Source organism: Amphiura filiformis, chromosome 4 (assembly GCF_039555335.1).
Source record: "Amphiura filiformis chromosome 4, Afil_fr2py, whole genome shotgun sequence".
Classification (NCBI taxonomy): domain Eukaryota; kingdom Metazoa; phylum Echinodermata; class Ophiuroidea; order Amphilepidida; family Amphiuridae; genus Amphiura; species Amphiura filiformis.
In genome coordinates, this window is record NC_092631.1 from 68,139,412 (window position 1) to 68,270,598 (window position 131,187).

The 131,187-nt window shown below is 36.1% G+C and overlaps 3 protein-coding genes across 7 annotated transcripts in view; 2 read left to right on the forward strand and 1 right to left on the reverse strand.

Moving 5' to 3' along the window:
* LOC140151274 (solute carrier organic anion transporter family member 1A4-like) overlaps positions 1-21,352 on the reverse strand; it is a 26,705-nt gene extending 5,353 nt beyond the window's left edge. For both annotated transcript variants that reach the window (XM_072173554.1, XM_072173555.1), the window contains exons 1-8: positions 20,841-21,352; positions 16,767-17,190; positions 9,458-9,588; positions 4,915-5,128; positions 3,418-3,582; positions 1,440-1,831; positions 859-1,043; positions 215-279 (exon numbers count right to left, since the gene is read on the reverse strand). In XM_072173554.1, coding sequence (XP_072029655.1) covers positions 215-279; positions 859-1,043; positions 1,440-1,831; positions 3,418-3,582; positions 4,915-5,128; positions 9,458-9,588; positions 16,767-17,190; positions 20,841-21,125 — 1,861 coding nt within the window. In that variant the 5' untranslated portion in view covers positions 21,126-21,352. The remainder of the gene's footprint in view (positions 1-214; positions 280-858; positions 1,044-1,439; positions 1,832-3,417; positions 3,583-4,914; positions 5,129-9,457; positions 9,589-16,766; positions 17,191-20,840) is intronic.
* A 26,422-nt stretch (positions 21,353-47,774) lies between these two features.
* LOC140151273 (solute carrier organic anion transporter family member 2A1-like) lies at positions 47,775-113,424 on the forward strand. 3 transcript variants are annotated; one of them, XM_072173553.1, is made up of 12 exons: positions 47,775-48,238; positions 71,811-72,166; positions 75,421-75,819; positions 76,821-77,059; positions 84,484-84,601; positions 91,234-91,398; positions 93,464-93,710; positions 96,533-96,701; positions 100,559-100,752; positions 105,196-105,260; positions 105,901-106,106; positions 107,576-113,424. In XM_072173553.1, the coding sequence occupies exons 2-12, from the start codon at positions 71,866-71,868 to the stop codon at positions 107,675-107,677; spliced, it is 2,205 nt and encodes a 734-aa protein (XP_072029654.1). In that variant the 5' UTR covers positions 47,775-48,238; positions 71,811-71,865; the 3' UTR covers positions 107,678-113,424. The 3 variants fall into 3 exon arrangements, with proteins under 3 accessions (XP_072029654.1, XP_072029652.1, XP_072029653.1); XM_072173551.1 differs by lacking the exon at positions 100,559-100,752 and adding an exon at positions 104,172-104,386; XM_072173552.1 differs by lacking the exons at positions 47,775-48,238; positions 100,559-100,752 and adding exons at positions 60,431-60,502; positions 104,172-104,386.
* An 11,083-nt stretch (positions 113,425-124,507) lies between these two features.
* Positions 124,508-131,187, forward strand: part of LOC140151275 (solute carrier organic anion transporter family member 2A1-like) — a 22,837-nt gene continuing 16,157 nt past the window's right edge. For both annotated transcript variants that reach the window (XM_072173557.1, XM_072173556.1), the window contains exon 1: positions 124,508-126,072. In XM_072173557.1, coding sequence (XP_072029658.1) covers positions 125,451-126,072 — 622 coding nt within the window. In that variant the 5' untranslated portion in view covers positions 124,508-125,450. The remainder of the gene's footprint in view (positions 126,073-131,187) is intronic.

Consider the following 131,187-nt stretch of genomic DNA (forward strand, 5'->3'; position numbering starts at 1 on the left):
AGCGACATTGGCAACTGGAATTCCAGTTGTTTTCAGAAAGCAGACTTGGAAATCCAGACATTTCTTTTAATTGAAAATTTACTCCTCTATAGGGGGTGTGCACTTATTTTCTGGAATAGCCCAATGGGGAGGTTGAGGTTCCCCATAGATCCTTCAAAACCAAAAGGTTCTTTTTGGACATTTCTAAGTGTGTACATACAGAGTGTATACTTACCCAGTAATCTCATGACCACAGCATTCATTCCCAGTCCAATTGCCCTATCTTGTGGCTCCACACTCCTACAATGATACAAGATTAGATTGTCATACATTTTGTATTTATGCATGAAAAATATTGCTTTGGAAAATATTTGTATAAGTGCTGAATAATTCAATTGTTACCCCCCCCCCTCCCATCACCCTTTCAACATGTTCAACCAATTCAGGAAGCAACTATTCTAGATATTGTCAGCCCACATATTACTTTCAACAGGCATATAATGGGCTATTCCAGTTGAAGTCTTTACACCCCGTACGGAAGACATTTCATACCCCTTTATACATGTTATATCCTTTTTGTAAACGTAAACCCGACATTTAAACGTATTCTGTAAACATTTCGTGTTTGCTGGGAGCCTACTAATTCTAGACTTTGCAAGCTTGATGTGAGCAATTTGCTTCATAATCAGTGTCTACTCAATAAGGACACGGGACTTCCCTTCAGAGTATATAACCATGACAGCCGAAAACCGCGAAATACGGGTAACCGCCTAGTGTTAATAATTGGCCGTATATGTAGGGGTGGGTTGGAATTGCATGGGCTGGTGTTTTGGGCGGCAATATTTTAAATACTAGTATACATGTAATATTTCTACGTACCTGAGTGTTACCATATAGTTAGGATTTTGTGATAATGCCATGCAGAATCCGGCTATTGCATATATCAGTGCATATGGTATAACAGTAACGCACATCTCCAGACACTGCCCTAAAGTTGTACTGCCATATATAATATCTCCATTGTCTTCATGGGACGTTGGAATGCAGCTACAATTTGAAAATACCTGGACAAATTCGAGGTGGAATTAGTAATGAAACGAATCAAATTGAGGTTTTGGTGTGTCAATGTCCATAGCATATAGGAGTAGGCAGCATATATAAGCTAAAGTTAACATTATCGAGTTTACAGCCGTTGGTGGCGCTTTGGCTCGGCTAACTTTAATCAGGCCGGAATTAGCGAACCGGAAAGCTGAAAGCGAGGTCGATTGTATGAACTGAAAATTGAAAGCGAGGATGATTGTGTAGTCTGGCTTCGTTAATTCCGCCCTGATTGGAGTTAGCCTAGCCGAAAAGCCATCAACGGTGCAGGTCCAATGATAAGAAAACTCTATACAAACTGAATAATCAGAATCATTTACAAATATACCAAAAATAAGCAAAAGCAACATAGGCCTACTCACCGTATCATTAATAGCGGTATCGCACCCTGCAAAACACGGACTAACAAATGTGATGCCGTCATTGCCACAAACTGGATTAAAAATTCTCTCTGAGCATTGACATCTACTATTGCACTCATTAACTAAATTATATTCACCGCGGTGTCTAAATAAAGGTTTTCTATGTATAGGAACACCTGTAAGTGTTTCTACTGGATAAGACTTGGTTAAACCAGCAAAGTTACTGTTTGTGCATCCAAGAGAAAAGAGTATTGGTAGAAGCAGACATGAGACCAGCCCCATTGTACCGCTCATCATTGCACTCTTCTGTGGCGGAGTTGTAAGTTTCCATTTTTTGACGAGAAAGCCGCCGAGTAAAATTCCAAAAAGGGTGCCCGGTAAGCACATTGCAGCTGTAAAAAAAATGTATAGAAAAACAATTAAGTGATTTGCCAAACAACAATAACACACTTAGATTCAAGGAATCCGATAAGGCAGACTCTAACATCAAAATCAGAATGAAGGTTAGGACGCGTCCATTAGGGTATCGAATTCGGAAATCGTGGACTTTGGTGGGTTTTGTATTCAAGTATTCAATTGGTTATCATTTGGTGGCGTGTGTGGTGTGTTAAAGCTATGATAAAATATCTGATATTTTTCTTTAAATAATAATAATGTATGCCAAAAATTGTTACAAATCTAGAATAATCAGAGTGTTGGTTATTGAAAACGTTGGTTAGACAGTTGCAAAGAGTCGGTTACCTTAGACTGCCGCCCTCAGTCGTCAACTTTCTATGTCACTACAACTTCAAGCATAACACAAATAAATGCGCAGTGTAGATGACGATTGATTCAGTCTACATGCCTACATGACTCTACATCTATTAAAATCTAATGAATATTACATACGCTGGAGGAAAATGTACATTGTAAATAAATATATTTATCAATCATGCATGACTAACTTGAAACAGGAAAGACCAAAGCAGCAACTGCTCTTAAGAAGAATTAATTTTTTATGGAATGTACATTGAAACCTGCATTCACATAAATATATTCTAAAATTAGGTCCTACATTAATATAGTAAACATGGTGAAAGGCTGTCAGTTATAAAGGGAATGCAATACAGCCTGTTTCTGAATAAAGAAGCAATTATTGCACTTTTAAAATTAAGTCTTCAAGCCTCTGTTGACTGAAATGAGAATTTGAATTCAATATAAAGGAACAAGTAGGCCTACTAAATTCCATATGTTACTAATGTTACAATTAATGTGGTGCAGCTATTCTGCCAACAGGTGCTTGTGACAGTATAAAACTGTACAACACTTTATTGTGAATTACCATGTCTAGAAAATCAACATTATTTTTATCCGGTGTAAGCCTATGCTGTGCAGCCTGTGTAGGACCTAAAGAATATATACTTGCAATCTCATTTCCGATAAATTATTAATTATGATAATGGATGTTTGTTACCATGGGGACAGGAAAATAATTATAGTATCCATTGTAAGTGACATTTTGGCGAAGTTGATTAATTTGGACAATTGTTAAAATTTGACAATTTAAAGTTCATTCAGAAGCTAAATTGAATGTTGAATCGTAAGTGGCACTTACAAAAATCATGTTGATTTAATACAAGACTATTACTCAACAAAATAAGGTCTAAACAGGTGTAGTGTTGAGCTCAAGACCATAAATGATAGCTGATGGTCTTACCCGGATCTTACGCTAACTGCAAGGATTATGTATATAGGCCTACTTACGATACCTAATTTAACAATTATTCATATTTATTTATTATCATGAACTTTATTCGCAACAATTTTATACAGGAATCCATTTTCCGATTATTCCAATAAAATCATGCAATCTTTGGAAATGAACAGTTTGTAAAACAGAAAAAATGTAAAACCATACAATGGAATACTTCATTCCCTTTCTACTTACAGTGCTCTTTTTTAATACACACAATATTATTTCAATAAAACTGTGTTTTACCTAATATAAGAGATGCTGTCCACGTGGTCAGGGCAAATTGTGTCTCGAGATATTTGGCGCCAAAATAAAACTGGCCTAAACCGGCTATAACTAATCCGGTGGTTGACAATGTAATACTGATGAACGGTAGATTGGTGCCTATTCTCTTTAAAGCATTCAAGTAACCTGCAAGATAAGTTGTACAATAATGAAGCAATTACTTATAATGAATTTAATAAGATTGGCGAAAGGAAAAAGAGTGAAATTATACGGTATAGTTTTCTTGTTTCTGGACTACACTCTAATCTAGAATTAGGGCTTTCAATTTAATATTGCTGTGAAGTCAGGGGTGAAAAAGTAGCGACAATACAGTCGGATGCTATTAAATGATAAGTCACATTATCACGTTACATTAAAGCCATCAGATGAATGTGCTATCTACTGAAGATAGCACATAATGTAATATAATGTAATGTAATGATAAGTCACATTGATTACCCTAACCCTCCTCTACCACACTCATAACAATGCTTACATTTCAGTATGCTTTCCCTTCTTCAACACACACACTTTCGCACCATGATTTAAATGTAGAATAATCATTTTTATCATTCCATTTGCAATGTAAAATTATGGGAATTCCGCTTTCCGGAATCTCTTGTAGTATGGATTTAACAATATATCATTATGATGTTAATTTTGATGGTGATGGTGGTGATTGTAGTGGTGTTGGTTTCTGTTATGGTGTTGTTATTGGTACGTTGTTGTTGGTTGTAGAGCATGTTGGAGCATGGCAGTGGTGACGTTGGTAGAGATGGTGGTGTTGTGATGGTCAGTGATGTTGGTGGACGGTTATAGTTGTGATTGTGGGAGGCTTCTACGACGGGAGTTCATAACAATTAGTAAGTTTTTAGTGGGTTCGCCGTCGGACAAGTTTAGAACTGTCAAGCTTTGAATGAAACATGTAGGCCGCCCGTTGTATACAGGTGGCTCTGAAAAGAGCCGTTCACTGAAGACTGCATGCCCCTTGTCAACAGAGAACAAGCAGACCTCACCTATCTGCTATAAAACTTTTGGTGGCCCTGAAAAGAGCCGTTCACTGAAGACCTCTCCATATCAAACAGAGAAAAGTAAATCAGTGAACGGCTCTTTTCAGAGCTATCAGTAGGCAAGGGGCGGCCTACATGTCTCATTCTTAGGTACGTTGTCCTGTAGAAGTCAGAGCTACTCCTGACAAAAAGCAACAGTTCCAAACTTGTCCGAAGGTGAACCCGCTAAAAAAACCGTCCTAATTATAGGCCCTTTATAGTTGTGCTTGTGGTGATGAGAGATTTTCAGACTTTATGCTATTGTAGAAATATCCGAGGAAACGTATGGATTTCGGTAGTTTAAGGATTAAGTACGGTATTGAGGTATAATGTGGTGTAAAATGTGAACAAGTAAGGTAATCATTATTATATTATATGCCTCATACACATAAAAACCACATGTCTTCGTTTACGATAGTGTATAGCCTACCTAAAATAGCTTGACAAATTCGTTGGTCTAGTCTAGTGACGTTTCCTATTTTCGATGGTGATTCGTTACTGGTGCCGTCTGCATATGAAGGAACTTCTGCACACGCATCTGGACTTCGATGGTGGATCATTTCTCGTGGGAAAAGACACAATACTGGCGCCATCAGCATCATAAGAGGACCAAGAATGAAGAACCCTAGCCACCATGCGCCAACCTAATGGAGTAACAATAATAGTTTTCAAATTAAAAATCTTTTAATGAACATTATCAATTTATACAACTTTAAATATAGCACCTATTTGTTTTAGATACTCATCGATATAGTATCCGATCAATTTGATAATTAACTAAATGGCCTGAAAATAGGCATATATAAAATAATGTATACGTCTATTTTACTTTTAAATTAAAATCACATTATTCTGCTTGTCAGGTGAAACGTTGTTAAGGCTAATCGGAGCCTTCAGACCATATTTTTCGAGAAGGGCCTATTGCTTCAATAATACAGTTTATATATTTCTGCATTTAATAAATTGATCTTATAGGATATGAGTAAAGAAAGTCACTGGTTACATTTATATGTATTGTAGAGTTAAATAATAGGCCAAGATAAAAGTTTTCGTTATCTCCCTCCCCCCGAAAAAATCATGCACATAGGGGCCCATTCCAATGAGATTTGTGATCTCACCGTATTAAACCAGGCTTTCCTGATGGGCTTTAATTTTCCTCACAAACGCCGCTAGCTCAGGCACAGCTACGACTTGCCTTAAATCCTATTCGGTTAATTTGATGTAACTAGTAAGAAAAGTGATAATTCCGTGTTTTATCAATTTTTAGCTGCCCGCTTTCGCTTGGCGAGTACCCGCTACACTGAAAAAATATAGGGGTGTAAAATGACACTTTTCACGTGTATATTTTTTCTTGACACACTTAGCTACTGAAAATGACACCATGAAATAATGAAATTCAGTACCACATAACATTGGAGGTGTTATTTGACACCTTTAAAGTGTTTTGATAATAGTACCAAAATGCATTGACACCAGTGTGTTGTTAATTGACACGCCAGCAGTGTATTCAAGGGTGTCATTTGACACTCCTATTTACTCCAGTAGTAGAACATGTCACTTACACTCCAAGGGAGTATGTCACTACACCCCAAGGGAGTGTGCTTCTACAACATACTCTTCTGCAGTGTCAACAAGCTTGACACCTCTGGAGTGTTAATTTGAGCTTGCCGTGCTGTGCGCATGCGTATTTTGATTTTATAGCACTGATCGTCTGCGCAGCGAAGTGGTCGTGTGAAATCGAGAGTTCCGTCAAAAATGTGAGTATTATCATTAATTTCATGTTTTGGTATAATAAAAAAAGTACAATGACAAACATGGATATTATAGATTATACAGTATTCGTATAAATTCATGAAAACGTGTAAACTACGGCGTTATATTATACTTTTAGTCCCCATCAATTGCACGTATGCCCAGTAAGCTTATTCTACATGTAATGTTAATGTAGGCATACGACTCTCGAGTCACGACGGTCCATGTAGCAACAGTAGCATGCAGTCTGTTATTGTCTAATCACTCTGTTCTTGTCTGATTTTTTTCAGCATCATACAGTTGAGTGTGGTATCTACAACCCTACAGGATATCTGGCAATGTGTGATTTCACATATCAACCAACGTGACACTTTTACTTGGTCTCTCAACCCTTGGAAGGCGTCATTTTGACACCTTTCAAAATGGGTCCTGAGACGAGACCACAATGGTGTCAATTTAAAATGACACCTTTAGTTGGTCTCCCAACCCTTGGAAGGCGTCATTTTGACACCTTTCAAAATGGGTCCTGAGACGAGACCCCAATGGTGTCAATTTAAATTGACCCCCTAAAGGTGTCAATCATGACACCATTAAGGTGTCAAGATTACACCACATAATTGTCATAATGACACTCTTAAGGTGTCAAGATTACACCACATAGTTGTCAAAATGACACCATAGCATGCTCATGTGGGGACCCATATGCGACACCTCTAGTGGTGTAAAATGACACCTTTATTTTTTTCAGTGTAGTCCGAAGGACCGCTAGTCCGAAGGTTCGCTAGTCCGAAGGTTCGCTAGTCCGAACACGTATTTCAATGGAGGACGTGACGGTCGCTAGTCCGAATTTGCAAAAGGTTCGCTAGTCCGAAAAAAAGGTTCGCTAGTCCGAAGGTTCGCTAGTCCGAAGGTTCGCTAGTCCGAAGGTTCGCTAGTCCGAAGGTTCGCTAGTCCGAATTTATTAAAAGGTTCGCTAGTCCGAATTGTTAATCAGGTTCGCTAATCCGAATCAAAAAAAGGTGCTCTAGTCCGAATTTAAAATAAGGTCCGCTAGTCCGAATTTTATATAAGGTTCGCTAGTCCGAATGATAAATAAGACCCGCTAGTCCGAATTCTAAATAAGGTCCGCTAGTCCGAATTTTCTTTAAAGAACCTGATCAGCGCCACCATACACCGGTCTCAAAATGTATTGGAGGTGTTTGATCAAATATAGCGTGTTACCTGAGTAGGTGCACACAGGTTCACAACATTGTTCATGTTTTGCATTGTTTCTTTAAAAGTAATGATGGCAAGTACATAAAAGTATACATTTTCAGAAAGGAAACAATGCAAGTAACCCAATAAATTTCCAAATCGATGAAAACTGTATATTAATGTTCTAAAGACACAAAAAGTATACATGGTATAGATGCTGTTTTTCTAAAGTATTTGAATATTTAAAAAAAAAAAAATTACTGATGTAGGTTTTGCAGAATGAATGAAATTGCAATCAAATATACACCATCGCCTCAATGGTAATGGAAATAATTCAAAACAACAACGAGAGCTAGGCCTATTATAAATGTCTAAAATACAAACTTTTCTATTTATTTTATTTATTTTTATATCCTTCTTCCTTTAATTTTTTCTTTCTTTCTTTCTTTTTTCTTTCTTTCTTTCTTTCTTTCTTTCTTTCTTTCTTTCTTTCTTTCTTTCTTTCTTTCTTTCTTTCTTTCTTTCTTTCTTTCTTTCTTTCTTCATTTTTTCTTTCTTTCTTTCTTTCTTTAGCGGACCTGTATAATTCGGACTAGCGAACCCTAAATCAAATTCGAATTAGCGGACATGATTTTAAATTCGGACTAGCGAACCTTATATATAATTCGGACTAGCGAGCCTTATTTAAAATTCGGACTAGCGAACCTTGTTAAAAATTCGGACTAGCGGACCTTATTTAGAATTCGGAATAGAGAACCTTCGGACTAGCGGACCTTCGGACTAGCGAACCTTCGGACTAGCGAACCTTCGGACTGGCGGGCCTTCGGCCCGGGCCTTCGGACTAGCGGGCTGTAACCGTTCGCTTTCGTTTTCTTTGGAAATTCCTCCTTTTGTGTAGGAGCACCTTTTGAAGAATATGCCTTCATGTAGGTACAGTTCACTTTTATGGTGCTCATGTCACCTGATGGCGGAGGGAGTTTTTTTGTGACGAGTATAGTCCTCGCAGCTGATGATATTCTGTTCACTAAATATGGTCTCTCTGAGTCTCAAACGCATATACAACAATTATAACCACCTTTTCACAGACTATAATTTCATGAGATTCATTTGTTTTTGCAGTTGTTAATTTCTTTTATTGATTTATTTTGACATTATAATCCGATCTAAATACGTCACTCCATTTAAAAGCCTCCAACTGCGAATGAATAAATGGCGTGATCATGTTAAATGAAACGTGCGGCAAACCCATGGCTGGTGTCATCTGGTTCAAAGTGTACGTCAGTTTAATACGATTTTGAATAAATTTGACTTACGTTGTGCCTGAAAGCAGATGATGCCTACACATTGGTATGCAATTCAAATTTCACATCTACACTTAACATGGTTTGATACTTTTATAGCGTGAGGGAAGTGTGTTTTGCCATACAAATTGTGCACAAGACCGAACTTGGCGGGAAATAATGAACACTGTAAATGCTATTTGAAAATTACAAAGCAATCGCCAAAGCGATTTGCAATTGCCGCAAAAATTTAAAGTTTGAATTATATTAGCTATCATTAATTCCGATTTCATCCATTTGTACACAAGTGTGGTATCATCCCTGACCTACCAATTCCCCCCACACGTTCGTTTCAAACCCCATGGTCTTATTTCTTTTAGTTAATTGCGTTAACATTTTAACATTCCAAATAAGTAGGGACTTGATTTGTCAGATGCAAACTTTAAATATTATAAGACAATTATCTTAATATAATTATGCTTTGTTGCAAAACCCCTTACACCCACTTGCCCAATTTTGAGAACACATCAAAAAATCATCAAAAAAAGTACTGATATGGGGGTTTGCAACAAAAGCAGTTTTTGGTGGGATGCTTGGGTAGGATAAGCATCCCGCCAAAAACTGCTTTTGTTGAAAACCCCCTTATTTCAGTGGTTTTTTGATGATTTTTTTGTTATTCTCAAAATTGGGCAATTGGGTGCAAAGTAATTTTACAGCGATATTTAGCATTTTTTAGCAATCTCTTACCCATCCTGGATCAGACGGTGTAATATCAACAGCGTTGATATTGCGATCGAAGTTGACATGGTAGGAGAGTGTGAGAGCACTTAATAAGTAGCCAAATACAGGTCCAGTAGCAGCACACGCAAATAAAACGCCTGTAATAAGGACAGAACAACACAAACATTATCATTGTTGGCATATATAATATAGCCTATATAGGCATATCAGTATAAAATGATGTGATTTCTTCTGAAGTTTTAAATTAAATGTAGTTAATTTTCACGAGGTGTTATTATATATAAAAGCATTGAAACAAAACCAAATAAAAAAGGTGTAAAATATACCCAAATTGTTATATAAAAAAAGTCAATGCCCTAAAATTGCTTTTCCCTAGATATAGGGCCTATTTATCTAAAACACTCTTTCAAACCAAACATGTGAATAATTGCCACTTCGGAGAAACCAGAAGTATACTTGTTATTCAGAACGTTATTTTTGCATGGATGCCCAGGGCATGGAAAATCTACTTTAGCATGCTATTATTAGTGGAATGTCAAAAAGCAGGTATATCTTTTTCATTGTTTACGTGTGTGGGTGTGGAAGGGGAGGGGTGCTTGGATGTGGGGTGTGTACGTGGGGTGGCCGGTGTGGGGGTACGAAGGGGTGTGTTTAGATTTGATTTAAATATACACACGCATAATAATAGAGTCAATATCCAAAGATGGCATTTAACTCATTCTAGTATACGAGGCGCTATCAGCGGTTACGTTATACTCTTATTGCGGCATCAATATTGTTCAAGTTCAATGAATATACTCAATGTTGCCCTTGGGGAAACTTACGAGTACCAGTCAGTATCACAAGTATATGAATGAAATCAATAGATTCGTGTATGAAATCCAAGCAATTAAAAACACCAAGTTGCTATAATGCTTTGCATGCGGTCAACATAAAAGTCCAAGTTTTGAGATATTTTCTGAAAATATTAAGAGCTATCTAAAGAACCACTTGACCAACGGACTTGTTTGTACTCAATTTAGTGCATAACTGCATCTCATGCTGATCCCAGAGTAAGGTCATGAAATTGTACAATTCTGACATTTTTTAATTTAAAAAAAATTGGATTGTCGTCTGGTCGTCACACACGTCACCCGTCGTTAATGTAGTATATGGTTGCATTTATGCCGCGATTATTGCTGTGATTTTCATAAAATATACATAATAGCTGGTCAAATTTAGAATATAATTTTACTCAGATAAGCGGATTTTTGAGTAAACTTCAAACAATATGGAAGTGAATATTTATTTGATTTGTACTTGCAATTGTTTCTGGATCAGGGACTATTTTGTATATTTTCACTTTCAATAATTAATTTCCTGCTTGAAATTAATATTTTGTTTATTGTTTTCATTGTATAGTTTCATTTCAGTTTCAGTTTTGTTAACGAATCAAAATATTTACTGTGTAGGGCTATCGCTGAGTGTCCGTTTTCAATTATAATATGCACCGTGCATGATTTAATTTATCTTTAATTTGCTCTTGCATATAATCAGTAATTATTAACACTTTATAGGCCTACTACATGTACCCGAGGATTGAACCAACAGAATGGAAAATTTTTAAGGCCTACCATTATGGGAGATGGGCACACTATTCGAATGAAACTGACGACAGAGAAAAGTATATTGCTATTACTAGGCATGTCACAGTGGCTGCACAATACTTCTGCCACACTGTGCATGCAAGCATAACAGTAAATTGAAAAGCGCGCGCATGAAAGTTGTTCAATTTTGGCAAACATCCATGCCGAAAAATTAATTTCCTCATATGTGCTATTTATCACAATTGTTTGAATTTTTGATATATGGTGTGTGAAACCTTTCTGTGACTACCATCGGTTTAAAAAAAAAATAAATATTGCTTCGTTTAAGAGCTACTACCTGAAGATCCCTCATAAATCAATAAATATAGGCCTTTTGAAAAATCAAGATCTACCACCATTTAGCTGAAATACTAATCTTTCTAAGCATGTAAATTATTTCCGTCGACAACGAATGGCACACTTGAGGAAAACGATTTGAAACAAAACATTTTTTAAGTGAGTTTAAAGGGAGTAATATTCCAAACCACAATAGCTCTAAGCCATTGTGTGTGTCCAAGGCCGCACCATTTTTGTATACGCTGTAATATGGTAGAGGGGCTATTCCTTTTACCGTTTCTCTTCCCATGTTAATCCAGATAACAAAATGTTAATTTAAAGTCTCATTGCAAATGAATTTTTATTTTTACTTTTCGGATTTGGCTTTGAGCAATGGTGACACATACCATATTTACAGAAAAAATTAAAATTCAATTCCAGACACCGTCAAAATGTCAAAGTTTGTATTTTTTTGTATTATATTAAAATAATTAACTGCAGATTCTTTACTCAACATCATAACAGGTTCATACTTGACAAATTCATGATGAATGAAAAGACTTTCATTAAATAAAAAAAAAAAAAATTACTCATGCCTAATTTACATAATAATATCATGAATACATAATTAGCTGTAATAAGCTAATTTGCATAATTGATTACTTTTTGTGTATTTTTTTGTTATCAATTGAAAGAACTTTGTATACATATGTTTGTTGAAAAAACCGCACTCTGATATCACGTACGGTTTTCTTTTGGCATCAATTTTGCATATTAATTAGCTGAACTTAGTCATTTTTTTCAACTTTTATTTGTCTGCAGATTGGCCGGAATTGCTAAAATAGCATATTTGGTTAATTTATTATAATTATTCAATGATAGATTTTTAATTTTGTTTTCTTTGACGAAGTTGAAAAAGATATGCAATTAACCTGTGATACTTAGATTAACGTTGCTTTTTCAAGCAAGTGTCCAAATAAACCTTCAAAATCTCGAAATGTGCCAATTTTGTCATTATAGCAATTTGTGGCAGATTTGCATTCCATTTATGAGCATCTTAAAATTGAAACTACGTCACAATGCATTGACCGATTTCAATTCGGTTTTTTGATTTTTGATGCTTTAATAAAGGTCATTCATGTAGAAACATTAAATAACGTGTTTCTGCTGCCCTTATTTTTGAGGTGATATACCTACTATTACTGCCATTTATTACTTGTCAGAGCTATTTATTTTTAATTTATGGTATTATAATGAAGACCTTTCATTATTAAACAAAAATATACAGCTAAAATAAGTGGATTGCTATAGGAATGGCATGATAAAATAAACCCGGGAATAAACTATATGGATCGAATACTAGTCATAAAATGCATCATGCGAGCTCATGTGGATGCTTTGAATTTTATAGCATGTATATGCAATATTTATGGCTCCACTGGTCTATACGAAATATCTTGTCTAAAATACACTTATCATCATATCACTACCACCGCTACCACTACCACCACCACTACCACCATCACTATACCACCACCACCATCATACCACCATCACTACCACCACCATCACTACCACCACTATCACCACCACAACAACAACTTCACTACCACCACCTGCACCATCACCACCAACAACAACAACACTCTAGACTACCACCACTATCATCATCATCATCATCATCATCATCATCATAAACATCCCCATTATCATCAACATCATTATCGTCAACAACATTGACATCTTCATCACCAATCTTCAAACAACATCATTGTCGTTTGCAAATAAAGATATTCATCCTGCATGTGATGCCAGAAAATGGAAAGCCTTCCTTAGCGTAAAAACTGTATTCCGATTTCAGAAATATGTTGACTAAATATCGAGGAATTACTGTAAGCTGTACCATATGTGTACTGATAATATTTTCTTCTAAATTTAGTAGGCCTATATTAATTTAGAAAATACATTATATTTATAACATTTTTGTTTAATAATGGATTGGATTTAAAATACCGCTGCTAAATAATGCTGCTATTGGGAAAATTAGTCGTAAGTGTATAGTTATTGTTTGGAAATCGAGTTTAAAAATACATCTTGAATTGCTCATATTAGAATTCCTACGTGATGGACACTGTTTTATTTTGAAATTTATTATTGGTACTGTTTAACTAAGATGATCAGTTGATCAAGAAATTCAGGCAACACTGATTTCCATGCATTTATAATATGATAAGGCAAACAACAGCAGCAACAACAGCAGCAACAACATAGAGCAGCATCAGCAACAGCAAAAACAGAAACCAATCGATCGCCAAATCTCAAAATAGACATTGTTTCTTCATGGTTAATTAAAACAACAGCACTCCACGTACGCGTACGCACAGGTGTTTTGTGTGTTGAGAATCCATTGTGAAATATTGTCGGAGATTTAATTTGTCCAAAATGGCTCATAATTATTGCACCATGATTTGTAATTATATCTTTATCTCTTATTCTTAATCAAAATGTTTTGTTGTTTCTTTATTCCATTTCCCTGAGTCTAGAAATGTTCAAAGTTAACCCTATGAGAACTACCTGCCTATTGGTCAAAAAGAGGTTTTCATTATCAATTGGACCAATCAGCAACATTGTTAGAATAATTTCACCATACAAAAAATTGGGATGAATTATTTGCAAAGCTCCATTCTGATTAGTGATTAAAGTGAAGATATCACATAATTGACCAATCAGAGGCAATGTTAGATCGGCAGGTAGTGTTCAGGGGGTTAACTCATCCGCACTTGAAAATAACACGATATGGCCACAGGCCTAAAGCGTTGCCTTCAACGCTGTGTATCCAATATTTTTTTGTTCCACGTGACTGAAATTTATTTCCTTTGTTTTTCTTTTCTTTTACATCTAAGCTCCCTTCAGCATTATCATTCATCTCATTTATCATGAGCCGGTTCCGACAATAGGAGTCCTGGCAACCAATTTAACCAATTAGTCTAGCATTTGTATTCTTTCCTTTCATCATTATGTTTCTCATGTCAACACAAAACACCGGATTGATGGAAATAACATTTTGAGCGGGCATATACCTGTGCACTTTAATTTTAAGGAAGTGCGCATGTGTATTTTTACAGGGTGTCCCAAAAAGAACCACTGAACCAATACCAGGCTTGTTTGTACACATTTTCATGCATTTTTCATGCTGATTCCAAATTTATGGTCATGACAATTCAAGTTAAGATTTTTTTTAAAGTTTTTGAATTAAAACTGAAACTTGACGAGTCGACACCCGTTTGGAGTGAGTTAATTCGTCCCACTACCTTCAAATAATAATTGAAGCCTTCAATTATTGATATCATCATAATGTTTTCCATTTTATTGGTTGTTAATATTCACTAGCTTGTTATGAATTCAACATAATGCATTAGCGCAATGAGGCACAAGTCATTTGGCGCGCACAAACAATCTTCATTTCGACATTATTTTAATGCTTTTTATGCGGTAACTCCAATCAATACTGGCTGGAGGTCTCTTGAGATATGATTATTTTTTCATGTTGCTGAAAAATGTAATTACAAAAAAAAATTGCTAGATCTCAAAATTGATGGAATCGACCCGCCATTTTACTCGATGGCATCACCTGGGTTACCTGTAACAGTGGCTTGAGCGCAGGTGATACATGTCAGCTATTATATGAATTTTTTAAGCCAATTACAAATAATTGATATGGGTATAAAAAGAGTTTAATGCAAATGTCGGTTTAAAAGTTGCTTTCATCGAATTATTCCTGTTTTTAATGTTTATTTTATTTTGCAATTAATGTTATAAATTACTCAAACAAACACAAAGCGAAATGAATGTTTAAACAGAAATCAAACCAATGATGTCAAATCATCTTGATCACAAATATAGGTCAAAATGTATGTTCTCTCAAAATATTTTTATCGTAGCAGATGCTTTCGTGACGTCAATGATATTGAACACAACAAATGGACTGAATATGAAAGAATTTGAATTTACCATGTAATATTACAATGCACGATAAATGTTTATGATATATTATTATAATTGTCAATATTATGCTTGGCAAAACCAGTAAGTTTTTACTTACTAATATTTCGTCCGTCTCGTCGGAGGACTTCATCAGATGTGAGCATCTTATTATAATTATGTTTTAATGGCTCAAACGTGCAGTCAAATTCGTTCATAGAATTTCTAAATATTTTTATAAGATGTATAATGTATTTTCAGATGTGATAATAACAAAATAATATGAAATAAATCAAAATCCCTTTTTAAAGAGGGTGTGCAGGCATAGAGGGTACCTTTTAATTTAAATGTGTTGGATTTACATAGTTTGGGTAAACATTGTTTTTATTACTTAATAAATGAATGAATTGACTTTTATGTCCTTACGTTATTATGTCATTTTTTGTAACAAAATTAATCAAAATCGCATTTTAGAATTACCTATTTAGGCCCACCGATGGGTTCGTTTATAGGTTAGGTTATGTTCCCCAGTCATGTTACAGAATTATCGTAACCTATCCAAGAAAACTTTTTAGGTTACTAGAGACACCTGAGACGCCGTAAGACGATCAGGGTGATTCCAGGCTTTCAGTCTTAAACAGGCTCTCTACATAATAAAATAGGGGGGTTTCAGAGTTACATTTTGAGCAAAATTAATGTCAAAAAAGGTATTTGCCACAATTTTAATTCAGTCTTCTGAGAAAAAAATATCAAATGTTGCTTAAAATCTTCATAATTTAACAAATATTCAGAGAATTTGTTTGTTTTATGTATGAATTGTTGTTTTATACTTTTAATTAGTTAAATAGAAAAGAATTATTTTGACAATAATTTTAGGTGTGTTACAATTACAATTATTTAAGTCTCTCGTTGGAAATTAGAAAATTCTCTAAAAATGTTTTAAACAGATTTTTGAAAAAGTAGGACAAAGTACACTGATCAAAATGCATTTTGTTTGAAGCAAATCAGACTCATGGTTCATCATAATACATCCATATAGTTTCTTTGTATCATACTGTTTTAACAATAATCATACTGTTTTAACAATAATCAATATAGTTGATATACTTTGCAGCATTTTGCCTTGAAACTTAGTCAAAGTGTTTCCAATGTGATTTTTCCATATTTGCAAATAAATTTGCATAATTAAATGCTAATTAATTATACAAATATATGCAAATTAGAGGGTTGCTAGATTAGAACAAACACTTTGACCAAGTTTCAAATCAAAATTCTGCAAAATAAATGTTACTCTTGCTTTCTTGCCCTGCGGGGCCCTTCTATATTGGAACCATCTGGTCTCGGAATCCTAAGTCTTTAAAGTAAACAATTGCACGTCTTCTTTGGTGTTGCAGTTAATTTCTGGAATAGCCCATTACAAACTCTTCACTTACCTACGTAGACCGATACTTTGACTTTTCCGACACAATCATCGATATAGGTGATTAGTAATGGGATGACAGGTCCTGATCCGATCCCTGTTATTAATTCCCCTATAATCAGCAGCAACGCTTTCGATAAGATTGAACCTTTCTTATTTTCAAGCACACATTCTGTCGAATTCTGCAGATTGACCACACTCAGCGTTGCTCCGCATACAAGTGTTGATGAGTTGGTATCTGTTGTAGTGGTGGGCATATTGGAATCGGTGAAGAAATGAGGAAGGGCACAGATGAATTGGCCCATGCCTATGATGCCCACACCTAGGGCTATGCAACGTGGCCGGTGGGTTTTGTTGCCAATGTAACTAGTTACAACAGCTGTGAAGGCACCAATGTGGTTTATTACGGTTATGAAGGCAACCTCGGAACTTTTGAGCTGAAAATCAAAAGAAAAAAAGACAGAAATGTCGATATAATATTACTATTAGGAAGGAAATTACTTAGTTAGGGATGAAATCGAAACTCGACCGGTGGTTGACCGCTGGTTCCGTCCAGTTTCTGTTGTTCTAAACCAACCCTCTAATATTCAGTCAATATCACACTGAACCCACATTCGATATTCAGTCAATATCGCACTGAATATACGGTAAAAATAGCGCCCCTGTTGATACATAGAGTGGTTCCCGTACCATAGCTGAACTATGGGGTTCAGCTATTAAACGTTAATAAATCAATAGCTCAACTTCAGAACCACTACCGCTAAATGTGCCAACTAGTAGGCCTACAAAGACCACTAACCGCGAAATATGGATATCCAACAAGCTTACACTATAAATTAGCCCACGATAGAGGGCAGAGTCTGAAGAGACAGTCCGTCAAGCTTATGGTTACTCTTGCTTTCTTGCCCTGCGGGGCCCTTACATTGGGGTCCCACTTGGAGTGTTTAGTCGTCGTATTTGGAGTCGCCGGCCTCGGACCTGCCAGCCCTGCAGCCTAGATGTTTTTGTTGATACTGCGGCCCCGCAGGGCATGAAAGCAATGAGTAACCTAATGGTGAATGTTAAAACCTTGAGAAATCTTATTAAATACGACCTTGACATGTAATGTAACTTATAAAAATACTAGTTTTTATATTCTATGGTGTTAAATGTTTATTCACAACGTTGTATTAATACGTACTGAAGTCAATTAATAACAACAGAGGACAATATTTATGCCATATGTTCAGTGTGATATTGACTGAATATCGAATGTGGGTTCAGTGCGATATTGACTGAATATTAGAGAGACCAGGTTGTCTAAACAATGGAAACCGGACGGAACCGGAGGTCAACCGCCGGCCGAGTTTTGATTTCATCTCTTAAAACGATTGGAAAAATTACGATTGTTTAATTGAATCTAAAATTTGAAACCACAAGTTGTTCTTTTTGTTGTTGGGAAAATAAATTTAAAAAGCAATATAAATTACGTTCACGGATTTCTTTTCATTATTCTTATTATTATAAAAAAAACCACCGCATGACCCCTTAATATGCAAATTAGTCCCGGAAATTAGTCTGCTTTATTTCTGTTCAATTTGTCACTGTCTGGGACTGAGGCTACCCCCATCTCCTCCGTAGGTATTTAGATGTAACAAGATTTATACTTTACGAAAATACTACTATGATGATGGTTTGATTATAATCTATAGATCAGTCGACTTTCGACCTGTCATGTTTTCTATGTTTACTGTGTGTAAATTTCAAAGCAATCGCCTCACATGAATGAAAATCATGTTGTTTTGTGCTGATTTGCTTTAATTTCTGTCCATGACTCCGTGTCGATGCATAAACGACATGGGTTCATTCCATGCCAAAACTGACTGAGTGTATTTTTCACTTTTTGCGACAATTGTGCGCAAAATTGCTTGATTTTAGGCCTACCCCCCAAAAAAATCCTGACGAGGCCACTGAATGCTTTTAAAAAACACACCGTATAGTTATATAACGGGATTTACAGGTGGAACAAAAGACACCCCATCCCCACCCCCACCCCACACACCCCTACAAAACCCATAAAATTAAGGTTAAGGCTTACTTTTTCTTCCTCGGGGTTTCAATTGAATTGATGTTTAGAATTGCAATAAAATGGAAGAAAAAGAATATGTTCAGCAGTTCAGATTTTGTAAAAGAGGTTGGTATAGTTCAGTTGTCGTGCTAACAAGCTTACGTGTATTTCCCTTCTCCAATATTAGTTCAAATGTAGAGTAACAGATGCAATTACATGTCAGGCCGACATTTACTTTTTTTTTACATTAAAGGGCACTTCACTTTAAAATTCTTATAATGGTGAAATGAAATGGACGACAAAATTTTGGAACGCAAGCCTTGATTTTTTTAAATATTATTGTTATTATTAGTGAAATTCCTTCAATAATAACAAAAATATATCGTTAATAACAATTACAATTTTAATTATACTATATTATTTACATAGGCCCAATTCTTTAAAAAATTTTGTATAGGGAGCATTAGTTATATCACTGAATTCAAAGTGCTGCATGGATGGCCCATTCTTCAAGCGTTGCACACAGTACAGGCAAATAGGATTAAGCAATATTTCATATTAATGCATTATGTTTATATCAAGCGTGAACTCTAAGGCAAGTGTGTGCGTGTTTTATATGGGCTATATATATTAGAAAATATAATGCGAACACGAACTTATGAAAATACATGTAATATTATAAGAAATATAATGCAATGAAGCAATATTAATTAGCCCCGGGGGAGGCACTCGAATATGAAAGTGACGTACCTGTACCCACCAGCGTACGAAACTAGGGGTCTATCGGTGTAGAAATTTTCAGAAAAAAGGGGGACATTCGGTGTTGGCATGTCAAAAATGGGGTGATTTTGTACGGGAGCGGCCAAAATTTCACATCATTGACAATTAAAAATAGCTTTTTACCCAATTTTACAGTACAAAATAGACAAAACTCATTTATTTTGCTCGAAATGAGCGCGAAGCGCGCCGAAATGTCAATTTTGAGGACTAATTGTTCAAGAAAGGGGGTCATTCAGTGTAGGCTACAAAAAAAACGGGGTCCTGGTGTAAGATTTGCCAAAAATAACGGGGTCTTTTTCATGGGCACATGACGTATGTCAATATATGGGAGTGCCCCCCCCGGTAATTATCATGATAGTCAAATCACGTGATCAAAATTATAATGTTCTTTCAATTCAGAAGAGTATGAGAGAGATGAGAAAAAAAAACACACACGCAGACAATTAAAACAGTAGGCAATGTCATCAACATGATGGATGTATCTGATCTTTATGATAATGATATTTTGATTTATCTTTTGCAGTATGACTATGTCATTGTATGTTAGCGTGCATGTATACTTGGTGGTATGATAGTTTGCCCGGCTCCTGGATCGGCTTTCCCGTCGGCTTTTATGTAGGCCTATATACATATTATTTACGTTCACAAATATATTATTATCATTTTACTGATCAAGTTGCCTGCTAATACGCTTCAATAATACTTTACAGTTAACAACAGCAACAACAACAACAACAACTACAATCCAGGAAAAAATAGTTGGCACACTTGCCCTAAACAATGGAAATGCGTGCCTTATCAAAATTGGAGAGGCGAGTGAAACATGCATGCAATATATGTGAAGCACAGACTCGCCCCTATATCTCACCCTTCCCCACTCCCCATCTTTCAATGTTGGAGGGTCTCACGGACCTGTTGACAACATGGCTTGGTCCAACATTGAATTGGGGGAGCGGGGGAAGAGATATACCAAAAGACAAGAAAAGTGTGCCAACCTTTTTTCCTGGATTGTAGACATTAGCTGTGGTCACAGACCACGAAAGCTCACGAACACAGTCGTGTATATCATATGTGATTTGAACATCGAGCTATAGACACTGACTAAAATGAGTGCAAGTGGGGTGTGTTATCTGTGACAGAAAGGTTATTTTGAAGGTATTTGATGTCAGACCAGTAGTTACCCCTTAATGACCTTTGACCCTTCTGTGAGCACCCCATAGACACTGGGCAACATAAAGAAAGAGATGTCCTGAGTCTTACCTGGAAATCCTTTTCGATAGTACTCAACACACCTCCAACATATCCAGTGTGCGCGGCTACTTCTAACATCAAACAAGCACACACAAGACCAAAGAATGTATTCGGAGTGGCGAATCTTTGTAAACATGCTGGTCGCCATCCAAAGAGTCCACAATTAGTCTCTTCAGCCTCAGGGTCCGAAGTACGTCCATTGCGTGGAATGTTTGGATCTGTCCTTTTTAGTATGATGGGGTCTGGACCCCCTTCCTCCGAAAGTTTCTGCCACTGTACTGAGCTTCCCGCCATTTTGTCAACGTCAGATTCGGACTGCACTCAAAGTTTAAATACGTTTCTGAACAGGCAAATTACGAAGGAAGGAAACATATCTCTTGAAAAACAATGAATTAATTTACATAAGCACCTAGTGGGCCCTGTCATTATCATGTCATGGTCTCGGTGGAAGGTGTGTTTTTTTGTTGACGACACGTGAGGCTTCTAATCATCGTCTATCGGCTACCAACTCTGCATTTTAAATACCTGTATTTCACATCACACATACTAAACATGCGTTGTCTTGTGTTGCAGTGTCACTGTTCTGCCATCAGCCCGGCCATGACTTGTTTTATTTCGCAATCTTGAAATTGACATTTTCCTGTAAGGAATCGAAAGCGGAAACAAAAATTAAATACTAGTATAGACTGTCACATACTAAATCGATACATGGAATAATAAGTTATGTGATATTTTAGAGCAGACTGTATTTGTTGAGATCTATACCTTTATCTTTTTTATATATAATTAAGTAAAAATATTGCGCAGGATAACTGCTACACATTTATCTCTTACCCGATGATCCGAGCCCACGTGTTTACTTGGAATTGTATTCAAAGTTCCATTCCTTAGGAGCTTTTTGGATACAGGGCTATTCCGGATGACATCTATATACCCCTTATGGACAACATGACTTTACAATAACATATTCCACATAAGGGGTGTGAATTTTAACTGGGGCTAGTGCTACCTGAAGGCTGAATGGGTAACTCCATTTGAAATCTACATCCCCTGTGGTCCTGACCATCTTGCCTTCCATAGGGGGTGTATGGTTTTCAACTGGAATAGTCTAATGGTTAAAACTAACATTCACTATTGGACAGAACAGCGACCAAATAAAATTGAAATAAGTCAGCATCTTGTGAAACTCATATTATTCCCGTGTTCTTGGCCTGGGTTCTTGGTTCTTTATGAAGTGCATTTGAATACTTTTCCTTTCTTATACAATCCTAGAAAATCAAATAATATTCATAATCTGAAACTTTTGCAGCTCAAAATCGGATTTGAAAACCATTAGAACTTTTTACGAAGAGCAGTTTAAGGCAAAATAATAGAGGTATCGCAACAAACATAGCCTAAACAGCATGAATTATTATACTTATGTTCACACTCTAAATGTAGAATGGTGTTGACCATTTGTACGGTTGGAACATAAAAACAAGGATTATGCTACATTGCATCATAGATTTTAAATCTTTTGCTTTTCTTTTAAAATTCACCTCAGATAACATTGAATGTTCCCAATCGTATGTAGCGGTGAGAAAAAGCCAACAGTATTATAATGTTCTGTTCCCAAAACCCACACGAAGAAACCTGAGAGGATGCCATGCTTACATTCATCAGAACCATTGCACAGATCATGGGTGATAGTCGAGAAATACAAGTGCCAGTAGGCTTTTCTTCAAATTGAATGCTGACACACATTACGTTTGCATGTCGTGTATTCGCCCAGTGCAGTAAGCTTCCAAATCTAAAATATATCCTTTATTTTAATACAGCTCTCTGGCAAGTGCATGAACAAACATGTAATTGTAATAAATTATGTTTCAATAGATTTCAACGATGAAAGTTATAAATGCCATAGCAATCACACTTAAAACAGCCAAAGCTATCAAGACATATTATGCCAATGACATGGAATTTGCAGAAAGCTCAAAGTACTTTGTTTTTATTGTCATTCAATGTGACATCTGAATACATCTTAAAGGGGCACTTCTAAATAGAATTGAATCACACCTGTATCAAATAAACAAACTTTATTTATATGCCGAACACATACATGTAGAAACCATGACTTGGTATGTTGGAGACAAAAACCTGTGCCTCTCTGCTTACAGTTGTTGTAAGATAAAGTATGTCATTGTGAATCATATTTGTTTGTCATCTCATGTTTTGATAGTCTACCTCGAGTAGTAGCTCAGACAATTATTTTGATCGTATGTCACTGTATGTTGGATATTGTAAATTGATGCCTGCAAATGTGCTATATTAAGGGATCCAAAATGAGCGTTTATTGCGTTTCGACAGTATTTTTGTGGGACATGAGAGCACCTCAGACCTATCGAATTGCATTCTGAATACGAAGCATGTCTTTCTGATATCAAATAATTTTCATTTTTTAAAATCACAATATAATACAAATTTTATGACAAATTATAAAAATTTGATATTTTTCAAATTTTGATATATAACAGTCCTCGAAGTAAATTATATAAACCTAATGATATATTCTTAAAGTGTATGTAGCAGGGAGGAAAAGCCGACGGTCAATTGAAAATTTTGACCTTTCATATTGAAGATATGGATTTTTCCAGATCAGATAACATTGAATGTTCCCAATCGTATGTAGCGGTGAGAAAAAGCCAACAGTATTATAATGTTCCGTTCCCAAAACCCACACGAAGAAACCTGAGAGGATGCCATGCTTACAATTCATCAAAACCATTGCACAGATCATGGGTGATACTCGAGAAATACAAGTGCCAGTAGGCTTTTTTTTCCAAATTGAATGTTGACACACATTACGTTTGCATGTCGTGTATTCGCCCAGTGCAGAAAGCTTCTAAATCTAAAATATCTCTATGGCACGCGAGGCCGGACAAAAAACGGCGAGACTTAAAAAATGACGTCCAGTTTAAAAAATGACGCCGAGAATAAAAAATTAACGTCGAGAATGAAATGATAACGTCGAGAATGAAATAATAACGTCGAGTTTTAAAATACAACGTTGAGTTCAAAACGATGACGTTGAGATTGTAAAACCAACGCCGAGTTTGTAACGGGCCGAGTTTTTTTCGCGTCCAGATTTTTTTCGCGTCCAGATTTTTTCGCGCCGAGAAGCGCCCTCTATAGTTTCTGATTGGCCATGTTGACAGGCGCCAAATAGCTAGTCATTTTCAATATCTGCAATGGCGGAAGTAAAGAATGTATAGTGAGTGTGGCAAATCTTATGAGATTCAGAGGACAGACATTGAATCCGAGGTTAATTTCGACTAGGAAGAATGGTAGAAGAGCATTGTGTAATTAAGTCACGACCTTTCTAGCTGTATAGGCCTACTTACCGTGGTCACTTCAATGTACTGACTCTTATGTAGTGTGAAATTCAAATTGCATCACAGCATGATATAGGGGGAAGTGGGGCAAATTGGTCCACCTAATGTCCCATTTTGCCCCACCAGATTTTACTCGGCTATAATACTAATATCCGGCAACTTGCGACAAGTGACCACTACAAAACAAAATGTACATCGCCAAGAGTCTAGTAGACTTACGTTTCAAAAAAATTGGTGCCGGTCGGCTTCCGGCTTCATTATTTTATTAAGGTGTCTTTAAGGCGTCCCATTTTACCCCACTGCAAGATTTTTCTGTAACAGAGGCTGGGGTAAAATGGGACGCCATTGATTTACTATGGGACTTTATTTGTTGGGGCAAAATGGGACAGTTTGAGTCAGCACACAGTAAATCAATGGCGTCCCATTTTACCCCAATTTGGCATATTTCTAAAAGAAAGCTTTTCTTATAATTTTCGAAGAAAAGAGTTACAATTTTTGTCTTATTTCATTGAAAGGGTAGCTTAGAAGTTATTTTTTAATTTGAGAAACACTAATCCGGACCATTGATTCAGATATTGAGCCACAAGTCGTGACCTCTGCTTAGACAGGACAAAAAAATGGAATACTTATTTTGATGTGTTAAGCTTACGGCCCTCAGAAGTTCCTGTTTAATGAAGAATGGTACTTTTAAACGGTTTGAAATATAAATAGACATTATATCAAAGTTATTTTGTTGCAAAATTGGGCAAAATGTGACTATTTTAACGTATAAAAGTATTTCCGAAAATCACTGTCCCAAATTACCCTGTGTCCCAATTTGCCCCAAGTTACCCTACAGGGTGTCCCATAAAAAAACACCCTGGTGAATGAATTTGGACAAGTCGAGAAATAGGCATCGGAATTTTAAAAAAAAATGTAAAAAGCGGCGCGTAGCTCACTGTAACTGCATTATATCATCATGTATACGCAAATTATATTTGATTCGGTTGACTGGTTGCGAAGAAATGAGCGATTACATAATGCCCGCATCAATGCAATTTCCCCGGGGGGCACCCCCACTTTGGAAATGACGCGTATGTATGGCCGGTAAGACCCCCTTTTTCAGCACCGCTGTCACCCAAAGACCCCGTATTTTTTAATGATCACATGCTATGTCACCCAACATGCCCAAAGACCTCTTATTTTCCTTTCGATCTGTCACCCAATGACCCTTATATATCCATTTGAATAGCAACGACTCGTCTATCACTGATTTTGTTACTTATTTTAAAATAACAAAGCCATTTAGAACTAGAAATTCAATTTTCGAGGCTCCCACCCAAAGACCCTATTTTTAAAAAGGTCATTCTTACTCAATGCCCCCCATTTAGATCCAAATGGTCACCCAATGACCCCATATTTTGTACATTTTGCTCTCACCGAATGCCAACATGTATGCTCTCACCTAATGACCCATATTTTTGGCCCCCACACATGTGTAGGGCTTATGTTATCATGGTTATCATCCAAATGTACGTCTGTCTGGCTAGCTGGTTGTTTGGCTGATGGCTGGCTGTTTGGCTGGCTGTTTGTCCGGGCGGATTCTGCAATAACCGATCAACTTCAAACTCAGTTTGGTTTGGTTTTGGTTTGGTGATAGTATATGGTAGCCTGATGTGCTGTATAGTTTTGTGCCCCGGGTTTTGTGTCATATTGTTTGCATATTTATATTATTTGTATTTACAAACCTTTGTTATTTACACACCTTTGTGTGGTAGCGACCTTAATTACGAATCGCGTAATTCTAGTTTATATTTTGCTCTCACCAAATGCCCCTTACTGTGAAAGTGCCAACCCTACACATAATATCCATTTCATATTGAAGTGCCCCCCCCACCGGTGCAATTCGTTCCAAGTTTGATCAACAGGCGCTTTTTTCATACTGCTCACCCTTTCCTTATAAAGATCATGAAGATTGTGTATCTCATTAGTCAATTACAATTGTGTAATTTTACCCTATTTGGGCCCAAAAATGGTGCTAAAAAGGAAGATTCACAGGGGAATTATTACTTTTTTTTCTTCTGTTATGATTTTTATGGGGACGTCCCCCCTTGCAAGGGGAGGACGTGTCCCCCCCCCCCACTTTCCCCGCTTATGATTATAAGAAACTTAACATGGATTCCTGAAATTGGATAGCTATAACATTTTCAGCTTCAATTGTTTAAGCAATAGGCCCTATGTTAAACTTTTCAAGAAACCAAGAAGGACATGATTAAGTGATGAGATTGTAGTGTCTAAATGTTGATACTGTGCAATGTTTTCGCTTTAAGTTTTTGTTTAAACTTTTGCATTCATTATGCATTATCATGACAATATTTGAAGCAACATTTTGTCCGAGAAAACTTTGATTTCTGCAATTAGACGCTTCCCATCTTTTATTATTTATTTCTTCCCACCTTTCTGTTTATGCTGTGCAACATGTTAACTTTTTGAAATTCCAAAGAACGTATGTACTTTGCTTTGTATAATTAATGAAACATTTGATATTGGCAACCTTAATGATAATGATAAGTTTATATTCATTATGAGCAATGAGAATGATGCCATCACTGCTCTTGCTAATTTCATTAATTCTGCATTAAAAAACGTTCTTTAAACATGTTAAATAATGATAGTTAATTTCTTATGTTCTTAAATATGTTGTATTCTCTAATGTTCGATCCTGTATTTTCCAGCTTTGACCAGCTTTAAACTGGTCAAACTGCAGTCTTTGTATTTGTCATTTGACTTATACCTGCTTTGTTTGGGTGATTGTCAATAAAATTCTGATTCTGAACTTGAAATGAAGTGATTGATTCATGCGTTATGTACTATCGTAAATTTCTTCGCAATCAATCAACCGATTCAAGTAAAATGATCGTATTAGATGGGCTATACGCTTTTTTTTTTTTTTTAATATTTGGATTTTGATGCCCATTTCTCGACTTAGGTCCAGTTTTTTTGTTTTTTTGTTTTTTATTTTTCTGGGACACCCTGTACACCGTCCCCAGAGCCAAGTGGTAAAGCATGAATTATCACTCAAATTATTGTAACAAGTATTATGTTTTGTCTTTCCCCCACACCCAATGTGTCTTGTTAACCCATTTTGACCCTAACTGCTACCCATACCTAACATTACGTCACTGACCTTGCCTATTTCCTGTCCTATCCTTGAAATTTGACCTGGTAACCAATGGCAACCCCATCCCATACATGCATACTATGTGCTCCATGTGGGCAGTTCAGCACTGACCTCCACCTTCATGGACTTATATACACACACTCATAGCAATTTAATATACCTACAATGAAACATGAACAACTATAGGCCTAGGGCCTACTGCCAATAATCACAGCTGCTATCTTTATCATTGTTGTTTCTTTCAAATATGAATAATAGTGGTAAATAATCAATATATTGCATGGTTTATAATATTAAATTATTGAGATATAATACAGAAAGATTACAAACTATAGAGGGCGCTTCTCGGCGCGAAAAAATCTGGACGCGAAAAAATCTGGACGCGAAAAAACTCGGCTTGTTACAAACTCGGCGTTGGTTTTACAATCTCAACGTCATCGTTTTGAACTCAACGTTGTATTTTAAAACTCGACGTTATTATTTCATTCTCGACGTTATCATTTCATTCTCGACGTTAATTTTTTATTCTCGGCGTCATTTTTTAAACTGGACGTCATTTTTTAAGTCTCGCCGTTTTATGTCCGGCCTCGCGTGCCATATATCTCCTTTATTTATATTATATAAATCATCTTTATTCAACATAAAGAAAAACACATATAAAGCCCAGATCTACTGCAACCCATTCCGGTTGCAGGCAAGGCAGGACAAAAATACAAACATTTAAATAAATAAACAAAGTTGGAAATACTCATGGCGGGAAGAAAAAGTTAAATAATTTCATTTACATTCCAAGATGTTTCATATCTGGCGATGAAAATGGAATAAGATGACATAAGCGCCGATTTAATCAACTGGGTCTTGAGATCAGAATACTTTGTGGGAAGATTGAGATCTTTTGACAGGCGAGTCAGACTATTCTTGTTGTCGGCGTCAATGAAGCCTCTTGAGCCTACTTCAACAGCAACAAGTGAGCAACAGTACCCGGCGTTAGTGATGTCGGCAACCAGGGAAGAATAGCGATCAAGTTTGGTGTAATGAGCTTTACTGATGTTTGGTTCAAATGGTACCGACAACTCAAAGAGAATGACTCGCTTGTCAGAAGGCCAGTATAACACAATGTCCGGTTTTTGAGACGTGGAAATGATATTGGGTGGTATGGTCCCCCTCCTATGGTATAATTTTCCAGATCGGCATAGATTCTAATATGAGAATTACGAAATGCCTCCGACTGTTGAAATGTGGAAAGAAAAATACGGATGAGGTTGTTGTGTCTCCATAGATACCTGTCCAGCATATTTTGGCAATTATTTAAAATGTGCAGGAGAGTACCTTTCCCCTGACAAAGGGGACAGCTGTCCGTAAGCCTTTTTCCCCATCTTTTCAAATTGGTGAATACAACTCTCTGGCAAGTGCATATACAAACATGTAATTGTAATAAATCATATTTAAAAAATATACATATCCTTAAGGACCAATGATGAAAGTAATAAATCCTATAGTAATCGCACTTGAAGCAGCCAAAACAAGCAAGACATAAATGAAAGTGTCTCAATGACATTTAATTTGCAGCAAGCTCTTACTTTATGTTTTTAATGATTCTGGGTCATTCAATGTGAAATCTGAATACGTCTGTAACTTGTAGATTAAAATGAAATGAAATCACACCTGTATCAACACAAACATTTAAAATGTATTTATGTATGGCAACTAGAACATCTGGCTTATACATAAAAGCCATGACAAAGTGACGTGCCTTTCTGCTTATACAGTTGTTAGATAAAATATTCCATGCATTGTGATTCATAAATTGTTTGTCATCTCATCTTATGTTAGCCTACCTTGAGTAGTCCAGACAATTATTTTGATCGTGTGTTTGATATAATTGTAAATTGCTATAATTATGCATGTAAATGTGGTATTAAATGCGATATGCAGTATGCTGTGTTTTGTGCTTTTTCATTCATAATTCATGTAATTAGGTAAATGTTATTATTTCGGGTGCGTTTGTGTTACACTTATATTATACCATGCTTACAATTCCATGAATATTCACATTCATTATACTTCAACATGTTCAAAAGAAGTCTAGTGCTTTGTGAAAGTCAATGTTGTCTAATGCTAGATAGTATTACATTATTATGCAGGATGACCCGAACGTTTTAATTTCGTGTAACTTTTGTTATAAAGACGCGTTTCAATTAAACTATTGGGACCTTTATTCCATTTTCATCGCATGATATGTGGGTTATTAAAGTAGTTAAAACGCAATAAATTAAAGTGATTATGAGATTTAAATGAGACTTTTACCCCAGCTACAACGAAGGTTATACTTTTTATTTTTTTTATTTTTTATAGTATTTTGAGTAGTTTTTGAGTCGGCATATAGGAGAGACACGTAGCAACTTTATTTCACGACAAAGTTGTGCTTTTCAGAAGCGAATAACACTTTCTCGCATGAAATGCAAAAATGCTCAAATGCATCAAATATGTTAGGGATGAAATCAAAACTCGACCGCCGGTCACGGGCAGTTGAATCGCGTTTCATTGTAAGTTAGAGCAATAGAAATCGGCCCGGAACCGGCGGTCGACTGCCGGTCGAGTTTTGATTTAACCCCTTATTGCTTTCTTACATTGGCCGCAGAGAGGAAAGATGAGGTATTTTCTCCGAGTTTTTTTCCTAGTATAATGTTCTGAAATTTCTGATAATTGCAATGTTCAATGTCAGTAGTTTGAAAGTGATCCTTCTGTATGTTTTCCATGTCTAGCCATTGACACAGTTAATTTTAACATTTTCCATTACCCACAATGAATATCCCAATCCATATTTCATATAATAATTATACACCATGTACTCATTACCAGAACAATTGATCAATAAATCAATATTTTGTGTGTGGTAATAATTAATATGGTTATTATATGCGTATCAAAACACCAATGTAACAATTTAATTATAACTGAAGAATTAATTACGCTATATGTAAAATTGGCGTTTTGTTTGTTTCTTTTTGTTGTTGATATGTACATAGTTATTACAGGCTGTAACATAAGATATATAATCACGTGTTATTTCAAAATAAAGAATGAAAAAGAGCAACGGTATAACATTTCAATGAGAATTACTCATAGTAACATTAAATAAATCATATACCAGTGTCTTCTAAAATTGTCTTGCTGTATAATTCCCGATATGAATAATTTTAAATGCTGTTATGAAGTGCTGTACTTCAATCTGAATACTTGGTGATCATATGGCTGTTAAGGTATATTGCATTACAGCCTCCTGTTTAATTAAAACATTGACATTTACCTCAAGCGTTTACCGAGAACTGGGATTTCACGATCTGCAGTTAGAATCACGTGTAATTCTAGTGCTAGGAAAATTGTCGAATACATCATAAACATTTATTCAATTGGAAGTTCATAATCACTAACAATAATAGTAATACAGTATATATCCACGATTCATAATATAGCTGGTTTTTACATGCACTTGTGTTGGAAGTTGGATCGTATACAATAATATCATGTCGTACTTCCATGGTATGTTATTAAAGCAAATTCGGAAGGGTATTGCACTATATTTAAATGTATAGAAAAGTGATGTGTGTCAGCATTTAACTTATTAAAAAAAACCTAGTGGCAGTATATTTTCCGCTTATTTCTGCACTATCACCCACGATCTGTGCAAGGTTCTGTTTTTTGACTGAAGCTCTCTGCATAAGCATGCCATTGTGAAAAATGATTCTTAATGCGAATATATGATTGTGTAAAACCGATAGAAAACAGTAATGGGGGACCACATCAAAGTGTAGCTTAATACAATCGTTAATTTATTTAAGAAACCTATGATTCAGCAGCTGATATTTTGCACCTTTTAATAATACCTCAAAGCGTTATACTCAAAGTATTATATTATTATGGTCTAAGAAAAACTGTCAGCACCAATACACAGTCAAGTGATCCCAAATTAGATGTGGAATTATTAATATGGTATGTCAGATGATATGTCAGATTTGTGTTTGTATGATTAAAACTATTTGTCTAATATTATTTTATAATATATTTTAAACTTCCACCAAATGAAAATGATGAATACATTGTCTAATTGTCCAAAAATTGATTGTTTATTATTTGTTCTTTTTAAATATATAGGATAGAATGGCGTTATTCATTGACCCAAGCAATACTAAGGTCTATATAGTTATTAATGCTATTGTTATGAAACGCATAATAGTCTATTATAACAAACTGACCTTGTTATGCAGGGACCGTATAATGGCTACTGGTTCGTGATTGGTGTGATCAAGAAGTAGAATAATTATTATAATTCTTATAACCGAAATGAGATTAATTGGCAAATATAATATCATTTCTTTGATATTTTCAATCAAAGCGAAAATTAAATTCCATAAATCAGGGACATCTTGAACATGGGGGGTTTCCTTGGTTGTGTCACCGTTTTGGGGTAGATTTTCAACGATTTTGGTGTATCGATGGGTGGGTTTTCAGTGGGCTTATTAAAGTGCCCTTATTTATAATACTCCCTGGGCATAGACTGTGATTAGGGCGCATTTGGGTTGCAAAATGTATAGACCTAGGGGGCCTACTAGAAGGTATAAGTCAGCATTCGAAAGTCATTCGAAGACCGTCTGCAATAGACACTTTATATAGACTTATATGAGAGAGAAGGGGTTATTGGGGGTCTCAGCCTCGACCTGACTTAGGTATAGCTTAAGCCTCTCTTCTGGTTACGCCACTGATGGCTTACATCTGAACCCAGTGATGACTTAAAATCCAGTGCAAATTCCTGCACAATCATACAAATAGCCACTAATCCATAGTCTTAGCAGTAGCAGCTAGGATGTCCTTTTAATTACAGTACACAATTAAGTAGCCGGGCAAGTAGCGCAAACTGTGCAATCATGACTGTCAAATGACCGCCATCGGATGCATAATTAATTCGTAATAAGTACTTTCAAGATTTGCAACTAGCAATATAGTAATCGAATTTCAATTCGTGGCATATTATAGTCACAAGATCTGCTATCCTAGTGCGTATTATAAAGGCTAATATATTGTGCAGGTGCTTTTGAGTTCTGTATAAGGCATTTCATTTGTCACATCCCCGGTAACACAAAACCCTGTGTGCAAACCTGACGTCGGACATGTTATTAATCATAGCAGTAAAAAATATAATCTTAATAATATTTTGATTAACCATAGTATGATTACCTGTCACATCTTTCCGTTAATAACATCCAAAAAGGCTCATCTTCAGTCGTTGCACGGTAGCCTGTACTGACTACTGAGTACATGACTATACGACCATACATAAATACAACCATTCAAATATTTACAGAGCGTTCACATGGCACATTATAATAAACACTTTGATCACATAATCATTACAATTGAAAATAACCCATGAAAATTGCATGCTACTTACTGTTATTGATGTAAATGCTATATGTATAATCATACACAGAAATGACGTTTCCTTGGTACAATTGTGGAATACAACTATACATGTCCTGTTGGTATTAAATGGTGATTTTTCACCATTTAGTATTATGCCATGCTAGTCTGCTGCTGTGCACTGACTCAGTGTTGTGGATAGCAAAATATAGCTAGCAAGCGAGAGAGGGAGAGGGGGTGTCACTGCTGATGAGTCAGAGAACCTGTATAGGATACTAAGTCATACTTTAATACTTGAGGCATGTGCGTAGATCCTACACGCTGTCTTCATGGAATTGTTACTAGCAAATCACTCTGACATTTATACAGAAAGACACCACCGGAATTTTAAATTATATATGATTTTCCGTTAACAATATCAGGCAACTTTAATGTTGTGCTGCTTATGATTTTAGGAGGTCATCTTTTGCACTGGATGCTCGCGGTGCATAAAGGAGAGATGAATAATAATTATTTCATCAGAATCACTTCATACAAATCAAAAATATTTTAACTCTTCAGGAACCCAATAATACTGAGAGCTAAAAAGGTGATCAGCCTCTTGTCGATTTTATTTAAGGTCATAACATTAATATAAATACTCGTTGACCTAGTACAAACGATGTGGAATATACAGAGTACGGACACGCTGAACCTGAAAAGCGCACTATGATGTTGCTTTTGTCGTCGAGCGATATATTGTCCGATTAAAAAACAAAAAAAACATACCAAATCCATCAGATGACAAAGTCTGGAAAGCCTTGGATGATCAACTCTATGAATGAAGAACTACCAACTGAAATAGGTGGCTCACCAAAGGAACAACTTACCAACCTTAAGAACATTGTGTACAAGAGATTAGTAGACAGGTTTGGTGTGAAGCCAGTAATCAAGGAAGGCGAGTATAAATCAAAATCTTCCAGGCAACAGAGAAATCTGAGAAACCTAAAGAAGGAAACCAAACGTCAATTCAAACAAGCTCTGAAGAAAGGGGACAATAAAACTGCTAAGGAGCTGAAGAAAGATTTTCATATGCTTATTAGATTACATAACAAAGTAAGATAGTTGGAACTGATAAAACTGGAGAATGCGTCAAGCGGCAAAGCCCGCAATAAATTTAGAAGGAATCCATACCAGTTTGCTAAGAAACTTCTAAACCAAGATGCAAATAGAAACCCAACATTTCATAAACCTGCTGCAGAAAAGTACTTCAATTCTGTCAACAATGATAAGAAACGTGGCTACAAGTATCACCCACTGAAAGGGATGCAAAGGCCGCTACGTCCCAATTGAAACAACCCTCAATATCAAACCACCAGGTCTTACAGAACTGACTAATTATCTTATGAAACGAAGAAACTCCAGCGCTCCAGGAATCAATCGCATTCCTTACTTAGTGTAGAAGAAGTGCCCTAAAACAACAGAACCCCTCCACCATGTCCACGAAGTAATCTGCAATATCTGGAGAACGGGTGATATACCGATGAGCTAGCGAGTGGGAGAAACCATTCTTATTTTCCAAAGATGAAAATACATCTGATCCCGCTAACTTCAGACCAATCACAATTAAGAATACGAGTGGTAACCTTGGAATGGAACTCCTAGCTCAGAGGACCATATATAGTTATCTGACTGAGAATGAATATATTGACAAATCCATCCAGAAAAGGTTCATGGAGAAAATATCAGGATGAGTAGAACATACTGAGGCACTTTCTGAGATACTCCGAGACGCCAAAAAGAATGAAAAACCGATTGTGACAACGTGGCTTGACCTACAAAATGCATATGGTACCGTGGCACACAACCTCATCCAGTTTGCATTAGAATGGTACCATGTTCCCGACCACATCAGGAAAATGATCTTAACTACTATGACGAAAGCTACATCAATGTAAAGACAAAGGAATGGACAACAGATTTGGATACACTACAGCATAGGAGTATTCCAGGGATGCCCTCTATCTTGCATCCTTTTCTCAGCAGATTCAATCTTTGCCTTGATCTTCTTGACCAACACAGCCATCTGTTTACTGTATGAAGGATTCATCCATCAAATAATCAGTCAAAGCTTATGCCGATGACCTGACTTTAATTGCAAGAAACCTAGAAGACTGTCAGAAACTGGTCAACGTCGTTAATGACTTCCTGAGGTGGACTCGATCAATGAAGGCAAAGCCAAGCAATGTCGATACCATGCCACGAAGAGATTTGTCCCAAATAAGAAACAAACTGAAAGCAAGAGGGACATAAAATCCAATATGTGGCATACGACCCAAAGTTGACAAAAGATGGAGAAGAGATGTTGATACACAACCAGCCCATGCGATTCCTCTTCATAGATTTGAAGGATAAGGAAATCAGAAGGCAGAAACTGACAGACATGCTGAAAAAGCAGACAAAAGCATATTCAATGGAATCATCAAGATGTGGATATATAATAATGCAATCATACCCAAAATAATATGGGAGTTTACCATCTACAACTTCACAATTACGTACATAGAGAGTTTAGAAGCAACCTGCACCATGCCAAATACTTGAAACGATGGGCAGGAATAAGCAGATGTACCATCAACAGTGTTCTATACAGAAGCAGGAAGAAGTACGGGCTTCACCTAAAAAGACTCACCACTTGTGTAAAATGCATGCAAGTCATCAAGCACCATCTCAGTATTCTATAGATGGGAGGACACAGACTCTCTGCAAAGACTGCCTCTAAAGAAAAGAAAAGCAATCAAGTTGTAATGGAGTCAGAGAACTCGAACAAAGAGAGCGACACCTGATACTGAATGAGATGTGCAGAGGTCAAACAGACAAAGCAGAACTTGGTTTCAAAAAGAACCAGAAACTATTAAAACGCTAGACATGAACCCCAAGAACACAGGAAATGCCTCACTAGTCTGGTAAAAGATGTAGATGAAGATGACATGCTTGTGTACCTCTATGGCTACGCCATACAAGGACAATGGCTCAGATGGGACTCCACCGTGCAAGTAGATACATCTTGGAAGAAACTCCTGTATGTATGGACACCAGAGCTCCTATCATTCCATGTCAATGCCATCCACGACCAACTTCCATCACCAGCTTATTTGAGACTCTGGGGAAAGACCAACCTTGGTTCCTGCCATTTGTGTCATCATAATAACTGTACTCTATTCCATATCTTAATGTCCCGATATTACCATCTATTATGAAAGGACCAAAACAGTTATCATCATTGAGCTTACAGTCCCAATGGAAGAAAACCTGTCAAATGCCAACGCAAGAAAGAAATGCAAATACCAGGATCTTGTAGCTGACTGTGAGAATAGGGGATGGTGCACCCACTACTTCCCATAACCAATTGAAATTGGTAGCAAAGGTACCTAACACATCGCTGACAAAATGCATCACTGCATGGAGTATCAAGTGGAAAGAGACGTGAACATCATGGATGCGGCTTCTGAAACCGCACTGAGAACCAAATATGTCATGTGATATGGTTATCTGTCAATCCAAAGCATCCCGACAGATAGACCTGATTCAAAGCTGGGAACCGTCTGAAATTGAAGATAAAGAAGACTTACCACCAGCACAACGCACTAAAACCTAAACATGCAATGACACTCAATAGTAAGACTAGGTTCCTGTGCATGTGACCAATCATTTTCCCCGGTCATTTTCCTTAATCGACATTGCACATCCCAGTGCTAGCAGTGCAAGCTCTGTCCAGCTGACTCTAGCTAAAGGGTCTGCTGGGTAATATAGGGGCATTGATTTAGCACGCTGGTTTACGCCACTCGTACCAGCTGTTCCTAGCCTGGAGTGCCCAATCTCTGATGATGGTTTAATTAAATCTTATCTCTGAGGGAAGCGGGACGGTAGGGTACCCTTAAACCCGGTTTAACCCACTAGAGTCTGGTCCTAGGTCCAGAGACCTCAGAGAATTTTGTTTGATGCCTACCCAAAACAAGGAGATATGCAGCTCAAGAAATACTTCCCGAGACACTTTCAAAGAGGCATTATAATGGAGTGCTCATCTGAATAAGGGTGAAATAAGGCGCCAAAGGTGACTGCGCTGGTGATCTACCAATGAATTACTTCTCTACCGATGCGATGCGGAACTGCAAGCAGATGGTGTGTAGTAATATAACGGTAACAACGCCACTGTACATTGTATACAAAATCTCCTAAAATCTCACACATTTTCTGATGGTATGTTCCTACGATCACATGCTGATGGCAGTCTGCTTGAATGTAACAGAACTCACACAACATAATGGGATAATGCCTTCTGCAATTCTGTGCCAGCTCTCTGGAACCAATTACCTGTAAAACTTCGTACTTCACCGTCCTGTAGTCTGGCCACTTTTAAATCTAATATGAAACCCCATTTGTTTCCAAACTAAGTTTTTTATTTTTTATTAAGTTGTACATTTTATTGTAGCCTAAGATGTGGTGTAAGTTGTACTTTTAAGATCATTCATTGTAAAGCGCTTTGTTCCCCGGGCTTTGTTCATACTTATGCTAAGGCGCTATATAAATTACGTTTATTGTATTGTATTGTAACGGTCGGTTGTATAATAATACCGTACCTTAGCCAGTCTATTCTTAAAATGATAACAAAGTGAATATGTATGTGTATCACCTGGCACTGATGATGTTTACAGGCAGAAAGAGAGTAATGTGGAAGGCGTTACCATCCACATAGATTGTGTAATAAGGTAGCTGACTCGGCTGTCGTACTCAGATATCATTCATTTTTGGTACATCGCAAGTAAATGTTATGTTTTTAAGTATGTCGCCAAATTTCAGATCAATCCGTTGCCGATTTCTCTCACAATTAATTAAAACATAAACACCAATTTTCACTCGTCTTGGTTGTCATACTAAACTAGCCGATCTAAAAATAGCTACAGCTTGCTGAATACCAAGGATTGGGTAGAAGATTGGAACACGGCAGTGTGTCTCCCTTAACCTAAGCATGGTGACACCGGGGAATGTCCTAGCAATCGTAAAATATCCATGACATCTCACATCTCTCATTATTTCTTCATATCCTGAATGTATTCGGGACCATTTAGAAAGAGAGTTACCACAAGAACATGTAGGTTAAGGAAGGAAAGAGGAACGAGAAATCAGATCGGCAACCTAAGGAACCTAATGGAGAAACATGGAGTTCCAGTAACCTCTGTTTCTCTGCTTCATAGACTATTCCAAGTCTTTGATTGTGCCCAGCACAACATCATGAAGGAACTGAGATTCTTCGCACAGTCATGTGGTGGACTTGATCATACAAAGGACAGAAATACACAGTAAGAACTGAGCGCGGAGACTCAAGACTGGACTGGTTAGGAGTACGTTAATGTATTCATGACCCTACCCTTTTAACATCTATGCAGAGTATCATGCTATCAATCGGAGGTTGACGACTACATAACCACAGGTACACTTATGACACCGCTCTCACAGCAAGAACATCATCTGAACTTCAAGTCCTATTAAACAGGGCAAAGGAAGTTAGTGAGGTAGTATAATCATGTTAATATCAAAAGGACAAAGACCACTGATTTGTGGAGGGAAAGCAGACCAGCCGGTAAAGGCTGATGGAGAGGATTGAGGTGGTTTTGGACCATTCATTGTTGACGAAGGAGGCAGCCGTTAAGAAATCAAAAGACGCCTGACCATGGCAAGAACATCTGCTATTGCTTTTATACCGACATTTGGAAACAACCAAAATTAAAATCATGAATCCCCTGGTCTTCCCACTACATATGGCTCTGAAACATGGGCTGGCTCTGAAACATGGGCTGTCGGAAGGGCAGACAGGTCCAGGATCTATAGCTTTTGAAATGTGGTGCTGGCGACTAGATGCTGAGAGTTTCTTGGATAGATCATAAAACAAATGAATTTGTCAGAAGTCAACTTGGTGAGCATGTCAAATGTTCAGTGTGCCAGAAGATTGGTCGCAACAAATTGCAGTACTTTGGTCACATCACATCTCAAGAAGAAATGGTGACAACTTGGAGAAGATAATTGTTCAGGGTCAAGTCGAAGGACTTCGCAGAAGAGGCAGACAGAAGCTCCGTTGGATAGACATGATAGATGGAATCAATTAATCCAATGGACTATACCCTTAGGAAAGCTTACCGTACCTGTATTGAACATTGGAACGACATCATCAAAAGGGTCACAACGGCCCAGTCATGACCCATAGGAGGACGACGACGACGACGATCATAGCACAGTTCATTGTATGAAGTATGACTTTCAAAAGGAGCTATGTAGTAGACTATAGCCGTGTGTCGTTGATTTTTTTAAGAACTAAACGTATATATGTATTTATATTTTTAACTATGTGTTTATTTGTCCAGTAATTTTTGAAATTAAATCGTGTTTTATTTCAAGTTGTTATTGCTAAATATAACAACAATAACAACTTGAAATAAAAGTACATTGTATTATTATTTGTCTATGTTTTCCCCGGGATGTTTTCTTCTACTTTGCGCGCGCCGGAATAGCGGTATATCATGGATTCATGCATATTATAGTCACACAAGGAACTTTGTGTCTAGGCTATATGCATTTAAATATTTTTGACAGCAGCTTGAACTAACAGGCAGCTGACCAAGATAGGTTGGCAAGACATGATGAAGATCTTACTGGTGGATGGGATATCCCTTGTCAAGTCACCGCTGTTAAGGGTACTCCATATACAGTAGAATATTCGTTCAACAAGTATTCGTTATTCCCAACAATATATATAACGAATGCTTGTTGACGGAAAATCAATTACATTTGATGTCGAATATCTGACGGAATATTATTCCAGTTTTCGTCATCAGGCATGCGTTAGAAATCAAACATGACCTGATGATTGGAAATAGAATGGGTATGATGGGAATAGGCATGAACGATTCAAACGAAGATGTCGAATTAAAAGTATGCAATGGGCCTTATTTATCAGTCTGTGACGTATCAGTCTAGCCTATCCAGGGATATCCCTGATATATCAAAAGGCATATATCAATAAATTCATCATATCCTGTTGAAAACAATTCAGACACGGCTGTAGAGGCAATGCCAATTATAATTCACAACGAGCCTGGTTCAACAATTATAATAGGACTGCATTTTGCATCACTTTCATGATACTCATAATTATTATGATAATGATTGTAACTTCTCGTGTTGGTGGTTTGGTTTAAGAGGACCAACCTGCTGGTCCTAGGCCAGGGGCGGGCTCCTCAGTAAAAAGGGATTTGTTATCGATTCTTGGCGATTGTGACCCCAAATTGCCTTCGAAGGAGAACCCCACTCGAGATCAATATTTGCCATAGGTTGCACAGTAGCGTATAGCCAGAATTTTAGTATGAGGGGGTAAAGCCAAATTTTCGTTCGTATTTGTCATTTTTTATCCCATTTTTAGTCATTTTAATTATACTTTTATGATACTCTCTGCCATCCCCACACACCGACACCGCCTGGCTAATAATTATTTGGTGCAGAAGGGACACTAAAATGAATACACGGGATCGATACACGTGAATTGCTATGCACGATTTTGATATCAGACGAAAATCTTCTGATACCGGGTTAGAAAATGATGAATATCTCCCGTCATGATTTTTTTCTCAAGAAACCAGATTTGGTCTCATAAACTTGGAAATACGTGTTGAACAGATATGATAGTCGCTAGAATGCGCTTTGAAAATTGGCCGTGCGCTTTGAACTCAAAATTTGACCATTTTATATTGCGTTGGTCCTGTTATGGACTACAGCGTGCAGCGTGTAGTACAGCTGCACTCACTGTAGGCAGTATAAAGTCGATGACCATTGACCTCAATGGGGTATACAAGCTTAATCACGCACAACCAAGATCGATTACCCGGCTATTGTGAGTAGCCTTAGTTATGTCCCTCGACTAATTATTAGTTTAAAAGAGCTTTAAAGGTTTGAACCAAATGGCTAATCGTGGCTGTGGATTTAACCTACCATGGCGATTCCTGCCATGAAGATATAGGGTCGAAGACACTGTGCCCCATTTTATCCCTGATATTTTTCTGGGGCGCGAAGCAGTCCCCCCGGCTCCCCCTAGCTACACCCGTACCCCTGAAGTTGCATAACGGCCCCTCAAAAACTGTTCCGCACCGGGTCCGCACCCTGCGCGATTTAGCGTTTCCTTCCAATCTTACAAGAACGCCGTGGTTTTATATGGCACGCTACACCGGACATAAAACGTCGCGTTTAAAATAATGACGCCGAGAATGAGAGGATAACGTCGAGTTTTAACGACGTTGAGTTCAAAACGATGACGTTGAGATTGTAAATGCAATGCCGGGTTTGTAACGCCGAGGTTTTTTCGCGTCCAGATTTTTTCGCGTCCAGATTTTTTCGCGTCCAGTTTTTTTTGCGCCAAGAAGTGCTCTCTATAATATAGTTTCTGATTGACCACATTGACTGACTCCAAATAGCTAGTCATTTTCTGCAATGGCGGAAATAGAAGAATATATATATTCATCTATGGTATGGTGATTGCGGCACACCGACATCGCCTGGTTAATAATTACATTGTACAGCAGAGACACTAAAATGAATACACGGGATCGATACACGTGAATGTGCTATGCACGATTTGATATTCAGACGATAAATCTTTAAATATCAAATAGGCAGTTAACGGCTAGTGAAATTTACCTCAAAATTTGGAAATTGGATTATTTTGGTATACACAGACCTCAATCTGAAGTACAAAGCACAATACACAAAAATCTGACCACCTAGGCCTACCTTTAAAAAGACAGTAACGGATAGATAAAAAGTTGTGACATCATGATAGGTAGCCTATATATAGAGTGTGTATATTTTTGTGATTATCTCATGGTTATGTGCTTCTGATGAGTGAGGCCTTATGGCCCTACGAAACAGATCTGTAAAGTAATGTAGCTGTATCAACACAAGTCCAAATTAATTATTTAGCTCCCATTATCATGATTATGGTTGAGTACTTTACCTTTGGATGATTTCAACCATCTTGGATGTATATCTTGCACGGCCTTGGCCATTTTGAATAAGAACATGGTACGGAGTCATTTTGGACAGGGCCGGATTTATTGCCCGGATTTATTGGACCAGATGAGCCCGGCCCTATAGGGCCCCAAATATTGTCATGTGCATCTTTCTTTTAGCCCGAAAACACCATGTTTGGGCCAAAGTATGGTAAAATTGCACAATTTTGTGCGGTTCGCGCACACGCTGGCCCTTTTCATAGCAAAATTTACCCTCATTTGAGACTGAAATTTAAAATAAAATAGGCTTAAATGTTATTACACCTCATACATATTCATGAGAGATGACACCAATTTAATCGCAACTTGACACAACCCAATTCAGCATCGAAGTGGTTACGTAATTCTCTTGGTTACCGGATCACGCTACTTTGGTATGCCTTCGAGTGCCATATACTTTATGTGGTGATCATTTCGATCGTGGTTCATTACTCTAGCGCGTGATCCCGTTGACATAGTAACATTACGTAACTTCGATACTGAATTAGATTGACATATCCCCTAACCGGATAGGATGCTAGTTTTCCCCCATATTCACGATATCAATATAATCATCCTTAGAGGCAAAACTTGGTAGGCCTACTCCCTTTTGCGGAATTTCGTAAGCGTGTTTTTCGATCCGCGAAGGTATAGGACTTGGCATATTCATGCAGTTATTATACAAATATAATACTGCCATGAGAGGTTCTGGTTAAAACTATGGGCCCGAGGTGAGATCAATAGTACTATATTAATAGTACTATAGAAAACAGTATTAATTGATCTCAACGAGGGACCATAGTTTTAACCAGAACTTCGAATAAAGGCAGTATATATTTGTTTTATATACTTCATTAATATGTTCTTTGTTCATTGGTTAAAAGAAAATTATTTGACGTTTCGACTCTCCAGCTTCTACCCTGAGTGAACAGCACGACCAATTTAAGCACAACCTATATTTTGCCCTTCAAAAAAATCGAATAGGCTAAAATCGGGCTAACCAATCACAGCAGCGCGAAATCACGCTATGGCAGTTTCGCGTGCGTGAACTGTTCCGTCGCATCAAATGCGCGCACGCGGAAGGCATGGTCAAAAGTACTATTTACGGCTTGGAGGTACTATTTACGGCTCATCCGGGACATTGCAAATACTATTTACGGCGTAGAGGTACTATTTACGTACTGATGGTAGAACTATTTTCGGTCATGTGATCCACTTTTAACCAATCAATGAACAAGAATATATTAATGAAGTATATAATGTTAACTACATGTATGCACACAACACAGGGGCACTCACATAGGTAATTGAAGATGAACTAGTTAGCGTCATGTATCAAAAAGTATAAAAGCTCTGATTTTAGTAGGCCTACTTGCTCTATGTTTCAATTACTTATTCTTTTCAAAATATCTGAGTTTTTAATCCGGTACAAGCTTTAATAACGGGGGAGCATGCATTTGTATGATAAAGGAAATCTACCATCTTATCCAAACTCCCGTGTTAATCCAATGCACATTTTGCTTCACCGGGCCGCCCTGACTTGGTCGCGTTTGGAAGAGGAGTGCCACCAAACCGTAATAGGTACAAATTTAGTACTTTCTGTCAATCAAGTATGGTTTATTTTCTACATGTCAATCTTTAAATTATTAGCATAGTCCTTATAATAACGGTGGAGCGCCTTGATGAGTAAATGATAGCAAACCAGTGAAAAATCCCCAAAACTCAGTCAGTGGAGCTCCACCCGTAGGCCTACATGTCAATAGCGTCATTATCGATTGGATTAGTCGACCGTAGCGGACAATTCGATCGCTCATTGGATTAATATTATCACGTGGTAAGAAATGTGCATTGGATAATCGATTACTTCGGTTTAATCTTCACTAAGCGGGTTTATGGCTGAAAAGGTCACGGTGAATTTGCCGTGGACAAAACTGCACTATGTCATGGTTCTCCGCGATTAGACGGGAATTAGCCAATGTATTATAGCAACAACAAAAATGTCAGCGTCCATGGAAAGAAGTCCTTGCTGTCCGAACTCTCCACTCAAGCAGATATTGCCGAACTATTTCTGCATTAAACACCCACTTTACGATTAATAAAGCCGTGAAGCTGTTGAAGACGTATTGTGAGGAGAAGGGAATCGCGTATGCAAAGCCTAGCATGCTAGAGGAGCTCTCGACATGTCGAATCCAAACTACCAACATTGACCAAAGCTTAACATCAAGCAATGTCAAGGTGAAGAAGTCATGAAGGTATAGACTATTGCAATTTGCATGAATTGATCCCTGAGGAATTGATGAAGACCGCAAATTGGCCTAGCGCCTATTAAAATGTTATGAATTGGTGTCATTCTCTCATAAATATGTATGAGGTGTAAAAAACAAATACTAGTACTAGTCTAGTACATGGTATTTTCAGGGAAATATGGTCACTATTTTCCCCTCGCCCCGTACATGCCGTACTGGCTATGTCCAGGCCTATAGCCTGTAGCCATGCGCCAGTACCTTGGGAAAAATAGTTTCCCCTATTTCCCATCAAACCATGTAGTATTTGACTATTTGTCAGGATTTGTATACTTGCGTCCCTCTAAATTTTAATGAAGTTGTTCTGCTACGCACTGCACTGTCGATCTTAAGTTGCAATAGGCCTAGCATAGGCCTAACTATAGTGTACGTAGGCCTAAATCAAAACCTGGCCACTTGAGTGCCCATAATGCCTTCCTCGCGGTGAGTCAGGCCCGGGGTCAGGCCTCCAAACTTTTGGGCCTGGCCCAGGGCCCCCCAAAAGGTATAAGATCGCATGTCATGAATTGGTCATCTTTTGTGTAACATGATGTAAAATGAGTAAAATATCACCAATTTTGATTCAATTCAACACAACTTTTAATGAATACATTTTAGACCATTATAAGTATATATTTCTGGAAAGCTTATATTACAAGGATGCCAAATCAACAAAGTATAACATCATAATACAGGGTGGGTAAGAAATATACAGGGTGGGACAACAACAAAATTAACATTTTACTTGTCATGGCGAACCCCAAATTTTCCTTTTCTGAAAGCTATGTAGCTCAAAATAAATATGGATTCAGAAAGACATTGCATGGGTCCTTCAAACAAATTAGGAAGAAAAAGTTTGGTATCCCTTGCGTTAAACATAAAGGGTGGTCAAAAATTGTAAAATAATTTGTCAATTTTCATGACATTTATCAATCAAAACTTTTTCTTTCATTTCTGGCACTAAAACTAATAGCATAATTGAATTCCTCATCAAATTTCCATAAAAATAGACGTACTTTTGAATAAGCAGGGTGACTCGGGCAAGAGATAGTCCATTTAGAAATGTCGGAGCATAATATGCACATTTTGCACAGTAACATATAGGGAAAACTGTCTTAATTAGCATTTAATTAGGTATTAATTAGTTACATCTTTTGTTACAGTTGATCTACTATGAAGTAGATCTACAATCCAGGATGATATATGTGCAATTTGAGGTCCATGCTAGTTGTACTTTTTAAGATACAAATGTTTGAAGTTTGTCATATTTTCAGAATTTTGTGTACAATCCTATGGGGCTCCCCCGACCCGGCTCCCCCGACCCGGCTGCTCCATTGACACATCTTTACATATTGAGGTATAAATCTCAAAGTTGTTGTCCAATTGACTTGGGAGTTTTTGTATTTGAAAAAGAACATAATTATCTACAAAATGACACCAAACTTCCTACAATAGGTATTTTACTTTAAGAATAAACCTGACTTGAAGTGTGACAAAAGCGTTTTCATGTTACGGCTGCTCCATTTTTGGGTGACCTATTTGTGACATGCGACCACAACCGGCCCTGATTGTGGATAAAAAGTAACAATAATACTGTAGGAAGAAATCTGAAATACGCCATTTATGTAACAATTTGTGCGCCATTCATTTCATTGCACAATACCAAATACCAATCGTAACAGATTAGCAGAATGACCCAGTAGTATCTGTAAAGTGTAATTTGAATGTTTTGAATTACAGAAACCTACTAAATTTGTTTTAACACATGTTAAAGCATAAATTATTTGAACTAGGCGGTTACCCGTATTTCGCGGTTTTCGGCTATCATGGTTATTGGCTTTTGCAGATCTCAAAATCAGGGTGTGTCCTTTGGCTGGGATCACTTTCCTCGCAGCTGAGCTCAATTGCAGCCTTTTGCAATTTGACCTGACTTTCGCCCTCAATTTGAAATTTGACCTGACCTTTGACCACGGATGACCTAACAAACGCAAACCTGAGCTTCCTTGGCCAAAGTTACACCCACCCACAAAGTTTGAGCTCCATTATAATTATGAGCAATTTGAAATTTTTATGTTTTTTGACCTCTTAACCGTAGGTCTGACAAAAAGGTCACCGTGGAAACTTTTGTTTGTTAGTCCAAGGTCCACTCACCCACCATGTTTGAGCTCCAAAGAGGCAATTTGAAATGTCTACCTTTTCTGACCTATGACCTCTTAACCGTAGGTCTGACAAAAAGGTCACTGTGGAAACTTTTGTTTGTTGGTCCAAGATCCACCCACCCACGAAGTTTGAGCTCCATAGGGGTAATTTGACATTTCTACCTTTTTTGACCTAAGACATCTTAACCGTATGTCTGGCAAAAAGGCCACCGTGGAAACTTTTGTGTGTTATTCCAAGATCCACCTACCCACCAAGTTTGAGCTCCATAGGGGGCAATTTGAAATTTCTTCCTTTTTTGACCTATGACCTCTAATTAACCGTAGGTCAGGCGAAAAGGTCACCGTGAAAACTTTTATTTGTTAGTCCAATGTCAACACACCCACCAAGTTTGAAATTAGACTTCAATTGGACTTGACCCGGTCGTTGACCTTTGACCTTAAAAATATAAACTGGTTCTTCCTCATACCAAGCTGCACCCACCCACCAAGTTTGAGGAACGTGATAGGAGCAATTTGAAATTAGACGACAATTGGACTTGACCCGGTCGTTGACCTTTGACCTTAAAAAATATAAACTGGTTCTTCCTCCCGGGTTCTTCCTCATACCAAGATGCACCCACCCACCAAGTTTGAGGAACGTGCGACCCCTAGTCTCCGAGAAAAGATGCGGACACACAGACAGACAGATTCCGGTGAATTATTCTTTACTAGACTTCTCCGTAGTCTACTTGCCCATTTTGCATACTCTGGCTATTACATATTAAGCATAAAACGCTGATTTGTATCAATTTGTGTGCAATTGATAGACTTTCACATCTTATCTTTTCAGTCACCATACTCCCTCTGTTTGTTACCTTCCCAAGTGGATTTTTTACTCGGGCTTTCGCGATCAATAAACTGGTAAATTCCAAAATCAGAATTGTTTAGTATTGAAGTGAGCCATTTATTATGCAAGATATGTTGAATTCGGTTATTTTATTGTCACTAATCATCTAATTATATAAATTCTTGATGACAATTTACTATTGAACACTTTAATTTTAACATGTTTAATAAACATCAGTATAATTTTGAGTTCAACGGAATGCGTTCATCATGATTAAATAATAATAATAACATATTTTTATCAAAATTCGACTATGGCATAGTCTAATTCTTTACCAAAATGCAATTTGTGTTGAGTGGGTCATAAAAATTATAAATTGAAACAAAGGTAGGTCAGTGTCCTTTTTCTTATCTTGAAAAGAACTGTCGAATATTATTATTCTATTTTATTCATTTAGGTCTATTCTTGTCTTCAGTTTTGTCTGCTTCTGGTTGGCAAGGTAAACGAGATCTCAGGCCTGCGAGATCTGTTGACTTATGTTAACGCCATCAATTTATACTTACGGAAGTGTTACAGAAGTATGGTGTCAACATTTTAACGGCGGCGCTTTTATTTCATAACCGTTATTTTGGAAATGCATGTTATAACCATATAGCTGATTAATGCAGTCAACGTGCAGGTTTTGCTTCACAGGGAGTCCCGTTGTGGCATTGCCGTGTAAATCTAGGAATCGACACAATAATTTTTTAGCATGGAATTGATGGCACTACCATTGAAATGTACTTCATATGTACTCGTGGCATAAGGAACCCTTTTTCGGTGTATATAGCTCCTTAGTTCATCGTTTAGTTGCCATTAGTTATTGTATCTGATAATAGCACACGAATTGTGTAAGCGAATCATGGTAATGCATACGATATCAACCGCCTCATCGGGCTAGGCATGCAGCAAGCATCTCGAGCTGAGAGAGTACCTCCATCATCAGTTATCTATGCAGATTGCCTGGCTCTAACATACACTGCTGCATGTCTGCAACATGGAAAATATAAGTGGAATTAGTATTTATATACGTTAGCTCTGTACTCAAGACGTTTACATGCTGCAGCAATCAAAGAAAGAGGTTCGTATTTTCAAAGTAATAAAGACATTTTAATTTACCACATACTAGTATGTATACACGGTACGTAATCATATCTGCTTTTTAATTAAAATCGGGCTATGAACAGTCATGACAGTGCCGCTGAACCCATGGGCAAAACAAGGTGACCGTTTTTACCGTTTGAGCACAAAGAGACATTTAACCTACTGTGCCCAAGCAAGGGTTTTTGGGCTCTGCATGCGGTTGATGACCTTCTGTTCTCTGACATAACGATTTTTTTACTCATATCCACTTTTTGTTAATTTTGGTGAATCATTCTAGAATTTTAATCATGTCTGTGTTAGGTTTATAGGATCTACCTATTCTCCTTTACTTCAAGCACAATGTCAGGCCAGCTGACCAGAACCAGAACCTTCATGCCTGAACTGCATCAATTTGGATGCTTTATAAATTAGCCTAGAGATTTTTTTGTTGATCACTATAATTGTAAACTACAACAGCAGCTGTTTGTATTTGATATAATTGCGAAAACTCTCGTCATGTTTTCATGCATAGTGGCTATTGGTGAACACGTTGCAATTTGAACCATTGACCCACACTAGTGTGCCAAATGAATGCTATTTCCTCGGGCCTTCACATCACGAAATGTGCTGAGTTTGCAGTTTGGAAAGTAGTACGTGTCAGCTGTGTTTTAATATTAAAACAGCACACACTTTTATTTCAAAGTTATTTAATATTCGCAATGTCTCCATTCCATAGGTTAATATAAATAAGGATCTTGTATGATTGAGTAAACGTGTGATTCATTAAAATCATCGCTTACGACAACGGTCTGAACTGGTTTGATATTCCGAGGTCTCGATATGTGCTATTTTTGATTACATTCAAGCAGCCCGTGGGCAGTGAGATTGGTATGGTTTCCTATCGTGGCTCACAGCGCGCCGGGCTTGTTTATTTTCCGGAATAGACTTTCCATGCCCTTTGAGTGAGGTCAACAAACTTTTGTATGTGTCACGGTGTTTTCTACCTTAGAAAGCTGAGTAGAAAATGGCAAGTCATTCTTTGGTATGCATGACCTGATCATGTCACCTTCAAAAAATGACCGGATAAACTTTGGGTTAAATTTGGCTCGCTCTGGCATGGCTACCTCATTGTACGTTTAGTTAATTCTAGTAAAAATAAAGGAAGACGAGAATATTTTGTTCCAATTAAACAGGAAACTGAGAGATATAATTTAAGTGCCAATGTATATTGTAAGCTTGAATATTGCTTTTTTTTTATCTTGGCAACACAATGCATGAATAAATCATCCTAAATCTGAAAACAACACTTTATAACTTGCATTGTATTAAACTTCTTGTAGCACCCGGGATGGCATGACTCTGGGTTTCACCGTTCTGAAAATTGAAATGATCGGTTTTACCCATGTACTCGCATTAAGAATCATTTTTCACAATGCCATGGCTAAAATGTTTGTCTCATGGTCGGCAATTCTTCCCAAGAATATACAGATTAGATCTGAATTTTGTTCAAGTCACTCTTACGGTATAGTTTGGTTGATACCGAAGTTTGCATTCAATAAAATACAGATGTTACAAACAAATTTTACACCATTTTCCGTAAGCTGCTGTATTTGTCACTTGTTGCGGACAAACATTGGTTTACCATGTTTACCACCCATGGCGTATGATAGTTCATTAGTTGTGTATAGGTCATGTTAGTTGTTTAGGTTAATCTCTTTCTGGGTGCATCCTCGTCAGCAGCTTCTAAATGATTTATTTGTCTCTGCTGTTAATGCCCAGTTATGCCATGTCGTAAAAAAAAAAAAAAAGGCTTCACTCACAGCATAAAAGTTGTAAAGAACCCTACACGATCTTCTCATTTTTGAATAGAAACTTATCAAATCACAGATCCTGGAACAAGGGATGGGGATATAACAGATTTCTCTTTAAAATGAATCGGATGTTAATCATATTATCATCAAAATAACAAGAAACTCTTTTGACTCTTTTTCTTGTCAAAAATGAATACCGGTAGGTTCTTTATAAATATCAAAAATGATTAATGATGAAAAAAATGAATAGCTTGTCCTCTCCGAGGGAGATATATTGAACTTTTTTTTTTAATCCTGGAACACGGGATGGGGTTATAACAGATTTCTCTTTAAAATGAATCGGATATTAATCATATTATCATCAAAATATCAAGAAACTCATCAAATTTGATCTTGCCCTGTTATTTTGAAAAATGAATAGGTTCTTGTCAAAAATTAATAGGTTCTTTATATTACCGGTAATATCAAAAATGATCAATGATGAAAACAAATGAATAGTTTGTCTTCTCTGAGTGAGATATATTGAACTTTTTTTTTATCCTGGAACACGAGATGGGGTTATAAACAGATTTCTCTTTAAAATGAATCGGATATTAATCATATCATCAAAATAACAAGAAACTCATCAAATTTGATCTTGCCTTGTTATTTTAGGTTGTTGTTAAAATTGAATAAGTTCTGTATATCAAAAATGGTCAATGATGAAAAAAAATGAATACTAGCTTGTCTTCTCCGAGGGAGATATATATTGAACCTTTTTGAAATTGAAATCTTGTCAAATAATGAGTTGGAGATATTTTCAATTTTACTTGTTAAAATAAACAGAAACTACTCATTTTTATTGTTGGCCCAAAAAGTGATTATACCTCAAAATATATCTCATCAAAACCGATAGTTCGGGATCAAGAGTAGGCGTACGTAGGGATTCTATATGCAGAAAAATGAATAGTGTAAAATCAGAGTGTATGCCACTGCTTTGCAGAGATTGAAAATGTTTTAGGCTTTACATGGTCCTGTGGGGGTCCTGTCATCCCGCCTGCGGCCTGTCATTGCATTGAGACACTAGAACTGCTAAACATTTAGCTAATTGACTAATTTTATTCGTGTAATAGTAACAATTTTTGTGTCTGTAGTGTTTAATGCTTAAATATAAACATGCACGTGGGTGTAGATATTATTTAATTGGGAATTTTTAATTGCATCCTGAGCTGCGAACGAACGAATGAAACTCCCGCGGACAAAACTATTTTATTAATCAAAAATTCAAAATGGCGTCTATACCATGTACCCGACCATGTATACCACTGTGATATTGGGATAGTATTAATGGTAACGCGGTTTAGATTAGTTTCACATGAAGCACGTTAAGGTTATAATTATGGAGACCTTCACACATATCAATTTTGAATATTGTTAACTATGATATGAATATTATTACGGCATTATATTGGCCCCGATATAGCAGACCATATTTTTATAATTTCAATATTTCGTTTGTTGGTGCGGGTGGGTGGGGTGAGTGTGGGGGTTGCGATGGAATGGGGTCCGAGGTTGGGTAGGGTTCTGTTGCTTGTTGGTTAGTTTGCGTTTGTAGCCCAACAAACACAAATGTTTATGTCGGGTTATGCATGTAATACTAAATAGGCCTAAAGGTTATGAGAAAATGCTTCTGAGAACTTGATGAAAAACATACTAATTTTCGTTATTGAGTGTTGCAAAAATATTAAGCAAAAACGTTTGCCAACAAGTATTTTGTAATAACATTTTGCCAGCATTTTTAAAATGTTGCGAAAATTCAGATTTTGGCACCTTAATCGTGAAAGTATTTTAGGCATTTTGGAAGTGCTCTATCCGTATTTTAAACAGATTAATTGAGTGGGCCTTTTATTTGAAGCTCATCGGACATACGGTTTTCAAACATTTAAACTTTCTTTGTATTAAGTATATTGTATATCAAAAATCAATATAGATGACTTGAAAGTGCTTATTAATATGTAAATTTTAGCAATATTTTGCTAAAAAAGAATGCATTAATGTTCATAACATTTTTATTTTGGTTTCAAACTTGGTCAAAGTGTTCCTGATGACTTCCAGATAATTTATGCATGATTAATTAGCTAGCCGCCCTGATTTGCATAATTAATTAGCATTTATACAAAGTAGCTCATTAATTAGGCAAATATGCAAATTAGATGGCGGCTAGACAATATAATACATTAGAACATATTAGAAACACTTTGACCAAGTTTCAAGGCAAAAATATGCCAAATAAAAGTACCCTTAATATTTATCAAAATATTGGCAAAAAATACATATTCATGAGCGTTTTCAGCCAAACAATGAATGAGATACAAAGAAAATATAAATTGGTTATCCTTCAGGCAATTTATAAACAATTAAGATTTTTTACACCTTCGCTGGGAACACTGACTATAGGCATTAATTTGACCAACCAAAATGCATTTATGTTTAACGTTCTAAAACATTTTTTATGTTTGCTGGGAGGTGCGTAGGCTGTAAATAGGCCTACATAATCAACACAGATGGTCTTGAATTATATCGGTAATATGTATGATATCCAGGGATTCTCATTAAAAGCAGCGACGTACTGGCATTCCAGTTTCCAATGAACTTCATGATAGAAGCTGACACATGTCATTGCCATACCAGCAAATGAACGCCATCTGAAAAGCTGGCATGCATGCAATCTGAAGCTAATACTGATACTATAGCACAATATATAGTTCAATCGCTACAATATGAGCGACTTTGATGAATATCCAATGAGATGGGTCGTTATTTATCGCGAGTAAAGTAAGATCCATTTTATTGGAAAGACAAAAGTTCGCGTGTCACTTTGAAGTTAACCTTTTAACTGAAGTGCTAAGTTTCAAGTTGGAATTATGAATAGGCCTATGGAAAGTAGGTTGATGGTTTGTGATTCGATATGTTTGAAAATAAAACAGAGCTCTACTTTGAATCATGTTCAGAATTCGACTCATGACTGGATTGAGGTTAATATTGAAATGTAGGCCTACAGTAGATTATTCAATTATTAAAATTAAGCCAATTGATGAATAACTCTCTTCACGCGGGTTTCCGCTGCAGACGACACGTTTCATTTTATTAATTCAAAAAATTGAGAATTGTAAATTTTCATGATCATATTTGGAATCAGCATGAAAAATTAATCAAAAGAAGTACAAACAAGCCTAGTATTGGTTCAGCGGTTCTTAGACTAACTAACTTAGAATAGTTCTTGATATTTCTAGAAATCTCTCAAAACTTTTGATGTTGAAGTAGGCCTATAGCACGCAGAGCATTAAATCAAGGTTGTATACGCTATATAGGCCTAGATAATTGACAATTAGGCCTATCGTAGATGGAATATTGCTGGCTAGGCTTTATTCAAGAGACATCAGACATGTGTAATTTCCTCTGTATCGTGTGTATGGAAGCACAGATCTATATTGGATCCTGTGATGGAAGCAAAAGGTAAACAAACTTTTGCAATAAAGGGGAAAACTTGCAATAACTGGGTATGGGTATATTTAGCTCGACAGCAAATTTACATTGAAAATCTATACAGGCCCAGTGTACATTTTGGGAAAGCTCTTGGTCCACATTAGCCGCACTATATCTCGGACTAAATCGTATCCGAGAACCGCTATTAAACCCACCAACCGCTCCACCCGAAAAAAGGGGGAGGAATAACGGTTTTATGATATAGCATGGTTTTGGATCACCACAGACAAAAGGCCCTATACTAGTATATATAGGGCCAGTCCACATGATATAGCTCAAATGTGATGTTCTGTAATTATTTTTAGTGAAATATTCCCTCTTCTGCTGAAATCATTGCTCTTACCATTACACCCACATATACAGCAATATTATTTTTGGATATATTCCATTGTAAAATATATGAGTCTTCTTTTATCATGCACCAAAGGACATACTTATTGAAATAATTAATTTCCAACCGAAATTTATGCATTTTCAAAGAAAATAAATCGGTCATTTTATGTTATACGCGAAAATACACCAGTTCAAAACGCACGGCCCTCTATTTCTTGTAAAAGTAGAAATTTAACATTTATATTGTTTCTGATGTTTCATTTTCAGCAAACGTTTTTCAGAGATACGATTTTTTATGTCATATTAAAAACTGAGATGGTTTTAATGAAATGCGGAAAAAAATGAATTCCGTGTATCGGATATTTCTTATGTGATTTGAAGTTGAAAATGGATTCACTTTGTTTATGAGATGGAAAGCTTATGACAGTCTCAGACAAGCACTATTTTCTCAGGTTAAAGATGCTTGTATTATCACAGTAGGCCTACACACTACACAATTAAAATTGTTTTCCATAAATTTACCATTATGTGTGTATTATTTTATGTACTCGTTCATTTTATACGCATCACTTGTTTTGTGCTTTGACCACACCTTAGACAATAAACATGACCTTTTTTGGTCATTTGATTCTGATTCTGTAAAGATGTTTGTAAAAATTTCTGCCGCTATTGTTTGACTTTGTGGGTCGGCATAGACGAATAACTAACAAGGTATAGTGAATTACACTAGTTAATATAATAATAAGCTGAATTGTAACTCATTATTTTGTATTTTCATACACTTGCTGATCCAGAAAAGGTCATACGCTACTGAATAGCAACAGTGCATAAAGCGAATATAATGACAATACATATTTTTATCAGGATAAACATGGTAAAATTAACAGACCTCCCATGCAAATTGTTTTAAAATACCAGAATAGTTGCAATTTTTTGTTACCTAGAAAGATCTCCATACCATGATTTCTATGATCTCTTTGGTTTAGTCCGTCAAGAAGGACCATGCTATAATATGGATTATCGTGCTAAACAAAAGTGTGGTCCTTTCTGACGGACTACTTTGGTTTGGTGACTGGTGCCGGAAGAGGCCAGCTGTCGGTATTCGCCGTCGTATTGTGACGTCAAAATCGATCGTTGCCAGGTATTTCACGCTATCTGTTTTCGGAACCACGATCAAAATGATCACAACACAAAGTCAATGGGTTGCTATTTCGATTTTGCGTTTGCGAGATATGCATGATGTATCATCCTGGAATGGTCATGTTATCATGGGTTTGTTTGTGCCTTACGATAGATATATATTTTACGATGCGTCGTAAACATTGTATAAATGTTAGTGAATTGTAGGGGCTCGCATAATTGTCACACTCGTCCTTACCCACTCTCAGAGGATGATTTAAGGAAGCCCCATCATGCACTGTAAAAGTGTTATCACTAGAGTTTCAACTGCCACTTTACTTTTCAAATCCCATTGCATTCTGTGCAAAAGATATTGTTTTAGAATTGTGCGTGTGTCATTATTACTAGGTCGATTTCAGATCTAAAGTGATGTATGCATAAAGGATAATTCACACCTTCTGTAGATAACATAAAATGTGAAATCGACCAGCTTTTTGAAGGTGTTTTTATTGTAAATATATCTGCCCAAATTCAAATTTAACCATGCACGTGTATGCAGTGGGCGGGCAGTGGTGTCATGTTCACTCACACAGCTATGCTAACCGCAAGACTTGCTGGGTAGTGCTTAAATCATCCTCTGGCCCACTCTATTGGCAATTAGAATTGTAAATGTGCCGGGAAGTTGTACTAGAGGCAAATGGTGGTCATAGACCACAAACCTAGCTGGGGCATGTTGGTGTTGTGGAGGTATCTGACCCCTGCAAAATGTTCCAAAAATGTTCCCCTGTGATGAGGTTTGTTGTCACCGAGTTTTGAGTCCTGTACTCCTCACAGATGTCCAGAAAATGCAATTCTAAGATTTGACCCAGATGACCTTTGACCAGACACCTGCAAGATGTTCCATAATTCACCCCTGGTCATGAGTTGTCACCGAGTTTGAGCCCTGTACCTCTTACAGATGTCCAGATAACGCAATTCTAAGATTTGGCCCCAGAATGGTGTCTTTTGAGCTGACCCGTGCAAAATGTTCCAATATGTTCCCCAGGTCATGAGGTTGTCACCGAGATTGAGCCCCGTACCCCTCACAGATGTCCAGATATTGAAATTCGAAGATTTGACCCCAGCTGACCTTTGACCTGCCCCCTGCAAAATGTTCCAACATGTTCCCCTGGTCATGAGGTTGTCGCCGAGATTGAGCCCCGTACCCTTACAGATGTCCAGATATTGAAATTCGAAGATTTGACCCCAGCTGACCTTTGACCTGATCCATGCAAAATATTCCAAAATGTTACTCTTCTCATCAAGTTTATTGTCACTGAGTTTGAGCTCCGTACCCCCTACATATTGCCAGAAAATGCAGCAATTCTAAGATTTGACATGACCCCTGCAAAATGTTCCCCTGGTTGTGAGGTTTGTTGTCACTGAGTTTGAGCCCCATAAATACCCCTTAGGGGGCTATTATTTTCTTTGGAAGGAGGATCCCAAATATACAGGGGGTCATAAATTTTCGGAAAAAAAAAATACGGGGGGGGGGCATAATACTTTTGATGACCAAAATGTAGGGAGTCACAAGATGACCACAGATAGTGTGTTTATTTTATTCAAAACTAGCGGGAGCTAGTAGAGTAAACAGGAGCAGTTAGTAAACGGGAGTGGTTAATAAAGATGTTGAACGGTGATGATAAACATCCCAGCAAACACAAAAACGTAAACGTTTTAAATAAGTTATATTTTGGCTTTTGGTTTAGGTAAAAACGTTTTAATAACATTAAAATGTCGGGTTATATAAAGGTCATGATAACGTTTTAAAACGTTTTGTATGAAAACACACTACAACAATATTTTTAAATGTTTTCAAAAAATGTAATGGTAAACTATTTTTGCAAACATTTTTGCCAAATATTGTGTCAATACTAAAATAACATTATGTTAAAATATTTGAACCCAGGAAACACAAAAATGTTCTTCAAATGTTTTTTCTAAACCTTTCAATAACATTTAAATGTCGGGTTATATAAAGGTCATGAAAATGTTTTAAAACGTTTTTGAAAATATTTTGGGCAAACATTTTTCGCAAAATATTTTTTCAACCCCAAAATAACATTCTGTTTAGAATGTTTGTATCAAGTTTTCAAGAATGTTTTTGGAATGTTATTAAAATGTTTTTATACCCTTTATATAACCCAACATTTAAATGTTTTTTGTAAAACATTTTTGTTTGCTGAACAGTAGAATATCATAAAATGTTTTTTAAGGTTATGAAAACGTTTTATAACCTTAATATACCCTTTATATAACCCGACATTTAAACGTTTTCTGACAACCTTTTATAACCTTTTGCGAATGATGTCGAAAACATTTTGTGTTTGCTGGGATTGTGTCTTGGACTAAAACATGTATAGGAATTATTATTATTACCCAGGTATAATTCTGGTTTACCCTGTGCACCCTGTGTTTTAGGGTTTGGTTAGGGGGATGTCATTTTCTTCGTCGGGTGGGGGGGGTCGGTGACCGGAGTAAAATTTTTTATGACCCTCCTATTGCGGGCACAATCTTTTTTAGACCCCCCTATGTTGGGTCGAAAATTTTATGACCCCCCCCCCACACCCACTTCCACCTACACAGACTTAAGACAAATTATTCATTGCCGGAACAAAGGCGAGGAGCGCATCAAAACTTTAGAGCAAAGAAAGTGTGTGGAGTGCGTTAAAATTTAATTGTGTGTGTAAGGAAGGCGCGCTATATGCCCAAAATATCTGCATTATATAATGAAAGATTGTGTGCAAGAATACATGCACAGCGCGCGAAAAGTTTGAGTCACCAGCCCTTAATAATTCTATACCCCCTATTTTGGGTGTTGAAAATTATAACCCCCTATAATTGGTCTAAAATTCTATGACCCCCCACTCCCCAGTATATTCATGACCCCCCTTCCAAAGAAAATGACAGCCCCCCTTATAATTTAAATTTAAATTAGGGTTAGGATTAGGGTTAGGTTTATAAACGGTGAGGATTAGGGTTAGGGTTATAATTGGGGTTGCTTAGGGTTAGGGTTATACTTGTGCGCAGGGTCTACCGCAGGTCCTGTCTATCCTATAGAATTAAATTAATTAAACTATGATCAGTCTTACCTTGTTAGTACTAGCTAGTATTTCTCATTCAAGATCACCATGATTACAGAAAACAGCAAATGGGTGATAACCATGATAACAATAAAATGTACTGGTACCATTAACTCACAGATTATAAACATTTATCCACAGATTATAGAAGGAATTTTATCATACCACGATGCACTAACCAATTCATCTAACACTGAAACCTTTTAGAAATGCAGTTTTAACTTGTTGTAGGGCATAAGGTTGTGCAATAAAAATTATTTACAATATTACTTGTATACCATGACCAATTGACCCCTAAAAACAGCTCAAATGTTACAGTCCATGACATATATACTACATCAAATGTAATGTGGCACCACAATAGTGCTGCCGCGCACGCACAGTATAATACCCAGTGGTATCATGAAGGGTACCTGCACTTCTTTTACAGTTACCAATTACTAGACTTTTAAAGGCTTTTATATTATTTTCCCCAACTTCATAAACAAAAAAAAAAAAAAGGTAGGAAAACAAATGAATTCATATCCCGCATTCATGTAGGTCTATTCCATTTGCAAGCTATTTTTGTGTTGCGCATAATCTTAAACCATGTTTAATTTCCCTGTAAAATACAAGAACACCAATTGTTAATGTTTTAAACCACGTGCACAAATTAGGAACTGGGATTCAAATATATATTAATGCAAGATGTTTTTAATCAAACAAAATAAGATACATACTCTAAGATATAAGTATAAAACAAAAAACCCTAACATCAGAAGACAAGAAAATCCCCAACAATCATTTACTTAAGCAAAACATAGAGCCTGTAAACAAATGCTAGTTAGAGTTTGATATTAACTGCCATGATAATGGCACTGAAAGAATTAAAGTTCCTACTGCAAAGGAAACACATCTGATAGTTTCATATACCGGTACTAACATTGGAATTACTAATCAAGCCAAAAACACATTCATTACAAAGAAAGAGGCCAGAGAACACTTTCATTAATACAAAGAAAGAGGTCGGACATATAACCATACAGAAATAAATGCTAAACATTTTAAAGCCTGGCTCATTAATCCCCTGTTTCCAAACATACCACCAAAGTCTGTAAAATACGGGTGCAAAATCAAAATCAAAAGATAAGCCAGAGCCTAATACTAGTACTTTTAATAGTAAACATAATATTAAACCCATACATTTATACTACAATTACTGTTAAGGAGTGCCTTTAACACACCTGCATGGTTCATATCAAAAATCAAATTTCTATTAAAAAACCTATATAAATATGCCATTACTGCTTATTTCCACTGCATTGACATTCAACCTTAAAGAAAACCTTTGGCTTTGCAATCACCTAAAGTTATTCACTTTGTTCATGTGCCCATATGCCATTATTTCAACTATTGCTTCCTACACAAACTACTGTCACTATTATCCAAGTTTTCTGCAACAACCTTTCAATTCCAACTAACTACATCCAAAATCATATTAGCCATCAATCCTCCCACACATATATTCCCTGGGCTTGCAGAAACAACAGGTCATTAATTACCTTTTCAACTAATTAAGTGCCTTAGGTTAAATAACAAATTACAGTAACAAACTAACAAACACATTCATTCCTTTAGAAAAACAATGATTCACAAAGACCCAACCATATCTTCACTAGTCAAATAATTCTTACATAGCATCAAGTCAGGGTTTCATACTCAAAGGGTAACAAAAAAAAAAAAACATGTGCATTTTCACTTTGTTGCCAGCGGAAGAAAACAGGAAGATTACAGTGGTTTGTTGCCAGCGGAAGAACCCGAACGATTACAATACCTAGCTGGGGGGGGTAAACCCCCCAGCTAGGTAAAAATAGGCATGTAGATGGTATAGGCATTAGGTCTAATGGCTGTTTACTCTCTCGGATGTCCGTAAACATGGTAAACCTGGGCATATCTCACAACTGGCACATTTATGTAGATTGTAGACCTTCGAAAGTCTTCGACAAGTTGAAATGCTGATGGACAATTTGGTTGTGAACCATTGAGCTCAAATCGAGGGCTGGCATGTTGAATGGACATCACATTCTGCAGTTCTGGCAGGCCTAATTACACGTGACTAGCTTTTGTTTCATGGCATAATATCCTATCATTCCACGACAGACGCATAATGATGACCTTCTAAAGCACTTCTAGGAAACTATTCATGATTCTTTTTACGTAACAGAGATAAATATCAGTAACAATTTCCTGCCGATTTACCAGATTTTAGGGTTCTAAGCAGGATGTTAATTCGACCATCGGAACACTATATGATCACAGAAGGGAACTGAAGGGTACCGGAAAGTAGATTTTGTAGGCTGGCGTCTGGCACAGGTATTACATTTTGTGGCCAACAGTTATCAATAGAGTAGACCGGTTTAGACCTAAAATAATGATTAGTCTTTATTGGAGACCAGATAATGATTGATACGATACGCGATGTTAATATATACTGAAGGACGACAGATAATACACAGCATCCTGTTTTTAATTCGTTTATGAAATTGCTTCTTCATTTTTTCCACGTCTCCAGCTAAAACACTCAACCTTATGATGTACAATTTTAAATCCTGCTATTAAATTAAACGGCTAATGGAATATTCATAGACGTGTCTAAAGCCTTTGACACAATCGATCATAATTATGCAAATAATGTACCTCTAAAATTATATAATATTATGACCTATACATATATGGTATTGTGTTAGACTCATTCAGGAACTATAAAAAAAAGCAACAGAAAACAAGAAGTTTAATTTTTAGATATTTTTAATCATTCAGGACCATTAATTATTATGCGGTGTTCCACAAGGATCCATTTTGGATCCACTTCTAATTATACTTTTAATAATGATGCTCGAAAGTACTCGAATTCATCATCTTTGCAAAACGTATAAAGCCACGCAAACCTTTGCTGTTCTTTGTAATAATTTGTATGGAAATAATTATGATGTCATTGATGTACTCTATACGCGGGAAAGGGGTATTGTATTTGGTCTTGTTCTAAAAGTAACTTCAAATGAAGGATAACCCAACATTCCATTTTTACACAATTATTATATGTTAGATTTGTTTGCAGAATGTCATGGAAGTACAGGAAGTTGTTCAATTATTAGCTTGTTTGTTTTACTTGTTTGAAGGGGTGGTTGCCGTGTTTGATTTTCCTGGTGTGGCGTAGCAAATTGCTATGGAAAATTTCTGGGTGGTACCACCCCTGGGTTTTAATATTAGCCTACGTTATTTCGTTTACATTCGCACCGCATCAACCACAACGTTTAACACATCAGGGGGTGGTAAGCTGTGGTACTAGTAAACGATTTTGCGTAGCATTTTGCAACGCTGCATCAGGTAAATCAAACACGACAACCACCCCTTCAAACAAACAAGCTAATAATTGAACAACTTCATGTTGTCATGTCTGCAACAAATTCGAAAATATATTAGTTAATATAATATTATTAGGTCAACTTGGGTGTAAACGAAATTAAGTAAACCAAAATTCATTTTTCTTCACATTCTACTGTGTTTTGAAGGACTATACAGTACGAGATGTGTTATTAATGCTTATGGCCAGGCCCGTACGCGGGGGGGGGGTGCGACCCAAATTTGCAGAAGTATACAAAAAGTCCCAAAATATCAAAAAAGGTTCAAATTTGGGGAAGAAAGTCCACTTTTCTCAAAAATTGCACCCCCTTTGGAAAAAAAGTCCACTTTTTCAAAATCAGCACCCCCCCCAAAAAAAATCCTGCGTACGGGCCTGCTTATGGCTTACATCTAGACTAGAGGTCTTTTTTCAAGCAGTCTGTAAAATTATGGAAAAACAAGATAGTACCATAAGTACTTTAAATTATATACGCTTATGTTGGGGTGTATGTGCTAAATGCATGATAATGTCATGCGCTGCGGGCTGTGTCTAACATGCTTTTAAGCTTCTAACCAAAAAGCTTTTTTTCTTTTTTGCCTCTACGTTTCGTACAGTTTGAGGAACTCTGTCAAGTTCAAGAGACTCTTTCTTGTTTTTTTAAACTCAAACGCTGCAGCATCTGGCCCGATCATCCGATGATTCACCTGTGATTATACAGGTAGATAACATGCAGTCTGCACAAGAAATATTCAAAGCGCGATTCAAAATATACTAGGATCCACATCATGCTCAATTTGCTCACCTATCATTCATTGTGACCTTTGAAATTTTTGGTACAAAAACTTATACTCTGCAACTGGAAGTCAAATTCTGCACTATGATTGTTTATTGAGCTCATTGAACTCTGCCATTGGGATGAGGCCATTGTGGTCCATATTAGTACTCGTTGCTTACAATAGGGTTTTTGACAAATTATGAATGACAAAATAATGAATTATTTGGACAAATATCAATTTGTCATTTTAATTTGTCATTCATTAATTTGTCATTATAAATGTAATTTTAATCAATAATTTTGAAATAATTTTACAGAGTTCTTTCATCATTGATTATAAATAAATGTAACATATTATTTTGTGAATGACCAACCCAGCCTTTTGAATTAACGTATTTTTTTTGGTCAAATTAGACCACATTTTGACGAATTTATATTTACATAATGAATGTGAACGTGGAGAACGTTTTATCATAATTATTAAAATATAGCCCAACTCTCTTCGCCTACCGCAATATTTCATATCCGATGTACAAGTATACATAATGGGTTTATACTTCATTTAATATGCACGAGTAACGGAAGTTTAATTAAAATGTGAGATACTTAACACATTAAGAAGATTTGTTTATATGATTTTTAATCAAATATGCTGGTAATCGGATAGACATATGCATCTATAATAAATAGTCAATGTACAGCTAGGGTCTATGATGTACAGACTAGATACCAATGTAACTTGGGGACTTTGATTTTCACAAATCAAAATTTCCGCATTATTCCTAATGCATTGTGGATCCGTTTGGGCACATTTTGGTGTAGCTGAACTGTGACCTATTATGAAAATAAGCCATATTGACATTGAAATTCGCTATATATCGTGGGACAGTTATTGCAGTTTTGGGACACGTCAAATAACGACATCTCAGGTGTACTCGCAAATGCCAAATCCGTCCCGCAATGCATTAGGATTTGTAATGCTGATGTCACTTATTGCTCTTTTGTGCATAACGTTATTGTTTAAAATGTTTTAAATACCAAAATACAAATATATTGTTAATCTCAAAAATCAATATTTAAAACATTTTTTTATGATAACTTTATTAAAATAACTATAGGGAATAATCAATAATTAAAACAATTTTTACCAAAACTGTCCCATACACAATGCATAATTTGCATTTATAAAGCCGAATTGGTTTTATTGATCGTTTGTCATCACATGTCATCAATACAATAATACGAGGGGGTATCCAAAAGTTTTTGACATCACCAAGAAGTGAAAGAGCTATACCGATGAAATTTTGTCAGTGTAATCACTGGTCTTTATGTACATTATGGTCCAAAAATGGTCTCATTTAAGTATGTTTACTTTCTTCACAGGTGGCGCTAGATGGGAAGTAGGCGCATAACCTTTTCATGATATAAAGATCCTCCACTTTCTTGAGTTTTTTCACTGTGGCTACATCATCCGTAAGTGATGGACGTCCACTTATTGGCTCATCTGTGAGGGACATGTGGCCAGTTTGGAAATTCCTTTTTCAAAAAGCAATAGTGCCATATGATGGGCAACCATCACCGTAGATTGCTTTCATTTCACCATAGATTTTCTGATCATTGTAGGCCTATAACCCCTTCAAATGCAGGAACTTAACCACGCTGCATGCCTCAATTTTCACCATCTTGCAGGTTATGCGCCTACTGCCCATCTAGCGCCACCTGTAAAAAAAAAAGTAAACATACTTATGAGACCATTTTTGGACCATAATGTACATAAGGACCAGTGATTACACTGACAAAATTTCATCGGTATAGCTCTTTCACTTCTGTGTGATGTCAAAACTTTTGGATATCCCTCGTAATATATCGTAATTAAATTTGAATAATTTATTTAATGACGATGAAAGTCATGAAACGTAATACGTCATGCATGCGTAGCGCGATAGTTTGGTTCCCTCTCTGTTTTGTTTGTTTGTTTGTTGTTGTTGTTGTTGTTGTTTTTGTTTGTTTTGGGGGGGGGGGGGTGTTTTGTGTTTTAGGTTTAGTTTTCGTTTTAATGGATGTTTTGTGTTTTGTTTATAGTTTTCGTTTTAATTAATGTTTTTGGTTTTCTTTTTTTTTATCATTATTTAACTCAAGTTGCATTAATTAAACTGTGAAACGAAGGGAAAAGGGAAAAACCATTTACTACTTTACTATCAAATTTAATAGACTTGATGTTTACATTATTGATTCAGTAGGCCCCTAGAAATAAAATCACCAAAACGTTGATAAATAAAATACACAGATTTTATTATCCGTGTATACAGATTTTATCTGGTATACGTGGAATTTAACAATCGCAAATATTCATGTGGGATGCATACTCCCTATCAATAATAATATCGTGTATGTCTATATAGTCGATGTGGACATGTGCATTTATTGTTAGTAACCAGTTAAAGCTAGGGAGTTTTATCCGCTACTCAATTTCAATGTGTTTCATTTTATCCACACCATTATTAAAATTTCTTTAGAAGCGTGATTGCATATCTGAGATTGCATAACTCATTGTGGTGCGGCTTAAATTTGGAAAACTACGGTATTTCATCTCGGCAACAGTGAAAAAGCGAAAAAACCGGGCATCAAATCATTTATTTTTGCAAATGTCAAATGTGTACTGCAACTCATTGTGGTGCGGCTTAAATTTGGAAAACTACGGTATTTCATCTCGGCAACAGTGAAAAAGCGAAAAAACGGGCATCAAATCATTTAATTTTGCAAATGTCAAATGTGTACTGCAACTCATTGTGGTGCGGCTTAAATTTGGAAAACTACGGTATTTCATCTCGGCAACAGTGGAAAAGCGAAAAAACCGGGCATCAAATCATTTATTTTTGCAAATGTCAAATGTGTACTGCAACTCATTGTGGTGCGGCTTAAATTTGGAAAACTACGGTATTTCATCTCGGCAACAGTGAAAAAGCGAAAAAAACGGGCATCAAATCATTTAATTTTGCAAATGTCAAATGTGTACTGCAACTCATTGTGGTGCGGCTTAAATTTGGAAAACTACGGTATTTCATCTCTCTTGTCTTCTCGAAGGACGTTTCAACGAAGAGCAAACATTTACTTTGCTTGGACTTACTATATATCTTATATACATTGTATAAATAGGGAGGCCGGATCAAGCTATAAATAGTCATTTAAAGCACGGTTTCCATTTCATCTATTCATTTGCTTTCCTATATTGCAAAATATACTGAAAAGTACCACTTAGCTATAAATATCGCCGGTAATTGCCTTCAAGTGAAACAAGGAAATAAAAATTGAATTACAAAGTTGCCTATATGAACAACACAAACGATCATGTTGATCGCACCCACAAGTCTGATACTAGTACAGGTGCGAGTGATCAGCATGATATGAATATTCTATAGAATTACGATCCAGGTATTTCATGCAGAGGTACCGCGTAAACATACTAGTGCAGCGCGATATATTCAAAAATTGTTTTAACCTATTTGCTATGGTAGTTAATCCGATTATTACGTCACTTCGACAGCGAATAGCAAATCAGTGCAGAATATTGAAATGGAAACAATGCATTGTGGGAAGTGTATGATATCTTCTCTAAATGGAATGGATTTATGAAGCATCGTAAATTCATAGACCAATCGATATTAGAAGACATATCAACGTAAAAAAAGAATAATACCAGACGAAATGTTGCGACAAATTGAACAATTATTTATTTATTATCACGCAGTAGGCAAATATGGAATTAATTTGTGGAAAAGATCCTGCGGCTGATTTCCTCCATATATTACCTAGTTGAATTGCACTACTTCGCATGTTCAAGTACTGGTAATAAAATTCAATTATTATAATGCTTCTTCGAAGTCATTCCTCAGCATAAAATCAGGTCAAGTAATTTGTTTTCTATTTTTAAGTACATCATTAACAGTCAAGATATTGGTAATTGTGATAATATAGCCCCAATACGCTGTTAAATAATTATCAAAATCTTGCTCAACAAACTGGCCTAGTTTTGGAACTAAATAATAACAGTCATAACAAAATACATGACGCTTTTATATATTAAAGTCGTACTCGTAACGTGTGATTTGCGCCACAGCGACGACCTAATTTTTTCTCGAAATGCTACTTTTTGCATGATTGTGATGCCCAAATGGTGTACAAAGACTATTAAGCCTGAAGTTTATTTTGCCCACCGGTTTACCAGGAAATATCTCCCGGGTTACCTTTTATATAAGCTTATATAACATGACCGGAAGCTAATTTTCCCGGGCTAATTTTAAAGCTGAAACTACATGGCAAAAAGTCCTCAATGTTGCATATTTGCGCGCTAGATATATACGTGTAGCAGTGTTTTTTAAAGGAGTATTTCGTGATTCTATAACATGCACCCTCTTTTTATATATATGTTTCAGTAGATATCCACGAAGGTTCCAAATATTTTAGTTGATCTGGCGTTTGCGAGTAATGCTGCATTGCATATAATATAGGCTGTTGTAATTTCGTTCTGATTAACTTTTTTTTATTGATTATTGATATAAAAAAAAAAGATACAAAGAAAATATAAATTGATATATTTTGAAAATCGTATGTCCGATTTGCTTCAAACAAAAGGCATATTGATAAGTGTGCTTTGCTCTACTCAATTCATTTGTTTAAAACATGCTGCTTAGAGCACTTCCATAATGCCTCCAGCCCCTTAACAGAACATAGAACAAATTTGAGGATATTTATTCCAAGCGAATATATCTGCAAGATTTTTTTGCACGCATACATTATGTAGCCACTAACCAGAGGTTTTCGATGGTATAAAAATCTCAACCTTAAAAAAAATTAAAAGTAGGGGAGATGAGGCTGTGAAATTATCACGAAATGCCCCTTTTGCTGGTCGCATGTAGCTCCAGTTCACAAAAGTCGCCCTCAACTGGATCTACTCTTCCGCAAAATAAGAGCTCGGTTCAAATCCTGCCATTTTTTTCCTTGGGGCCCCAGCCGAATTTTAATGGCGAAATATATGGATTCGTGAAAATTACACTATATCCCACAACGTTCTAATTGCAATAGCTAGCATTTCTGCATTATTATGCATCATGGTTTTCAAATATAAAGTGGCCGAGAACCGCCATTTAGCAGTTTACTGACCATACATAACGCAATTAGGTTAGTCTGACCATTAAAATGCGCCTTCAAAGTCGGTCTTTCTTTGTTTTTTGTATTTGACCTTTTTCTTCTGATATTTTCTATTATAGGCCTACAGTATATACAAAAACAAAATGTCGCAATTTTAGTGGTTTTATGTGGATAGGCAGAAATATCATGATGTTTAATACTGAATGTTAACCCTGATTCCAGAAAAATTAATTGTTTTGATTAAAAACATAACCCATAACCATGATAACACACCCAATCCTATTTTTTAGTTGGACTATAAGTATATAACTGGCAATAAAAGTGACATTGTGATATTTGGCAAATTTTGGGGGGACATCAGCATTTCGCATGTTTTCATGGGTTTTCATAGACAAAGACTTAATTGTTAATAATAGCAACACTAAGCATTTAGAATCTTGAGGTAATAAGATTAGTCTTAATAAGAAATTAATTTTTAATTAATCGTATTATTTTATATTATATTGATCATTAAAAGAATACATTTTTTGGCTAAAAATTAGAGCGCATTTGATCAATCATCATAGACGTGTACAGGTCTTCTCTAGAAACGCTTGATTTTTACAGCATACAAATTTTTTTTTTTTTTTGGTTTTTTCCGTTATTCCAAAACCTGGCTAATGTTAAAATTTGACTTTATTGCCAGTTAGTATAGATCCAAAGGACTAGGACTGGGCTATGTTTTATTTGGCAAAAAAAATAACATTTTTTAATCCTAAATGCATTTTTCAGGAATCGGGATACGTAATAGGCAAGTAAGCCTATTCCGTTGCTCAAACCTGACTTTTTTGGCATATTTGTAATGTTTACACATGTCACGACTTACATTCATTTGAAAACGGAGCAGGTTTGAGCTATAATTATCATAAAAAATCAAGTCATAATCATAAACCCCCATAGAACATATTAATTTGGTTAAACTGACCAAAACTTTCCTGACCGATGTTCCACGGTTGATTGATGGCATGTAAAACCGAGTCATTTTAAAGAAAAGTTGAACAATGATGGCGCTATTTATATTTACCTAAAATCGTGTTTGCATCTTTACAAGGGGTAGACACTAGTAAAATGGTATTAGAACATCAGCCAACAGACCAACAAATGACAGGGGAATTTTCAAAAAACATTTATCATGAAATGTAGGGTATAACTCATATTTTTTGGCTAATTTAAATTAAATATGTATGTAAATAGCACCCTCAATTTGTACACAAATGTACAGTTTATAGAATTAAAATTACTACAAAAAAGCAGAAAAAGATGATTAATTTGATATAGAAACGAAAATCTATTATTCAGGTCTAGAATTGATCATTATAATAATGTTTTGTTAGAAAAATTAATGCATGATCCCATCAAACAACCGTGGTTCGCATTGCTAATAATATTTCATATATTGGCAAATAATAACCAAATTAAAAATTCACCGAAATCGTATTTTAATGCTTTAAAAAGATAGGACAGTTGCATGTAAATATAATATTTGAATTATGTGATGTTATGTGTAAAAAATATTTCAGCTCATGCGTGAAGGTAAAATCAACAGTTGGTAGAATCGAATATGGTGCAAGTAGTTCATCCCGTGGCAAGTCATGTTTTCTCCTCGATTTCTACGAATTTCTCGAATAATGCGTGCATGCAATATACCGTATCTAGACAAAAACACAATCCATAAATCGGAAAAAAGTGGGTGCAAACTGTCATGAATTTCGATAAAAATATCCGAAAGTTGCATTGGTTGAAACGTTATTTTAAATGGACACTTACGTTGATGAAGTGGTTCTGCTCCATGTAAGGTTACCTTATAGCTAAGTTATATTACCTCACGATTGAATTTTCCGGTTTATATGATTTTTGATGGGTAAATTCTTTGATGAAAACGTACCCTCGCATTGTATTGATTGAAGTGTCTCTGTTGATCAGCGATTATGACGGTAGTCGTATGTGCTCTGTGCATGTGGATGGCAGAGCTGATAAAATGATAAATGTGAGACTAGCAGCTGAAGAGACAGCACCGAGATAGATCGGATGAATTCAATATGCTGGCATATTCATGGTAAAACTGGTTCATGTAGGGAGGTGGGTGTTTTGATTAATATGCTTTTAATAAGAATCTAGGATGAGGAGGGACCTATATTGTGGATGTAAACAATCCGAAAGTATTACGATGATGGGAAATGATTTTTGGCGCCAAAATATATAAAGTCTGTGATTATTAAAGGTAAAATAAGTTTGTGAATAAGATGTACGTAAAAATAAGTCGGGTGTGTTGTTGGTGCAAAAGATGTAACGTAATAGAAAAATCGATGTTTTTCAATTTCCGTACAACGGAATACGCCCATGTTGACACGCTCAATGTTTAAGATGCACACCTTAGTTAAATCTGTCCTCTTTAGTTTAGCAGGCTTTTACATTTGACATTTCTGTTTCTATCAGTTGATCATTTTGTGTATGCCAATTGCTAATGCAAAGAAACACGAAGAATGATAAGCACTGGATTATGTGTACCATTTCACGACCAACTGTCTGTGCATTAGAGATATAGATGAGTATGTCAATGCCAGACTATAATGTTAAAACATCATCATTATAAAGTATAATTAAACGGAATGTCAATGATATTTATCGAATGTAACTCGTAATCCGACATCCCATCACTGTGAGCCAGAATGATCGCATCTCCGATGGCGATGTTCAATAACCTGCATTGAGCAAGCATATCTCAAAAGTTGACCTCAAGTTGTCGAGTATGAGTTTGTATACCTATACACTCAAAGGTCATTCTATTGATGTAGAAGCCTATTGGGGTTAAAGAACTATGTACTAGGAGTTGAGACTAGTCCCACATGCCTGCCTGTTTGCTGTCATGCATGCTAACAACACGCATTCTCGGAATATGTTTGCATGCAAGTGAATGATGCGCCGTTTGTAAATAAATTGTCTATCTACAAGATTCAGGGATGTGATCGTGGCCATGGACATTATTTGGCGCAGGCGCTGCTTTATTGCGTTCATAACTTCATGCTCCGTCTCTGCGTCTAACCTATGCAATGCGAACACTAGGCAAATATTGGACTCGATTCAGGAAGTAAAATATCTATTGTATTACTAGTTTCTTAGAACATAAAACAACCAACAGGACGCTATATAGTCCGCATCCGCTAGTCCAAGGTTCACTAGTCCGAAAAGTTTGCTAATACCTATAACCGATGATCCCAACACTAACCCTATATCCAGTACTCGTATACCCTAACCATAAAATGCCTTCCTTACCTTTCGGACAAGCGAGCCCTTTTTATGTTCGGACTATAGCGAACTTTTTTCGGACTAGTGAGTACATGTAGGCCTATAGGAGTAGCGCTTGCCCACGAAGTTGAGTACAAACAGTCCCAGTATTGTTCCAGACAGTAGCCTAATCATTGGTAAATGGTAATACTAGTAGGCCTACCTGATATAGGTGTAAAAGGTCCTTGTTGTATGCATGGTTGTAGTCTGTAGAGCTTTGATCATTCCTCAAAAGAAGCACCCAATACTACATTGGATAGTCCAGTGGGGAAATAATTGAAGCAATACAGATGATATCAAGTTCATGGGATTCCCTTGATTAGTGCCGTTGCACTTTCTATGATGCAAACGACTGACTTGAAATTACATTTGCAAATTTGTTTAACATTAGATGTAATGCGGTGAGTAAATGCAAGCAATGCGAAATGTTCATCATCTGTGAAGTTCTGTATTTACTATTTTAGTTCAGCTTCATCTGAAATGGCTTGCTCCAAATGTTTCGTATATTATTAGCCAGCCTCGTTCATTTTAATGAACAAACTTTCCCGCGATTTATTCAGTGTTTCAAAATGTTGACAATAGGATTGTCAATCATATTTGGGCTCATCAATAGGACCTGCCAGGCTGTCATATCAATCATATTTAAAATAAAAGATACAGAATAAATTGAAATTACGTCTCGTCGTAATTAATTCCCGCTTTTTAAAAGCAGCACACCCTGTTGTTGCGCAAGGTCCTTAAATTAATTGCGTTTCTCGGCAAATGTAACTTGCAAACAATCAAACACACTAACTAGAAATATATGTATTTATATTTATTAACGCAAATAAAGGCAGGAGCAGTGTTGAAGAGCTAAATAGAGCAGAGAAGGTCTTCAGTCCCGGGCTTCACTCGGTCACCTGAAAGGATTCTTGACCTGTTGATGAAACTAAAAATCTTGAATTTCTCCGAATTTCTGGAGCAAATGTAGGTTAACTGTTACTTTTTACTCATACGTCTTCTCTTTTCTCTTTCTTGTTTGTATATCACAGATCAATGATACGATTTAATCAGTGGAGTTGACCACCACGAACCAACAAACATATCATGGAAGGCTTCACGAATGTGAAGTCGATATCCAGTACTATGGAATGCGGGGCTGCAGATGATATAGAAGGCCAGAGTAGGAATAAAAGGACACTAAAAAACTCAGAAAAATGTGGACTATTTTGCTTCAAGATGCCGTGCCTTCAACCCCTTGCTCATCCTGTTGTCTTTGTATCCGTTGTCTGCGTATTTTTCGCCTTTTATATATGTGCAGTTGGAGGCTATTTTGGCGGTATTTTAAGTACATTGGAGAAGAGATTTCAATTATCAAGTTCAGAAATGGGATCTATTGCTATTATAGGTAAGACAAATTAACATGTTATTTATACAATTCAGGAATATATTATATATATGTATATTTGTTATATAAATTATTGACATACCCGGTACACATTTATAATTTCGCACATGTGGATAAGCAAACTGTTCCCAATTAAAGTTATATGGCCATCTTAACTGGAATTAGAACCCCGAACCCCTTCCTCCTTTGTCAAGTCATGTTACTGTATTGAATTCTAAGTCATATTATGACGGACCGGAAGAAAAATATCATTTTAAATCCCGTTTTTGACAGAAGACTAATTGCAACCCAACAAACGCACAAGCAAACAAGCATGAAACACATATTGAGAAGCCATAATAGAAATGCGGCAAACAGGTAGAAATTGTAACAAAGTTACATTGCTGATTAATTTTCAACAATGAGTTCAGTGTTTAGACTCTCTGGAAATTGTATGCGCGAAAGGAAATGAAGCATTTTTCAGAAATTGACCCAATTTTAATTAAAGCGTTCCTCAAATGTATACTAATATTGCAATACAGAAATGCAAATTCTTGTGCACCATATCTGATTTTCACTGGGTCAAGTTCGCGTGAAGAAAAACATGTGCAAACTGGCATAGAATAGACAAAGCACTGGTATTCATTCATACTCATCATTCTTGACAATAATCGCGATTTCAGCTTTACCATCTTTAGTTTCCTATCATGACATGACATGTCCATCATATTACGTAGACAAAGAAATGAAGAGTAAGAGAGACAACAAAGAGTCATCCTTTTGTTTTACAAGAAACACCTTTCGCGGTCAGTGACTCATTCCATTTTGTCGATGCCTCTCTCGCCATTCTACATGTACCCCGAAGCCCTGGTCACTTTAATATGGATGTATCCTAAGGGTGGACGGTGCAATGAATTGTATGTTTATGTATGACAGTAAATATCAGCACATCTGGTCACAGATTCTAGGATGTTGTATCGTAGATTCATAAACATACGCCACCATTGTTCACAGTTTTTCAAATTTTCGATATAAATTGACTACTAATCTCTCAACCTGGAAAAGTAAGAGCAGGGGCGGATTTAGGGGGGGGGGCGCAGCCGGCGCGCGCCCCCTCTATTTTTTGACTAGCAAAGGGCGCCGGTAACTTAAAAATACAAAAATTGTAAGAAATTTTTAAAAAACCCAATTCGGCCATGAACAGCAAACAATGGACCAAAACCGTTGAGTTTTCGAGGGGGTAACCCCCTTTAACACATTTTTTATGTCGTCGACCAAAAGGCGCCCCCTTTATCAAAAATTCCTGGATCCGACCCTGAAGAGTCCTTGGACTTGGCACACACGCCCCAAAATATACACAGCACACACCAACACACGAAACGCTCTCCAGTTTATTGTTAATGTCAAACCCCAAAACAGTGTAGTTTTACCATATTCTGCATTACCAATATGTACTTCTCGTCTTATTCTATGTATTCTACGCCTGTACCCCACGCAAGCTAGCATATTCTCGAGCACCCCACCCCAAATTTAATAATATTAATACGTCGGTTTATAAAATATACCGCTTGAACATTATAAAACATTAGTGATATATGCAGGCAACATTTGATGTTAGAAACATATCAATCCTTACTTTCTCTTTGAGGTAATGCTGTGCACTATATGCGCAGTGATGAAAAGCAATTAATTAGTTGTGCCCTTTCAAAAACGTATCAGAAACAAGCTGTGTTGAATACGACTGGAAACAAATTGATTTGTATATTCCTCGTGTCCTTTGACATTTTACTTGCATTTTAACTCGGGTATTATGCTGTGAGATGATTCAAAGAGATGCCTTGGAGTCTTGTGGTTATCTACTGCCTATAGACATGCCAAGACTTCACATTTTAGGTCACGTTAGATTCTCCAACCCCCACCTGGCACTTGTCCCATTTTGGGACTAGAGATTCTTCCTCTATTTGAGATCTGTCCCCGAAAATTGATCATTTGGAATTTGTGGGTATAATTTTACTTAAATTCAAAACAATTTTATGCAATTTTTACTTCCTCTTCTCGTTTTGTATTTACACGGTGTGTATTTAAAAGTAACATTTGAAAATTGTATACATCATAAACCATTTTGTGTCATTGAAACACTATATATTTATAGTGTAGACCTAGCTTCTGCATTATTTCTTCCAATTACTCTCTGTAAAAGAGTGAACCAAAAGACTGATGCACTCCAAATCCACAAAGAGTGAATTTCACTCCAAACGAGTTTTTGGAGTCGTCCTTTATATGGCTCTTTCAAAGAGAAAATTTACTCTTTTGGAGTGGGAATTTCACTCTTTTAAGGTGATTTTCACTCCTTTTGGAATGCATAGGATTCACTCATTTGATTCACTCTTTTACATTAAGAAAGTATTCCACATTAGTATCCACATGATTAGAGAAATGGTGCAGTGTGGCACAGAATACAAGCCTCGATCAGTGGATGCGTTTGTTTCGACTTATCATACTTATCGAGTTGATCTCCTTTATCTAATAAATGTAATTCCATAGTGTTTTGTTTATGTAATGATCAACAACACGAAACAAGTGTTTGTAGAAGATCTGCTGAGGAATTAAATTTCGAGTAACTGGGTCACAATTGAATTACCTGTATTATATCAATCAGGACATTTCTTGCAAGCAATTATTTTCAACAGATATTACAATCAACGTTACGGATGCGCAGATTGTGTTTTCAAGCCAATTTATATACACCTGACATAATATGTGACTTTTAAAGTATTCCATGCATACGAAATTATGGAATAAATATTCCAATATTACATTTATACGCGATCAGCAACATTGATAATTGTATGTTGTAGAGTTTGGGAAAATATTGAGATAATGAACACCCACCATTATTTGAAATAGGCTATACTTTTATCTCATGTTGGATATTAATTGTGTATTGCATTTTGTATATTGATACCAATTAATTACAGAACTTAGCGGGACATTGCCCACAATTGGGATAGAAATTAATACCAGTATTTTTGACCTCCAATTCCTATCAAGTACTATCAACAGCACGTTAGAAGTACCGTAAAGTGTGGAGAATAAGCTGCTCAGTCGGTAACAACATATCTATGTTTTGCGAACGCGGCTTATATCTCACGAAATACGGTCGTGTACATGATATTGATAAGACATGCAAATGATTAATTTTTATCTTTTAAACATTACAGTCAGATGTTCCTATCATAGTATTAATTTTGTGTTGTTGTTTTTCTGTTCTTCAGGTGACGTTGTTGGTATATTTCTTATCGTGCCTCTATCCTACCTTGGCCAAACCTGGCATCGACCGCGCCTGATAGGAACCGGTGCATTTCTAGTCAGCATTGGGACTTTCATCTGTGGCCTTCCTCAGTTCCTCTATGATACACCAATGCATGGCAGCATAGGACAATCATCAAGGGACAGTAATAACATCAGTGCCTTACTTTGTTACACAAACCCAAACAATTCTTTTACATGTACTGAGGAAGAGAAAGCTATATCGGGTACTCTTTTAGATCAAGCAGCGTTCATCATGATTGGCCTTGCATTCATAAGTGCTGGTGGTTGCGCCGTGTTACCATGGACGATTACCTTTATTGATGACAGTGTTACAGACAAGAGTTCTACTGCTGTATATGCTGGTAAGATATCTCGTAGTATTCACTATTGACAACAATGACCTCATCCCAATGGCATCTTTCAATAACCTCAATTAAACAATCAGAGTGCAAATTTGACCTCAAATTGCAGAGTACGAGTTTTTGTACCTAAATTTTCAAAGGTCATTCAATGAATGTGCAAATGTATTGGGGTTAAAAACTGCGCCCTGATAGATGAGCATGTTTTTGTGAAGATGCAACTTGAGACGTTACCCGAACAAAGGCATTTGAAGTTATATGAAAATATTTACATATGAGACTTTTTGGTTGTAATCATAATTACATGAAATGCATGTAAAAATGTCAAGGATGGCTCATGGCCGGGGCTCATGGATGTAGATGTTCTTGGAAAAGTCATGTTTAAATTTGATGAGCACGATGGCATGATTCGTTTACTTTGGTGCACTTTAGTAGGAGCAAATCTGTGCACTGGGTTATAAAACAGGTGTATATGTATGCAATCGTCGTATTCATTCTCACCTTGTAATGCGATCGTTATTTAGTACCTATGTAATGGAATACCTACTTGCTAACTTTGTGGCTAGAGGTCTTTGCATATCTGTCTATGATCTGAGCTCGTGTAATATGACTGTGTAAAGGCCATGATAATGATAAATATATATTATATTATATTGAGGATATTTAGGTGTTGTTGAAGTCCACGTTAAAATAATAAACAAAAATAATCTTGGAACGGGGTTAGATTTAACACCTAATTTATAAGAATGATCCATTAAAGAAACATATTGAACAAGCACAAAATGTTATAGATTTACACAATATAATAAATAGAGATAAAATAACAACCATGCCACAGTCACGTCCATGGGGCCGGAGATGCTATGAGTTACCTGATAAATTTCAATTCTTGTCATTCATCAATCTAAGGCTATTTATCTATCTCCCAGTCGCATACTACCACCACCAATATTTACACATATCATACAATAATGGTTTATTTAATATCCTCCTTCTCATTGCAGCATTACTGTTCATCATTAGCTCCATAGGACCTATCCTTGGCTATGCACTAAGCGGCGCATGTCTGTCACGTCACACGGATTTTTACAAGATGGACGCGTCACAGATCACCAGTAAACCTGGAGAGCCGGGTTGGATTGGCGCATGGTGGATGGGATTCTTCATTTGCGGTGCCACTATGCTATTCATATCAATACCATTGTTTTTCTTTCCCAAGGAACTCCCAAAGAGACCACCTAAGGTAAAGTAGTAGTTATTGAAAGGACCAGATAATAAGGACGTCTTTCCGCCTCCCAGTGTACCGTGTATGATGAATTTCAGTCGTCTTTCCGCCTCCCAGTGTACCACGTATGACGAATTTCATCCCAGCAAACACAAAACGTTAACACGTTTAATTGTCAGGTTATATAAATGATATACAAACGTTTTAATAACGTTCCAAAAACATTTTTTGAAAACATGATGCAAACATTCTAACATTAAGAGTTGGCAAACAAATGTTTGCCCAAAATATTTTACACTAACATTTTGACAACATTTTCAAAATGTTGTAGTACTGTTTTTTTCATATAAAACGTTTTGAAATGTTATTATATAACTCGACATTTAAATGTTATTAAAACGTTTTGAATAGAACCAAAACTTGTTTGTAACGATTTAAAAACATTTGTGTGTTTACTGGGATATTATTTGCATTAATTAAGGCTCTTTAACCCTGTCATTATAAAAACTTCTGAGAATCATTACTACTGCTAAATTGTTGGTCTAAACACAGATCCTGGGTCGAAACTAAATAAGGCACACATATTTAGAATTGCAAACATTTGACAATCAACTTCAGATTTATAAATAAATGGCAGTTTTGGAGAAAATCACAAAAAAGCACGATTTTGACCAAACATTTTCTAGACGTCATAAAACATTTCATCAGTGATGATGATGCTCAAGATACAATAAATAGAGAAATCAAGTTAATGTTTTATCTTTACATCAACCTTCTTTTGTCATATTGCAAGATAACATAATCGAAGATATGATGAATTATCCAGTAAACACTGCCACAGACTTCTACAAAATTGTCAGTAAATCTTGCTTCTAAATCCTGCATATATCATACACGTCAGAACACATTTAGTTGGGGCAATGAAGCACTGTTAACTACGTGATGTTGCTGTTCCAGGTTCTGTTAATACATATCATGTTCCACCATGCTCAATATTATCTCTGTAGCTGTCCAAATTGTATTCACATCATTTCCATCGTCATAACATCTTTACAATCATCCAGTCACGCACATGTATAAAATAGTCATAACTTTAAAAGGGAAGAGAAAGAAAACATTTGTCAAAAATAGATCGGCTTTATAGACTCTAGAGGGATTAAGCCTGTGCTAGAAAGATACAGGGTTGACTTTTATCTGTTTTGTATTGAATGTGAATGTCTAACATATGAACTGTAGTCGTCCACCCCCGCATCTAAACACAATACATTTACTAGAATGTAAAATTAATGACAGACTTATGATAACCTTAATATCTGTATGTTGACATTAAGATGTACTCCTTCTTAGATTAAATAAATAAATAAATAAATAAATAAATAAATAAATAAATAAATAAATAAATAAATAACCAAAAAATAAAAACGTTGGCATTTTTTCAATTTGTATTATTTTGCTTTTCAATTTGTTCAAATCGCTTCACATTTTATTCTGTTGCCACAAGGATATATCACACCATACATGCCACAGCTCGGCACCATATGGTTGCCAACAACAACGGTGTTGGTATAACTACCCTTAACAGCTCCCCATTAATACACCTGGGTGGAGTGCAACAAGCGAGATTAAGTAACTTTTCTCAAGGACATAACACGTGGACCCTAACGGGGCTCGAACACGCAGCCTTGCGATCGTGAGTCGGTTGCCACAATTTAACCGCTAAGCAACCGTGCTCAGATTTTCAATTTGATTTCAGAAAACAAAAAAATGAAAACGAAACATTACCAAAATAGGCTTATTGCAAGATACTAGTAATTATATTGGCTAACAATGTGAGTATGTGGTACTTTAAAGCGACCAGTGAAACCAAGGTGAAACGTAGCAGCTGTGCCACTGAAAACAGGATTTTGAATGGACAATTCAATCACATTATGTCAGGCGGATTTATCCGCCTGATATACTGTGAAGCTCTCAAATCTTCTTCTTTCTTTCTTTCTTTCTTTCTTTCTTCTTTAGTAGAACCAAAATTTCTACTAGTGCCAGATGCTTGCACCAATTTTGACCAAACTTGGCCACAAGAAGCACTGACCCAAGCTTAATATAACTTCTACACGGATAGGGGTCAAAGGTCACATAAGGGTTATTAGGGGTCATTTTGTGAAATTCTTAAAAGTGCTACTGCTCCTTTAAATGACGTGCTATGACCACCAAACATGGTCAGCAAGAACCGCTGGCCCAAGCTTCAAATAAGTTGTACCACAGATTGGGGTCAAAGTTCATGTAAGGCTTGATAGGGGTCATTTTGTGAAAATATTTGTGTGAAATGTAATGAAGCAGCTATCATTAGAGGCAGCAATTTGGCAGATAACTTAGGCAGGGAGACAGCTTGTCTGCTGTTTTGATAACGAGAGATAAGCATAGTAAATATTTTGAAAGTCTCAACATCTTAAATCTTAACCACAGTCTAGACCAAACTGAACATGTCAGAGATCGTCTAGTGTAGGGGCAGTGGTACGGTTTTGGGAAGATAGCTGACAGTGGATCTCCCATAAGATTTTCTTTCTTTTTTTTTTTTTTGGGGGGGGGGGCTATTTGCTATATGGACCAAGTAATAGGCACGGGGAACTGTGTTAGGAATGCACTTTTGCTTGGTTATATGGGAAAGTGCGGGAGGGCAGCGTGGGTAGGGGAGGAGGGGGGAGTCTGGTCAAATTCAAAGTTAATCCGATGGGGCTGTAACTCCGAGAAAATGATCACTGACAATTGAGGAATATGAAATTGCAAAGGTCATCCGAGGTCAAAGGTCAGGTCAAATTTAAAGTTGCTCCAATCGGCCTGTAACTCAGGGAAAACAATCCCTGACACATCCATAAAGGTCATCTGAGGTCAAAGGTCAGGTCAAAGTTTAAGTTGCTCCGATTGAGCTGCAACTCAGGAAAAATGATCCTCAACACTTCAGGAGTGTAAAACCGCAAAGGTCATCCGAGGTCAAAGGTCAGGTCAAATTTTAAGTTGCTCCGATCAGCCTGTAACTCCGGGAACACAATCCCTAATACCTCAGGAGTATAAAACTGCAAAGGTCATCCGAGGTCAAAGGTCAGGTCAAATTTAAAGTTGCTCCAATCGAGCTGTAACTTGCAGAAAATGATCCTTGACACTTGGGGAGTATAGCATGAGTTTACCCGAGGTCTAAAATCACCGCCTGACATTCGTGGCTCGTGAGCCACAGTAGCTCTAGTTATACTTGTCCTTATACTATTGCTGTCTGGTATGGCCAAAATTCATTGCAAAACTTTAAGCATGCCAAATGCGCCGTGCAGTCCCAGGCTGCAGTATATCTGAATTGAAGGACATCATGTTTAATTACATAATAGTATTTCTCATTACCGGTTTCTATTAAGACGACCGATGAATTGTATATAAAGAAAACAACGTATCATTAGCATATAGATGTAATTACGCACATTGCATTAATGCCCTAATGCATGAATTAGTGTTTCGTTAAATGGCTGTTAACAAATTGTTTTTCTTTATTTTTCGAAAATTCCCTAAATTTTCTACCAATAATTAGTCTTGAGGGAATGTGATATGGTTTAGGTCTAATAATACATAAATTCTCTCGCCAGATTTGCTTTGATAAAAAGTAAATTTTTTGAGAAAACTCATTTGTTCTATTTTAATTTTTAAATTAGGGAAATCTAGAAACACCCGTAACTTTATTTTAATTTTTAAATTAGGGAAATCTAGAAACACCCGTAACTTTAAATAGAAACACCTCATTAAAAAATGCTAGCGAGAGTGGTAAATCTAGGTCTAATATAAATACATAAATTCTCTCGCCAGATTTGCTTTGATAAAGTGTTTATTTTTTGAGCAAACTCATTTTTTCTATTTATTTTTAACTTAGGGAAATCTAGAAACACCCGTAACTTTAAATAGAAACACCCCATTAAAAATGCTAGCGAGAGTGGCAAATCTGTAATTTACCACAATTTGTGATTCTAACTCCGAAGAATCTCACAATAGAATCATATATACAGTGATAATTGTCTTAACAAATTTAATGAAAATTCCATTCAAAATGCCACAGTTGAATTTCAAGTGACTAGCGTTGAAATTACATAATTATAATTGGGAATACTGATAAGTTCCTTTTAAGATTAGCAATATTCATATGATTCAAGTACAAAACCAACTAGAGCTAATTGCGCATACACATATACGCGACCTTAGCAATAGCTAATTAACTAGGCCTATAGCTAATTAGCCCAACTATATAGCATGGATACATGTAAGCAGTAGTATATTGCTGATTTTACTGAGAGAGGTCTTTTTTTTTAAATGCACTATAACTTTGGAATTTGGCTAGAGACCAAGGTTAATTTGTTAGCTCACCTATAGCATATGCAAGTTCAAAAGGTCCAGCATATGTATAATTCATTGGAATATACATGTATGAACAGAATTTGTAGTATTATAATTATAATCATAAATTATATTACATAATTATTTTCCATAATATTACAGTATGTGAAATCATTTTGATAAGGCCAAGTAAAATAAAAACATGTTTCAAAAAGGAGGAAGAGGGGCTTTTTATTTTTTATCGTAAAATTGGTGCAAATACCCATAATTAGAACTGTTTTAGCGCACACAATAATGCCCGGAAAAAGGAGGAGGCCTCTATTTATATCTTATTCAACGAGATAGGCCTCCTCTAATTATCACAAAACCTTCCAAAAGTGTTTCTTGTATATTAGCAAGGCTATAGAAAGCATCTTTACTCCCTAGACATATTTTTTTAACAGTTATAACTGAATTTCAAAAAATATAAATATAAATTGAAGAAACCTCAAAAAAGGAAGCGGGAGAAGACGCGAAATATGATTATTTTTTTATTCGGCCTAACCAAAAATTATTCAATATTCATGTAAATATTTCTGTGCAACTTTGGTCATGCGCTATTATAGTGCGACTTCCTAAGGTATTTTGCTACATACTGGAAGTAATACCTACATGACCTTTGACCCCAATGACCTTTGACCCAATGACCTTTGACCCCAATGGATGTATGCAAGTAATGTCATGCTATATTATAATTTGTGGAATGACTTAGAATTTTTAGTAACAGAACAGAAAATCACATCAGCCATAATGACCTTCGTATGACCTTTGACCTCAAGGCTAATGCATGTGTCAAGTGACGTCATCTTGCTGTGTAATTCGTGTAGGAGTAGCAGTTTTAGTAAAAATAATAGGAAATAACATTTTCGGCCATAATGACCTTTCCATGACCTTTGACCTTGAGTTGGTCATGTGACATTTGTGCCACCAGCTATTGGTCCTGATGACGAAGTAACATTGTTGTACTATATATATTTGCGACAGCATCAGCATTTTAGGGTATTTGGTCATATACCGGAAGTATCCCCTTAATGACCTTTGACCCCGATTCTGGACATTAACTTTTAGACACTGGGTATAGCTGATGCATGTACCAAAGTGCCATCATCGTGCTGTGTAATTTGTGGAAGGAGTAGCATTTTTAGTGAAATCACGTTTTTGGCCATTGACCGGAAGTGGATGACCTTTGACCTGAAGTTGATCATGTTTCATTTGTCCCCCCACCCAATGGTCCTAATGACCAACTTTGGTCAACATGGCTCAAAGCATATGGCTACGGTGGCTCATTATAAGATTGACAGAAAGAAAGAAAGAAAGAAAGAAAGAAACAAAGAACTTGACAGAAACAGACCTTAGCAATTTTGCAAATTGCTAAGGAAGTACAGTGAAAACACTGAACAAGAGTACATGAATTCCTAGCTTGAATTATTTCCCGTGAGATTGACTTTGTACCATTAATACGTGTACAAATAGAATGCATTTTAGAGTAAAGTGACTGAGGATGGTAGAATTCTCTTATGATTCTGTATAGTATTGCTATAAACGTGCAATAGCTGCCTCGTGCATATGCTCTGAATGATGTTCACTACGGCGACACTCATTGGACAGTTTTTTCAGAAATGTTTTTTTTTTCAGATGAAGGGTACCTACAGCACTAATCCAAAATCACTCGAACCAAAATGGTGTCACTCCAGTAATCCTCATATAACAACACTAATAACAAATTTGACCTCAAGAAGGAATATATTTTAGTTGTCATGGCCCCCTCCCCCGTCAGGCACACCACTGATCCAGTAGTAAGTCTTGTTATTTCAAAACAAACAAATTATCTCATTTGCTATTTGTCTGTCTGTCTGTTTGTTTGTTTGTTTGTTTGGCTGTTTACCCAGGTTGGTCCGTGAGGGACACATGCTAATCCATGGGAAATCCATGGACCGTTCCAAGCTCAATTTGAAAAAGTGAACTTTATGTTTTGAAAATCACGTAAATATAGTCTTCCAAGAATTTTGAGTGGGAAAAGTTTAAGGGAAAAAACAGTTTCAGAAAAATGGAAATGCCATAAAAAGTTACCTATTTTGCCATTAAAAAAAATACATAATTTTTGCAAAAGGCAGCTTAACCATCTTGTGTAGATATGTACCATTCTATACACAGTTTCCGTCGCCATTTATTTGCCTTTTAAAACGCCAGACATCACCGTTTGTTTTCATATTCCTCGCATTCTTATATCAGATCTTCATTTATATTGAATTTTCCATCAGCGGAACTTATCTTCAATTTCAAATGAAGGACGCTAATATATAGAAAGCTTGTTTCTCAATAATATCGAATGATTTACACACCTGCGGACTACGTGGGGTATGCGAGGTTTCGGATATTTTACAATACGAGAAACACGCCAACAGAAAAGCTTTTCGTGTTATAAGTAAATTCAATGTTATTCAGAAGATAAAGTTACGAAATGAGCAAATTGCTCATGAACATGATGAATGAATATACGTGCAGGTTTGATTAACATTTCTATTAGTAATTGAATCGTGTTACAGGTGGAATAAGCACGAATATTTTGTGCATGGTGTAATTAATACTGCTGTATTGATGTTGCTAACAGCAGTCAAATCATTTTAAGTGATAATTTGAAAACGTTACCAAGTTAAGTGTTACAGACAAGATTCAAAAATGATTTGATTTTACAAGATCATAATATATAAGAGACTTGTTTATGGCAAATGACAATCCTTTATTAATTTAAGGTCATATTCTATCTGACTATATAGTAGTTTGAAATCAGAAATATGAAACCATATCAATATATCAATGGTGCTCTGCTGTGTGTAACTTAACCATGCCTCTTATATCGTATACACGTTTTGCAGTGAGATATTAACAAAATACACTTACAAAATATCGTACATTTTACGATTAAATAGATTGGCGACTTATTTTCCTTGAAATGTTCATAAAATAAGAGTATAAATACACGGATTTGCTGTAAAAGGCTGAATAAAATAAATTAATTTCTTGTATTCTCACAAATACAGGTCAAGAAGAAATCCAAGAATCTTAAGAAAGGTTTTGCGGATGTGGAGGATGTGGCCGCGATGTACAAACCCAACCTCAACATCAGTGATGCAGATGGAGTATTGGGCCTAGTAAAAGGTATGGATAAAATAGAAGCCTGCATGGCAATTGAATTGGATGTGAGGAGTCTTAATACTGCTGAACTCCATGATCATGGGAAAGGAAGTGCAAACGTGGGGTGAAAAAAGGGACTGGCTGCGAAAGGGGATGACGGCAAGAAGGAACAATCAATGCAAAGAGGATGATCAAATGAAATAGGGGATAGGATGTTAGACCATGTAAAATAATTATAGTTATTATTATTATTACCGTACTGACGCGAGTATAGTCCCACCTTCGAGTAAAGTCCCACCCCCAAATTTTCGAAAAATTTCAGAAATTAAAAAAAAAAAAAAAAAATTTAAGTTATTTATTTTTCGGCTTTTTGGAGTGTCCCAGGACCTAGACCTAAATGCTAGGATCATTCATGGTTGACCTAAAAAAAAAAAAAAAAAAAAAAATTCAAGATGTTTTGTATTTTAATATGAAAATTGATACATAGTTTTCATGTTATACTCTATTAATGATTTCAAAATGCATTGAATTTGAATGCATTTTGAAATCATTAATAGAGTATGACATGAAAACTATGTATCAATTTTTCATATTAAAAATACAAAATATCTTGAATTTTTTTTTTTTTTTAGGTCAACCATGAAGGATCCTAGCATTTAGGTCTAGGTCCAGGGACACTACAAAACCGAAAAAATTAAAAACTTTAATTCGAGTATAGTCCCACCCCCAATTTTGAAAAATGTTCACCCAAAAACGGGGTGGGACTATACTCGCGTCAGTACGGTATTATTATTATTATTATTATTATTATTATTATTATTATTATTATTATTATTATTATTATTATTATACTACAAAAACTGCATGGGGTGTCAACGGTGACGACCACTTGAGCAAGAATTTGCACCAGTGTTATTTTAACACTTCTGGTGTTATTGATCACAATACACTTGCAGGTGATAAAAAAATAACATCGGCAGTGCTAAAATAACCCCAATTGGTGTGGTCGTCTATTGAATACCACTGGTGTTAAATTCGACACCCCAGTTGTCGCAGTGTATTATTATTATTATTATCATCACACAACCATCTTCATCAATTATTTGAAGACTGGATATAAGCATGATATAAGTTTTCACATTTGATTATACCTATTTGTTTTTGTAACAGAATAGACTCCTCCAAAAGGTCACTCGTTTATCACTCAAACTAAAACGTGGTTCATTGCTATTGATAGTTATACTAATAACCAGGCAGACCGTCACACAATTTCCACCACCAGATACTTTCTGGTGTGACAAATTTCTAGTTGGAAATGCATGAACACGATTTCTACTGTCCACTGACTTTTCCATACACAGGTGTGCATGGACACACACATTTATTGTATAGATCAAAAGTCAAATTTATTAAACCATATACGGTAGTGCCAACTATACACGAAAATAAATGCTCGCTACGAATTTGTATAATTATCTTACCCATATGGCATTTGGTTAATTAATTTGTATATGTGTCATAATGGCGAGAAGATGTAATGAAATGCAATGTGCATGTATATATATCTGATTATGTTTTGCATATTTGTATATAGCAGCTGATACTGTCGAGCTGGCCCTGGATACAATTGTACAAAGAGACACCCTGTATGTACATATGAAATGTCCCAAGACAGTTGCTAATGAAACAAAATTATACATGTCAGGACAAAAAAGCTTTCAAGATTTAAGATGTAGGGTTTTTTTTGTCAGAAGCGTCTTTTCAAGATTCGTCATTTAATGCATCGTCTCTAATAGGATATCACACCACTGTTTCACTAAAAAATGAGAAAAGTATTAAGTTTCCCCAACTGAACCACATACAATAATGAAAATTAAACAGCAACAGTGAGTCAGTGCCGAGAGTTGTCAAAATATTCACTTGAAATTTGGGCTTGATGGTTTCTTCATAAGTGGTGTGATAAGACATGTTGCCACACAGCTTTACGAAAACGGTGCTACAGTCATGAATGATTATTTAATACACACAACTTTACCATTTAAATAAATATCAGCCTAAATTAGCACAAAATTATTCTCTCTCCCCTGTCTCCGTTTCTGATAACATTGCCACTATGTCGTCTCCATTTTACAAATAAATTATTTTGCATTTTAGAGGAAGAAACAGAGTCGACAAGAAATGTGGATAGGAATTTACCATCAATGTAGCCTGGTTGAGGTTAATCATAGATCCGGGTTCACACTCTCAGTAATTGTAGTTCATCCAATGATTAAGACTTATGTTCCATCCAATCCATCAATCGAAAATCTTAGACACCAATCACAAAAAAGTAGGAACTTTATAATACAAATTTATGTAGGGATACACTTTATAATACAAATTTATGTAGGGATACACTTTTTACAGAAATAAGAAAAATCCTATATCAAAACAGATTTTCTTAATTTCTTCATCAACATGATCAAGCTTTGAAGTTGTAGGGTGCGTTTTCTTTATCCTAAATATCAAGGATAAAGTCATTACCAATGTATTGAATTTTGAATCGTCTAAACATGATTAAGGTGTGGAAATAATGACATATATACCAATTCCATATAATTATAATTGTCTATTGAAATTATTATGTCACATTCGGCAAAATATAGCTGTATGCATGGTCTGTGTTTTAAAGAGAAAAAAACCCAACATGTAGCATGTGTTGCTTTACTTTGTTGAAGCGGATGACGTAAAATCAGATAAATTTCATCTGTTTGTAACCTGGCTTGTGTAATAGAAGGACCTGCAAGGGCATGTCCTGGAAACAAATTGATCGCTGAAACCAACTAAAATGGCAGGTGTGAAGAGCAATGATGGAATTGATTTGAAATGACTCGTCCATTTCGAAGCAGGTTTCTATCATCTCGCTTTTAATCTGTCTCGTATCATTGGCTGTACCCACAGGCTGATATCTATCCTACATTATGCCATGTGAATGTGAACGATGTCTGTTTTTGACTGTGTTCATGGGATGATGTATAAATACCCATTGAAGATCTATGCCAGAACATGGTAGGGTTAGTGAAGATATCTTATCCTTCCCAGAATACTTTGCAACATAATAACCACCTATGTAATCAAATGACACTTATATCCAGAATCCGAAAAACATGCCTTTTTCATGTTGAGAATATGACGGTCTAAACAGGGTTTGTATAATGTATCATAATTTGCCAGATTAGGATGTGTTATGTTTTGTTTAACCCATGTTACACTGCATTATACATTGTATTGTGGAAATTGCATTATGGGAAGTGTACGTTGTCTTCTCTGGGTTAAGGTGAACCACCTGATTTGCACTTGTCATATATACTTGGAACATGGTTGGAAAAACAAAATCAAAAGACATACAGACATATGTGACATCTTCCGTTTCAGATATATACAATACAACCTGTTCAGCTCAATAATAATATATATGCAAGTAATTCAAACCGCCATATCTGTCAACGCAATAAATTTATTGTATGTTCATAAATACAAACTGGGACATTTTTTAACAAACTGGAATATTTATTTAAAATTACACTTTTATCATCAGTTTTTATCAAGTCAATAGTGAAGGACATGAAAATGATGAAAGCGATACGGAGGTATTCTGTGTTTAACAAAAAAATATGGCGATATGCATCAGCCTCATTGCCTGGCATTCCTCTATTCATTTGCAGACACCATTTCAATGCCGGTAGTTACCTTTCCAAATATCGATTGCTCAGTGCCAGAAATGGGTAAGTGCAATAGCTGCCCTGTGAACATTTGACCATTTTCAGTATATTGTTACTCATCTACACATGGCAGCTACACATGGCAGCTATTGCACTTACCCACTTCTGGCACTGAACAGTCGATATAGTTCATCATGATATGATTGAACTTGGAAGCATGATCACCAATTATACAGAAGACCTGATTTGCTCAAGGTTTTCAAAGAAATGTACACGGTTTCGTTAAAATAAGGTTTCCTAAATTGAATATTGTAAGTTATTGTATCAAACAATGAAGATGAAGACGAGTCCTGGAGATGCTCAGATGAGTGAATCCTCTCAACTGTCAGTTTCTAACTGAAAATTGTCATCGGTTGCTATGACTACTTGGTATGGTTCTGTGACCTGAAAAGAAAACCTCCGAATCAGATTAATCTACAATGCAAATGGCATGAAGGTATTTTGTGGAAAAATAATTTGAATTAAAAAAATACATGCTTTAGATTAATAGAGCGAGTATGGTATAGAGTTATTCTGCTTTTGTTTATTTTTTGTTGTTTATTTTGTTGTGTATTTATTTTGTTGTTTATTTATTTATTTATTTATTTATTTATTTATCTTATTTATGTATTCATATTTGTTTATTATTTATTTATTATTTTGTAATATAAATTCATTACCTGATAGCGATATAAATCATGTTGAGAATGGAGGTTTAATTAGAACTGAGTTCAGCGTGCTTTTGAATATTAAATTTCATAGTAAACATTTATTTATTTATTTATTTTTTTAAATATTTTTAAAACTATTTATTTATTTTTATTTATTTCAATTTATTTTTTTATTTATTTTTTTATTTTTTTATTACCTGATAGTGATAGCGATTTAAATCATGTTGAGAATGGAGGGTTAATTAGAATTAAGTTCAACGTGCTTTTGAATAATTTGATAGTAAATATTCACAGTGAGCTCTCAATAGTTAAGTTCATCTCGCTGATTGCATAACAGATGTAATAGCATATTAAAGGCTGGAATTAACCACACGTAATAATGCGATTATCAATTAATTTGCTCTGAATAGCATGGGTTAATATTAGGGACGATATCGCTATAGTTTCAATTCTATAGAACAATATAGGGATATTTAATACACATATGTTTTAGATTATTGGTATAAACTACGTCATATATATTGGCTAGCTATCAATTTAGTACCGTTAAGCGCGAAGAGCCTGGCATATAGCGTTGCGTCATAAAAAAACGAGATTCCATCGTTGGTAATTCAAATGTAGGCTACTCATCGTCAACATCAGCTGATCATGACGATGCAATATTTGCTTCGGATTTATTACCGTATGTACTGTTAAGAAAATGTTTTGTGCGATGATAAAATACAGTGAAATACCGAAGTCGGTAAATTTACGGTAAATAAAAACGGTCAAAATATGGTACAATATTTATAGCAACGTCCGGTAAAACGTAAATCGCTGCCAGTCAATAAAAATACGTTATAAGTGACACAAAATAGATATTGAGTATGAGTAACTTTGTCACGTGAGCGGATTCTGCATAATATCTCATGAAATGAAAGCTTAGATGGAACAAACAAAAGCAGTCGGAAATGCTATCCTATAATAGAAAACAATTGATCAAATGCCAAGTAGTCAGTTTTACATCACCGTTAAGATATTGAGATAGAAAAGGGAGAATTCATCTTATGAAGAGCGGGTGTGTCCTTCATCTCTGCTCAAAATAGCTCCACTCGACTTTTATCTAATTTAGCCATATTCAGGGGCGATATTCGTGATACGTGTCATTTGGGAGTTGGAAAAGGGAGTTGGCATAATGTCATGTAAGGTGTGGCCTTTCTCTTTTAGTGTGTTGCTATAGCAATGGGTATACATCATCTTTTTCATTTACTTAATTCCGTTAATAAGTTCAATTTAATTTAATGAAATTCCAATAATACGCATAAGAAATTCAGTGAATAATTAAGACAAAAACTATGCAATTGTTACTTTTTTTTATTCTGTGTCAATGAATGACATCGACCTCTGTGTTTTTCTGCAAAATAATTACTGAAATCTATTTTGTGTACAAATATGCAGTAATTTAGTGACACAAATTCGATAATTCCGTTGAGCATCACCATGGCAACTGAATTCAACATAGTATTGTTGTCGATCTGTTTACCATGAATTATACTCGATTCAGAGCGCAATTTAACCAAACTCTTGGTTGACCACGTACCGCCATATTATTTGTAACATCTGGTCTAGCTAAATAGTAGCTATATACGTCAAAATAACGTTTTCCACTCGAATTAACCGATTTTAATGAACTATTTGATTAAGTATATTAGAATAACGCTTAACAAACGGAATTATGGATTGGATTACTTCAATGGGTTTTTTTTCACAATTTGTTGTATATTAGGTTATAAAATGGGCGTTGCGTTGCGACCTTTTTGAGAAATGATGACGTAAAGTAGCGATTTATTTATTGTTGAAGCAAAAAACGGGACAGTGAAAAAAAAATGAATACATAGGCTATAATTACATTTTATTATACCCGACGTATTAATATTGGTAACTAATGCGTCCATATTGCATCCATATCCAAACTGCTTTTACTTTTAGCCCTTTGTTGTCATCGTTATTTCAGAATATCATTATCAAGGATAATTATGAAACTGTACAATGCCGAGACTATTCGTCTCTGGTTCCATGGTGGTGGTGCTATTAAAAGTTAAAACCCAAAGTGTGACCAAATACATAAGATATTTATAAAAGGGGGCGTCATAAGTTCAAAATTGCCTATTTTGGTCAGATTAGATTTTATGTCACATAGTTCTCTACTTCTACAAGGATTAACTCCTTTCATTTTGTGTTTTTCATTTCTTTGTCTTTCCAACAGGATTTTTTGAGGCTGTATCTCGTCTAGTGCGTAATACTACCTACATGGCTTGTGTTCTTGGCGTGTGTGCTGATTTAGCATCATTTATGGGCTACTTTACGTTTGCCGCTAAGTACATTGAGACCCAGTTTGGTGTGAGTCCATCATTTGCCCCAATGATCTTAGGTAAGTCAGTGTACACTATGTTTAACCTCGTTTTGCTTTAAATGAAGCTGAATGTTCTTACAGGTTTGCAGTCGGCTGTGGAGCCTTTGCGCTTGAGTCAAGCAAAATATATTGTAGCAGCATGTCGAGGATCTCGCAACTTTGTTAGAACTCGGCTCGTTTAGCATATCAAAGATGTACAATTTGGATGTTGTAGCAAGTGAAAGCTTTACAACTCTGAACCTATGCCCAGTGGTCGCTTCATGCCATCAATCGGACTGAAGATTTTGAAATGACCGGTGTTCCCTAAGTCAGGTCAGGCTTGTCCCTCTCTCCCCTCAATCGGACAACTCATCTAGCATGTCTAGGCATCATTGCTTCTGCCAATGAGATGGCGTTCTGACGTGTTTCTGTATTTTTGTATAATATTGGGCAAAGATATTGTTCTTGTATAATGTTGGCAGAGCTACTTAATCCTAGTAGAATTAAACTTTGTTACACGTGTCGTATTTTAATATATTTCAACACAATATCAATGAATGCATTTGACTGGAAAAGTTCATTATTGTGTTAGCGGCGTAAAATCCATAGCAACCAGCTTTAAAAATACACGACACACCTCCCATTTTGATCGAAAGGAGACAAAATGATATATCTAATTGAGGGAGAAGCTTTAGACATCATATAAGGCTACGCCTAAATGTATTCACTAATTTGAGTTGGTAAATTGCATCAATCAATCAAGTGGCTCCCTCAGTAAGAAAATTACAATTTGTTTCCTTGTACCAATGTACTGATAACTTAATGAACATCACGCTGTCGGCCCGGGCTTATTACTGCGTTACATAATCATTAATGGTGTCCATTAGTAACGGAATGATAACCCAATGCATTACCTTTTGCCTAATAGATGGCCATAATTTATTATAAATAATGGTGCCCATTATAAAACGAAATGATACCTACACGCTATCATTTGCATGTAGATATCCATAATTTATTCTTAAAGATACTGCTTTTTAAAGCGACACTAAAGATTTATACAGGTAATTCAGTTTTTTAAAGCTTTTGAAATCTTTTTCCATCAAATTTTAAATTAGCGCCTTAGCGGTTATTCATTATAGCAATCGCATAATGGTTTTTATTTTTAAGGCTCTAGGGAATTTAAATAATTGAACTCACAGGCTTTGCAGTTCTTTGGATATGTAAAATTTGTTATTACTGTTAAAACCCATTTTACCACATTCTACCTTAACGCAGGAACAAGAATATCTGAATGATAATTGTCATATTTGAATTCAAGGACAGAAAATCTGAAGAAATGGCCATTTTGAGACAAATCTCTTATCATTGCTTGGAATTTCCTCGGGAATTGTATAAAGGCTGTTCTCTATACATGTCCTTGAAAGTTGCGGAATGATCACTTATTGGTCTAAACATAATGACAGACAAGATACGAGTGTGTTTCACAATCAAAATCAACCTTTTCTAGATCTGATTTTTTGATAACAAATTGTCTGTTTTGTGTACTACATTTACAATTATAAATGATTTCATTTGAACAAAACCAAAATGTAACTCACTATTGACGGTTTCGCCTATCATGGTCGGTAGGCATCATCAGAATGATGGTTGTAGATCCTTACTTCCGGTTGGACGTATCCCGGCCGACGAAGGTATTTTATCAGCCAGGAGAGGATCATACACGTGACGGAAGTGGGCCCCCTCGTCTCTGTTCATGACGTTCGCGTTTCGGGCCTCTTCTCCTGATCCAAATGGATTCTTTGATTCTTCTTGTATTTGCATCGCACTCTTTGCACAAGATCTTAGCATTGTCCCAGTTGATGACATGGTTTTGATGATGCCTCCCGACCATGATAGGCGAAACCGTCAAAAGTGAGTTACATTTTGGTTTTGTTCAAATGAAATCATTTATAATGTTTGACCAACAAACCTGATGAATCTATTTAGTGGTATACTTTTACAATTATTTTTGTCATCAACAAACATGTCAAAGCACTCTTTTTGCGTTTTAAATGTTCAGTATTATATTATGTGCCCTTTATTCTTTTATTTTCGTCTGTAGGTATCATCGTCACCCCAGGCGCATGTCTAGGTAGTTTAGCAGGCAGTATATTAGTCAAGAAGTACTCACTCGGTAAACGAGGCTGTGCCTTAACGGTGCTTATTCTGTCGACCATAACACTGGTGATGAGTCCTGTATTGTTTTTCGTTGGGTGTGATAATCCTGGTATAGCTGGGTTGACAACACCTTACAACGGCGTACAGGAACCACTGCTTACTGTGGATAATAAAGCAGATTTTTATTCTAGGTAAGTGTATCCAGAACAACAATAATTTTTGAAAAAAAGGAAGAACAACCAATAGTTTTGTCCAGCATAGCATAACCAAGATGCGATTCTTATCCAAATAATCTGGATGTAATGTACCTGCTATTATTACACCCAGATACAAGTATCTTCCCCATGAATAAAAGTATAGCTTAGTTATGTCTATAAAATGTTGAAAAATCCCATGTTGAATACTTGCTTCCTTAAATTTTGTACACAGAAACTATAGGACAATCTCTGAAAAAAAAACATCACAAAAGGAATGACCAAATAGTATTGCCTATTGTTTTGACAATTTTAGGCAAATTAGCCATAAAGAAAGTTGTTGGTATTTGAATTGATGAATTAAAAAACTAATAAACTTACTAAAACGTCAAATAATCTTAGTATTTTCTTCAATATTAATCATATCAAATCAAACAAAATTCAGTTTTTGTCCTATATCTCAATCTAGTATAATATTTGTCATTACTTCCCTTTGTAATGGTGAGGCAGTAGCCATATGGATCGGTTGAAATCTGTGGTCATTACTGTTAGCCCTCCCGTTGTTCGACATCGTACTTGGTCGACATGGTGAACCGTAATAATAAACCTAATCCCATTGACAGTCATAAGTAATCCTATCTTTGTTTGATTGGCTCAAGAGAAAGAAACTATGGGAGTTTCGGCCTCAGCCCTACCGGGCTTGTGACCTTGGATATTTCTTCTTGATACTGGGCCCAGCCCGTTAGGGCTTAAAAACATCAAGACCGCAAGCCCGGTAGTATATGTGAGGACCATCCTTTCTTCAATCTTTTTAGTTTTATACATTGCAAGTGAATTTCACATCGGTAGCGTACACAACAATTTTGACATCTACCTTGATGAAATTTAATGTAATTACTATTTGTCTTCCTGTTTTACGTAATCGATGAAAAGACCATCTCATTTGACATAATAGTTGACGTAACTGATTTGACAGAGTAGGTACTTTTCTGCAAATAGCATCCGAGTTTTGTTAACCAAACTAACAGGAAATAAATTAGAAAAGATGCGGATTGAGCCTATTCTTTCCAACATCAATTTGGTCCTCATCACCTTCAAATAAGTCATCCGGTAATATAATAGATTCATCTTTCGTCAGATAATGATAAACAGATTTTGGATATTGGGTTACGCCATTTTTGTTTATATTCGCTGGATTGAATTTCATAACTAATATCCTTTTAGATGCATTAATAAGGCAACCTGTTTTGAACATAAGCTCGATTGCTTGGAGCGTTGGGTCCAGAGTAAATTTCAACATGATTTCTGGTAGTCCCAGAGTGGGTGGACCGTATGAAAAACAACTTTATTATTATATATTATGACAACATAATGTTGCAAATGTCATATGCCGGATCTATGTACGGCCTGTAATCTTTATTAAAGATATGGATGGTTAAATGTAACTATTGTAAAAACAATTGTATTAATCTGAATTGAGACTGTAGGCTACACTCTAATTTCACACTAATTTAATTTTCTGAATAGAATCCCTCTCATTTAATTTTTAACACGAACTATTCGTTTTGACAAGAACCTATTCATTTTTTTAAATGACAAGGCAATCTTATCAAATTTGATGAGTGTCTTGTCATTTTGATGAGAAAATCCGATACAGTTTGAGGAGAAATCTGTTAATTTTGAAGAGAAATTTGTTATGCCCCCTAGGCATACTTGACAACTTTGAATAGATTCTATTCATTTGTGAGGAGACAATTTTGAGAGTGTATGGTCACTTCATCAACTTACATTGATGTGAGAAGCAGAGATTCAATATTGAAGAAGCCGGAAGGATTAAACATTAAATTATTAAAGCCATTTCTAAAATAACAGTTTATCTATTTAAATTGAATATAGCAATTATAGGGCAACCATAGTTACGCTACTAAATATAGGGCAAACAGATTATTGTTGGGAAAATATTAAAATTTGCGTGGGATGCGGGTTGTGTAACGCCCATCATTCGTGTTTTGTTATTGTGATGTAAAAAATGTAAAAGGTTCATACCTGTCATTTACGTGGAGTGCCCATCTCTCTTTTGAAGTGACTTGAGGCCAGATTCCTCCGTGAATAATGTTGTTATGGGTAGCCCGTCACTCCTTCCGCACAACGTTTACCTTCCCAGCTGGTATCCATTTATACACCTGCGTGGAGAGAGGCAATAGAGGTTAATAGATTGTCTAAGGGCGGCCCACCTAGGTTTCATTATCATTGAGGTATAGGACTTTTTATTTTTTCGGAGAAGAGCAGGTAGGGAAACTACTTGATTATATTTCTACATGTTCATACTACATACTCTGAAAATTTTAGAAAATTCGCACGAGTCCGTTTTTTTTAAATCACATTTTTGTTCCTAAAATGGGGGTTATAGCGCCCTCAACGGGCACTCTCTCCATAGGGCTACATGTAAAGACCAGTTATAGACAAATGGCCCTAAAATAAAACGGACTCGTGCGAATTTCCTCAAATTTTGCATATGATGTAGATTTAACATCTGGAATGTAATGCAAGTGATGTCGTTGCTGCTCTTCTAAATTCATTTTTAAAATGTCCGCCCCAGACCAAGGGCCGGCACAACACGATTGTACCACCGCCGGGGTTCGAACCCGCATCCTGCGATTATGAGTCGGAGCCCGTATCGCCCGTGCCCCTATGATATTCTACTATTTGTGCTATTATTCTTCTATTTTATTATTGATATTATCATATCTCATTCTTTTGTTTCCATTAGTACAGTGCATCCCCGCATAATAATAATTTTAATTGCTTTCAAATCACAGTGTTTTACCCAACTTGACCTCGAGCTGCAACCTTGAATGCGCATGTGCACACGGCTACAATCCCGTATGTGGTTCGGATGGCATCACGTACGTGTCTCCCTGTCACGCGGGTTGCCAGGATTCGGAGGTGATCAAAGTCAGGAAAGGAGATGGCTTTGAAAATATCACGGTATGTTGTAGACATTAGGAGTCATTAGGAGCTCACTTAATGCAATCTATTGACAATGACAGACACCGCAAATCGGTGATTATCATTTGCCAATCAGTGATAAATACTTAACTAGGACACAAATCAGATTCTGGTGTTTTTTGGAACGAACATAATTTGTTTATGAAGTGCGCAAATGGCAAACAAATATAGAAAAGCAAGGATGCCTAATTCGGAAACTATTGTTAACTCATACGAGTCCAAGCAGTAGTGAGTGTAGGAATATATATTTTTAACATGACATTTTGATTGTCCCTTTAAAATTCTATTTGCTTGTTTTTCCGAATGTCATCTATATGAATACACAGAACACAGAATCTTAAATACTTGACGGAATTGGGTTAATTGTTGGGGTATCATTTTTGATTGTATGTTACTGAACAAACCCACAGGATATGACATCATATTAGTTTGATATCAACAGAAGTGTAAGATAGATACCAGATGATGCTTGCCAGATGTTTGTTAACATTTGGTTCCAACGCGTGTTGTGGCACATCACATAATAATAATATGATATTGAAAGAAGTATAACTGTTATGGGTGATGTGTACGTCAATACAAAGTTGGTCAATATGACAATGTAGTGATAATATTATTTTTGGTACTTTCATTTTGAAAAATACAATACACTCTAAGAAATAAAGGTTCTAAATAGAATCTTTTTTGTCCTCTCAGGAGAACCCTCCCTCTTGAACCTCTAAAAATAGGTTCTTTAATTTTGGAGAACCCTTAAAGGTTTTCTAAGGAACCGAAAACGGTTCTGTATATCACATTTTTGGGGCATTTTCGATGGTTTTGGAACCATCTTTGGTTCTTTAGAGAACCTCTAAGGGTTCTCATGAGAGGACAACTTTAGAACCTTTATTTCTTAGAGTGTATACACACTTCTCTTAAGTCGGGTTAGTATTTCATATTTCAAATCAATCGTAAACAGGTCAACTTCAATTAATGTGGCAATTTGTTGATTAACTTCATATTTGAAAATTAAAGCGTCGCTGTAGCATGTCTATCTATATTTTGTAGTTATCACGCTGACTTGTGTGTACAGACATTTGAGAATTAGAGTACTAGTTGTATAAATATAAAAATCAATAAGCCACAAAAACATTTTGCCCCAAATATAGACAAGAAGCCTACGTCAAGAGGGAATTAAATAGAGAATGATTTTTACACATGTCAGAAAGGCCTCTTCAAAACGAAAATGTCAAGTGTGCATCATGGCAATGGTAACTTCCTTCACTTGCATGCCGCTTTGGATTTTGTTGAATCCAGATTTTGATCAAGTATGCACGCAACCGCCTTACGCGTGAGCGCATGATTCTGATTTGTTCAAATTAATTTCAATTAAGGCAAATTATTCATGGATAGAATAAATCTATATACAAACGGATGCGAGTCCATAGTGACCCCATATAGTTGATGGCATTTCAAGCTAATTGTTGTGCTCTGTTAACCACGTGGGCGGTGATTGGTTTGTCTAATCATAGCAAGATAACTAATGCATCAGCACCAAATATCATCATAGAAATACCCAAATGGCATAGGTAGTTACAAGAACCACTAGACTAAAAAAACCTAGAAGATCCTATTGTTGGTCCACAACCGGTGTACTAAGGGATTGAAATCAGAACTCGAATTGAGGTTGACCGCCGGTTCCGTCCAGTTTCTATTGCTCTAAACAATAGAAACCGGACGGATCCGGCAATTAACCGCCAGTCGAGTTTTGATTTCATCCCTATAACCTGTTACCCGTTGCCAATTTTCTTGGAAGCTTATGGCATTGAACCTTATTCCATTTACCCGGTGAACTTGTAAATTCAAGCAATATACATCCATTGCATGTATGTATACGTTTTGAGGCTCTTTAGTTAATGCCAAGAAGTATACAAGAACAATGTAATGGATGTCCCATTTTTGAAGCTAGCCTGAAGAAGCGCAAGAATCGTTGAGGTTTTTAATATACATTTCTAAATTTAGCTTACTTTTTACTGAATTAAAATGTTACGGTGATTGGGAAAATAACACCCACTTAACTCTAATACCCAGGGAGGCGATGAAGTTGTTTACTGTTGATGCATGGTTGATCATAATGCATGGTTAACTATAGAAATGCGTTACAAGTGATGGATCTCGTATTCGTCGAATAATCTCTATTGGGACATATTTTGGACTTAGTCCCTCTTGCTCCACACCACTCCACGCCATACATAAATTCTCCCAGTCACATTTCCCCAATATGAAATTTAAAAAAAAAAAATCGAATTTTAATATTACTTCTATTAAAGTTTGGCAGAGGCGGGGTTCGAACTCACGGCGGACCACGCCGCTTTGGATATGCTCTATGAGCCTAGCGCCTTAGACCACTCGTCCACTTGTCTTGATGGAATCCATTTGAAACTTATTTGAAGATATAATCGCAACTTCAATATAGGCCTACCACGTGACAAGCAAAAGCAGAAAACGTACCATATTTTGGAATTTTATTTGCCTAAAAACATTAATGTGTATTAATAGCGCTCAATTGTTGTTAATCCGACAATAATAAATGATAAATGCGCGTCTATATGGACAATACATATATCGATTTTGACATGTGCTCGCACGGTGTCAGTACATTAGCATGGTCAGTTAAATACTATAGAGGAACCTACCATTTTTCTTGTATACACGTTCGATGTTTTTATCAATTACATAAAAATCCATTTTAGACCCCAAATGTTTCTTCGGGAAATAAAAGATTAGAATACCATAAAAACGAAACAGTAATCTTTTGCCGGGTCTAATGTTATTTATACATAGAATTTTTAACGTTTTTTCTATCCTTATTCTTGCTCAATTAAAAAAATATTTTGGCGTATATAAAATTGAAATAAAATTCTCTGCCTCATAAACGACCTCAAATATGCCACAATTGGGTATCACGAATAGTTATATATGATGTGCAGTTAATATTCATATTTTCTTTTATACAGAGGATGCTTCAGTTTTGACAGGAAAAATATTTTCTTAAAACCCTCTCACTCGGTTATTTCAAAACAGTAACCACGCTTCCCTAGAATGTGCAATAATTTAGCATTAAAATTTTTCTTATTCTAACAGCAAGCGTTTCTAGAATGAATTTTGGCGAAATGTGGTGTACTCTTGCTCTAGTTTTACAATGGGCTATTCCAGAAAATAGATGCACACCCCCTAGCCCCTATAGAGGAGTTCGGATTTCCGGACTGTTTGTCCAGTTGTGATTGTTGGAAATCCAGCCTTTTAAAGTGTCCAAAGGCGACACAATCCAGCAGAAAAATAGTTTAAATCAGAAATCCTCAATTTGAGAGCTCATTTTGGACATTTCCGTGATTTTTCCTTCATTTAATTGGATTTCCAAGATTTTTTAAGGGACACGTTTTCAGAAAACAGACTTGGAAATCCGGACATTTCTTTTATTGAAAAGTTACTCCTCTCAGGGGGTGTGCACTTATTTTCTGGAATAGCCCAATGATAACCGAGGAGCAAATTGATTCTAACATCCTTTGGTGCTAGTCACCGAGTTATCATCACCTTAGCTCGGCATTTATATCCTGGTACCATAATGTACCATAGTACCATTATGTACCATAGTATAAATGTGAAAGTGGTTATTTCAATATCAGAGTAACATGTCATTGTTGTCCAACATCATTTTCTTTCAGGATTTCACCCCGTACATTATGACATTGTTTTGATGCTTATTGTATACTTTCATCATAATCATTGGCTAACAAACGTTTCTATATCATTATAACATGCTTCTTTTCATAACACCTTAACTTTTCCTGCTATTGTAGGTTTACCTGGGATGCCAATGCGTGGCTCAGACCCCTCCTGAACTTCAACCTTTGACCTCACTCCCAATGGGATCAGCACAGAAAGGCGAATGTCGACGGCAATGCTCTATGATATGGCTCTACGCATCGGCAGCTATGATCGTGCTATTCCTCAATTTTTCTTGGAGCAACCCTTCATTCATGCTTCACCTAAGGTAGTCCCATCAACCATTCTATTGCATGCCATCAGTTATACTCAGTTTTGATTGCATGATTGTGTCTGTGTACACACGCAAGTTTTGTGTAGTATTGTCATTTGAAAAGCAAAGGCGATATGTCAACTATGGCTATGCAGTGTGTCCCTGAACGTGTGGTTGCCATGGTAACGCTGTTCTAGATAGTGACGATTTATTCCAATATTCAGAGTCTGTATCGGATATAAATGTCCCAGGAGCCCAGCTTTCATTCTTCATTAGTACCAAGAGCTTAGAGACACAAATGTGATTAAAATGAAATGTTGTGGAAGATAGAATTTTTTGTCATGGTGTTATTTCCGACATTTTGATCACAACTTGACAATATGTTGTAAGTAATAGGTGATAATGGTATTGGTAATATCAACCTTGGTATAGAGTGTCTCTTTTTATGTTCGAAGCCGCGTCAAATTAATCAGTTAATGAATCCGTTGCCGATCTTGAATATGTAATGTTGATTCATGCATGAATTGCATGCTCAGTAGACCTAAGACGAATATATCATAGCATAGAGATAATGAAGCTATAGTGTGGCGACCTTTTCACAAAGTAACAAGTTCAGTTTTCAGGACGAAGCAGTTTCAGCAGCAGTTTCCATTATAATTTGAAACTGAATTAAAATACTAGTTTGTGTCTGACATAACCTGTCAATCAAACTCTGAAACTATTTGTTAACGATTTGTCGCGTGATGGTTAAAATTTCTGAGCGCAGTGGTAAATCAGCGTGCCCTATGGTTAATTTTGCACCTTCAAACATACAAACCGTCTCAAAGATCAGGTCCTGGTATTGAATTTTTTTTCCCTGAAAGCACCATATCAACAATGCCTAGAAAAGTTGCTTTTTGCCATGCCGCCATTTTCTGCAATTCCTTTTCTCCGACGAAGGCACCAGATGACTTAATCTTCCTTTTATGTGCTACTAAAACCTATCACGCGCTGTGGGGGAGTTGATCGTCAGACATTGTCAGAAGCAAAGTAGTCTTTTTTAATTCAGCAACTTTTTTAAATTGTTCAGTTTAGAGAACCATCCAAATTGACTTGAAAATGGAAAGTTTCATATTTGTACTTAGTAAAATGATAAGAATTCATTTAAACCAGCATGGCAAACAGCGTAGCGAATAATATCTAGTGCTGTGCTCTAAAAAAAGAACATTGAGGGCAAAGTCTAGGCTGGTTAAGCGCGGCACATGTTCATATGGACAAGATAGGCCTAATAACCCGTACTGAACAGGAAACTTCCGATATATCACTCATTACTAGTCCTAGAGCAGACTTCATCCTTAGACTGTCTTCATAGACAAGTGTATTGGCGATCGGTTAAGTGGTTTGAATTAGATGTTGACTCAACTTGCAATAAGAAGATCTTCTTAGTAGTAGTAAGAGTATGAGCGGCGTGAGCCGCGAATATTCTTACAAACTAGTAGCACCCACCAAAATGCTCTTATAGAGGTGTCCTCTTTATGGCCATCTGTCTTGGTCTCAAACTTGTCATCAACTCCAACTTGTTTCTCTATAAACCTGTCAACAACAATTCCTTTACTTAAGAGGTTATCTACATGTAGGGTCATGGCAGGTAACTGGGTAATTCATTGAGCAAGGTAGACATGGTAGATGGTCATTGTATGTGTCCAGATTTATAGACTGAGTTTGACAGTTTGTTGTTGTGTGACAACCTTAATTTCTTCTTATACATTTTTACCTTGCTTTCTTTACTTCTTCCTTACTGTCGTCCTTATTTTCTTTCCTATCTTTTTTCTTACTTTCATTCTTTCTTTCCTTCTTCATATGCATTTCTTTCTTTCTTTCCCTTCATCCTTCCTTTCTGTTTTCTTTCTTTCTTTCTTTTTCTTCTTCCTTCCTTTCATTCTTTCTTTTCTTTGTTTTTCTTTCATTTTCATTCTTATTTTCCTTCTTTCCTTTCTTTCATTCTTTTTTTACTTCTTTATTTGTTTTTCTTTCTTTTTTTCATTCTTTCTTTCTTTCCGTCCTTCTTTCTTTCCATTTTTCCTTCAAAATCCAAACTATCAGTGTATTAAAAGAGTATCTTAGCTTTAACCAGCTAGGTCCCTCATATTGAGATGTTTCAAACATCTGTCAAATATGGTACATATCTCTTGTCACTACTATAATTAAAAGGTGGTCTCCTAACAAATATGATCTGGTTTAGTTTTGTATGTGAGGTGAAGGTCAGAGTATAGTTGCCTTTGCAAATCCAAAATATTGGGTATTGGTTTTACACCCACATATGTTTACAACATCAATCTGTCTCAACAATCTGTTATCAGTCAAGTATGTCACATATCTGTTGTCACTTAATTGAAAGTGTTCTCTTGTTGAAAGTTCTTTTAAAAAGACACAATGCAGTTCATATTGCATTGTACAATTTAAATATGGAAAATTATAGCACTGCTGGAAAAGGGTACGGTGTGCTACTAGTAGTAGTAAGAGTATGAGCGGCGTGAGCCGCGAATATTCTAGTGTTCATAGATCATTGTGAATAAGTGGTTTTTGTCGTGTTATTTCAATTTGTCAGTTTGGTAATAGGTTGTTTTGTTGTTGACCGTGGTATTATGTGGTTGCTGATAGGAGTACTTAAAGTGAGTGAACATCATTTCCCGTCAGGACAACACTGGTTTGGAGTCCCGGTTTGGATAGCTTTCTACGAGATGTATCAATAAAACACCTACTCGTATAGCTGTTAAACGAATTTTACCCAACGAGCAGCCAAATAATAAGCTATATACCATATATCATACAAGCCTCATTCCACAGACGTCATTAAGTATCAGTTTCACACCACGGAAGCAATTCTGAGAAAAAGGATCCCCGTAACATGTTCTTTAATCAAACGACCGTCTTGTCATATTAAAGGAGAAAAACCTGCGTTGACAAGCCTGTATCTTCAGTTATATTGGAATTAATGGTGAGGACGTATCACACAGACACTGGACTTGGTTTCTAGACTCATCATACCTTATATATAAATATATATATATATAAATATCTGAGGCATCCATTGGCAATTGTAATACCCAGCGAACCACTAAATCGGCTACTATTTCTTTGGGGAAACTAACTTCAGAATACAGCTAATCATTAAGGAATCTTCTTGCTAGTTATCTTTATATCATACTTTCTTTTACTATAGACTACTTTTCTAATGAATGTTTTATTTCTGATCATCATTATGGTATTTTGGTTAACTTATATTAGTGTTATTACATCATTTGCTAATCACGATCAAACAGCTTTAGGGACATTTGTTCTCGTCTTAAAAGACTAACACAATAAGCAATCGTGACTTGAGACATTGATACCATAATGTTTAACCAACGTACAAAAAAATAATTGAGTGTTTTGTATGCCCTATTTCATGATAGCTGTACACAGAGTGTACATGTATTATAGGAAATGACATCCAAAGCCACGAATCCAGTGGTGTTTTTTATACCGGAGAGAAAACAGCTAAAAAAGGAGTATGTGAAAAACCGTGCTCCCAATCGGACAATACCATTAGGTGGTTTGTGACACTGTCATGCCTTCTTGCATTTTTCGAATTTTCTTGGGGTCAACCGGCTTTTATATTTCAATTGAGGTAGGTGGATGTACTGGTGTTAATGGTGACGGTTAACTCACTCAACTGGTTCAGTTTTGATCAGATTCTGGGCAGATTCAAGTTCATCATTCAACTGAAATGATATGTGCAGTTTGGTTCAGTGTTAATGTTGTTGAATGAGTGTGTTGCAATGACGCGTCCTAGTTTGCAATTTGAATTTCACATTGTTCGTTAGTTAATGCACGGTGTGTGGTGTTTGTATTGAGGGTGTGTTGTAATAATAATCATTGTTGTTGTTGGTGATAGTGGTGTTCAGTGTTGTTGCTGGTGGAGTTGGTGGTGGTCAAATGGTGTATGCAATTTATATCATAAATTCACACAATTTAGCTGATCGTAGCGAAATACAGTAAATGATATGCACTACGAGTGAAATCAAATTATATACAAATTGAACTTAACATTAACAATCTCACAATAATAGAAAAGCCGTCACGGAATTCCGGTTTCGTTAGTTAACCCTAACCCGCCAGGGGCTTTTGACGGGAAGGGAAAGAAGGAAGGAATAAAGAGAGAAAACAAAGAAAGAAGTTGTTTGCTCTGGGTGGGATTCGAACCCGAGACCCTTCGCATGCCAAGCGCTGGGTCGGCGACACTTTGCCACGGGTATATCACTTAGGGCGATTGCGTCATCACACCACGTGGGATGCACGCACGAACAGCGCATATATTAAGTAGTATTTTGTGGTACGCAGGCGTATAGGGTTAACATACAAATGGAGAGACCAATACATTCAGCATGTTCAGGTGAGATATTGTAAATAACGATTTTAATGTTATTATTTCAACAGAGCCGTGGAAGAAAATGACAGATCCATATCGATGGGATTCGCGTCTCTACTCTTCAAAGTAACAGGTTTGTGAACTATTAATGTTGTATTAGAGATTGTATTAATAAAACCACTGGTGGAATGTCATAAAATCATTTTACCTTTCTGTAAAACATTGCCAAGCTTTCACCTCGTGGCTTTGTGTCATCAATTTGATAGAAAACTCATGCAGTTTCTACTAAATATCCATTATAATTATTCTGAAAACAAGAGAATAATAGGTTCAAGTTAATAGTTTAGAAGATTATTTCAATATAGATAATGCCAATACGGCCCACGCTGAATATTCAAATGTGATCAAATCGTCCATTCGCACAGATTGTACCAGTTGCTTGGTTCACAAATGATCATTCAAGTTAATTAGTACCTTTAGGTGAGACTTGACTTATGACGGTCAAATTTACAATTGGACACCCGGATGCAAGTACGAGTCCGGAATATAAGAAGAGCCATGTTACAACTCTCAATTACCACCTTCGCATTCATCATGATCATTGATGATATACGTCCATCTAGTAATAAACTGTCCATACAAACTGCAACATTGGCGCCCAACGTGGGGCTAACGAACAAGTGACATTTGAGCCCTAATTGTCAAGTAAATATTTGGTAAATAAATTGAATGATTTCATTACCTGACCTTTCCTCCTTGTTCAATACTTGTAGGTTTCATCCCTGCTCCAATCTATTTCGGCGCCATGATCCAATCCAACTGTCTCATGCAGCAAATGTCATGTGGTGAATTCGGAGTGTGTCAGGTTTATGATCTAGTTGGATTCAGGCTTAGCTATCACGGATTAATGATTGGATTGAAGGCGATATCACTGGTGGGATTTGTGGTCGCCTTTTGGACTGTAAGAAATGAACGACAGGTAAGAAAAGTTCTTTCTAGGAAGAACTAAAATCATTTAGAGGTTGATATGAATATATAGATATAAATTAAAGTGGATTGAGGCTTTGCATGTGAGTTTCTCGAACGAACGGATGTGCCCGGGTACAGGAAATACAGTCTGATTAAACTGATATTGTTAAAATGGAATTGTCTTGAGTTTTGTGTACAATTTGCCTGACGCCAAAACACTAGATGGTTATTTGTTGAACTGAACTGAACTATTTGTTGTTCTTGATCAATCATAATTTTTAGGACAAAAGTGTACGGACATGGTGACAGACGAGCTGTAATAACGTGAAACCTGTGGTTTATCCCATATGCACTACCGGCCAAATTATCAGCCAGCCATACTGCAGTTACTGTCCGTTTTCCTATACATAATACACAGTGCTATTTCCCATTGACGCGTAACCTCTACAAATAGCCTACGTTAAAAGAATGGGGATATGCCTAGTTAACGTCGCTGTGTGAAAAATAACCGGCCAATATTAAGAGTACTCTTCTAAAGTTCTAGAAAATATAGTTTTGTAAGATGTCTTAAATTTTTAGCTAATTTAGATGTTTGGAAATATTCGTACTTTGGTGTTTTAGTTAATGTTATAGGTAATAGTACATTGCCTAGTTAACGTCGCTGTGTGAAAAATAACCGGCCAATATTAAAAGTACTCTTCTAAAATTCTAGACAATATAGTTTTGTAACATGTCCTAAATTTTTAGATGTTTGGAAATATTCGTACTTTGGTGTTTTAGGAATGATATGTAAACGACAGATAACACCAAAAAATATGAAGAAATTATTTCCAAACCGTGTTAAGTCTGCAAACCACTATGTTTCTCATTTTCAAGAATGCTGGTTAACAATAAGCAGAGTTTTGTCTCATTTCGTAAACAAAAGCCCACACAGAATTGTTCTCTAGCGCTCGCTTTATAATCGTTCACCAAACTGAAACTATAATCCCAGCCATTGCTCCATTGTACGTGTAAAAGCAGAAACATATGATGTGTGTATTTAACCAGAGAATATATGATTTAATCAGTTGAGCTGCTTTCAATGAGTGTTATCTTGGTTTAATAGCTTTTAATGGGGTTTAAGTCATGCAAAGGTCGAATTGAATTCTACTGTAGACATGACTGCATCATGCCTCTAACCATCATTTTGATTGGTTACAAAAGGGCTGTATAGATGCATTGAGCCAATCAGAGATATTGTAAGATTAGTCCGTCAGGCAGAAGGGGATAAAGCTTTAAATTGTTAAAAAAATCAAAAAGCTCTAATTTGATTGGTTACTCAGGTGATTATATCACGTAATTAACCAATCCGGGGCACTGTATAAAGAAATGTAGTACTGTCCATGAGGATAAGTGAATGGTTTGATTTCGATTCTATTTCAAAATGGTTATTACAGACATAACAATGTGGACTACAACTTTTCTTTATATTTCTTACAGAGAGGATTTGAAAAGATGGATAAGGTCACAAGAACACCACAAGCCAAGAGTGCCAATGAGTCAATAGAGTACACACATCACGAAGAAATATCCACTCTTTGATCTTCATTATGCGGATGATTTTTTGTATTCCATCAGTTCATAACTAGCCTCATCAGGGAGCTTCATCTTCCCTGTTTGAATTTGTGAAAACGATGCAGTGTAGCTACATGTCAACTCGCGCACAGGTGTTGCAGTCATCTTGAAGTTGTCATGGTGATGATGTAACATTTGATTTGCACGAGCTAGCTACAAACAAGAACGCGGCGCCTCGCGACAGTTTTCGGAGGCTTCATGACTTTGTTGTATTCCAAACTGTTTCAAGTTAACTCAGGATATTGTGGGTCGTTATTTTTTATTTACAATAAAGCCCAAATGAATTACAGTTTATTTATTCGACGGACCACCGACGGGATATTACCAGCCCACGTGCTTGTGGTCATCATGGCACTGCATGAAATATTAAGGTGGCGTTGCTTTCGACAGACACCATCACGTGAGCATTCCAGAACAACAGAAGTCATGTACGTACCATTATGAATTGAACTATAGAGGATGATGAAGTTGGAGATACATTGTATGAAGACAAACATGGGACTAATTCTACAATGAGAGGCTCGTGACGCGCGTACGCAAGAACAAAGTTTAGTTGCTTCTCCATGTGAGAAGGAAAGTGACTTTCAGCAACATTTGATGTGTGCTTTTAGTACCATTTGATGTGTGCTTTTAGTACCATTTGATGTGTGCTAAAACTTTGAATACTTGATTCGACTAAAACTAAGACTAACGACTACTTTTCCCTCATAAGACTTGTTCAAGAAGTACCTCTTCTAAGATCTATGCAATATGTTACCACAAACACACAAAGCTTATACTGAATTCCGATTAAAATTTTATTAAGAATATTAATGTTTTCTGTTATTTGATCACATATCAGGCACGATTTCTTTACCTACAGATCAAACTTACGTTTTGAAAGAAAAAAAACCACTTTTTACCTGTATTATGCCCACTTTTTCAAGCACCACTTTTTACCTGTATTATGCCCACTTTCTCAAGCACCTAAGAATACACACATTTAGACAATCCATTTGTGTGATATAATGCCAATGCTCGAACACTATAATCGCTGTATTAGTCTCATTCTAGATATAGTTCCCAAAGGTCCAAAAACACTTGTATTACATAGCTTGTAACATCATGTATAGGTTAGTATATAAAGTGATCACAATTATTGGGCATTAATAATGAATTCATTCATCTATAATGTAGAGTAGTAGCATCTATCTGCATTTATTTCATATAATAGCCCACTAACCAAGAATGTACATAATACATCGTACTTCGTGTTTTGGTATTAATTGTCCTTTGTGCTAAGAACCTGAGCTTTGTGTGTTCCTCTGTGCAAAGTTTCGTAAGATTGCTCGAGCTGTATGTATGGTATTCCAGCAGACCGAGTCGAGCCAACATGCTAATGGAAGTTACGCACACGTGGGAGATCAAAAAGCGTATCAGATTTGACGAACAGAAACTGAAGAGGGGGTTGCTCGAACTACATCAGCTTTCTTGATGGAAGTGCCTTCTTTCCTTCAGGTACTTGTTGCCTTCTTCGTGAATGCAAATGCATTTTTTTTGAGAAATTGAGAGTAAGATATTCTTCCTTCACTGATTTCTTCTTGCGTGTTGAACGCGAAGAAGTTCTCATCTCAACTCAAGCTAACCAGATAATGATGTTGACCTCCTACGGAGTGTATCGGGGTTTAGAGCAAGGAATGCCTATCTGCAATAGCTGCCAGGTGTATCATGTGTACAATATAGAATGTAGAAATGGTCAACTTGTCTATGGGCAGCTATTGCAGATGGGCCTTTCTTGCAACAAACCTTCGATGTAATTGTTAACGGCAATATTTTTATGTATGTATTGTGACACTCCCACAGTCCACATTCTAGATTACGTCAACCACGTATGTGAAAATCGTTTCAGATGCAAACGCCAAAAGTTGCGTTGTCGATTTATATACAATAACATGGATGCTAAGATACTAGAGGTCATAGTCTGTTGCCTAAGAAGAAACCGGTATTGTTATTAGGAGCTTGGAGTTGATGCATGGCCAGATGTATGCGGCCGCGATAGTTAATGTGAGGGATAAGTATGGCGTGTACAATTGTTTTAAATACCCAAAGGTCTTTTATACAATGCCTTGAGTGATAGGGCTGTACTTTGGTGAAGGAAGGTGCTTATGCAGTGGTCGCTTCAATGTTGATAGTAATCTCCCGTGTGACACACGACATTGTTTTGTGACCCTGCAGTAGAGTAATTATATTCATAATTTATGGAAACAAATAACAGAACTAACTGTGAACAAGTTATAGATATTTATGATCATGTATAGTATAAGTATGATTATTTTTTATAAAAAAAATAGAATAGGCCTCAAAGTCGGTGATGTGGTGAAGTAGGTGGATGTACATGTGTATAGATAATAAGATTATGACTGTAGACAAATGTGTCAGTCACATTGTGTAATACTTACGTAGCTTCAGGGACTTCACGAGTTGCACGCTCCGATTCATCATACAAACAGTAAGACCATGAGACGGTAGATCTTCGTTTATTCGACTGACATGATAAACCCTAACCCTACTGCCCTGACCTGATTGAAATACACAAGTAATCCGGTCTTTGTTTTGGCTTGGTTCAAGGGGTGATTATCGTGTGGGAATGCGCCCTAGACGCAGCGGTGCATGGCCCAAAATGTATTCGTGGCTCTGAAAGACAAAAAGAACTTAATTTCAATTAAATTACCGAGGCTGTTTAATCTAAGAAACGGAGCCTGCATGCCCATCAAGACCCTCGTGATACAGGTGATATTGGACAACAACAATTCAAATGGTGCTAACCAGTGGTCCTTGCGAAAACTTGCTTGGATCCTTATAATAATCGGAATGTACAACTAATTACGAAAAATGTCAGTGATCTTTCCCTTGTGCACGAACCTGATGAAGATTTCATTATCATTCTCGATCTTCGGATCACCCCAGGCACATTACAAGGCCACATCATAATTTTACACAAGAATATTGAATGTAGCCCCCTGACCTGACGAATGTTGTAATGTACTATGGTAAGATTTCTATTGGTACAAATAAGATAGATAGTACTGTGTAATCAATCACAACTGCGTCATTGTTGTAAGGTAAATCATGTAGGATAATATCCTTATATTGGAATCACCATAAATGTTACGTTTCTTGTCCGTTGTTAAAAAATCATATCAAAACGAATCCTGAACAGTAACAATTGTGCACATATTTCTTCAATAGCCTAATCTTTGTTCTAAGTTCTTAGTTCGTTTCATTTTTTGTGAAAAAAAGTAATGATGCGGGTAATGATGCGTGTATCCCTACATTGTTTTTGCTGTCGAAGCAGAAGCAGAAAGAATTCCAGTAAATACAAAGCAATTCTTCAGAAACCACAATGTGTTATCATCATGACGCAATCATTCTCATGACACTGAAAATATGCACATTTTTATAGTATGACAGATGTTTTAGTTGGACTTTCCATTTTCTACAGTTGAAGTAATCGCGGCGGTAATGTAGAACATAAATAATGTTAGAAAAAAATGATTCATGTTAGTTTTCAAAGGGATACATAAAAAGTAACAATTTCTAAAATAGTCACATAGTTGAGTTTTAATTTGTTAATGTGTATATTTGATTTTGTAATTATTATTCATTCTTTGTTCTTTTGTTTTGTTAAATAATTTTCAATTTGTAGTTGAGTCTGTTTTGATTTAACATTTTTTTCAAAGCTTAGTTTAGTGTAGCTTGGTTTCAGATCGTATAGAAAGTTTCGTTTAATTTTAAACTTTTAAGGAAAGTTGTAAACAAATGTATGCGCGTAACAGCGTAACGTTAAGATTGGACTCTATAATCAAAAACATTTTAGTCATTTGAGATGGGAAAAAACTAACAGTGTATAATTGTTTTATATATCTCATATATTTCTTCCAAGTTTTAAACTACGGTATATTGCAAACGAGCTGAGGTTTGCAGGACAACGGACCTTTAAAACTGAAAAATTCTGGTTGAAATGATCTCTTTCAGGAGAAAATTCTACGGGTATACAGACTAGAACAGGTAGAAAAATGAATTGCATGGATTTTGTACAAACTACTTTGTATTTTGTTGGCAAATGTATGTCATCTATGTTTGGAGATTTCATTTGAAAACTTATTCTTCGCCCACACGGTGATGGACTCAAGTGACAAACTAAAGTTCATTTCATTATTTAAATTATGCTCTTTGTCATGTTTGTTAAAATGATATTCACTTTTTTTACTCTCTGCATGTAAAAAAAGTGAAAGACAGCATTTCACTCTAAAAGTGAAATGACAAGAGTGAAAATTAAGGAAAACTAAATGTTACCATGGTTACTCTGGAAAGTGTAATTTATTCTGGAAAGAGTGTAATTCACTCTGGAAAGAGTGTAATTCACTCTGAAAAGAATGTAATTCACTCTGGAAAGAATGCAATTTACTCCTCTAGAAAGAGTGTAATTCACTCTGGAAATGGTGTAATTCACCATGGAAACATTTGTAAAAAGACATTTTGGAAACAGTCAAATTTCACTCTTTTACATTTAGAGAGTAAGGTACTAAACAACTCACCATTTTGCAATCATCGTATGATGATATATGTTCACTTGAACGTCATGATGTGGTTCAATCTATCTTTAGATTGAAGGATACAATTATTGTTAACGTTGTAGTAAGGCATAGCACAATGAGTAAACAATGCAATGGTGACATGTTTTCTGAAAAGAAATTCAAATTGCTATCATACTCATCTTCCGATGTTCATTGTTAGAGATTCATAGACCATTCCTATAATTGGCACTTGATTTGGTAAACATGGATAAATAACGAAAGCGAGGACAAAACGGTATCGCGTGATTATGAAAAAAAATCAAAGCTAGTCAAAAGGGTGTGATATTGATGTACATCCCCCATCAACGGCAGATAAGTGGCAATCATAGCAATGGTCACTCGATACAGATATATTTATGTGCAAATAGACGAATAATGCTTGAGATAAATCAGATTATGTCGTATCTGCATTTATAATTGAGCAATAAGAAATCAAGGGGTCCAGATCGCATATACTTTAAGAAATTAGGAACATTGGTGTTATAGCCAGAGACTGGGAGCGAACCTGCAAATATCAATCAATTCGGTAACTCGAGTACTCAATTTATCAATTTGGTTTTGTTTATTTTTTGAAGACGAAAACAAAGAGTTATTTCAAATCCTGCATGCTTTGGCTATATTTGCGGCTCCAACGTTGTTCCAACACATTTTGTGCAAATTATTATAATAATGGCCTGATATGTTATTCGTCTGTTTGCAAAATAAATGCTCATAGTCCCCTTTATGTTATAGTATTACGTCACTAATATAACTTATTGACTAGAAACGGGACGAATATAAATTCTAGTAAAACTTAAGTCAACCACATCTTCGTTTTTTTGCAATTCACTAGAATACTATAAGGTTTTATTTGTTCTGTTTCAAAAACTCATTATTTATACACTACAGAACCTACTTATGAACTAAAAACCTTGTCCTGCTTTACCAAAACTATGATCAATGGTTATACACTGAACAAATTTACTACAAATTAGTAGATGTACGTTTTCTGTGCACATGCGTTTTAAGCAGAATTTATATATTTGTATATTATGTTTGACTCTATTGAAGTATTTTTATTATTTCTAAATAAAATAGATTATTCGTTAGAATACTATTTTTTAGTTTGTACTGGTGTCGTCATTTCAGTAACCTGTTAACAGTCAAAAAAGAAAAGAATTAAAATATGATGTGCGATTTGCGCATGCCCTCATAGTCTTTCAATACTTGTTGTTTTACAAATTTCCTGGTGTTGGTGATATAACAAGTTAATGATAATTGTTTGACACGTTTCCTTTCACCACATTCACCCAGATATTTGTTTACCACACGACGATGGAGGGCAAGTCGTATTGAGCTTCCAATGCAAACATGGGGGGTCAGGGTGTACCATGTTAAGCCCTTCACATTCTTGAGCATAAATCTGATCACTTGTTCCAGTTAGGTATTGTGTGGCCTTGATAATTCAAACGCTATAAACTTCTGTCAAAAATCACAAAAATGCTAAAAGATCACCTATGACCTATGTACTGAGTACTGAGATGTTGTTGCGTCTAATGCACTCGCCCCTTCGGGGCTAGTGGACTAGACGCATCAACATCTCAGTACGCGTGCATTATTTTGTACAATTTCACTCTCGACAAGTATAACGCATAATTTCATAAATTAGTACCATTTACCAACCGCGAAAGACGGTGACCTCGAAAGACAGTATAACCGGGAAAGACAGTAACCGTTAGTATAATAATAATAATAATAATTATAATAATAATAATTATTGGGGTGGGGAAAATAAGACTAAAAAGGGCATTTCGTGATCCACAGCATCATCCCCGCCCCCACTTTTCTCAAAAAAAGTTGAGATTTTTATATCACTGGAAACCTCTGGCTTCAAAATATTTATGTGCAAAAAATTTCTTGCAGATTAATTCGTTTAGCAAAGATATCGCGATAATCATTATTACACATTGTCTATGGAGCAGTGTAATACACATTATCATTCATAACTTGCAAACGCAAAATCGGAATCAACTGAAATTTTGGGAATAAGCTTTTTTTGTGGATATCTACTGAAAAATGTCATAAAAAGAGGATATGATCACGAAATACTTCTTTAAGGGCTCTGGTATGAGCGTTTGGACAGTACATACTGCAGTTACTGTCCGTTTTCCTATACACAATACACAGTGCTCTCACCATTGACGCGTGACCCCTACAAATGATGTACGTTGCAAGAATGGGCACTTGCCTAGTTAACATCACTGTGTGAAAAATAACCAGCCAATATGTTAGCTATTCTCCAAACTTTTAGCAAATATATTTCTCTAACATGACCTAAAATTACAGCTAGGTTAGATGTTCAGAAATAGTCGCACTTTTGTAAAATACTAGCGGGTACCCGCGCTTCGCGCGGGCCCCCGCTAGATGAGTAAATGGGAGCGGTTAGTAAACGGGATCGGTTAGCATAAACGATGGAAATGGTAATCATGTCAATTGGTATCGCTTTTAACAGCTCAATTATTACGCGGTTAGTGATGTGGTAGGCCTACCATTTGTTGCCTCTACTTTGCAAACGACGTTCTTTCTTTCTTACTTTCCCGTTCTTTCTTTCTTGCTTTCCCGTTCTTTCTTTCTTGCTTTCCCGTTCTTTCTTTCTTGCTTTCCCGTTCTTTCTTTCTTGCTTTCCCTCCCTTTCTTTCTTGCTTTCCCTCCCTTTTTGTTGCCTCTGCAAACGACGTTCTTTCTTTCTTACGTTCCCGTTCTTTCTTTCTTGCTTTCCCGTTCTTTCTTTCTTGCTTTCCCTCCCTTTCTTTCTTGCTTTCCCTCCCTTTCTTTCTTGCTTTCCCTCTCTTTCTTTCTTGCTTTCCCTCCCTTTCTTTCTTGCTTTCCCTCACTTTCTTTCTTGCTTTCCCTTTCTTTCTTTCTTTCTTTCTTTCTTTCTTTCTTTCTTTCTTTCCATTTCTTTCTTTCTTTCTTTCTTTCTTTCTTTCTTTCTTTCTTTCTTTCTTTCTTTCTTTCTTTCTTTCTTGCTTTCTTTCTTTCTTTCTTTCTTTCTTTCTTTCTTTCTTTCCCTCTTTCCTTTCCCTTTTTACTTATTTCTTTCCTTTTTTCTTTCAGTTTCTCTCTTTCCTGCGTTCCATTTCTCTTTCTGTTTCTTGCTTGTTCACTTTCTTTTCTCTCTCTCTCTCTCTCTTTCTTTCTTTCTGTCTGTCTATTTCTTCTTTGTTTTCGTTTCTCTCTCCTTTCTCTTTCTTGCTTTCCCGTTGTTTCTTTTCTTTCTTTCTTTCTTTCTTTCTTTCTTTCTTTCTTTCTTTCTTTCTTTCTTTCTTTCTTTCTTTCTTTCTTTCTTTCTTTCTTTCTTTCTTTCTTTCTTTCTTTCTTTCTTTTCGTTCTTTCCTCTTTCTTTCCCTCTTTCCTTCCCTCTTTCCTTCCTTTTTTCCTTCCTTCCTTTTCTTTCTTTACATAGGCATAAATCCCGGGATGAGTAATAAATTCCTCAATATTTCGATAAGGGGCATGATCTACTGAATCACCTCCATGTTGACGCATGTATGTGGGTTCCTTTATTTCTTTCGTTCGTTCTTGTTTTATATGGGTTTCTGTTTCATCAAGTAGGCCTATAGCAACATTGGGTTTCAAGAAGGTTGAGTTACATATAGCGTAAATTCCGGTGTTGGGGTGGGTATAACCCCCCCAATGTTTTGATAAGGTCAATGGTCCGTACAATCACCCCAAGTTCACACATGTATAATAGATGTGGGTTTCTGACAAAATTAACCTCATTTTTGGCCAAACTAAAAGTGCCAATTTTGCGGCCTTCGTGCGAATTTGTTCCACTTTTGCACAATATAATTCACCAGTAGGCCTAATTAGCTTGCCATAAATTATTCTGTCGCCAAGATGCTGGCTTCACTGTAGGCCTATTGCAAGAAATTGATTTAAACGGACCCATCCCCCATGCCAAGTCAAGATAAATCTATGCCAATCTTAACGTTGCCAAAAGGTGCCGGATTCACTATTAATATGCCTACTTCAAGAAATGTTTTCATCCCTCCCTAATGTCAAAAAGAAATCTACGCCACGGATATTTAGCGGTTGCGGTTTTATACCATGCTATAATCTGCTAATAATGTCCCACACTCCCCATCGAAATTCATCACAACATGACAAACGAATAAACTCAAATTACTTTCCAATACCGTATATATGCCTAGGCCTACCTTGAATTTAAAATCTTCGGAAAGTCATCACAAAAGAAGTTTCCGAAAGTCATAATTTGCATAAACGAATGCAGTTGATTTATTATTATAGCCGTTGCGGTTACCATGCCGCATAATGCCCACTCTCCGTCGAAAGTCACCACGAACGGATAAACTAATATCACTTTCAAAATTATTAGATCACTTGGACCATTTATTTTCAAAATACGTAACTTAAAACCACCTTTGTCTCAGCCATTAATTTGTTAGTTCCGTCTAAGAGATGTGATATTTTCCGTCTTAGATGAAACTGGAAGTTTTGTTACCATTAGCGCGTCGGGAAGTTGCCACGACCTGTGCGTAATCCGCGTATAGCAACGCAGCAACGGACCGTAAATAAGCGGGCCACCATTGGTTGATCTACCGAATAAATCCAAATAATTATTTGTATTTATTAATTTATCTATCTATCTATGCATTTACCATTCATCTGGAAATGCTAGAACTTATTTATTTATCTATTTATTAATTTATAATTTATCTATAATCTCCGAGATGATACCGATGAATCGATCAGTTCCTCTTCAAAGTATCGATTATCGGCAAGTTCCTCTTTAATAGTATAGATGAGTGAGGGCAAGGCATAGCTAGCCAACTCCCCGTGTTAATTGAATGGAGATTTGACCGAAAATATTGGTATCGGACCGCTCACTTCTGAAGGATGCCACAAAAAAACGGTACAAGCTACATCTTAACTATTCTCTGGCAATCATCATGATGAGTTTCTTATGGGCGCACACCTCTAAATCACTCCGCGCACGATGTAATGTGGATGAGTTCCGGTAAAAACGAAATCTTTTTTGAGGTATTTTGGGCCTTTCTGTGGACTTGTAAGGAAAAGAGAAGCATGTTATAGCTTAAATAAAAGTTTGAGACCTATAAACGAACTTGGATCCCATAAAAGTTGCATAATCCAATTTTTGAAAAAAGTAGGCCCTCGGATTGAGAAAATGACCAGAAACGGGTTTTCAGGGTAAAAACGGGTCGAAAATGGTCATGGTGCTGTTTAAACGCCCATATCATGAAATCTAATCGGAAGACTACCCGTACATTGAAACATATATTAAATTTTCATCGATTTGCAATCGATTGGTTGTATATTTATGTTCAATTTGTTGCCGAAAAAGTCTAAAATCGGGCAAAGAAGAGACGTGTTTTCACGTGTATTTCAATGGGACGCGCTATTGGTGGTGTGCGCCCTTATAAGGCATGATAGGCTTAATTGGCCCGAAGTAGGCTTTTTACAGGAATCACGTCAAAAACAGGACGGATATGTGTAAAATTCCGATTTTGCGATCTGAATTAAAACTTTACAAGCCACTTAGAGATTTTAAAGTGTTTTATAGTGAAAATGTAATTTAAATTTCTTAATTAATATTGTTAAAGTTCATTAAAGTGATGAAAAAGTCAGCAAATTCGGCGTTCTGAGAGTTTTCATTAATTTAATATCGTGATTAAATTTTAGCACGTGTCCTTAAAACGTCTCAAATTTCAGTTTTTTTCGGGGGGGGGGGAAAAATGATGCTTAATATAAAAATATGAATGTGTAGAAAATGTTTAAACTTACTTTTATTACGTTTAAAGAAATAAAAATGCAAATATACCATTCAAAAGACGCTGATGCGAGTAACATTTTTGAAGAAAATGACCAAGACTGCTAGAATGGTCAAAATCATAAAAACTGTATATTTTCTGCATTGGACACATAACTTCAAACATATTTTTTTCCAAATCTATTTATCCTAGAGCAATAAAATTTGACAATTTAATCCAAAATGTAATAAAGTTTTCAAATCTATAATGAAAAGAACCGACTTTACAAATGTGCATTATAAGGCATGATAGGCTTAATTGGCCCGATGTAGGCTTTTTACAGGAATCACGTCAAAAACAGGACGGATATGTGTAAAATTCCGATTTTGCGATCTGAATTAAAACTTTACAAGCCACTTAGAGATTTTAAAGTGTTTTATAGTGAAAATGTAATTTAAATTTCTTAATTAATATTGTTAAAGTTCATTAAAGTGATGAAAAAGTCAGCAAATTCGGCGTTCTGAGAGTTTTCATTAATTTAATATCGTGATTAAATTTTAGCACGTGTCCTTAAAACGTCTCAAATTTCAGTTTTTTTCGGGGGGGGGGGCAAAATGATGCTTAATATAAAAATATGAATGTGTAGAAAATGTTTAAACTTACTTTTATTACGTTTAAAGAAATAAAATGCAAATATACCATTCAAAAGACGCTGATGCGAGTAACATTTTGAAGAAAATGACCAAGACTGCTAGAATGGTCAAAATCATAAAAACTGTATATTTTCTGCATTGGACACATAACTTCAAACATATTTTTTTCCAAATCTATTTATCCTAGAGCAATAAAATTTGACAATTTAATCCAAAATGTAATAAAGTTTTCAAATCTATAATGAAAAGAACCGACTTTACAAATGTGCATTATAAGGGCGCACACCTCTAAATCACTCCGCGCACGATGTAATGTGGATGAGTTCCAGTAAAAACGAAATCTTTTTTGAGGTATTTTGGGCCTTTCTGTGGACTTGTAAGGAAAAAGAGAAGCATGTTATAGCTTAAATAAAAGTTTGAGACCTATAAACGAACTTGGATCCCATAAAAGTTGCATAATCCAATTTTTGAAAAAAGTAGGCCCTCGGATTGAGAAAATGACCAGAAACGGGTTTTCAGGGTAAAAACGGGTCGAAAATGGTCATGGTGCTGTTTAAACGCCCATATCATGAAATCTAATCGGAAGACTACCCGTACATTGAAACATATATTAAATTTTCATCGATTTGCAATCGATTGGTTGTATATTTATGTTCAATTTGTTGCCGAAAAGGTCTAAAATCGGGCAAAGAAGAGACGTGTTTTCACGTGTATTTCAATGGGACGCGCTATTGGTGGTGTGCGCCCTTATATAGTATGCCGAAATTGGGTACTGTAGGTGATTGACAAAGGGTCGCACTTTTCTGATAAATAAGTGACAGTGAACATGAAATATCAGCGCCCATAAACCCAAGTTAGTAGCTAGTTAGTGGAGGCCGTCACGGGACTGATTATTGATTATTGAAGTGCCTTATTAATAGATACGCACGATTTAGGGCAAGAAAAACAAACCGGGACACTTTTGGAGACATCATCATCATCATAATCATTATCATCATCATCATCATTATCATCATCATCATCATCATCATCGACATCATCATCATCATCACTTTCTACATTTTTCTAAACAACATAGGGCCTACCGTTTTAATAAGATTTTTTTCTTGAAATGCATGTAACTATAATTATTGTTTAGAGCGTGATGAAATAAAACATCACGATTTTCATCACAAAACAAATATAATGCATAAGAAATCGTTTGTTTTAGAGCGTGATGATGAAATAAAACATCACGATTTTCATCCCGAAACAAAGTAATACATAAGAAATCAATTTTTCGTGAGTGATGAAATAAAACATCAAAATTGTCATCACGAAACAAAGTAATACATGAGAAATCGTTTGTTTTAAAGCGTGATGAAATAAAACATCACGATTTTCATCACAAAACAAAGTAATAGGCCTACAAAAGAAATACATTTTTCGAGAGTGATTAAATAAAACATCACGATTTTCATCACGGAACAAAGTAATACATAAGACATCGTTTGTTTGATTGCAATCAACCGCGACAGTTCGTCTCACACACATAACAATGCACTGCGATCAAATAGGTTGATGACAACATTTGATTGAATGGACTGCACTGCGCCATGATTACGTGCACCGGTTCAAATCCTTTGTTTGGAGCCAATCAATAATTTCACGTACAGCCTCTATGCAAATTAGAGTTTACACACGCTGCAGCTGGGGTAATCGACCGAAGCTGGTTGCCGTTAGTGATCGAATGCATGAGCTTATTTGCTTTACTGAATCGATTTACTGGATTAATTTCCTGTTAACTGGGTTTAATGCCACAAAGGTCGAATCGCCTTTGCCATGGACCATGACTGCATCATGATTTTTGGAGGCGGGGGCATGATCATGAGAGCACATCAGACATATCGAATTACATTCTGAATACGAAGAATGTCCTGATGATATCCAATAATTTGGATTTTGATTTTCAAAAGGCCCATAATACAAATTTTATGATAAATTATTAAAATTGGATATATTTCAAGTTGTTGATATATAATAGTCCTCGAGTAAACATTATAAAGCTAATGATAAATCTAATGTGCTTAAAAGTGTAGGCCTGTGTAGCTGGGATGAAAAGCCGGTGATTAATTGGAAATTTTGACCTTTCATATATTGAAGATATAGGCTACATTTTTTCCCAAAGACTGATTTTTGTTGGTGTGTTGGGGAAAAATCCATAGCCTATCTTCAATACGAAAGGTCAAAAATTTCCAGTTGATCGTCGGCTTTTCATCCCAGCTACATAGCCTAAATTATTTGATATCAGAAGGATATATTCTTCGTATTCAGAATGCAATTCGATATTATATATCTGATGTGCTCTCATGTCCCACAAAAATACTGCCCAAACGTTGCTACCACTGGGAGCCCTAAGTTGTCTTACCAGGAGCCCGAGAAGACCGGTGAATGCATGTGAATAGACACTCAGTACGCCAGTGACCATCCTCTATTATTATGCATAGCCGACCAGTCATGTTGAAAATGCCCCTGAAAATGTTGAATTTGCAATAAATTTCATCTTCGTGAGGGCGCTGTCGAAATGTAAATGAGTTGTGACCTCAAGGTTTTTGATATGCATTGTACTTATCCTATATTTAGGGCTGGTGCAATAATTATGTGTACCCCGGGGGTGAATTCTCAAAATGGTCTGCCAAAATCGCTTGCCCCCCTTTGGCCGTGCCAAAAACCTTTGCCCCCCCCTTTCGATGTGCCAAAAAAACCGTTGCCCCCCCCCCCCTTACACATGCAAGATTTTGGGGAACCCGAATTTAAAACCTTAAATTGTCTTAACATATAATGCGAGCGCAGCGAGCAGGAAATTTTGCATATTTGAACGTGTTCGTAACATTTTCCTATGCCTTTTTAGGGCGTAATATAGAAACGGTGCCCAAAATATCTGTGCCAAAAATTGCTTGCCCCCCCCCCTTTCGACCTGCCAAAAATTGCTTGACCCCCCCTTTCGACCTGCCAAAATTGCTTGCCCCCCCTTTTGGCCTGCCAAAAATCTTTGCCCCCCCTATAATTCACTGGGGGGTACACATAATTATTGCACCACCCCTTAGCATTAGGCCTAGTGACAACAAAAATAATTTATCTTGACAAAAATGTGAATTTTTTTTTTTTTTTTTGGGGGGGGCTAAACTTGCCAGTTTACAAAACATTACATTTTTTCTTGCATATTTAATGACCCCGTGACACAACGCGCAATTACAGAATTTTTTATTTTTTTACCTTTTGACAAAATTGGGCATGCAGTTACAAGCTGCAGTTAGTGTGTATACAAAGTTTCAGACCTCTCTTTTTTTATATATGTAACCGGCACCAGAATGGTTGGTTTTAATAATAAGGGTAGGGTTTGAAATGTTAGAACTTAAGGTAATATCATTATTTACCATGTTTATTATTTTGTTTATTTTGATTGTGTCATTCTTAATTAATGTAGGTTTTTGGTTTCATATCAAATTATATTTCTATCTGTTGTGTAATTAATCGATCATGATCATCATCAAGTTAAGTTATTTTCCATCGTAATCATTATTGTCTTTGAAATTGTTTTTAATAGATCATGGTTTATCTTTCATTTGAAAAGGTCATTTACCCCATTGATTATGAAAATGTAGGCATCCTTAGATTCTCAAGTTTATGAGTACTTTAAATGTTTATGTCTTCATTGTTTATTGTCTTCCATTCATAGAAGTTTTAAGAGCACTTTTAGCAATTGATTCTTTTCATATGAGTGTCTATTGTTATCTCAATAAGTTAAGTGCTATGGTATTTATTGCCTCTTATCCAATTAACTTATCTTTTGGCTTAAGATGGTAGGTGACGTACTTATGATTATTCATGAGAAAGTTTTATCTCTTAAACATGTTATGTATTGTTAAGATTTGTCATTAAGTAAATGCTTTGTTAGGGATATTATTTATGCTGTTGTAGAGATGGTACTTAAGTTGGTTTTCAAGTGTTTTCCCCATATGAACTTGTCTTAGATAATTTTACTTCACTTCCATCCGAGCATTCAACTGATCAACACCAAATCTTCCATCTTAGCTTCCAACTTGTCAGCATCAATTCAATCGTCATCATATTCCATTAAATATATTTATAATATTGCATCTATCTTCATTGTTTCTACGAATCATCAGATATTATTATATTAAAGCCGGAGCATAATAACATTGTAGATCTTCAAGTCTTCCATCGTGTCTATTTATTTTGTGTAACGGTATTGGACATTTATTATCGCCCGAGTAAGTCCCTGAATCCAAAAGTTGAACAAAAAGAAAATCACCCTAAAAATCTATACCGTTACATATATAAAGAAGGCGCATACTCCCAAAGATGACATTTATTTAAAGGGCAACTTTTGGGTCCAAATTTAGCCCCCTCCAACTTTAAATGGCTGCCACAGAAAATCCGTAAGAGCTACAGACCTCAAACTTTTTTTTATATTTTTAAAATATTTTTACAGGTACAACATAATAATATACTAAAATATAAAGCAAATCTGAGGGGTCATGTGGGGATATCATATGGAATGACCCTCATTTCAACACCAAATTCGATCGTTTATTGCCTCAGTATGACTGATTGAGTCTCGTATAACAATAGCCATCGATTCAATAGCGTTCTGAGTGTACAGTTATTTATTTTGAAAGAAAAATGTCAAGTCATGCCTGTAACAATGCAAACAAAAACACAGGTCAACAAACTTTTTGACACGTTTCCTTTCACCACATTCACCCAGATATTTGTTTACCACACGACGATGGAGGGCAAGTCGTATTGAGCTTCCAATGCAAACATGGGGGTCACAGTGTACCATGTTAAAGCCCTTCACATTCTTGAGCATAAATCTGATCACTTGTTCCAGTTCCCGGCGGGGGGTACTCAGTACAAATGACCATACGGGGACGCAAACATGGGTAGCATTTTCAGCCTTCTGGTATATCAATGACCCCTTTTTCAAAGCCTATTTTGGTATATGAATGGGTCCAAAATTTTGGGAAAATTTGTAAAAACTAAGACAATTTTTGGTAAATTCGGCCGAAAATTTTGACTTTTGGTATATCAATGGGTCCAAATTTCTTGAAAAATTGGTATATTTATGGGTCTACTTCCAAAATCTCAGCGGCACGTCCCTACCAAACCCAAACTTGAGTACCCCCCCGGGTTCCAGTTAGGTATTGTGTGGCCTTGATAATTCAAACGCCATAACTTCTGTAACAAGATGCAACAGAAAATCACAAAAATGCTGAAACGGAACGATTACAAGCAAGTTCAACAAACTTTTGGGCGATACAAATTTGACCTTGGCAGCTCACGGCATGTGTCCGTACTAACCCTGGTACCAACGAATAGAAAGTATTCTTCTACCAAATTGATATATCATATCTGAAAATAAAAATAAACCACTCCCCGCGAACCACGCCTGCCACTCTGTGATTTTTGCCGGATTTTTGTTTACCCCAAGTTGCATTTATACCCACATTTATATTTTCCCGGATGATAATTTCACGCAAATATTTATGGCTTAGGCCTAATATTGAAGTTGTGGAATAGGCTTTAAAAAAAATATCAAATAAAAATAATTCATGGTAGGCCTATTATTATGTGTCAACCCATGTGATGATGTCCGGGGGTGGTGTTTCATAATCATATCGTGTTAAAATATAATTGGTAATCAATCTGTAATTAGAGCGAAATTCAGCATGATCAAAGGCGAGACACTTCTATCTTTAGGCAGTGTGACAACTTGCAACTCCAGTGTGAAAGCGCAGTGTAAACTTCCTCTGTTACTATGGAATATCGACAGGCACGGATGTTAACTTTTGTGACTGTATTTTTACAGTTTTTCAGTCGACTCAATTATCGTTCTTCGCCGTTTAACCCTGGCAAATTGTGTGTATTGTGCTGACCGTAAGCTAATAATAGAGTTTGGTACAAAGGATCATTCATGGTTAAATGATTTTTGGTAAATCCCATTCCATTTATATTGGTATAGGTGACGTACACGTGAGTACGTGTGGTGTAGATCCGCTATGCATGATATGCAAGCAGCAGACGGTATGGTATACGTGGTGGTAGTTTCATAACAACATGCTGCATATCCCGGGATGTTCGAACGTCTCGACTATATAGTGAACATGGTGAACTAGTTCAGGTATAAATGATATCTGAGACCCCGGATCTAGACCTTACCTTTGGATTTTACAGGATAGATTTACCTGATCGGATATCCATCGTGACCGTAAGTTGGCAGCTTTTCCAACAGCCTTCATGCATCAACCGCCAGCAACATGGTGGACTCCACTCCATCCATCCGAACGAGAGAGCAGAGAGACCGTGATACCAGATAGTTAAGCTTATCCGTTAGCGTCTGTCGCTGCAATTGAACTCGAAGTGACACGTAACGTATACATACTACAATAACATTTATGATTATTTATTGATATCGGACGACTGTGTTTCATATGGTTCTGTATAAATCACAGTACCAGATTCTCTCCAGAGCCCTGCACTACAACTTGTTTCACCTATTGACTTTTACCGCCTACTTGAGCAGCCTCCCGTGTCAATTGCAGCTACTACTTCTAAACTTACTTGAATCAAATTTCAAGCAGATTTTATAATACTTTGATCATTGTTGATATTATAGCTTATAGCTACCAACATCATGGAAACCAAACCTGGAACACTTCGCCAAAAACGCCCTGGTAATTGTGGCTGTTGCTACTTCAATCCTCCGTGCCTTCAGCCCTTATCACATATCAATTCCTTCATGGTGATCTTCTCTTCAATATTCATCTTATCATTATCAGTTGCTGGATACCTTGCTGGTGTAGTTAGCACACTTGAAAGACGATTCCAACTCAAAAGTTCAGAAGTCGGTGCAATATCAACAGTTAGCAGCAGTGTAAGTTTAGCATTGGTGGTATTTGTTGCATACTATGGACAAACTCGGCATAGACCAAGAATTATAGCTTTTGGTGCTCTTTTAACAGGAGTAGGTACTCTGATGATGTCTTTTCCACAATTCTTGTATAGCACACCTCCATTTTTAGCTACCTCAAACAGTACTGAAAATATCAAGATGACATTATGCCACTTGACAGAGAACATCAGCAATGACTCAGATTGTTCTAATGTAGAGGATTTGACATCTCCATCATCGTATGGAGTTGGATGGCTGGTCTCAGGACAGCTTCTGATTGGAATTGGCGGTAGTGTCTTCATGCCATTGGCAATAACATTTATAGATGATAATGTGCCTAAAACTCACACTGCTTTTTACGTAGGTAAGGATGAAATATTTTTAAGGAATAATTGAACTTGGGGAAAAGGTAGGTAATATTATATAAAATAAATTGGAAGACATGGAAGAAAATGTTAAATGTTTAAATGTAGAAAATTAAAAGCATCGTCCAAAATATATCTTTGCCCAAGGGTGTTCTTAATCTAACTGCATATTTCAGAAATGATATGCCCAGAGATGCCGATTACCGTGCATTTTACCTACCTCTTAAGGGGGTACTACACCCCTGGCCAATTTTGTGCCTATTTTTGCATTTTTCTCAAACATTATAGCACATTAAGGGGGTACTACACCCATTGATTTTTTTTTTGCATTTTTTTGCATTTTGTGAAAAAAAAAAAAAAAAAAATTGGACAAAGTGGTATGCAAAATGAAGGGGCAAATCTTCTCGTTTTATTGGTGGTATCGGTATCAATGTAGCTTACATGCTTTTACAGATAGAAGCCAAAAGGAGGTACATCACTGATGATTTAAATTCACTTCATTTTGGAAAGCTTACTATCAACGGATTTCGTTAAAATTTTGGATATGTGTTGCTAACACATTAGGGAAATAAAGTTGATATGTAAAATGGGAATAAGTGGTTCCTGATTTCTTTTATGACTTCATGAACTTGGTGCTCCACAACTATCAAAAAAGGAACTGGTTAAAATGCTTCTATTTTCAATGTTGAGCTATATTTTGCATTTTTAACTTGCGACATTATTGCACTGAAACCTAATTAAGCCATAGGTAACAGGTTACAACAACCATACTACAGCAATGATGAAAAAATTGTATTTCTTGTCACCTATACAACCATATTGGGTAGTTTTCCGTAAGCTTAAGTTTTGTGATTTTGGTAACTATTTTATATTTATTTGTGAAATCCGTCTCAACTAGGCATTCTAAATTGTACTCACCATTTACATCCCAAGGTATATTAGTATATCCACCATGCACTTCTCGATATATATCCAGTTAAAGACAGAATATCAAAATTATGCCTCATATGATATCACAGACTCTCACATGTGTATTCAAAATTGATGCTTAAATTTGACCTGAACCAATTGACCTATAACCTGACATACGGTGACCTAATAGCCTTTTCTTCTCCTAACAACTAATGACTATACATCCATTGTATAAGTGTTTATTTAATTTATTCAGTGTTATATCATGGTAGGTATTTTGCATGCACCACTATAGATTTTCTATAGAGAGTATAACAAAGGATTTAATGTATTCTATCCATGTACCCTACTTGAACATTTTCAAAAGAATAAATTATGGTTTGTTATGAAACACAGATCTGAGTTACTAGGTTACAGTAAACAAAAAATATATAGGGCTAAAATGACTTACTAAAATTGTTGAAATTCACTTTATATGTAGATATATTTTATAAGTTCAGGACATGAGGTGATAAACATATATATGTACTTAATAAATTTGCAAGAAAAAAAAGAAGAGGGGTACTGATGAAAATCGGGGTATTATATCGCCTTAATGACAAGTAAGATATGTATATTATTGGGGCAAAGACTACAACTACTGCACTGAAAATTCAGCAACTCAAGGCTAGTAGTTATTGATTCATAGATCAAATATTTGTTTTCCTCATTTTTGACTGTAACTCCACAACTGTTGTCTGTGCTGAAATAAAATTTCCAGTGCAGTAGTTGTAGTCCTTGCCCCTATAATATACATATCTTACTTGTCACCAATGCGCTATAATTTTTGAGAAAAATGCAAAAATAGGCACAAAATTGGGAGGGTGTAGTACCCCTTAACTGTTTCCTTCCTTTAAAAAAAATTGGAATTCTAAGCTTTTCCTCCCGGGTTTTTCCTCCACAAATTAGAATGTCTGTTTATTTAGCAAAAGCTTAGAAAATGAATCAAACGTACTGGTTTTTGACTGAGAACGACACTTTTTGCTAATGTTATCCTGGAAATTTTACTCGGAATCGTACAGTCTAATAAATAATTTTCCTCAGCAGCTCCCAGGCTCAGGTCACTAAGGGGTCAAAACGGTTAACGGTCCTCCCTCATTTTGATTTTACATCTACATAGACTAATTGAATTACATGTATTATGTCTTGGCCTCAGATATTTTGTATATTTGTAGGCCCCGGTGTATGCCTATTTATTCCATTTTTAATTTCTGGACTCTAATCGTCTTCATTTTATGTAGCCGACAAAAGCGCGAATTGAAAAGAGAAATATCAAGTTTTGTTCACAACCTTCATAAAATAATAATAAAGCAAAGGCTGAAGCAAAAGAATCCATTGCTCACGCATTGTATAACCTTTATCCAAAGCTATTTGTTCACATCTCTTAAGTATAGAAAAGTTCCATGAGGGTTCTTTATTTGTCTATTCGGGAGAAACCTAAATGGTTCTTATTGCTTCTCTCAAGGATTCTTGAATTTTCAGGCACCTTACATGTAATCATGCATAATGTTGAGGATTTCAAGTGCGAAGGTTCCGCCCATGGTGGACACTAGAAGAGGAAACCTTTTTGAACGTTTGCTACAATGTAGAAGTCGTACATTTGTTGGCAAATTTCTTTTTATTTATTTACCTAAACCACAGCTGACGTGGTATTATGTTTTCAGGTCATTGGGTAAATAAATTAAGGTGTCCGTCAATTCAATAGAATTCAAAGGATATTGTGAAATACAGTTTTCTATAGATATTATTTGTCAATGGTATATGTCAGCATTAGTGTGTCCATGCAAGCTTTAACTGATTTAATACGGGATTTTAAGTTTTCTTGACCTCAACAAACTGCTGTTATTGTTTAACAAGGTTGCAAATACCGTCTTCTTGATGTTGAAATTCGATATCAGTTATAATTGTACCTATTGGTAAACAAAATGTAAAAGTGAAATAAGCATAGGTTACTTCATTTTATCATACATAGCAATAAAACAAAAGGATTTTGGACAATTACCCTGAGTTACCTACAAGAAGCTGATTTATGATGTTATTCTGTATCTGTATTTGGAGTTTTCGTTTGATGGTATTTTTGCCTACAACTTTGGATGGTTTTTAGTACTTAGGTTTGCAATGGGTGGTTTGTCTGTTTGTTGTTGTTTTTTAACTGGGGGAACCCCCAAGACTGGGACATCTCTGATGATGTAATTCGTAACGTAAAACTGTATGCAGTAATAGTATCATGTTAATGTTATGTCATGTGCTGGCATATGAAACCGAAATTACATTGCGTTTCAACTTTCATTTTGTATGTGTTTGTAAGTGTAACAGTAATGATTTTTAGGGTGATTTCTTTTTGTTCAACTTTGGATCCAGGGGCTTACTCGGGCGATATCAAATGGAGAATCCCGTTACACAAAATAAATAGACACGATGGAAGACTTGTAGATATACGCTGTTGTTATGCTCCGGCTTTAATATATGATGATAGAACCAATGAAGATGGATGCAATATAAATATATTTAATGAATATGATGACGATTTAATTGATGTTGACAAGTTGGCAGCTAAGATGGAATATTTGATGTTAATCAGTTGAATGCTCGGATGGAAGTGAAGTAAAATGATCAGAGACAAGTTCATATGGGAAAACACTTGAAAACCAACTTAAGTACCATCTCTACAACAGCATAAATAATAACCCTAACTAAGCATTTACTTAATACAAATCTTAACAATACACAACCCGTTAAAGAGATAAAACTTTCTCATGAATAATTCATAAGTACATCACCTACCATCTTAAGCTAAAAGATAAGTGGCAATAATTTACACCACACTTAAGTTTTAGGATAACAATACACACTCATATAAAAAGGAATCAATTGCTAAAGTGCTCTTAAAACTTCTATGAATGGAAGACAATAAACAATGAAGACATAAAACATTTGATGAACTCATAAACTTGAGAAGCAAAGGATGCAGCATGTTCATGATCAATGCAGAGGTAAATGACCTTTTCAAATTAAAGATAGACCATGATCTATTAAAAACAGTTTTGACAATGATGATTATGATGGAAAATAAGTTAACTTGATGATGATCCTGATCGATTAATTACAGTCATACAACAGATAGAAATATGATTTGATATGAAACCAAAAACCTACATTAATTAAGAATGACACAATCAAAATAAACAAAATAATAAACATGATAAATAATGATATTACCTTAATTCCTAACATTTCAAACCCTACACTTATTATTAAAACCAACCATTCTGATGCCGGTTACATAAGAACACGCCCAAATGCTTCAATGCATGGCGCATTGCATTTTCTGTCATGTTTGTTTTTTACATACTTTTTTTGACACGAAGGTAAAAAGAATTTTAACCTTGTATTATTTACGTCAGAGGTGTGTTCATAGAAACAAGAGGGACGGAAATGCAGATGTTTATCAACACATGCATGATGCATCCGTATTTTGCATGTTTTGTTCTGCCTTTGGAACGAAATAAAGGATCTAGATAAATAGTCCAGTCAGAGTTATTTTGGTACAGATTACCAAGCAACCGCAGCCTTGTCCTGACTCCTGGAGCCTATTGTGCTGGTCTATGCGTGGTATAACTTCCTTTCATTAAAATTAATCTTACTTTAAAGCAATATTGTTTCACCTTTACCCGATATAATTATGATTGAAAATGTAGGTGAGAGTTTGAATGCTGAGAATTTCTCTTATTGATATTTTTCACACTTATATTATAAAAATGAACAGATCCCGCGTATAGAGGGAAATAACGGGGGATCATTGAATAACACGGGAAATTCACAAAATTATGTATATTCACAGCCATAAAAATTTGCTTGTATTTTTATTTTCTGCAGAACAATTATGATAATAATAAATAATAATTCATAATAATTATTATTTATTTTAAAAGTGATAATAATAAACAATAATTATGATAGTAGGCATACTTAATTTAATAATTATTAAGACAAGTGGTTCATTAGTTCAGAAATGAGATACATTCTAGTGGTACTTCTTTTCTTATTATAAATAATGTACCGCTTATCTTGAGTCATTGAAATTCCAGTGTAGTAACTAAATTCCTTGCTCTAATATAGGCCTATATAACTTTTGTTACCAGTGTGTTATTATTTTTTGGAGA

Bases quoted from the DNA above. Each gene is read 5' to 3' on its own strand.
- LOC140151273 (XM_072173551.1), top strand. From the start codon at position 71,866: ATGGAAGGCTTCACGAATGTGAAGTCGATATCCAGTACTATGGAATGC. The intron at 93,711-96,532 runs GTAAGTGTATCC...TTCAAATCACAG, and splicing joins AAAGCAGATTTTTATTCTAG to TGTTTTACCCAACTTGACCT. The intron at 104,387-105,195 runs GTAGGTGGATGT...TTATTTCAACAG, and splicing joins GCTTTTATATTTCAATTGAG to AGCCGTGGAAGAAAATGACA.